The 122,227-nt window shown below is 41.5% G+C and overlaps 1 protein-coding gene across 1 annotated transcript; it reads left to right on the forward strand.

Moving 5' to 3' along the window:
- Window positions 1–9,033: 9,033 nt before the first annotated feature.
- timp2a (TIMP metallopeptidase inhibitor 2a) lies at window positions 9,034–97,810 on the forward strand. Its single transcript, XM_043714916.2, has 5 exons — window positions 9,034–9,329; window positions 67,768–67,868; window positions 81,446–81,554; window positions 87,169–87,293; window positions 92,298–97,810. The coding sequence occupies exons 1-5, from the start codon at window positions 9,200–9,202 to the stop codon at window positions 92,493–92,495; spliced, it is 663 nt and encodes a 220-aa protein (XP_043570851.1). The 5' UTR covers window positions 9,034–9,199; the 3' UTR covers window positions 92,496–97,810.
- The last annotated feature ends 24,417 nt before the right edge of the window (window positions 97,811–122,227 follow it).

Consider the following 122,227-nt stretch of genomic DNA (forward strand, 5'->3'; position numbering starts at 1 on the left):
TCAGTAGTATTTTGCTTTTGTTTGAATTGTGTTCTCCTGTTGCATTTCATTTTTTTGCCCATCACCTTAAATCTGTGCACTCTGCTAACTGACCCCTTTACTGCTGGATGTTTCCTTAATTATTTCCTTAATCCAAAAAAGCTCATAACATTAAACACTTCTGTCAAATCTCCACTTAATCTTCTCTGTTCTGAGGAGATTAATCCCCACAAGCTTTCCACATCGTTGAAATCTCTTATCACTGGTACTTTTTTGAGAAGATGCAAGTGCAGTGTCTCTTCCAAACCAAGGTTCTCAGAATGAAGAAGGTACCACTTTCTCACGGGCAACTAGGATTTCCTTTCTTGCCAAAAATTGGGATCTGACTGTACAAACATCACAATTTATATGTGAATCTGGTCCTGAATTATGACAGGAAAACAGGAGCAATGTGGTGGCTCATGGTGAGCACTGTTACCTCACAGTGCCAGGCTCGTGGGTTCAGTTCCAGCCTCAGGTGACTCTGTGTGGAGTTTGCACATTCATCCTGTGTCTGTGTGGGCTCCCTCCAGGTGCTCCAGTTTCCTCCCACAGTCCAAAGATGTGCAGGTTATTTGGATTAGTCATGCTAAATTGACCATAGTATCTAAGGATGTGCAGGCTGGGTGGGTTAGCCATGGGAAATGCAGGGTTACACGGATAGGGTGTAACCTGGGTGGGATGCTATTCATAAAGTCCATGTGGACTTGATGGGCCAAATGGCCTGCTTGTAGGGATTCCACAAACGGTGGGATATTGCTCCATGAAGTTCAGGAAAAAAATTAGTTTTGACCATTTTATTGCATAAAGAAGTTTGATTAAAATTGGCAAATCAAAAGCAAAAAGTGATCAAAACCTACTTTATTGATTTCCCCGGATAGAATAGTAGAGAATTACAGTATTGCCAAGATACAGACAAGTGAGTTTGAGTGGATAGTCAGGGGAGGGCTGTTGGCATGTACTGAACAATAACTCCTCTTATATCTGGAGAATCCAACTAGAATTGATTTTATTTCTGCCTTATGTATTTTCACTAGATAATTCTTCCTTTGAACTTTCAACATTGCCTTGTTTTCATTGAGGGTGGCCTCCAGTCATTCACTCTGGTACCAATTAGTGACTCACTTGAAAGATATTTTTAAACTTAAGAACCAGTCTCAACTATGGTGCAAACGGCAATTCTCTCTTTCCTCTCCTGATGGACACGTAGATAAAATGGCTGGCATAAAATCAAAGTATGATTGGACTAACATTTCAGTGTTAATATTGTAATAGGTATCAGTACTTGAAAAACAGCTCCAGTGGGTAGAATATCATATCAACCAGCCCACAGAAACCTGTAGCTGAATGTTAAAAGAAAATTCCGGGCACTGAGATCAAAGATGGAGCTCAGAATTTACCATAAAGCAAAATGTTAAGATGGACTGGGGAAGTTAAGCCACAGCTGTTAATGCCATCACCTACATCATTAGCCAAGCAACAGCAACTCCTGACTTGTGGGGACCAGTGCCAAGTTGCACACACATTTGTTATAAGAATGTGGTTTATGAAGCCAATATGTCTGCAGCTGAACCTTGAGAGACTCACTTTCCTGGCTCTTGACAGTAAAAGGAATAAAACCGAAATGACAAGCAATTGCCATAAGGTCTGGACAACACAAACAGATTTGTTAAGTTTGATATGAAAGTTTAAGAAACTTTGAGAAAGATTTCACCCTTTTGAACAATATTGATGGATTTCCACAAGTGCCTGTAGTTTTGGGCAAGTCTGAGCACTCATAGCAGTTGCTTTGCCAACAAGATGAAAGGAGAGAAAATAGTTTTCAATTTTCAAATATTTTAAGAAAGACGTAGGACAAAATAAAAACAAAATACTTATGGAATTATTTCGGTTTGTTACCTTGTGCCTCTCTTTTATTTTGAGTGGAAAATGGAGCTTCAGGACTAATGGAAGAAGACTCCCTCTGAATATAGAATCCCTACAGTGTAGAAAGAGGCCACTTGGCCCATCAAATCTGACTGTCCAAAGAGCATCCCACCCAGACCCACCCTCTCACCCTAACCATGACTAATTCACCTACCCAGCATACTATGGGCAATCTAGCATAGTCAATTCACCAAAACAGAACATCTTTGGACTGTGGGAGGAAACCAGAGCACCCAGAGGAAACACACGCAGATACAAGGAGAATGTGCAAACACCACACAGACAGTCACCCAATGCTGGAATCGGACTCCGGTCTCCGATGCTGTGAAGCAGCAGTTCTAGCCATTCAGCCACAATGCCCTGGTAGGGTTTACTGAGGTACTCAGGTTTTAGAAAGGAGCAGAGGAGATTAATTGTTAATTAAAGCATTTTATTTATAATGTATGAGGCTAAATGAATTAGAACACTACACTTCAGTAAAGTTTAGATTGTGGGGTGACCTGATTGAGGTTTGGAAGGTGATAATGGGAATGGATTATGGTCAGTTGACAAGGGGGACACGGTTCACAATTTTCACGTGGAGAATAATGGATCAAGCAGCCATCTCCTGAAATGAACATTGACTGACTGAACTGCTTCAGTGGAGCAAGAGTTGATTCCACTGCTAGCTGGGAGTTATATCACCTCATGCAGTGTAGAATTCAAACCACAAGGACATTGTGGACTAGTTTTGATTATATATATCAGCAACTCATTTTGCAGAATTTTTAAAAATGAAAACTGCCCTGCATTTTTGTCAGATTACCCACCACTGTCAGGATTTCCAAAATTTTGGATCATTGAGAAGGGGCTTTAGTAGCGGTGGGAGAGAATGTGCATAATATGTTACATAAAATATTCCAATACTATGGCACTGTCTGGATGGATCAGAGGATCTTTCTTTATTTCTTCTTAACTCCCATTCTCGAGCTTTGAGGGAAGTCATTGCGGACTCCCGGCCTCTAGGTGAATCCAGAACAGATTCCTGGCCTGAGAGCCTCAGCATAGAGTGTGAGGAAAAGGTGTGTGCGGACTGGAGGCAGGGTCTGGTGCGGACTGGAGGCAGGGTCTGGTGCGGACTGGAGGCAGGGACTGGTGTGGACTGATTTGGAAGGACAGTTATTCTGAACTTTTTATTGCTTGATTTTTCTGATTTTTTTCCTGTGATTTTGTATTTTTCTACCTACGATGACAAGAACGTCTGTAATGCTGGACTTTTTAAATCTTCATTTTCCGAAGAATTTTTCTTCAGAATCCGTGCCTCGGTACATTTGTTCCTAAGATGGCGCTGTTAAGTGGTGACTTGTAACCTTTTCACTGCACTCATGTGAGTACATGTGACAATAAAGCTAATTCTAATTCTAGTTCTCATACTAATTCATAATTTGTTTGATTAGTAATCACAGTAATTCTGCCTTGCCTTTGAGCAGAGGCAGAAATCCTGGCAGCTTTTTATGCTTACTAACAATGAACAGTCAAGGGGGTGGGCATGTTGGCACACGACACTGTACTGTGCCAATCTCACACCGACAGCATGTAGCAGCAGTTTACCCAGCAAGTACACTGCATGTGCTTCAACCAAATGGCCACGTCTGAAAGTCAAAGGGGAGCTGAGTTTAGACAAGAGGACTGTGGTCAATCACAGGATAGGTCTATTGGTCTGGCAGGAAGGGTGTTGAATGAGTGAATAGGAAGTGCGGAGAGCACAAAGGATTTGTAGCTTGGTGGGATGGGTAGGTGAAAGCAATTGAGGCAAGAAGCCACACACAAATAGTACACCGTGAGTCTTGGTGATATGTTGTTGCACCATCAGAGTTAGCATGAGTGTGAGGTTGCAGTGAGAAGATGGTGGCACTCACTTTTGATAATTGCAGAATGGCATTAATGTTCTTGCGACACTGATGTGTGTTCCTCTGCACCATGGACACCACACTGAGCCTGTTGGTTACTTCAGACCAGGTTCGCAGCATTTGTAGTGGTGTACGGCTGGGTTCTAAATGTGGCACCTGTGGCAAGTGTGTCATAAGGTCCTGGCACTGGGAGCATATACGCTGCTGCTAATTATACTCAGTAAAAAATTGTCTGAGCAAAGTCATTAAGGCTCACAGATGAAAAACTCCATGAAACTCTTTGATATTGTCACTCAGCCAAATTTTGGGAAAGTTAAGCTCAGTATTTTTAAGGGGCCTGTGTATTCTTCAGACATGACTATGAGGCTGGTATTCTTGCAGTTAACATCAGTTTTCATTGCTGATTGGTAATGAAGCAATGATACCAGTGAGTTGACAGTTTTGCTCTCTTTAAACAGTAAATTGTCAACTCCAGATTGTTTTGAGTGATATAATCAGGCATTATGTATCAGCAGTACTGTTACAATTATGAAGTCTAGGACACTGTTATCCTTTAGGATTCTGTCTTAAATTCAAGGTGAGTTCAAATTCAAGTGGGAGTTGAGGCAGTTGTCATGTTCTGGAACCTTCTGGTAGCAAACCTGGAGATCTGATTGTCAAAGAATAAATATGCCCCAGATTATTTTACTGGAAAAAGATGTAAGGTTGGAAGACAATTGCAGAAGGCCTTGTGTTGATGGTACCTCTACTGTGAATCACTAAATTACCAGAAAAGTTTTTGAGAATGTTGAGCTGGAAACAGTTGTGCTTTAAGCTGTCTATTTAGTTTGAAGATGAAAGAGCTACACTCTCAAGGATAACTAAGCAGCACCTCTGCCTGGATACAAAACCCTTTTATTCAGGTTTCTATGGAAATGAACTTTGAGAAACGATGAATTTATAAGAAATTCTGGAAACTCCGTTTGTTTGCCAGTGTCCAGAAAAGAGGCAGCTTGATCCCAAAATTCTCTGTGGTTCACCATGTTAGAAAGCATGTGGAAGCTTACCTTTGGATTAAAACTCATAGAAACACAGAAAGATGGAAAGTAGGAGCAGGAGCAGGCCTTTCGGCCCTTCAAGCCTGCTCCACCATCAATGTGATCATGGCTAATCAACCAATTCAGTACACAGTTCCCACTTTGTACCCATACCTCTTAATACCTTCAGCCTTAAGAACCATTTGCACCTCCTTGTTGAATGCATTCAAAGATTTGGCCTCAGCTGCTTTCTCTGGTTTGGAATTCCACAGGCTCATCACTCTCCGCTCAGCTCTGTCCTGAAAGGTTTTCTCCCATGTCCTTAGACTGTGACCTCATGAGATGAAAAAGCAAAACTGGAAGATTTGTCCAGCTGTGTGACAGGGAGGATCTCTGGCGATACTTCCACTCATAAAGGACAGCTTGGAGTTTGGAAGTTACCAGGTTGTGAAAGGATAGGAAGAAAACTAACCTTTTAATTTTGCACTGATTCTGGAAGAATTGAATGGCTACATACTGGGATGGTGTAACAAATAGCTGGCAGAATCCTGTCATGTCATCTGTTTTGCTATTAACTGGAAGCTTGAATTCTTTTTAACAGCTATTATTACCAACAGTGATCATGTTACTATCTACTCACTATCCTGATGGCCAATATCATGAAGCAAATGCAGCATTGCTCCAGTAGCTGAGATCCCTGGTCTCAATCTCCTATGAAGACAGTAGACAATGTTGGACTGAGTCCATGCTTGACATGGATGATTGCTCCATAATTAAAGAATGAAGTATGGCCCCAAAGTCTGATGGTGACCATAAGCCTCATACAATAGAACACATGATACCAACCTTCTCACTAAGATCTGCACTGGGAGTCAGGTCATTTTTTTCAACTGACATCAAGGGAGAGTTGAATTCAACATTCCACAGCAAGCTTTCCTCATCATTTGCAGTGGTATAATCATAATATCTCATATACCCTTCACTATGTAATTTTATCATAACAGTCAAAAGTAAACAGCTGAAGCCACCAGTAATCCTGAGGTTTACTCCAAACAAAAAAAAAGTCTGACAGCATTTTATAGTCTCTGGGCATCTCGAAGCACTTGACATCCAATCTACTTCCAAAGATACTTTTCAAAGTTTAGTCACTGTCCTAGTGGAGCAAAGATGGCAAGCAACTGGCTGACAGCAAGTTCTCTCAAACTGCAATGTGACAATGACCAGAGAATTTGATGAGTGATTAACATTTAGCCAATCCATTAATAATTCAAATAACTAATAGGATAATACTGTGCATGCTGGAAATCTGGAATAAAAACAAAAGATTAGAAATGTTCAGCAGACTGCTGAGAAAGAAACCTAATGAATATTTTCAGTTATTTTCAACTCCAAGTACTATTGCTGTTTTTCTCTCTACATTTGACTGAATATGGCATCAATGAGCCCTAACAAAACTGGAATGAATAGGTATTGGGGGCAAACTCTCCACTGGTTGGACTCAAATCCGGCATGTAGGAAGATGGTTGTGATTTTTGAAGGTCCAGGAGATCCTCAGGATAATATCCTTGGCCCAACCATCTTCAGCTGCTTCATCAATGATCTTCCTTTCATCAAATGGTCAGAAGTGGGAATGTTCACCAATGATTGCACAATGTTCAGCACCATTCAGATACTGAAGCAGTCCATTTTGAAATGCAACAAGATCTGGACAATATCCAGGCTTGGGCAGACAAGTAATGTTTGCTTCACACAGAAGCCAGGCAATGACTATCTGTAATAAAAAGCAATCTAACTATGGCCCCTTGACATTCAGTGGTCTTACCATCACTAAATCCACCATTATCAACATCCTAAGTTCACCATTGTTCAAAAACTCAACTGGACTTGTCACATAAACACATTGGCTGTAAGAGCAAGCCAGAGGCTATAAATGCTGTCGTGAGCAACTCACCTCCTGCCTCTTCAAAGACTGTCCACCTTGTGCAAGGCACAATTACAACCCCTACAGTGTGGAAACAGGTCATTCGGCCCAACAAGTCCACACTGATCCTCTGAAGAGCATTCCACCCACCACAAGTCAGGAGTGTGATGAAATACTTCCCACTTGTCTGGATGAGTGCAGCTCCAATAGCACCCAAGATGCTTGACACCATCCAAGACAAAGCAGCCCACTTAACAGGCACCACCTCCACAAGCATTCACTCCCTCCACCAGCGATGCTCAGTAGCAGCAGTGGGTACCATCAACGAGATACACTGCAAAAAATTCACCAAAGATCCTCAGACAGCAAGGCAAACGCAAGACAATTTCCATTTTGGGCAGCAGGTACATGGAAACACTGCCATCTGTGAATTCCCCTCCGAACCATTCACCATCCAGACTTGGAAGTATGTCACCATTCCTTCAGTGTATCTGGGTCAAAATCCTGAAGTTTCCTCCTTAAGGGTATTGTGGGTCAACCTACAGCAGCTAGACTGCCATGGTCAACAAGGCAACTCACTACCATTTTCTCAAAGGTGTCTAGGGACAGGAAATAAATCGCTGGCCAACCAGCGATGCTCATGTCCCAAGAATGAATTCAAAAAATGTCATTCCCAGGATGTTGGGAAGGACAGTCTGACCATTCCAGGCCAAAAGGGAATCTTCCATGCATGCTCTTCTGTTTCTGGCACCTCTTGCCACCAGGCCTTTGCCATTCCATCTATCCTCTCAGATGAATGCCTCAATTGAACCTGCCTCCACTGCACCCTCAGGCAACACATTCCAGACTCACTGCATGATAACATTTTTCCTCAAGTCTAACTGATTCTTTTGCCAACGCAAATCTGTGTCCTCTGGTTATCAACCCCTTCCAGCAATGGGAATGGTTTCTTCCCCTATCTACCCTGTCCAGGGTCCTCATGATTTTGAATCTCAAATCAATTCTCCTCTCAACCTTTCTCTTTCAAGGCCAGACCATCTCTATCCATGTAGCCTCTTCCCTGAAACCATTCTCGTGAATATTTTTTGCGCCCTCTCTAATGGCTTGACATCCTCACTGAAGCCTGCTGCCCAGAACTGGGCAATTCTACTGTTGAGACTAAACCAGTGTTTTACACAAGTTTAATATTAACTTCCTTGCTTTTGTACTTGATACCCCTATTTATAAAGTTCAGGATTCAATATCTATATACCCAGGTCCTTCTGCTCCTACCCGTTGGATAAGAAATCTTATTCTGGTTGTTGCTAACAGAGAATTCCAGATTCTGTTTTGTCCAGGATTATTTCTTACGAGCATTTTTGGCACTGGGAGTTCTTTTGTCATTTCCAACCATGGGGATTATTTTTTTTCTCCCCAGTGTGTTCGTGTGGGAAGTTACTATTATGCCAATATGTCCATATAATTTGTAAATGCGCGTTTCCCTTTCCCCACTTCATTCTAAAGGTAAAACAAGGATGCTGTTTTTTTCACACGGATCACCCTAGACATCTCAATATTGTCAGTCAGTGTATCTCCAGGAAACAGCATCACATGGTGCTTTTTAATCAACTGAGCACTTGAAGTGAATCACTGCACTGCACACAGACAGTGAAAATCGTTAATGTATTTGTCTGGTCAATTGTGAAAGCGGGCGGCTTTGTTTGTGTATTTTCACATGTGCAAATGATTTGATCGCCAAACAGTCCCTACTCCCACAAACAATAACCCATTAGGAAGCAAGTGTAAAACGATTTGATGCACAATTGGAAACTTCAAAATAAAAGCTCGTATTTTCACAGATTAAAGAAAAAGTGGCTAAATCAATTTCGTAAAAGGAAGCTTCTAGAAGCCACTGTTTACAGGATTCCTTTCAGCTAAAATGTGTGTCTGATTAATAGCAGTTTACACTGAGGATTGGCGATGTCGAATCAGGTCAGATCGCTTGCATTTTACTGCTGTTTATTACCACTCGGCGAAATACTTTCTTTGCTCGCTCTCTCTAATGAACTGAGCCACAACAGCGCACTCCAGAGAGATTCGTAGCTCATTAAACTGGCGGAAAAAAAATATGTAGCATTGCCCAAAGCAATAATAAAAAAAACAACAGGCGTTTCTGAGATTGGGCCATCGACACTGGCTGTCACTGTGAGTGGCCCGCTGCTTTAGAGAGGCGGGGTTAAATGGGGTTCAGCTCCGAGAGGACAGAATAAAACACACCCAACAGAGGCAACACTTCACTAGATGTCATTTTGCGAATTTATTTTCCTCTTCCAAGATCACGCTCAACTAAACTTGCCGCGTGTTTGCCCGAGCCAGGACTAGCTTCTGTAAGACCCTGATAGCCGGCGATCCTTTGCTGGAAGCGGAGCTTTATTTCGGTGAGGTTTAAAATGAGTGCTACATTCAGCAGTCTGCTGGCAACATTGTTTCTACTCCTGGTTCTGAGGGTGGAACAGATCGCTGAGGCGTGTAGTTGTGCCCCGAACCATCCCCAGCAAGCTTTCTGTAATGCAGATGTAGGTAAGTAAAGACATCTTTTTGCAGTCGGGAGTGTTTCAAAACCAAAAGCAGTTTAAAAATGCGAGTGCGTTGAGCACACTCTCTACGGCATGATGACTTCCTATTTAAAGCTACCCGAAGTAAATGCGGCCAATAGTCAGAAAGGAAACTTTAAGGTACAGTGTTACCGAAATCGGCCTCTCCTGTCATGTTACACATTCGAAATCAGCCCAGTCCTGATCTCTTCAGATGTTATTTGATTTCCTTTTGAAGCAGCTTAGGACATTGCTGGTTCATTTCGAAATGTGACTTCGAAACTGACAGGCTTGTTTAAAAAGAATTGGAATCGCATGGCTTTAACCTTCTCAGTATTTGTTGTCTATTACGTTGCTGACCGGTCAGTCTCAACTTCCAAGTGAAGCACGAATGTGTGATTAAATCCTCAAGACATATCTGACCTTCCTGTCCAACTACCTTGTTTATTGGGCGGAAGACTGATAATAATAATTGCCTCATGATTTAACTGTTGTTACAGGACTAAGTACTATGTCATGTTAGAACTACGTTGTGATCAGAACTTTGCATATTTGTGTTTTATTTATTTGAGTCTATACTTTTTTTTCATTAATCAGGCCATTTTTGTTGATTTAAGAATCCTTCAAATATTTTATAGCGAACACATTATTAAATAATTAGATACAGTCCCTGAGCTATTCATCAGAATGACTGAGTTCATGCTCCACATCTTAGATAAACCACATCCCAGCAAACTATTCTAAACTCAAGGAACATCTTTCCCTTTGCTAATATTTAGGGCATAACTTTTTTAAAAAAACTACTTGGTGATACTTAAAATATTAAATCACACCAATTAGCCTTGTAGTAATTTTCGCAGGATCTCAAATACTGCGATTGTGCAGATTTTACTGTTGTCTGTAAGTATGCTTGAGCTTATTCAGCACATATGCTTTAGAGTCTGTTTGTTTCTGAATGAGTTTTTAAATATTACTTGGCTGTATTAATAGCTTTCAATTAAAACCGGGTTTGCCTATTTGTGTGTGTGACTGTATATCCATTGTTGAAACTCCTTGCTGTTGGCTTATTGCATGATACCCAGGGCATATTTGAACAATTAGTAGGACATATCATTGCGGGACTAATTGCATGCATATTTTTCATGCTCACATGTGTCCATTGCCTATTTGGGAAGAGACGTTTTGTGGTATTGTGCAACATATAGGGACAACTATGAAAATTACACGACCACATACTTTTCAAAGTCAAATCTCTATTCATGCAGTCTGTTGGCACTTACAATTTTCAGATACATTCATAAAAGGTGTTAATTCTTTAATGGGACTTAAAATCAATAACTTCTCTTGGTTCAGTAAGGGATGTGCTTGTCTAAGAAACAGAAGCATTCATAGTGGAAAGGCTCAAGTGGGAAAGTGGCCATTATATACAGCTTCATATCGAACTGTGTATTATTGAGTTTTCAAACTTTTTATGTTTGGAGACTGGGAAATGACACCTTGCAAGTATTGGTACATTGCAAGGTTCTTGCATCCTACCTGCTGATAAACACTATCTACTGCTGAATGCAAAATTGCTATCATCATTGGAAATTAGTGTCGTACAGTCATACAAATGTTTATTGGCATGCAACAACACAAGCACTGTGCTATTAAATCAACAAGTACAGCAATCTAGTAACAGGCAAAGTCCTTGAAGACTTGCTCAGGTCTGGCACCCAAATATATTATTTTTCTCTCCTAGACATTCCTCTTAATGCATACATTATCCCAGAGCCAAGCATTCGGGCAGAAATGCTGCCCTCAAGCCTCTGCCAATGCTGTGATTCTGTCCGATCACTTCCAGGTTCACCGCAGCAGCCTTGGTTGTTTTTCACTGTGTGGAAAATCACCTGGCCTGCATTCCATTTAATGCCTTCACCTGGTAGGAGACTTCAAGATTGGGAACACATTGTGTGACGATTGCAATTCCATCACTGTTGTTCCAGGGCATGCCTTTCTAAGACAGTTGATTGCCAGGAAGCTGAGTTTTTAATATATCAGCAGCTCACTAACCGAACAAGATCGAAGTTGCTGTTTTCTCCCCATTTTCTTTATCAATGTCAGCTGCAGAGAATTTAGTCTCAATACCATAAGCATTTGATGAACTGTACAGTCAGTTTTGGGTCCAATGATGACCAGAAGCTGATCCTTTAGTCCTTTAGACAATTATAATCTAAAGCTTGCTAACTTTGGCTGAACTGCAATTGGTGGTTGAAAACAGATCATTAAGAAATTCATTTGAGAGTACAGACTAAGTTAAATGTTTTATGACTGGAGGCAGCAGTATCTATGGTGGATGCTTTCCAGTGCAGCTTGTGCATTACATAGCACAAAATCAGCCTCCAGATTTCCTCCATAAATGGACAGCAATTTCATAACAGAGCTGTTATTTTGGATTAACTTGTAAAAGGATTGGGTGTACTGGAAGGTTTCAACAGTAAAGTGTAGTTATGAGTTTCACTGCATAACCAAATAGCTCCCAAATGCCAGACTGCTTATGGTTTTAATTAGTGTCTGTATGGGCATTACTGTAATGTGCATGTCTGATTACAAGCAACTTTGTTCATTCCTGAACTATTGCATGTAAATCTACAGTATCTTTGAAGCAAGAGGCACTAATGCTTTCCCTAAGATTTGTGTATACAAGAATTTGCAATTGTGTAACTGAATTTATTATCAACCTGGCAGTAACCCCTGCATGCGCAGGTTGCTTTGTAAATCTAATTTTCTCACGCCTTCTTTTTCATTTCCAAGAGACATGCATTCAATATTTGAGCAGACAAAAGGGGACAGCTTAATGTTTTTTAAAAAAAAATAATGCACTGGAGACTGCCAGTTGAATATCAAATAATATTTTCCTCATACTGAACAAGCTCCATCAATAAATGTTAATCACACTATCAAAGCTTATGTCAAATAAAATACAACAAAATCCCATTGATAATTTCTGCATTTACTGATGGGTATAGACGAATCAACCAACATCCTGTTTATCTAACTGAAAATCTGAATAGAGGTAGTTTTAAGGAAATTTAAAATGACGTCGGTTTAACATATGAGTTGGGCAGTATTACATGTTTGTTTTTTGTGGTGGACTATGTGATCACATTTTTATATATAACTTACTGCAAGTCGGTCCAGTGTATGCCAAATAATGACTACAAATAATGCATTGTCAGCTGATAATTTCAAATCCCTTATGCAAGCCTCTTATATCAAATGATTTTTTTTCAGTGATTTTTCTCCCAGGGAGGAAGTCTCATTCTGGTATGCTTTCGGTGCAGAGTAACAGGACCTTTATGACCAGGTTTATAGAAACTGGATAAATGATATGTAGTGTTGATAAATTTCTAATAAATGACAGAAAACAAACTATAAGGCTGTTTCACCATAACATGATTGTATTCTGAGACTGGAATTAAACATATCTCTATCCTAGGGCATTTCATGTACTGAAATCCAAAAAAGTTAAAACTTATTTTTCTTTTTAGTGAGGAAAGTGGTTACCAAATATAAAGTGAAGCAATAAAATCATGTATTCTTATTGTAATAGCACTTGTAAATTTTATATTGGGAATTTAGGAATGGGACTGACTTTGAGTAACTCAATGTTCAGTTTTCTTAAAGTGGTTTGTGTATGACATTGAACTTTTGTTGAAAGTATGAGAACTGTAATTTGGAATTCAGCGCCTTTTGCATCCTGTGCGATATTGGAATGACTTTGATGATCCTTTTCATCAATTTATCATATTAACTCCAGTGCAAACAATCAGGCCAGCCTTATGGCCTTTTGATGTAGACATTGATGTTTGTTTTGAATTAAGGACCTTTTTTTTTTGTATTTTGGGTTAAAACCACTCGAATAGCCTTCACTTTCGATCTATGCCTTTCCTTTTTAGTAGAAATGAATAAATAGTTGGATCCCACTAATTGGAGCTGGAATTATTCCAGACCCATGAGGTCAAATCACAATATTTTAATCCTTGTGGTTGTCCAGTGTCTCCATGTTAATAATAACCCACACTCCCTCAAATATTGCAGCATTTGTACTAAAGGTGGGAGTGCATTGTACATCTGGTTTGTCAAAATGATATTTAGCTATTGTATTTGGTTATCAAGCCACCAACTATTTCAACGGAATTTAGTTTGGCTTTTCATTTTAATTGTTTAATAAATAATTCTAGTATTTCCTCTGTAGGAACAGATACATGACCACAGCTGTAAGGAGCAGGAATAGGCCATTCAGCCCCTTGAGACTGCTTCACCATTCAGTATGACTGATTTTATTATAACCTCAAATCTGTATTTCTGACTGCCTTAATAATCTTTCACATCCTTGCTTAAAAAGAACCAATCTACCTCTGCCTTTAAAAATATTCAAAAATTCACTTGCTGGAAAAAGATAGAAGCAGAGTCTCAAGACTCAAACCTCCTGAGAGAAAGATTTCCAGTCCATCCCAGTTTTATGGGTGACCCTGATTTTTAAACAGTGACCATGACTTTTCGATTCCCTCATAAGTGGAAATGTCCTCTCCACATCTACCCTGTCAAGACCCCTCAGGATCTTGGATGTTTCAATCAAGTTGTCTCTAACTGTTTTTAAATTCCAGCAGATACAAGCCTAGCCTTACCAATACTTCCTCATAAAACAAGCCTCTCATTCTCGACATTAATCTGATAAATCTCCTATGAACTGCCTCCACTGCATTTAGATCTTTCATTAAACAAGGTGACCAATGTGGTACTTTAGATACATTCTCACCGGTAACCTCTAACTGAGGCATAATCTCTCTGCATTCGTGTTCCCTCCCCCTTGTGATTATTGATAACAATCTATTATCTTCCTGAATTACTTGTTGTACCTGCATAATAACCTTTTATGATTCAGGAGTAAGAACACCCAGATCCTTTTGTATCTCAATAGTTCTGCAACCCCTCATTATTTAGTTAATAGGCTATTTTATTCTTGCCGACATGGATATTTTCACATTTTCTGACACTATATTATTTTGCCACGTCTTCGACAACTCACTGAACTTATCTGTATCTCTCTGTAGTCTCTTTATGTTCTATTTATCTTTTTGAGTCATCAGCAAATTTTTGCAACTTTCAATCAAATGGGATTGTTGCTGAATAAGGGGAGCTTTGGAAAATTAAAACCTATACATTTTTGGAACTCCTTGTTGAGGATGCATTTGCTGCATCTGTTTTTTTTTGTCAGTCAATATGTAAATTAAAATCATCTATGATTATTGCTTTGCCTTTTTGACAAGGGCACATTATTTCTTCCTTTATATTCCACGCTATCATGTGATTCCTGTTAGCAGGCCTGTACACTACTTCCACAAATAACCTTTTGCCCTTTTATTATCTCTACTGTCTACCCAAACTATTTTGACATCTTGCTTGCTTGAAATGGTGTGCTTACCCCTTCGTTGTGCTCATACCATTAACTCTCAGAGCCTCCCTCCCCATCTTTTTTTTCCCTATTTCTGTAATTCCATTTAATTTAATTATACATTTAGTTCTCTAGGTAGGCCATAAATGCAGAGACCCCAGTAAAGATCTCATGACTTCGGTTCAAATCCTGCCATGGCAGATAGTGGAATTTGGGTTCAGTTTAAAAATCTGGAATTAAAAGTCTAACGATAACCATGGAACCAGTCACGAAAAACCATCTGATTCACAAGTCCTTCAGAGAAGGGAATCTGCCATCCTTACCTGGTCTGGCCTCCAAGTGATTGCAGATTCACAATAATGTGGTTCACTCTGACTCTGAACTACCTTTCTGGGCAATTAGGGATGGCAATAAATTCGGGGCTGGTCAGCGGTACCTTACATCTTGTGACTGAATTTTTAAAAAGTCCTTACCTTAAGTTGATCTGCTGTGTTGAATTTTAGGAAAAGCTATAAACCTTATTCAGTTGCTAGTGTTATGGACTAGGCCAGACCACTACAGCCAAAACATTCTTCAGCAGGCAGCCCAGTTCATAACTTTGCAGTTTGCTTTGGTAAGTGTACAGTGAAAGTTACCTTGTGAAAGTAAGATAGCTAGGAAAATACAGTGAAAGTAAGATAGCTAGGTTGACTACTAAATTTTAAAACAGACAAAAATTTATTCACAAAATTACACAATGGAACACCAAGAACAGAAGAAAGAACCCCTACAGAACTCAGTCTATCCAACTAGACTTAATTATGCTGTTCCAAATACACACAGTAGTCCCAACAAGCAAACTCCCTTTAAAACCCAGTCTAAATGGAACACATGCTTACAGGTTGAGGTTGAAGAGCAGAAGGAGTTTCTACACAGCTCCCTGTTGAACTCCTCACCAGTTCAAGACTGAACTAAACTCAGCTAGGGAGCTGACCACTCCCCTTTCATTAGACAGGTCACTTCTACATTCTGGATTAGTGGTGCTGGAAGAGCACAGCAGTTCAGACAACATCCAAGGAGCAGCGAAATCAACGTTTTGGGCAAAAGCCCTTCATCAGGAATAAAGCAGAGAGCCTGAAGCGTGGAGAGAGAAACTAGAGGAGGGTGGGGGTGGGGAGAAGGTAGCATAGAGTACAATAGGTGAGTGGGGGAGGGGATGAAGGTGATGGGTCAGGGAGGAAGCAAATGTGGCTGCGGTAGCGAGTTTGTTTCACAACATGGTTGAAGAGCTTCAGGGCAGAGGAAATGACCTGGGAGTTGCAGTGGGAGAGGGACTCCCTGAGATTCTTGTAGAGAGAGGAGGAAAACTTCTTCAAGGCAGGCATCCTTGCATAATCCTGAATCTGGTTTCCAGCATCTGCAGTCATTGTTTTTACCTAGGTCACTTCTACAACATGACCTGACGTCTTGTCTGTCTACGTGTAAACAGAAGGCCTCTCCAAATCCTTTCCATCACTGTACCGAACCAGACTGATCAGAGCCCAGCCCGGTTCATTGTCTCTCTGAAAAAAGTCAAGGACAGAGTATCTTTGAGCCAAGAAATAGCTTTTAGAAAAAAAAGGGTCTAGCTTTGTGGCATTTGTTACTCTTCAAATAGCTACCTTCTTTTCCTGTAGCCAATAATCTATTCATGAGGCAGAACATCTCTTTCTCTTCCTCTCCTTTACTTCCTTAACCACCTTTGTGGGCGGCACGGTGGCACAGTGGTTAGCACTGCTGCCTCACAGCGCCAGAGACCCGGGTTCAATTCCCACCTCAGGCCACTGACTGCGTGGAGTTTGCACGTTCTCCCCGTGTCTGCGTGGGTTTCCTCCGGGTGCCCCGGTTTCCTCCCACAGTCCAAAGATGTGCAGGGTCAGGTGAATTGGCCATACTAAATTGCCCGTAGTGTTAGGTAAGGGGTAAATGTAGGGGTATGGGTGGGTTTCGCTTCGGCGGGTCGGTGTGGACTTGTTGGGACGAAGGGCCTGTTTCCACACTGTAAGTAATCTAATCTAACTCAAGTACTGTATCATAAGTCACATTCAAGTGCTAAGTCACCCTCAGTTGTCTAATTTGATTTGCTCTGAAAACGAGGACAAGCTGATCCATTTAGTAAAGATTCAGTGTTAGCTGCTTGTTTTTTAAGCCTTTACTGGAGATCTTGTTCAAATTAAGACTGGGAACTACAGGATTTGGTTAAGCGTGAACTACAAGTAAAAATCAGATTTGCAGAAAATGAAATGTAGACTTTATTACCCAAAAACTACAAGTGCTCATTTCCAGCCAATTAGGTCAAAAGGAAACACACAATATAGATGTTCCCCTTTTGATAACATGAATGAATTTACAAGGAAAATTGAATGTAACAAATCACAAAATTATCAAAGCTGGGAGCCAGCGCGTTACAATGGCAAAACAGAGGGGTATCCCCATCCAAAGAAATTTCCACACACATCTTGTTCTGTCAGTAACTGCTAAAGAGGTATTTGGAAGATTAAATCAAAGATTCTGTGCAAGTGTGTGCCAAACGTGGGGGTGGGGCTGTGCTGAAGAAAATCAAAATCTTTAGCCTTGCACTTTTTGTGTTTGCACTGATTTGTGCTAATCCTGCATTTTCTGATGTTGTTACACTTGAGAAAGCAGGAGGTTCCTCCTGGTATATGCCCTGGCCTCAAATGGTCTGGATATTCTAATGGCCAGATAGTACTTACTGCAGAAAAGACAGGAGTTGTGCATCAGGACCATACAAAGTCTCAGATGTCCCAGACACTGTGGGAATTAGCAAGAAAACCAAAGGTAATTGAAGCTTCAAAAATCTTCTGAACTTTCGAAGGTTCCACTTCCATTAAGTTCAATAGTTCCCAGGAGGAAAAAACAAAAAATCTAGCTTCTGGGTAAATGTTAAGCTGACTGCCCAGTCACCTCTACTCCATTGTATCCAACATACCCCAACTACACCTCTCCTTCTTGCAGCCTTGTACCCCTAACTATCAGGTCCCACCACCTGGACCAGAAACCAGCACCCCCACCCCCCCCACCCAAAATCCAACATGATTCCATCTCACCCTCTATCCTAGGACCCAACTACTTGTTTACTCTCCTGACCCCTGACTCAATGGCCCCAATAACCTAGACTTTCCATTGGCTGGATATCCTCCCACCCCATCCACCAGCTCCGAAACACCTACAATCACCACCCCCTCCATTTTCAACTTGCTCGAAGCAATCCATCACTTTCCTGCCACCCTACCTATCTGGTGCAATACTTAACTGGCACTTTGGCATACTACCCTTTAGGGTCGATAGTGTGGTGCTGGAAATGCACAGCAGGTCAGGCAGCATCCAACGAGCAGAATTCTCCTGCTCCTTGAAAGCTGCCTGGCCTGCTGTGCTTTTCAGCACCACACTCTCGACTTTAATCTGCAGCCCTCACCTTCTCCATACCACCCGTCTGGCATTTGTCTTAATCAATTACGACCTTAACCCTCCGTTTACCTTACAGCTGCTTGAAAGATTGTCTGGATATTTCAATCTCAGTCAGCCACACTGCTGCAGAATGACATGTGGTTTGTCTTCCCTTAACAGTCCTGCACTGTGTGGAGACTATGTTAATTTCATCAATTTATTCCTATTTCTGAGGGACCTGAATTAGAATTCTCAGCTAGAAATGTGTAGCTCAGTACGAATGTAAAACAAAAATTAGCTGAGTGGCAAGCTGATTAGCAATTGCTCTTCCTCTGAATATCAGGGCCATAATTTCAGAGCATGTTGGAGGCATAAAGGTGGTTGGTGGTCGTGAGTGCTGCAGAGTCAGTGGAGCTGGAAAAAACACAGCAGGTCAGGCAACATCCGAGGAGAGAAAGAATTGATGTTTCAGGTCAGATCTTTCATCAGGACTCTGACATAATTCTGCTGTCAACATTTGTTACCTCGTGCAGAACTAAACAGAATTCCACATATTAGTGCACTGCAATTTCAGTCTCTTCACACAACAAAGAGAAGTTGTAGTTCATGGAATTCAAGGGTCAGTCGCAATGTGAATACAGACTTGGCTGAAGGATAGGAAACCGTAATGGTTAATGGGCATTTTTCAGGCTGGAGAAAGGTTTGTGGTGGGATTTCCCAGGGGTCAGCATTGGGACCCTTGCATTTCCTCATTTTATATAAATGCTGTCGATCTTGCTGTGCAGGGGGAGAATGTCAAAGTTATCAGGAGACCCAAAACTTGGGAGCATTTACGTTGAGAAGGATAATGTGGAGCTCCAAAAGAACTTTGATAAGTTGGAGTGGGCAGACAGATGGCCAGAGAACAGTGAGGTAAAACACTTTGGGACAAGTAAAAGGTAAATTATTCTACTATAAAGGGTGTGCATGAGTAGAAAGATCGAGGTGCATTCGTCATTGAAAGATAGAGACAGCTGTACTTTGGGCTTCATTAATTGGATCATAGATTACAAGACCAATCTGATTTTGCTTAACCTTGATAAAACATTAATTAGACTTCAGCTAGAGTATTGTGGACAGTTCTGGGCATCACACTTTTGGAAATATGTGGATGCATTGAAGAGAGACTAGAAGAAGTTTACAAGAATGGTTCCAAGGATGAGGAACTTATGAGGATAGTCTAGAGAAGGAGGAACTTTTACTTTTTGGAGAGAAGGCTAAGAGCAGAACCAGGGCTCACAAATTGAGAATATTTTGCAGAAGAAGCAAGTGTGAGATGGTGGAATGCAGTACCTGGAAGTATGGTGGAGGCAGGTTCAAGTGAGGTATTCAAAAGAGCAGTAGGTGTTTGTTTGTGTTTAAGTAATATGTATAGGGAAAAGGCTGGATGTTGGCAGAAGTCAAAATGCTCAGATCTGCTGCAGACTCCATGGTATTATGATCAATTAAAATAATTAAAACCGCCACTGATTTGATAAAAGAAAACTACATTCCAATGCTGACTCTTCACCATCTCTCCGTGGCAAACCAAGCCACCTCATGCGCCCACATGCTAACCGTGAGCTGTCCATGCCAACTTCTTATCTGTCCTGTGGCCTCTTGTATCTTCCATGCCAAGCTGTGTCCCTACATTTGCCCTTATGCTTTTTTCAATACTACTGTTTGTTTTTTTTCCCTCTGGCAACCTCCCATTGTCCTTTTTGTAGCACCTGTGCCAATCAGTCAACCCACAACCCCTTTTCTTCAGACTCTGCATTCCAACGTGCTCAATATCCACCATGATCAGACCTCCGCACTAATGCTGAGATTAAATAATGTTCTTAAGTATCTAATGATGCATTCTCTGTGGTTTTCATTGATAAAAGTACATTTAACTCTTTACAATCTCCTTGCACGCAAAAGAACAAGTATTGGAATCCACAGCTCCACTGTAGTGTTTATAACTTAAGCTTCGAGCTGTTAATAGATTGTGAACCTAGAGGCACCCGACCGTGATAATGGAAGATTGTAAAATTAGTCATGGAGCTCTAATTGTGTAATGATTACCCTCAGACTTATGTCATGGATAAATAGTCTGGAGTCTTAAAAAGAAGTGCTTGCTATGTTCTTTTTTTCCCAAATACTTAAATGGCAGGAATAGTTTAAAATGCTTTGGTTCCCTTTTGTCAGCTAGCTCGACAATTCCAATGAACTTATGCAATTTTTAGATGCATTCATGTTTACATTAAACAATCCTAAAGGGCACCTGGCTTCCCCAAAGGTGTGCTCCGTCCATGTTCAAAAGTGTATCTTACCTCTAAAGGTTCCCACCTTCTCAAGTATTCCAGTAGCTTCAGACCTCCTCCTACCAAATCTAAAGTGTACACCATGTTTTGGACAACCCACAAATGAAATGTAGATTGGCCTGAGGCAGCTTCACTTTAAAATGTATGGTTGTATCTTCAAATTAGCTTCTGTTTTCATTTCTCCTGTCAACCTGTGTAAAAATAGTGCTGTATCTGGAGGTGAAAGTTATGGATTTGGGCCTCTAATATTTTTCTCTAATGGAGACATCCTTTATCGATTTTGAAAGGCCTGACTTTTCCAATGTGAAACATACTCGTCAAAGAAAGTATCTTATTCATGCCTCTTGTTTTCGTCTGTCCTTTAATTTTTGGAACAGATAGTGCCCAACAATGGATTAACAATACCTTTTCATCTGTAGTCTCATGGTGAGTATAGCAGAATGAACTCCATGTAAAATTTATTGCAGGATGGGCTTCCATTCTGAAGTAAATGCGCAGAGGCTGGTATCTTGTCATCAAGTCACCCTTTGATTATATGTGCATTGTACAGGGGCTGTGACCTGCCAGCTCAAAGGCAGTCCCTAAACTGAGGAGACCTTTTGAATTTCCTGCTTGTCAGCCAGGGCCCTCTGGATCTTGTAAACAATCCCAATCAATGATTGCATAGTCAGAGATCCAAATCGAAAAAGTATGGTGTCAGAAAAGCACAGCCGGTAAGGCAGCATCTGAGGAGCAGGAGAATCGACATTTTGGACATAAGCCCTTCATCAGGAATGTGAGGGACTGAAGGATAAATGTGGGGCTGGGGGGAGGATAGCTGGGAAGGTGCTGGGTAGATGCAGGTGGGGGTGATGGTAATAGGTTTGAGGGGGTGGGGAAGGGAGGTGGACAGGTAGGACAGTTTGAGAGGACCGTGCCAAGTTGGAGGGTTGGATCTGGGATGAGGTGGGGGAGGGGAGATGAGGAAACTGGTGAAATCAACGTTGATGCCGTGTGGTTGGAAGATGAGATGTTCTTCCTCCAGATGTCGGGTGGCTTGGATTTGGAGGTCCAGGACTTTGCATGTCCTTGGCGGTAGGGAGGGGGAGATGATGTGGTCAGCCGCAGGGCGGTTGGGTTGTCCTCAGTCCTCACTTTCTCCAAGTCATTGAGATCCACCTGGTCCTCATTTTAATCACTATGTCCCTTCCCTGCTAATTCTGGGGATGTAGGCCTAGTCTTTCTCTTTGTAGCTTCTCCTGGGACCTTTCCACCTCTGACATCGTACTGGACCGTAGTCTGTCTCTTACGCCTAGAGCATCTCGGGAGAGTTTCTTCCTCTTCTAGTGGTAGTGATATTGAGCCTGCATCCATCTTGGACTGAGGTTTCCTCGATGCTAGATCCATGGTGTCTAACAGGCCGTTCTGAGGGGCCAGGTATATTTTGTTCCTGCTCCGTTTGTGAGGTAATTGCTTTTAGGTGATCCACGTTTGTTGGGGACCACCTCACCTCTCTGAACGTTTATATGTCACAAGGACTGACCTTTCATTGACCTCACCTCGTACCCACACAGGGCCATTTCCACGGTTCTGGCACCTAACCTCATCCCTAGAAGTAAACTGTGTCTCTCGCTTAGAGGGAACATTTGGCCAGCATTGGCGTTCCTGCTGCTATTTTACCACCACACCACCCTTCCCCTCACCAAGATAAGAAAATAACAGATTTAATATGGTGCGAAGTCTTCTACCCATCAGCAGTTCTGCTGGAGTTATCTCTGTAGTTGCATGGCTGGTGGTCCTATAGTTGAACAGGAACCTGGACAGGTTGGTATCCAGTGAAGCTGAGGCTGTTTCTTTAAGCCTGCCTGCAACGTTTGGACTGCTCTTTCTGCCAGACAGTGGAAGATGGATGGTATGAAGCTGTCCAAACATGCCACATGCTATTTGGTTTTAGGAAATAAAGTCCCTGCCGGTAAATGATATCCCACTATTTGTGACCAATATCTCTGGGAGTCGATGGGTCACAAACACAGAACTTGCAGCATACCTCAGTTTGCTGTAAGAACTTTATGCACTTCCAACCACTTTGAATGGGCATTCACAATGACCAGGAAAGTACCAGGATAGTTGACATGCAATCGAATCCAGGGTTCACTTGGCCATTCCCAGAAATGTGGGGGTGTTGCTGGCAGTAACATTTGTTCCAATGGTCTCTTGGCCTCTTGGATGGTGTTACAACATAAATCAAGGATCTCATAGTCAATTAACCTGGTTCCATTCACTTGTTCTTTGAGTTTAATTCATCACCTTGCCCAGACAAATCCCTGAAGTAAACATGAAATAGATTTGGTGTTAATGAATATCCTGAGTCAAGATTGCAAAATATTGATAGGGAAATGCGTACAAGATAGTATTGGGCACAGTTAATCGTGTAAAATATCTCTCCGAGCATGACTTGAGACTAGATGACAACACAAATATCCCCCAGTATAGAAGTTAATACTGGAATGTCTGATATAAATTACCATCTTCCCAAATGGTAATTCTGAATTACTATGATTTAGAATAAAAAAAATGGTGAGATTTTACCTGACATAGATGGTCTTGGGGGAAGGATATGCCTCAGAACTGGTATTGTTGTAATGTTTCGAACAGTTGTAGTCGAGTGTTAACTTGTAATACCTCCCTTTTTTTTTTGAAAGGTGAGTTTTGAACATAATTTTAACAGAATTTTAATTTTGTTGGTACAGCCAACTTCTGATGGCACAGAAGCTTGTCAGAGGGAAATGGTTTGGGAATTTTGCAAAGAGTTGGCATAAGGTTCATTGTGTAATAGCAGTAAAGGTGAGACCACCTCATAGGTGTCTGTTATCAAATTAATGGAAGATTTTATTGTGTGTTTTTCTTGTAGAATGAAGCAGAGGACTCATGCATTATGTATCTTTTATGCCAGTTATACTTTGGATGTTAATCTTTACAGCTATCTTGTTGTTGTTCCAAGAATTGGAATTATTCACTTTATTCAAACAGCAAGACATCTTGGTTTAGACATCTAAACTAGAACAACTTGATAATGTTCACCCTGCAAAAAACATTAGACCCTAACTTTCTGTGGCAGAACATCTAATGCTATTTGCTGTTAGGTAGGCTGGCCTTCGCACCTTTTGGTTTGTATATTCTGTGTGATAAGTTGAGAACGCAAGCTGATAATGTTACTGAGGAAATCAGGCAACTGGGTGAGAATGAACTGGAGCTGTGCATCATCTTAACCCACCAGACTGAAATTAAGGATACAAAGACTGAGAAGCTTGGATTAGAGTTGGTAAATTCAGTGTCAAATCAGGTATAGAATAAATCAAATAGGGCAAGAAAACTGGATTAAAAGAGAATGAAAAAAGACAAGTGAAAAGGTTTTGTAAATTTTGGATAACAAATAAAATTGAAGAAATGAGGTTCCACGTTTTGTATAAGCAATTATTTTCAGTAACAAGATTGGCACAAATTACACTTCTTTTTTTACGTTCCATTAATGTACTTAAGACCAGGTTTCAATTTCAGCTTATGGCCTTCGCTCTGGGCCAGTCAGTTTCACACCAGGACTTATTAGCCATGGGAGGTGCATTTGTGACATGAGTTGACTATTGATCCATGAATCATTCCAATACAATTGATAGCTGGAAAACACGAGGGGTTACTGGTCAGGTATTCTGCAAGTAGTGATGGCAAACCTCTACAGTACTTTGCCCATAAGTGTAGACTAATAGAAGTCTATAGCCTCAACCCATCGAAACAAGGAGAGCAGGAAAGAAAAACTGAAATGGACAAAACTTGACATTCTGTGGTGATTCATGCCATTCAATGTGTTTGATTAGTGTGGTGGGCAGTGAAATAGCATGTTTAGCACAAATGGTGCTTGAACAGCAGAACTGCGTAGCAACGTTTGAATTTTTGCAGTTGGCCATACATTTAGCCATTATGAAATTGCAGTTATAATTGCACTTAATAGATGCATAGAATCAAAAGGTTCCAGCACAGAACGAGATTATTCAGCTTATCTCCATGCCAATAAAAGTTCAGACTAGACTAATCAAATTTTCCAACTGTTGATGTTGTAGCTGTGGAGGCTATGGCAGTGCAAGTGAATATCTAAATCCTGCTTAAATATTGAATTGAAAGATCAGTAGCATTAACAGCAATATTTTCTGCAAATTATCACTAATATATTATTTTTGCAAAAAATGATTGCCATATTCTGTGTTTTTTCTAAGTAAAAAATTGTCTTCCCTGACCTCAAGATATCTGAAAGTGTTCCAGAACTAATGAATTTTAGGAATTCTAGAATTTTAGAAATATAGAGGATAATCTATGCACAGCAAAATCTCACGTAGCAGTGGGAAGTTTTTTTTGTTGGAGGTTGCTGGTGAGATATATATTGAGCTGGATATCAAGAGACGTCCATTAGTTCCTCAAATAATGCTGTAGACTCTTTTGAATTATCTCTGAGGAAATACATGGGTGTGACCTAGATTTAACATCTTGTCTTTAAAAATGGTACTTTCACATGTGCTATACATTCTCACATGATACTGAAGTGCTAACTGAGTTTAATGGGTTGGGTTTTCATGAAGTTGGGATGACACTGCAGATCTTTTTAAAAAAGGCAGGAAGAACTCACATAAAAATCATCTGGTCCTCTTTGATGGCAGGGAGAAGGGAACTGGGCATAATTTTCACAGGAGGGAAACTTAAATTCAACAAGAAGTCATTTTGAATTTGTTGCAAGTTCAACATATTCCACTTTGGCTGTTGCAAGAGCTCAAGAGTGGCTTGGGAGTTGTGATTGATGGAATAGTTATTAGTGCTTTTGAAAGGTCTTTATTTGAAGGTTGTTTCAGTGTTTCTTTTTTAAAATCCCCACCTCCTTTCAACATGACTAAAACAGACTTAAGCTATCTGAAAGTTTGTAAAAGAATATATTTTTAGGCTGTTTGTGACATGTCAGTTGGTGTAAGTTTTGGGGGGAACAAACCCTATCTCACCATGTAGTTTCAATATTAGGTCTTTTTGTTCATGTAATGACACTCCACTGTCGTTATCACATACTGATGTGTGACTTGAATCCAGATTTTCTGATTTAGAGACAGGCACATTATGACTCTGGCACAATATCTTCTCGCTAGGGTCTTGTTGGCATTTCCCTCCAGGCTTTTTACTGTTGTCATTATGAATCCATGGCTGAGTTTCAGAAGCTCACGAAGCCAGCTCAGCACTTATCCTACCCCCATGACCACCACCCAGGGTTAGTCAACTCAACTTAGTCCCTCCTTCCCCTCCAAGACAAACACTGGGTTTAACAGGACCTCATCGGAATGTGGGCCTGGAGAGTTGGACACTTCGGTGTAAGTTCAGTTTGCTTCTGGAGTGGGGCTTCAACCCACCGTTAGCTAATTCAGTGCAATATTTGATTTAAGTTTTCTGACCTTACAAATTATTGGCAACTGTTCTTTTCCGAGAAACATGAAAACATGCTACTTAACCCAATTAATGTTTTCAACTGAGTCATCTCCTTGTCCACTTTGCCTTCTCATAAGCATACCATTTTCAGTTTCAATTTTCTCTCATACTCATTTAGCTTCCAGTGAAAATATCAAAGTTATTTAGCTCAGCTACTTTCCTGTGATAGGAAGTTCTATCAATTCTATGTATCCCTATTGGATTTAGCAATGCATTATAACTCTTCTGCCTTTTAAATTATTGACTGGCTACAATGCTGTAAACATTCAAAAAAATGTATTATTTAGCTATTGTTAACAGGACACACCCATTCAAGGCTAGAATCAATATGGCTGCCTTGCACTGTGTGGTGAAACGTTCTGATTTCTGTTTAAACTTATCGTAATATTGGGCTGACTCTTGCCTTGTGTTAGCTCAGTCAGAATTGTGCTGAGATCTTTTTATGGAGAGATTTCCAGCACAAGCCTGAGTGAGGTTTCTTGCTTATCTTCGTCAACTCTCCTCATTAACGACCCATTCGGACCCCATCTCACCACACACTGGCCCCATTCAGTCGATATCCTGGAATTCTCTGACACACCTTGAGACTATGCCATCTTTCAAAGTTTGTGCACCCTGACAAGCAGTCAGCCTGGAACTTCCCCACATGGTTCCTAACATTTATCCTGGATATGATTGGGGTGAAATTTTCACAGGCAGGGACGTGGACTTTGTGCTGAAAGTGGAGTCCATTACACCAGACCATTTTCAGACTGCTTCAAGATGGCTAACATAAGAGGAAGGTGAACAACCTTCTCCACTGCATTAGCTTAAGATTCCCCATCTTCTCATGATAGCGTGCACACACACTCTGCTACTATATCCACCTCCTACTGAGGCTCACTGTCCCTCTCTCACTATTACTTGCAATATCTTTCCTTGCTCTCACCCATTTCAACCACTGAGACCACTAACCCTGTGTGCCTGTCTGACTCACTCATACTCGGGGCACCTTCCTGCCTGCACCAAAAGTAATAACTGTGCCACACACAATTTCCATAATATCTGCATCTCTCTCATTGAAGGAGCATAAATAGGCCACAACAGGGCAAAAAGACTGAAGACAAATAGTGGGCTGCCTAACATTTGGTTCCTCATCCTTTTTGTTTTGAGGAGAAAATCCTGACTCTCTCTCCACCCAAAGTGGCTGGCTGACTGTGTCCAAGCCTTTTACTGGTGCTGACAGCTGATTTTTGACTTACTGTGCAGGGGTCCTGAAGTAAAGCCTATTCGTCTTTGGCTGAGGACTGCTGACAGCTAGGACCAGCTTTCTGTCTGTTAATTGGCAAGGCTGAAGTCTGAGCCTGATAGCTTTGGCTGAGGGAGCACAGTGCAAAAAGTCAGTGCGAAGCAAGGCAGACTTAGTGAAAGTATCCAGGTAGGCTGAGTGAATTACACTAAAACAAGTGAAACACCCAGACATGCAGTCTCGCCCAGCCCATGACCAGTGTACAGCTCTGAATGCATCATGTCCTGCCTGCAGCAATGCAGTGACAGTTGTCAGTGCAGCTTAAGGCACAGCAGTGAAGGGCAGAGTTATCCTGGGGTCAGTGATAGTAATCGAAGGCTGGCACACATTGGGTGGCAATGTTCAGGAACGTGAGGTTCACGTGGCAAGTGCCCATGAGAGTACCCTGAGATGTCAATGCCCACTGTCCAACACAGAGCTTCTTGGAAGCAAGCAACAAGCTGAATTCAGCATGTTCCCACTCCAGTTTCAATGCGGGGTTTTTGCAATGTCGACCTTGTTTTGCACATTTGTTAAGATCACTGAATATTAATGAATCACAGTTCCCCTTAATTAGCAACTTGCTGCTGCCTAGCTAGAAATACTCCTCGCCCACTTAAGCAAAACCTAAAAGATGGAGCGAGATGCTCCAAATGTTGAGATCCGCCTTGCTGGATAGCCTATTCAATTCTTTTGTAAATCTAGTCATCATCCATGTTGCTCAGGCCCCTGTATGATTCCATCCATTGTTTTTATCAAACATGATGTGTCACACTCGGACCTCTTCTTCCTTTGTATTTGACTGTAATCTTATTCCAAGTTGATGGAAATATCATTTTGTAATGGGCAACCATTTTAGCTTTGGGTTTTTTTCCATGCTAACCCACCTTTTTCAATTCTAGCTTCACACCCTTTAAATTTATCTGGTTGGATTTCACTGATGTGTTTAGCCTCTCGAACAATTGGGAGAAAGACTGTGTATTGGATCATTGATGCTTTTACAGTATGAATGCTTTTGAGAATTTTAATTTTTATTGGCATGAGTGTTCTAGTCCTGAAAGTAGAAATAAACCATTACCCTTTATTACAAATCTTATCTTTCTATCTGGATATTGGAATGGAGTTAGAATTTAAAATCATAAAACAAATCCAGTTGATTTTCTTCCTATGGTAATATCATAACTTTGAAATATGGTGATTTTTTTTGTTTTTGTTTGATGGAAGCAAATTTTCAAAAATGATTGAATTATACTGTAGTTTACCAACCCAATATCTGTTTTGATTGCTGCATTGAATAAAATCAGCATTAGAAAGAATGGTCTAGGGATGTAAACCATGCTTTTGACAATGATGTTTGAGAAAATCTTTTCTACAGAGTCTTTATTATGTTTGAAATAAACAACAACTATCCATGGTTGTTGTCTCTACCATACTGAGTGTTTTACATTGGAAATCTTGGCAGCATCTTCCAGTGAATGTGTTAACAAAATAAAACTGAAGTCATACATGTTTAGTATAATATTAACTAAATTTATTTAATCACAGAAGGCGTCTGTGGCAAAGCTTTAAATTATATGCAATCTTGTGTTATGTCACATCAGGATGGTATTCAAAGCTAAATGTATTAATTAAGATGCTTAACTGTGGATGAATACGTAGCAATTCAATTAAATTACATAAATTTTAGGTCACTTTATTTAGGCCTCATAATTGCCTTAATCATGTTACCACTCTCCTATCTGTAATTCCTTGATTTTTATACACCATCCATTTGTTGAGGTACATCTTATAAAGCAAGTTTACTCTCCCTTATCATGTGCAGCACAACCAGTAAATATTCTATCACTAGTTATACATTTCATAGCCAATCTGCATACTATCCCCCCCCCCCCCCCACCCCACACCTACTGATGATGGAAGCTTTGAGCCCACTGGGGGAGCCGGAGCAAACGCTATCCTGAGTAGTGTTAAGCTTCTTGGTTATTGTAATATAATGGAAAACAAATATAATATAAATGATTTTTTTAAAACATAAAATCAGAACAGAGAAAAAAATCTTCAAGATTGCAAGAGGAGCAGAAGACATGCAGTGTACCAGAGAGCTGCAATCAGTATCAAGAGTTTTGCACTATTACTGCCCAAGTGAAAGCCTTATCCTTGGTTAAGGATGAAATGGAGGTGCAAGGCACTCTGAGCAGTGGCCTAGTGAGACCAGGCATCCTGAGTATGTATACTCAAATGTCCTTGGAGAACCAAGAGAATATAAATCCTTAAAGGGACAACTGCACAGGCAAAAGTCTGTGGGAGAAACATAATCCCTAGACTTGGCTTCAGCAGTCCATAGTATGGTTATCTCGATCTTCAAATAATTGTGATTCTTTTTGTCATTTATCCATGTGAGTGGGAGTACTCCCTTTTTTTTTTTTTAATGTTCCTAACTAACCCTTGGACAAATTTTTTAAGAGGCATTGAAGTTTTGGTCACCCCTCCCCCATCACCAGAAGCCTTTGCTGCTGAAGAATATGAAATCAAGCACATGTATTTCCTGAAGCAGGAACCGGAGTTATTAGGCATGGCCAATTTGGAGGAATGGGTTATGAACGTACAAATAAGAGCACACCCTGCTGCTCAATAGGATTGTGGCTGATCTGATTTTAACCTCCACTCTAAATTCCTGCCTGTCCCTGATAAATTCTGCATTAACAAAAAGAATGAAAGATTATCATCTTTTACCACGAGCATATTCAACGTTTCTGCATCCACTGCCTTTTGAAGGGAATTCCAAAGACACTCAATCCCAGAGGAAAATGTGTCTTCTCTTAAATGGGCACACACTTGTTTTTAAAATATGACCCCTAGTTCTAGATTCTCTCTCAAAAGGAAGCATCCTTTACCTGGTCAAGTTCCTTCAGGATCTGATTCTTAACTCCAGAGAATACAGGTCAGGGCTGTACAGAACTTCCTCAGAAGGCAATCTGATAATTCCAAGGATTTGTCTAATAAATGTTCTCAACTGCTTCCAATGAATTAACATCCTTGTCCAAGTATAGTCACCAGCAGTATACACGTACTCACTCCAGATGCAGTCTTGCCAATACTCTTTATAACTGAAGTGTATTCCTACTCTTGCATTCAAGTCCCCTTGCAATAAACCATTCCATTAGTTTTCCTGATTTACTTGTTGTGCCTGCATACTAACCTTCTGTGATTCATGCACTAGGATACCCAGATCTCTCTGCACTTCAGAGCCTCTCATTATTTAGATACTTTTTTTTAGTCTTCTCTGCCAGAGGGTAGTGAGTGTATGGAACGAGCTGCCAGAGGAAGTGATGGAGGCTGGCACAATGACAACAAAAAAAGGCATTTGGATGGGTACATGAATAGGAAGGGTTTAGAGGGAATATGAGACCAGAGGATCACCACATTGACAGCTGTACCAATGTTGGCATCAGCTCCCAGATGTTGATCAGGAGTTTGGAGAGTTAGGTTTGCCCTTGCTGTTTCCATTGCCTAGGTTGACGTGGTGGTCCCTCTGGTTCCAGTCTTTATTTAGGCCCTTTTTATTACAAATGAATGGCTTGCTTGTGCCATTTCAGAGGTAAGCTCATTGCTATGTCAGATGTCAGCCACACCAGGTGAAGCCTGCTGATGTCCTGCCATAAAGTAAAGTCCAGCTGAGAGGACTTGCTTCAACCAGACGGATTTTGCTTTTTGTTTTTGAGTATCGACACTGGTTACATAGTCGTCATTTGACCTTTTTAAAGCAGAAAATCCATATTTTTAATTATACTGTCACCATCTGCCATGTGCAAATCAAACCAAAACAACCAGGGTGAGCTCACGGCTTAGAATTACTCTGATATTACCATGAGGCCATTGTCTTTCCCTTTCCGGTGATAGTGGGAGGTGAACCTGTAATTAGCTGGCAATAATAATAACAAGGACCATATGCACAATGAAGACTTCAGATAAGTTGAGAAAATACAAAGATCAAGGTGACTTTTTTACAGGCTGAGAATAGAGCCCTGCCCTGAGACTGCAATGAAAACATGCTGAGATTACTCTCGGTAGAAATAACTGAGATTATAACATGAAGGTAAATAGTTGGATCGTGAATAGATATGACTAATTAACTGCTTGTTTAAATGATCCATTAATATCATACATGTAAACTGCAATCGCTAAAAATAATGTATAATTTGTTGTGAATAATTCTGTTATCCTCTTGGTCTCACACATCAGAAAGGCCCTGTTGATTTTACAGAGCTTCTCTGTAGCCTCTCTCAGATTCTGCTCATTGCACATAATGTTAGGTCAGAGTTTAAAATACCAGGTACACCAGCTTCCAAAACCATAAAGATTAGAAGCACCTGCCAAAGAAATTAAACCTAGATTGCACTCATTGATCTCTTTTTAAGAATATCACCATAGTAAACTTTTCATTGTTTACTTTCAAAGCTAATGATTTACATTGATTAGCATGACTGAAGAATGACTATTTATGAAGGAAAATCCAATGGAACATGGATGGAAGAACATTTATCAGTCATTGCAATAGCTTCTGATTCTGGCATCTCTATCAGTCATTTTGTTTCCTCTTTCATCATTTTGTTGGTATACTAATGGGGACTGATACATTTATGAAAAGAAATTCAAACTTCCGGTGGACCGAAGTATCCCACACCAAGACTTCAGATTTTGGGAATTCTTTTTACTGTAACTAATAAACAAAGGTCAACATTGACTGATGAAACTCTGTATTTGAGTGGGTCACTTGGACCATAACTAGCAGGAAAGATGCTCATTTTTAGTTTGTCCAACCACCAAAAATCCACTTGTGTCATTCTACTTTACTCTGACCCTTTGTGTGGAAACTTTTTTCTCTAGCAGCCAGTCTGTAGCTATTCTCAGCTTTTTAACTTTTCAACCAGTTAGTCTGGGAAGAAGAGGCTAACTTTCCCAACAAGGAAAGAGTTGGACATTTGGTCAAAACTAGGTAGATCTTCTGTTATGCCTTCTCTGATCTTTTTGTCTCTTTTTTCATTTTCTCACGTTTGCTCTGACTCACTCATTATTTTTTTTTCTTCTTGTTCACCCAGATTTTTGTAAACTGGCTCTATGTACAATAGCTTTCTCTGCACTCTTCCAATAAACACAATATCAAGTATGTCACAGATGGTGTTTCTGCCTCAAATCTGCATGGCTCTACTCTTGTCCTGCAGAGTTGTGTGGTAGCATTTCCATATCAAGAGATTAATTGTGTAATGTAGGTTTTCAATTGGCTTTCAAGTAAATGGTGAACCACTGATAGCAGCATCATTGTTAGTCACTGAAAATCATGCATTCAAGTTTAGAACAATTTGTAATGTATACTTCCTTTGAATTGCAACTTCTTCTATTAGGTAAAAACAATGACTGCAGATGCTGGAAACCAGATTCTGGATCAGTGGTGCTGGAAAAGCACAGCAATTCAGGCAGCATCGCCTAGTGTTATTGGGTTGGGGGGATATTAAACAGTGATTTATTTGCCAACGTGGAGAAATTTGATGCATTGTGACTTGAAATAATGCATATTTTGGAATGCATTGTTCCTGCTACCTGACATTGATCTGCGCAGTTCGAAATAAATGAGAAACTATGGTTTCTTTGAGGTATAGGCTTCTCTGTGCCATCATCACCTCACTAAAAAACACATTGTTGCTTTGGTTCATAGTGGACTATGGTTGCCTTCTGGTACTGCTCATTCTTAATACATTTTATCAAAATAAGTCTTGTTGCATGCATGCTCAACTCAGTTCCTCTTTAGAACCATTTCTTTCTATTTGGTTTTGAGGTCTGCTTCTGATATTATGGAATGATTTACAGAAAATATTGAGTACAAAGTATGAACGATTTTTATTTTTAATTTGTTCATGCATCAGAAAACTAATAAGCCAGTTTATCTGTTATCACTTCTGGAATGACTGTTTAACCTTTATGCAGAATAGGAAGACAAGAATTAAAACATTGCAGAAATTGGCTGTCCTTTTAACTTCACTTGCCAAATTTCCACTTCTGATTTTTAGTCCTTTTGTGAAATGTAGATCGTAGTGCTAACTCCTGGCATCCCACAGAGTGGCTATGCCTCTGGAGGAAAAGAATTTGACAGATGAAATTAGCACCCAGAGAGAAGGCAGCAAGTTTAACAAGAACGCAGGGTGTGACTTTAATCTGGGCACAGCACTGAGAGCAGAGTGTGGGGAAAAAAGAGTGAGTCAAACTAGCTTAAAACTGAAGAATCTAAAATCCTGTCATACCAGATGGTGGAATTGGAATTCAATAAAAATCTGGAGTTAGAGTCTAATGATGACCATGAAGTCATTGTCGATTGTCAGAAAAAAAAACCCATCTGGTTCACCAATGCCCCTTTTAGGGAATGAAACTGCATTCCTTACCCAGTCTGACCTACATGTGACTCCAGTCCCACAGCAATGTGGTTGACTCTTAACTGCCCTCTGCCCATCCTTAATTATCCAATGTCCAGTGATGTTCTCATCTCCTGTTTGAATAATAAAAAAGAACATATAAACAAGAGCATCTACTTGTTTTTTCAGGAAGAAACATTTGGAAAAGGGATCTAAAATTAAACCAAGTTAGAATAAAGTAAAATAATTAAATCTTCCTTTGTTTCATTTTCAGTTACTAGTAAACTTTTACAGTAAGATTTTTAAAATATTTATTCTAAGGGTAACATAGAGTCACAAGATGGCAAGTCAGTGGGGACAAATGAAGTGTACATCCTGCAGCACGTGTGAAGTCATGGACCTCCCATGTGTCCCAGACATTGTCTGTAGATGTCAGGCTTGACTTCTGGGGTTTTGAAGCTTGAACAATGGCTGGAGTTTCTGCTGGACATCAATGAGGTAGAGGACTATGTGGATAGTACATTTGGGAGGTGGTGACACTGCAGAATAAAAGTATACAGGTGGCCAGGGCAAAGGTGATATCGTCCAGTGTAAGAAAGTCAGGCAGGTAGTGCAGGGATCCTTTTGAGTCTATTTCACTTGCCAAAATGGCAGTCCATTTGCAGTACAGTTAGAGCCAAGCACCACTGGCATCTTAAGTGTATAAGGGATGGAGAAAGAAGAAAGGAAAGGCACTAGTGCTAGGATATTATACAGTCAGGAGATCAGACAGGCATTTCAATGGCAACACATGTGACCCCAGGATGGGGTGTTGCCTCCCTGGTGCCAGGGTCAAGGATGTCATGCAGGATGTCCTTCTGGTCAATAGGTTGTGGTCCACATTGGTACCAATGACATAATAGGAAGAGCAATGAGGTCCTGACAACAGCTCTGGTTTCCTCCCACAGTCCAAAAATGTGCAGGTTAGGTGGATTGGCCATGCTAAATTGCCCATAGTGTTCGGTGAAGGGGTAAATGTAGGGGAATGGGTCTGGGTGGGTTGCTCTTCAGAGGGTTGGTGTAGACTTGTTGGGCTGAAAGGCCTGTTTCCACACTGTAAGGAATCTAATCTAAAAATTCTGGGAGCTAGGAAAGAAATTACTTCTGGTGCCACAAGCTAGCGATCACCAGAAGAGGATAGAATGATTTGAACATGTGGATGGAGAGCTGATGAAGGAGGGAGACATCAGATTTGAGGTATTGGGACCAGCTCTGGGACAGCTGGAAACTCGACAAGCTGGACACGTTACATCCTCACCGAACTGGGATAGATAACCTTGCAACGTGTTTTAGGACTGCAGTTGGGGTTCATTTAAACCAGCAGGATGGGAACCTGTAAGCTAATCCAACTTGGAAAGGAGTTAAGGTGGGAACACGAAGGAGCAAGCCTGGGAGAGACTGGAAGACAGGACAAACAAAGCTGAGCATCGAGTGTGCCTCTAATGCAGAACGCTGTCAAAAAGACTAAGCTAAGGGGACTGTGCCTGAATGCATGCAGCATTTGCAACAAGATAGATAATCTAAAGGCAACAATAGTCATAAATGGTTGAGATGATTGCCATTGCAGATCATGGCTGCATGGTGACTAGGGCTGGGAACTGAACATTCAAGACTAGTCAGTTTTAAGAAGGAAGAGTAGGTCGATTTGTGCTGATAATGATGTGATCTGTCCATTAGTGAGAAAAGATTTCCGATTGGAAAAGCAGTGTGGAATCAATTTTAATGGAACTCAAACCTGAAGCGATAGCAAATATTGGTTGGAGTCATTCATAGGCCACCGAATACTGGCAGTAGTATGTGGCATGATATAAATCAGGATGATAAAAACTAGAAGCATGTGCAACACAGTCCTCATTGGAGACTTTGATCTGCATACAGACTCAGCAAACCGATTGAGCACTAAAGCTGTGGAAGACAAGTTTCTGGAGTGTCTTAGTGTTAGTTTTCTAGAGCAGCATATTGAAGAGCTGGCTAAAGGACAAGCTACTTTGAATCGAGTACTTGTAGTGAGAAAGGGCTAATTAGTAATCTTTGTCAAGGTCTTTTGTGATGAATGATCACAATCTGATAGAATATTACATTTATGATTGAAAGAGAGGTAGTTCCCCCTGAAGCAATGCTGGCAAATGGGACTAGGACCAATTGGAATGTCTGGTCAGTGTGAACAAGTTGGACTGAAGAATTTGTTTCTGTGCTGTATGACTCTATGAATAAGGCAAATTATAAAGGCAGGATGTACAAGTTGACTGAAGTGCATTGGGAAAATATTTTTAAAACGCTTGACTGTACATAGGAAGTGTCAAGATTAGAATGGTGCTGGAAAAGCACAGCAGGTCAGGCAGCATCTGAAGAGCAGGAAAAGCCTTTTTTCAGGCAAAAGCCCTTCATCACACGTTGATTTTCTTGCTCCCCGAATGCTGCCTGACCTGCTGTGCTTTTCCAGCACCACTCTAATCTTGACTCTAATCTCCAGCATCTGCAGTACTCACCTCTGCCCTGTACATAGGAAGTGAACTATCTATATGACTTTGTGATCCTCCAAGTTGCAAAAAACAATTCCATCAACTGTGGATGAATAGGTTGTTAAGGATTGTATTAGCTTTCAAAAGACAGGGATTTATAGTGGCAAGAAATAGTAATCAATCTGAATGCTAGGTAATTTTGAGGACCAAGAAATTGTTGTGGAAAAAGAATACAATGCAAATTAGCAAAAACATTAAAATCGACTGTAAAAGCTTCTACATGTACAGAAAAATACAAAGTATTTGGCTGAAATGAATGTGGGCCCACTGGAAAATGTATTATGGGGTTTACAGAGATAGAGAAGAAAATTATTATTATTTATTTTTCACTGGGGAAGATGCAGGAAATCTCCCAGAATTAGAGATCTGAATGACCTAAGGAGAATGAAAGAGTTAAGGAACTTTATGATATTAGTTATGGAGGTTATACTGGGCCTGAAAGCTGAGTCTTCTAGGAGAAAGTGAGGACTGCAGATGCTGGAGATCAGAGCTGAAAATGTGTTGCTGGAAAAGCGTAGCAGGTCAGGCAACATCCAAGGAGCAGGAGAATCGACATTTTGGGCATGAAGAAGGGCTCATGCCCGAAACGTCGATTCTCCTGCTCCTTGGATGCTGCCTGACACACTTTTTCAGCTCTGAAAGTCATGATGGCCTAGATCTGAGAGGTTTTGAAGGAGGTGACAACAAAGATAGTCAATGCATAAGTAAATGTCTTCCAAAATTCCGCAGATTCTGGAATGATTTCTGCAGATTGGAAGCTTGCATACGTCACTCTACTGTTTTTAAAAAAGGATTAAGGAAACAGAATTACAAATCTGCCAGCCTTAAATCAGTAGTATGGAAATTGCTGGAATCTATTGTAAACTATGTGTTAAATGGACACGTGGATAAAAACAGTCAACATGATTTGTGAACAGAAGATAATATTGTTTTGAGAATGTTATTAACAAAATTGATCAAGCGGAGTTGATGGATGCCTGGTATTTGGATTTTCAAGGTTTTTGATAACATTCTCAGGTTAGTCAGCAATTTTTTTAAAGGAGTTGGTATAGGAGGTGAAGTACTGGCATTGAGTGGCAAATGGACAGAATATCAAGAGTTTGAATAAATGGGTTATTCTTGTATTGGCAGATTGTGCCTAGTGGGGTAGCTTAAGGATCAGTATTTGGGCTCTTGCAGTTGACAATATATTTCAGTGTTGCTGGAAAAGCGCAGCAGGTCAGGCAGCATCTAGGGAACAGGAGAATCGACGTTTCGGGCATTAGCCCTTCTTCAGGCCTGAAGAAGGGCTAATGCCCGAAACGTCGATTCTCCTGTTCCCTAGATGCTGCCTGACCTGCTGCGCTTTTCCAGCAACACATTTCCATCTCTGATCTCCAGCATCTGCAGACCTCACTTTCTCCCCAATATATTTCAATGATTTAGACACAGGGACCAAATGCAATATTTACAAGCTTGCAGATTTAAAGCCAAGCAATAATGTGTGTTGTGAAGATGAAGTAACACACTTTCAGGATGATTTGGATAGTATTGGTGATTGGACAAGAACATGACATGTAAAGTATAATGTGGAAAAATATGTAAGGTTATGTATTTTGGTGGGAAGAACAAATGAGCAGCGTATTTCCTATGTGGAGAGAAGTTGGAAAGTGAAGATGTGCAAAAGGACTTGGGTGACCTTGTCAATAGGTCACTGAAGGCTAACATCAAGGTACAGCAAGCTATTAAGAAGGCTAATGGAATGTTAGTCTTTACCACAAGTGGATTTGAGTACAGGAGTAGTGAGGGCTTGCTTCAGCTGTAGAGGAGCTTGGTTACTCCGTGCATGTACTTTGTGTAATTTTCATCTCCTTTTGGGAAAGATTGTTATCTCAATAGAGGGAGTACGATAACAGTCTATCAGACTTGTTCCTGGGACGGTGGGACTGAATTTGGAGAGACATTGGGAAAACTGGGCCAGTAGTCTCTCGAGTTTCAAAGAATGAGAGGTGATCGCATTGAAACCTACAAGATGCTGAAAGGAATAGGCTGGGTCGATGCAGGTGAGATGTTCCCTCTGGTTGGTGAGGCAACAGTCTGGGAGTACAATTTAAAAATCAAGGGAGGTGCCATTTCAAGCTAAAACTAGGAGTTTTCATTTTACGCAGGGGAGTGAATCTTTAAAATTCTCTATCCCAGATGGCTGTGGAAACTCTCTTTGAGTATATTTGTATTGGATTTTCAATGTGTACACAGTTATGGAGATAATGAGTAAAAGGCGTTGAGGTATCAATTCTCCATTAATAAATTAAATGAAGAGCAGTCTCGATGAACTGAATAACCAACTCCTGTTCCTATATTCCGATGAGTTGCAATCACTTTCCTCCTCATTTCTATGTGGACCCTGAGTCCTGGTCCCCACCCTGCTCTGCCTTCTTTTTTATGCTGGAAAAACTGAATCTTTCTTTTAGGTACTTTGGATGAGAAACCCAGCTGTGATAACTTATGTGCACTTCTAACATAGATTTCAGGTCCATCACTGCAGTCGAGAGTGAAACTTTTGAATTAAACAAAATAAAGTAATCACAGGAAGTGTTATTCATGGGTTCATGCAACTTTTCAGGTGACAGGACTCAATCCAAATCTATGAAAAGGCACCTCAACCAACATTAGCCCTGGTGGGACCTGTTCATGTGTCTAATTTAATCATTTAGATAACTCCCTTTCTTTTCGACTCGTTGACTGACTAGTTTGTCTGTTGGTAAACATCCAAGCTTTATTTTCACCTGAGGGAATCAAGACTTCCATTTCACTAAGTTAGTTGAGGAAAATAATTCACTTGAGTCTTTTAGGTGCCCTGCCTTTCTCCTGATACTGCAGCCAGAGTGGATTTTGCTTGTCACGGTATCCTAACCATAATGTAGTTGAAAGATGAAACAATGGAAATATTCCCCTTTTTGCCTTCAGCGATTTTTGAATATTAACATGTGTTAAACCACTTCAAGCTTGAAGAATTTTGGGACTCCAGACAAAAATGAATTCATGATCTGTGGAATGTAAATGCCAAAAACATTGCACATTGATATTTGCTTAATGTGTGTTTGCTCTGGCCCTCATAAGAACTGGTGAGGTTAAACTGTGTTGGATCCTAAATCCACTTAAAGCAGTTAGCAGATCTAATTAGTGCTATTATGCCACCTAATTAGTCATTTAGGAACAGGCTGAAGAAATTCAGGTAGCAGACCAGTTACCAGAGAACTAAAAGTATTCTCATGTCTTTGATGCAATTAGTTTTATTAATGCACCACATGGTATTGTGTGTAGCAAGATGCTGTGTGGAGATGAATAAACTCTGAAATGCTTGCAAGAGAGGAAAATGAGGGAATAACTTTCCTTGGAAAAGTTTATCTTTTTAAACCTGCGCCCTGAATATTCATCACTAGTACAGACTGGGAACACCAATTGCTAATTGAAAATTGGCATGTGCCCCGTTACTCAGTTTACTTTTCTTCCATTCCTGTGTCAGGAAACTAAAACACTGCCAGGGTGAGATGGCAGAATTTTAAATGAATAAGTACGATCGGGTCAGGGTATGACATTCTCTTGATATCCACTTTTCACCTGGTCAATGCACACAACCTTGTGAATGGTTCATGGATTCCCTAAAAATGCTTTTTGTTTTGACAGAATGCAGGGCTTTGCTGGCTGTTCCTAATTGACCTTCCACAGGGTATAATCATTTTCAAGCAAGAGTCAGGAGTTAAAGTATAAATACCATTATTCCTATTTCCTGTGGACAGTGTTGACCATCTTGATCTGATTTTTTTAATGTTTAGTTGGATTGTCTAGTATGAAACAATTTAGTGAAGTTTCTTGTGCTCATACAGATTTGGGGCCTCTGGACTAGATGTGGTTGAGTTAATTCATAGCACATAATATTTCTCATTTTGTGCAAAGCGCACTTTATCACAGCATGAAAGCATCCAGTCTCAGCAGGGCTCCCAGTAGCAGCTGAACTGCTGCAGGTTTTTACCTGTGGTTTTCAGAAGGTTTCTGATTGCTTTTGTAGCTTTCAGTCTATTCAGTGCTTTTATCACACCCACGTTGCAGAAGGAATATCAGCAGGTTTAAAGGCTTTAGGTCAAATAGTTCATTAAATATGAAGCAGAAAGTGCCAATTTTTTTGTTTGTTTTGTACCAGCTTAGAATCTTTCAGAATATCAATATGTAGACAAATATGTCTACTTTTGAAAAAAAAAATTGAATTTTTGCCTACACATAATTTTCCACATTAATTGTTGTTGCTGTTCCAACACTAACACAACCACCCTGAGGCATACGGCTTCTTGAAGTATGTGCTCAGCCAGTAATTTTGATCTTTTTGAAACATAGTGTTTGGATATGTTCAGTTATGAGTGCCTCCAAATAAAACGTGTTGCTATGGGTACCCACACAGTTTCTATTTATGCCAACCTTCTTGTTGGATACATTGAACATTCCTTGTTCCAACCCTACTCTGGGCCCTGACATTCACCACGGTTGTTTTACCTGATACATTAACAGTGTATCCGGCACATTGCATCTGTGCCACTTCCTGCTCTCATCCTGAACTGGAAATTTTCATTTGACTTTGCTTCCAAATATCATCCTTCTTTTAATTCACGTAGTTCATCTCTAACTCTTTCTATCCCTTATTTGACATATTTTGCCAAAAGGTTAACAGGTATTTTCTTAACCTAAGGACACCACAGCGATCTTGACTGCACTTCCTCACACCATTTTCTGGAAGGACAATACTGCGTTTATCATACCTCTGCTTCAACTTGTTTTTTCTCCAAGTTTATTTCTGTTGTGGCTTTTATCTTCATCCTTTGTATTCAGAGGGTTGCCATTCACACCTCTCTAGACTCATCGCTTATTTTCTTGTCCTATTTCAGTTTCCTACCACTGTTTTTAATCATATCACGTCTGTTGCCCTTCTCCCCATCAGAGATTTTCCTTTTTGTTCTTACCAGCTTGCACTTTCTTTCTTGTTTAGAAACCCATTATATTTTAACTTGCATCAATTCTGATGGAAGGACCCAGATCTGTAATGTTAACTGTTTCTTCAATTTAATTTAATTTAATTTATTGTCACATGTACCTATGTACAGTGAAAAATTGTGTTTTGCTTGCAATGCAGGCAGGTCACACCATACAAAGTGCATTAAGGGGATAGAACAGAGCAAGAATACGATGTTATGGCTACAAAGAAGGTGCACAGAGAGCGAGAGAGATCAGCATTAAACTTATTTCAAGAGGTCCATTCAGCAGTCTAATGACCGTGGGGAAGAAGCTGTTCTTGAATCCATTCATTCGTTAGATCTTCTGCCTGACCGAAGAGGGTGGAAGTGAGTATAACCAGTTTGGAAGGGGTCTTTGATTATTTTAGTTGCTTTCATGAGACAGAGGGAAGTATAGATGGAGTCAATGGAGGGAAGGCTGGACTGGGCTGTGTTCACAACTCTCTGCAGTTTCTTGCTGTCTGAGAAAGAGCAATTGCTGAACCACGCTGTGATATGTCCAGATAGAATGCATCCAGTGGTGCATCTCTCCTCAGATGCTCCCAGACCTGATGAATCACTTTCCATCACTTTCTGTGATAACTTTATTTTTAATTCTGTTTATTCAGTGATCTGAGTTTTGTAGGTGGTGGATGTTTGCTGAATCTTAATGTCTAATCCACAAAATAACAAAATATTTCACAGGCATCTGTATGACAACAGAACTGAGCGCCTATTTAATGGGTGGTATTTCATGTCATTTCTTCATGAGCCCCAATTTTATTTTTCTTTTGGTTTTTATTGAAAGATTAGCGAACTGTGCTGTTGCTGTTCCAGCTTCAAAGAAAATTGATTTGATTGAAAACAAAATAGTTGCAAGATTTCAGTTTTCAGCAGGGCTGTCAGACTAATACTGCTATGGAGCACATCTTGAAGTTTGGAAAGACTGACATAATTTGGCTGATGTTATTTTAAATTGTACCTCTTGTAGTATGGTGATGGATTAGCAGTGACCATGCAATGAAGAAACCTGCGGTGTGATCTGTTTTGCTGTCTCAGCTGTGGGAGGGAGTAGCTGGGAGACAGGCTGATTGAAAAGGGATACCAATTCTATTGTCGGTTCACGCACTTACCCATGTTTGCATTTTGGAAGGGACAGAATTGGAACATTTCAGGGAACTAGGATTTGAGTGTGTCCAATATACTCCAAACTAGAGGAAGCTGAACCGACATAATCACTTTTTTGAAAAAAAACGTCTCCACTATGGGTGTAGTGCAGATGTATTTTATGAAAAGTGTTTTCGGACTACTGTACTGCCAATTCTGCATTCCTCCTCCAAGGTCTAAACATTTGTTAATTTACACAAGAATGCTTTCCAATCTAGTCAACCGGGAACATCATTAGCTTTACTCTGGCATGATTTAGCAAATGATTTCATAGGATTGTTTTAACTTACATTTTTGTGGTAGTACTTGGATATAAGCCTAAAGGCTAAGCATTCTGTGTGACTGATCAGCAACCAGATGGCAATTGCCAAAAAATACATTCTTCACTCTGATATATCAGAATCTTATTCATTCAAAGCTCTGTTTCTTAGAGGTTCAGAAGGAGTAATTTAATCATGCTGCACATTGCTCAGCTTTCTAAAGAGAGTTAAAGAAACAATCAATCAGAAGTGTATAAATGCCCAGCTATCAATTGAAATTAAAATGTTAATTATCATAAAATTCCAAACATCTGATGTCAGCTTTAGGGTGGAAGGAAAAAGAATATTTTCATGCATAGGTGTACCTAAAGTGACATAGTAACATATGTTATTTGTTATGACTTCATTCTTGGAAAGTTATTGCCAAAGGAAGTAGTAAAGAATGGATTATAACTTGGACTCTGACTCCAGGGGGTGTAACATTCAAATTGATCCCTGGGTAATTAAACCTTAGCTTGGCACTATAATTTTTACATTTTTCTTACTAAAGGCTAAATAAGAAACCACAGCGATAAGCAAAATAAACCCGTAACACTTGGTTCTTGACAAACTTCAATGCACTATAAATGACTTTTTTTCTGCCATAAATGCCATATTGTGTAAAGTTGGTTCTCAAATTTTTAGTTGATGTTAATTTGTAAACTTGATAGCTATTACAAGAATGTTAGTTGCTTTGCAAAAAAAATTAATTTTTGGCTTGTGTTTAACATAATTTGCAATTACAGTACAGTCATCCTTGATCCTGAGGGACAGCTCAAGGAGAAGATATACAATTTGTCCACATCTCTTCCCAAAAAACAATGATTCTTTGTTCATTGTTTTGGAAATTGCTGAAAGCCTTTTATGGTTCCAGTCCTGAATTTTTTAACCAAGACAAACTATTAGTTTCTTTTACTGCCTATTGGGTACTCTATGTACTTTACTTCAATTAAGTTGTTTTTCAGATTCCAGAACTAGATATTAAAAATTTGAACATATATTACTTTCGGCCATTTTACTTCATAAATATCATGGAACAAGCATAGTTCTTTCCATGTAATTCTGATATTTTTGAAGTGAAACTTCAAAGTGTTACTCAACACAGGTATAGCATGTTAGTTAAATACTCAGCTTGTTGTGCTAAACCTTCTCATTTAAGAGTAATGAGGTTCTTTTGTAAATATCTACAATTTGACCTTGAATACCACTGAACAAGCATAAATTGAAATATGTGGCTAATAGTGTTACTGCCTAATAAGGCAAAGGGCCACCTCCAAAGAGTTTGATTAAGAAATCGAAGGCAGAATGGTATTTGTGGAGGTGAGAACCTGGGACTTAGAAAGGCCAGGCTAATCTGCACTTTAGCCCATGATTATTATTCTTTAGTGCAGTGAACTGGAGAGTTGATCCACTGAAGAATTGTCCCTACATAGAAAACCCTTTATTGTAATAAATAAACACTGCTCTCTAAAATTTATAAATTTGAGATTAGATTAGATTACTTAGTGTGGAAACCGGCCCTTCGGCCCAACAAGTCCACACCGACCCGCTGAAGCGCACCCCACCCATACCCCTACATTTACCCCTTACCTAACTCTACGGGCAATTTAGCATGGCCAATTCACCTGACCTGCACATCTTTGGACTGTGGGAGGAAACCGGAGCACCCGGAGGAAATCCACACACACTGGGAGAACGTGCAAACTCCACACAGTCAATCGCCTGAGGCGGGAATTGAACCCGGGTCTCAGGCGCTGTGAGGCAGCAGTGCTAACTGCTGTGCCACCGTGCCGCCCATACCTTTATATCTTTATCAGTGTGTTTGGTTAGTCTGTGGTTATCAAGAAGAATGGTTTTGATAGAGAGCAAAAGAGAATGGAAAAACTGGTGAAAATTGATATACTGTACATCAGCTGCAATGATTCAACTGGTGTTTGCTGCCTGGACAATTTATTGGCAAATCCAGCGTAATCCTGCAAGACAGCCATGACAATCCTGTGCCCATAAATATAGCTAATAATTTGTTTCTACAGGCTCTTTAATCATCTTTAAATAAAGGTAGATGATAGCAGAACACATGTCACAGATATGCGTGCACAAATTATAGTCAGTGCATAAACCTTTTTTCTACAGGCTGCAGACTCAAACTCACATTATAGATTTTGACTGGATTTTACCAATTTTATACCATTTTAGGATTTTCAAACTGGCATAGAATGAGATTAATTTGTAAAATTATTTCATCAGATGGAACATTTTGCTTTTTCTAGACACATTCCTGTGGTGATGATTTGTTATATTAGCTGTAAACATGGAATTAATTTGGGAAAGGGGCCACAGGAGGAAGGAGTCAGCGATGGAAATAAACATGTCAATAAATAATGTTAAATGTCAGCTTAGTCTCTGGGTGGCAAGGTGATACTAGATGCGAATCACAAACTGTTGCATCACAGTGAATGTCGTTAAATTGTTGCTCACCAATCATATATATTCAGCTCAACTTAAAGTCAATCTCTCGGATATACTGAGTGGAGACATTGTCTATCTCCATGGAGAATCACAGAATCCCTACAGTGTGGAAAGAGGCCATTTTGGCCCATCAAATCTGCACCAATCCTCCAAAGAGCAACCCACCCAAACCTAGTCCCTTGCACTACTCCTGAACTTTGCATTTATCATGGCTACTCCAACCTGGATACAATCGGCCAATTTTAGCATGGCAAATCCACCTAACCCGCACATCTTTGGACTGCGGAAGGAAACCAGAGCACTCCAGAGGAAACCCATGCAGACACCAGAACGTGCAAACTCCACACCGACATCCAAGGCTGGGATCAAATTCAGATCCCTAGCGCTGTGAGGTAGCAGTGCTAACCACTGAGCCTTCCTAATAGAGGGTCACAAGTCCCAGTGCATGATAGTTCTGCTTTCTCATTTTAGGGTGGAGTGTTGGTGAATCTGAGTATTACCAAGCCTCTGAAGAGCAAGGATGAGAAGACCGGACCTTCATGGATGTCCGCCAGTGCGGAAACTGAACCCAAACTGTTGGCATCACTCTGCATCATAAACCACTCATCCAGCCAACTGAGCTAACCAACCCCCTCCAAAGAAATCAGATTACAGCCATCAGCTGTACTTGGGCTCTTTCTAGATTAGGTTCAAAACCCTGTTAGTGAAAGGACTATCTCAGCTTATCCCTTCCTTCTTGGAGTTGTTTCCAATTAGTTAAAAATCACTTGTGTTTTAAAAAAAAATTGGTTCAAATTACATTTTAACCCTGGCATTGAACAACTTAAGATCACATTAGATATGCAACATGTTGAGCAATTCAGTCAGTCATTCACAAAGTAGAGTCATAGATGTGCAGCATGGAAACAGACCCTTCGGTCCAACTTATCCATGCTGACCAGATATCCTAAATTAATCTAGTCCCATTTTCCAGCACCTGGCCCATATCCCTTCAAACCTTCCAATTCAAAAACCCATCCAGAAGTTTTTTAAATGTTGCAATTGTACCAACCTTCACCACTTCCTCTGGCAGCTCATTCCATACACCATCCACTGTGAAAAAGTTTCCGCTCAGGTCTCTTTTCTATCTTTCCCCTCTCACCCTAAACCTATGCCCTCTCATTTTGGACTCTCCCACCCTTGGAAAAGATCTTGTCTATTCACTCTATCCATGTCCCATGTGATTTTTATAAACCTCTATAAGGTTACCTCTCAACCTCTGACCCTCCACGGAAAAGAGCACCAGCCTATTCAGCCTCTGTTGAAAGATTTTAAGATATTTATTCTTAAATTTTCAGCTATTTCTGGCATTCATCTTTTCCACTGGAGGCTTGGGAACTGTTAAAAATGCTTGGATTTTTGACTTTTAATGTACGATTCGTTTGCATCTGTTTCTCTGATCTAAAAATAAAAGACAATGTTGCCATGATCCTACCAAATCTCAGGGCTGCTCTCTCAGAGACAATGGTAGTGGTTTAACCTGAGGGTCACCATCAAATGAGGGGAGTGGTTGAGGGGAAAGGGCACCTCCTCGTCACCTCCGCCTGCATGGGAATTGAACCCAATTGGATCCTTGAAATGGCTGATTATCCTAAACAATCTAATTAAAATGCATATAAATGACTGTATGTTTGTTGATCAGCAGGCTTGATCGTTTTTGTTTGTAAAAGATCTGGTTGTGCTGCTTGTGTGGTCACAGTTGGAAACCAATTTTTGCATGTATCCCTATTTGCAAATGCCAGTTAAGAAAGCACTCCGCACTGAGCTGCTATATTGCAATCTGAACTGAATCTGCTGTGTTCTATCTTTTTAGGATTTATGGTCAAGAGAGTGACTACTTTGAATTATTTAAATGGTTTTCGAGCAAAAATAATTGCACACAATTGCAAAATTAATGTAGTTGTCTTTATATGGATTTCAGCTGAGCAAGGAACCCTAAGGCTAATGAAGGACAAAACTACTGAAATTGTAATCTGAATGGAATTGTAGTCATTCGGTATATATGTGCGACAAATTTTAACCACCAGATGGATATAATTAATTATCTTGACTTGAAAGTTTGTCTGATGTAGGCTCATTAAAAGTGTGAAATACTTATCAGGGATTCTGGATGCACATTTACTTTAGATATGTTAGCAATAAAAGTTTTTTTTATTCATCTACAGGGTAAAAAGATACTCACTCACCAACAAATTATCTGGAACCTCAAATATTCACTTTCTCTATACTGAAAAAATTGTATATCTAATTGCCTCTACATTATCAGTGCTTCAAATGCTAATTCATCAGTAGGGATTTGGATCATACCTCCAGAGCACGATGATAGAGGCATATTTATAGTAAACCTACAGGAACTCTGATAACTAATTACCACAAGGCTTCTTGTGACTAAGACACTTAATCAGCATGATATCAGCAGGGATTCAGAGATCTCATTATCCAGACATGAAATGGTGACCAATTAGCATGGTTGAGACTTTGTTACATGCTCATTAATGGTCCAACAGGAATTGGGAGTACACTCATCCACCCTTTTCAGTTAGTCCATAAGGGAAAGAACTGAAACATGCTTCAGAAAAGAATTTGCAGTGAATTAGAATTATTGTTCCATCCATACCACTGCCTTGTAAGATACAGATTATCGAGCTCATGCCAAAACTGGAAAAGTTATACCAAGGTAGAATTTCTGTAAAATAAATCCAACTATTTTAATTTAGATTGGCACTATCTTTGAAATGACCCTCAATGAAAATTCCAGACGCCAGCATCCCATTACCAAGTCGGCTTTAGTTACCCAAGCTTATTACTTGGGCTGGCTTCCTCTGAGAGAAAGTGAGGACTGCAGATGCTGGAGATCAGAGCTGAAAATGTGTTGCTGGAAAAATGCAGCAGGTCAGGCAGCATCCAAGGAGCAGGAGAATTGACGTTTCGGGCATGAGCCCTTCCTGAAGAAGGGCTCATGCCCGAAACGTCGATTCTCCTGCTCCTTGGATGCTGCCTGACCTGCTGCATTTTTCCAGCAACACATTTTCAGCTCTGGCTTCCTCTGAGCCAGCTTTCTAATGAACAGGACTCTGTCACTCCTGTTTATATCTGTCAGCCAGGGCTCCCAGATTAACAGCCCCAATCGGGTAACTCCTATTCTATGAAGTCCACCTAGTTGACATCATTAAAATCATGACAAAGCAGCTGCCTTCTGGAAACCGAAGTGCATTACAGCCATCCATTTTCCCTTTATCCACAACGTGTTACTTCCTCAAGTTCTTTGAATAGGTTAGTCAAACATGATTTCCTTTTCTCAAGACATTGATAATACCTTGAAATTTTCAAAGTGCTCTGCCACAACATCTTTTCTAAAAGCTTCTAACATGTCTCCAACTGAGAGCTGTTAATGTAACTGAGCAGGTTTCTGCTTTCTGTCTCCCCACCTTTTTTGAATCGAGGAGTTAGATTTGCAATCTTCCAATCTAATGGGAATTTCCCATAATCTCATAGGAGACTGGAACTAAAATTGTACCCTTAATCTGTAAATGTTCCCCAGTATAGGTTTTTAGTTTAGTAGCGGCCTTACACAAACGTAAGGGTTGGATATCAGGGTAAATTTTGTGAAAGACTCGTTTTGCAATCCCTGACACAGCTGCACAGGTATCAGCCTCCATTAGAACTGAGTGACCATTTAACCATGTTTATTTTGATTTGGTTCTGATTTGGATTTTGCTAAACAATTTAACTGTGCCAAACCAGATGTAGGTGGACCTTTTTTTTTTCAGGGTGTGCTCTCTCCTGATACCATCCTGGAAGTTCTCTTACTCAATTTAAGTCTAGTGGGACTGTCTCCTTTTATGTTTGGGTGTCTCAAGTGCACAGCAACTATAATGGCTTGCCAGCCCGGATTCTGAAGGCACTGTTAACCATTTGACCAAGGCTTGGCTTTGTTTTGGGGTTTTTGCTGTGGGCTGACGTAGATATGTCCTGAGCCTATGTAATTGCCTGCACTCAAGTGATATTCCCCAAGCTTAGTCAGCACACCCTGTAACCCATGGTTTAAAGCCAGTTGTTGTGCTTGTTTTGAAGTCCCGTTGGACTTCAACAGGTATGCCCTTTCAAATTTTGTGAGAAGATTTGTAGCTCGGGTGCTTGTTGTTGTGGTTCTGTTTGCCGAGCTGGGAATTTGTGTTGCACGTTTCGTCCCCTGTCTAGGTGACATCCTCAGTGCTTGGGAGCCTCCTGTGAAGCACTTCTGTGATCTTTCCTCCGGCATTTGTAGTGGTTTTGAATCTGCCGCTTCCGGTTGTCAGTTCCAGCTGTCCGTTGCAGTGGTCGGAACATTGGGTCCAGATTGATGTGCTTATTGATTGAATCTGTGGATGAGTGCCATGCCTCTCAGAATTCCCTGGCTGTTCTGTTTGGCTTGTCCTATAAATAGTAGTGTTGTCCCAGTCAAATTCATGTTGCTTGTCATCTGCGTGTGTGGCTACGAAGGATAGCTGGTCGTGTCGTTTTGTGGCTAGTTGGTGTTCATGGATGCGGATCATTAGCTGTCTTCCTGTTTGTCCTATGTAGTATTTTGTGCAGTCCTTGCATGGGATTTTGTACACTACGTTGGTTTTGCTCATGCTGGGTATCAGGTCCTTTGTCCTGGTGAGTTGTTGTCTGAGAGTGGCTGTTGGTTTGTGTGCTGTTATGATTCCTAGTGGTCGCAGTAGTCTGGCTGTCAGTTTGGAAATGCTCTTGATGTATGGTAGTGTGGCTAGTCCTTTGGGTTGCGGCACGTCCTCGTTCCGTTGACTTTCCCTTAGGCATCTGTTGATGAAATTGCGCGGGTATCCGTTTTTGGCAAATACATTGTATAGGTGGTGTTCTTCCTCTTTTTTTTTTGCAGTTCTGGTGTGCTGCAGTGTGTTGTGGCCCTTTTGAATAGTGTCTTGATGCAACTTCTTTTGTGTGTGTTGGGGTGGTTGCTTTCGTAGTTCAGGACTTGGTCTGTGTGTGTGGCTTTCCTGTATACCTTTGTGGTGAATTCTCCGTTAGGTGTTCTCTGTACCATCACATCTCTGAATGGGAGTTGGTTGTCCTTTTCTTCCTCTCTAGTGAACCGGATTCCTGTGAGTGTGGGGTTGATGATCCGGTGTGTGTTCTCTATTTCTGTGTTTTTAATGATTACAAAAGGTGTCATCCACATATCTGACCCAGAGTTTGGGTTGAATTTGCGGTCAGACTGTTTGTTCTAATCTTTGCATTATCGCTTCTGCTATGAGTCCAGAGATGGGTGAGCCCATGGGTGTGCCGTTGATTTGTTCATATATTTGTTGAATGTGAAGTCTGTTGTGAGGCACAGGTCCAGTAGTTTGAGTATGCCATCTTTGTTGATAGGTTCAACGTCCCGTTGTCTGTTCTGTATGTCCAGCAGGTTAGCTATTGTTTCTCTGGCTCGGGTTTTGTCGATAGAGGTGAACAGTGCCGTTACATCGAATGAGACCATGGTTTCTTCCTTGTCTAAGTGTATATTTCTGATGATGTACAAGAATTCCTGTGTTGATTGTATAGAGTATCTGGATCCGCTGATCAGGTGTTTCAGTTTCTGCTGTAGTACTTTAGCCAGTTTGTGTGATGGTGTCCCTGGTAGTGATACTATGGGTCTGAGTGGGATGTCTGGCTTGTGCACTTTAGGTAGTCCATAGAACCTGGGGATGTTGTTGCTTTCAGGTTTAATTCTTTGTACCAACGCCTACCAAAAGAGGGAGTTTGACCCCACAGCTCACCAATAGGATAAACAACACATGAGGAACTTACAACAAAAAAAATGGACAGATAACCAGGTTTGACCTACAAAGAATAAAACCTTTGTAGACAACCAACTCCCATTCCTAGATGTGATGGTACAGAGAACACCTAATGGAGAATTCACCACAAAGGTATACAGGAAAGCCACACACAGACCAAGTCCTGAACTACGAAAGCAACCACCCCAACACACACAAAAGAAGTTGCATCAAGACACTATTCAAAAGGGCCACAACACGCTGCGGTACACCAGAACTGCAAAAAGAGGAAGAGGAACACCTATACAAGGTATTCGCCAAAAACGGATATCCTCGCAATTTCATCAACAGATGCCTAAGGGAAAGACAATGGAACAAGGACATGCCGCAACCCAAAGGACTAGCCACACTACCATACATCAAGAGCATTTCTAAACTGACAGCCAGACTACTGCGACCACTAGGAATCATAACAGCACACAAACCAACAGCCACTCTCAGACAGCAACTCACCAGGACAAAGGACCTGATACCCAGCATGAGCAAAACCAACGTAGTGTACAAAATCCCATGCAAGGACTGCACAAAATACTACATAGGACAAACAGGAAGACAGCTAATGATCCGCATACATGAACACTAACTAGCCACAAAACGACATGACCAGCTATCCTTCGTAGCCACACACGCAGATGACAAGCAACATGAATTTGACTGGGACAACACTACTATTTATAGGACAAGCCAAACAGCCAGGGAATTCCGAGAGGCATGGCACTCATCCACAGATTCAATCAATAAGCACATCAATCTGGACCCAATATACCGACCACTGCAACGGACAGCTGGAACTGACAACCGGAAGCAGCAGGGACAGGCCACTATAAACGCCGGAGGAAACACCGCAGAAGCGCTTCACAGGAGGCTCCCAAGCACTGAGGATGTCACCTAGACAGGGGACGAAACGTCTGCAACTCAAATTCCCAGCTTGGCGAACTGAACCACAACAGGTATGCCCTTTTGCATGCTTACAACACTAATCTCCCATATCAAACAGTCTCACAGCATCTTGGCAAGGGTTAAACTAAAGTCATATGCCTCTACCAGTCGTAGCCTAGTCAAAATTCCATGGTTCTCGAATTGCTGAGTAAAACCAACAGCTCCTCAGAATTAAAGGAGGCTTGAGGTTGTAATATTCCTTGACTAAATCCGTCAACTCTTGAAAGGGGTTTAGTATGTGGTAGCTCAGAAAACGCTAGGCTCCTAATAACTGAAAAAGCTGTGGGTCTGCATTCTGTCTGGAGAATTCCTCGTTGCTTGTCATCTGCCCTAATGTCATTTGCCCAGAAAAAATAATGCATTTTTTCCACTGAGCCCTGTCTTCAATAGTGGGATCGAACGAGTCCAGCTTCCCAAATAAGAGCATGATGCCCGTAATGCTTACCCCAACTCTAAGATTACTGTTGAAAGCAAATTTCTTCAACTTTTTTTTTTCTCTCCTGAGCACTGAACTAACTAGGGGCTGGTATCCTGTCAGCAAGTTACTCTTTATTTACATGTGCATAGTACTTGGCACTGGTTCAGCTTCCTCAGAGTCAGTTCTCAGAATGAGCAGAACCTTTCTTTCCTGTTTATATTTGTCAGCCAGGGCTCCCTAATTGGGGGCTGTTAATCTGGTTCAGAAAGGAAATTCATTTGAGGTCCACCTGACTGACCTTACAATAACTGCACAAGGTAATATTTGAATAGGTGTTTTGCTGCTTCATCCTGTTTCATGAAGATAATAGTCAGGTCTGTTGCTGTTAGACATAATATTTGTCATTTATAATGCATCGTGAACTCTGATAATTCAATGAGCATCAGGTCTTGCTTTAGATTTTCCCCACGCATTTGATTTATTAATAGATTTATTTTACGTAGACAGGCTGTATGTTGAATTAAATTCAGGATAAACATAAAATTGAAATACTTTTAAAACCTTTTGACAGAATTGAAACTTAAAGCCTTCAAGAGGAGTATTAACTTAAAGGGCTGCTATTTAATTTTCTCATGTGATACAACATATCCTAAGCTTAGGCTGTCAGCAGTTAATTGGATTTTCTTCTGTAGCATAGTATATATTAAAGTGCGATTTACTTCTAATATCTTAATATGTTTTATAGACTTTATGTTGATTTTTAATAATTAAAAAAAATTCAAATGTGTATTTAGGTACTCATTAAGGAAAAGAATAACATTAACCCTAGGTTTCATCTCAATCAGAATCTTGCTGTTAAATTACTCTTCATTTGGTGAACAGGGATAGATTCTATTTGTGTTCACTGCAACAACACTAAGATCAGACCACACAAATGCTGGGACTATGTCTGAGCATTGTACACCGTGACAGGCTGTCTCTCCATGGCAACTTTATCCAGTAACAACTTCTGTAAATAAGATTTCTGTCACACAAACTGAGTTGTTTCTGTTGCTTTGTGTGACAGAAATCTTATTTACAGAAGTTGTTACTGGATAAAGTTGCCATGGAGAGACAGCTGAGTTGTTTCTGTTTTATCTGAAGTAAATTTATGCAGTGATTTGAAAAGCGTTTTTACTTTTTTTCCTTTTTATAAATCTCTTAGATGCACTATATGAAGATTTAAATTGTCACGTATTAATAAATCCTGTAAATGGAAATGGGCTCATTAGCAACTCTGACACATGGGACAATCAGTGGAGTGATCTGTTGGGCATCAGTAATCTGCTACATCATGGTCAGAGGAATGAATAATTGAAGCCAGGCTTAGGACAGGGGAAATATACATAAAAAGAAAAACCCAAGATAGGAATAAATATCACTTTCAAAACTGGAGGAGGGAGGGGGGGGAAGTTTACTTATCGTCATGTCACATCTCTGATAATCAGAATTTATCAGCCATTCCCTTTTTTTAAATATAGGATTCCTTCAAAAAAGAAATGATGTTATTTTGATACCTCAATCTTACATTTGGATGCTTAAACTGACTTCCATTCAAGGCATCCCGGAAGTTCTTTTGAACTGTGGGGCTCTTGTTGTAAATAATAGAAGTTGAAAGATCCAAAAATTCCCTGTCTTTCAAATTTTACATTGCCACGCCAGTAATTAACACAATTCCATTTTCGTTAAACCGGATTGCTTCAAAGAATTAGTCGTGGGACCATTTGCAGGACCATTAGAACCCCGATGGTGACTAGAGCCCACCAACCTGGAGGTGGCTGATTTTAACAGAGGACCTCTAGGAACCTTTTCCAACTGGGGGCGGTGGGCAAGCTCCACCGAGAGGAAGGCATTTGGAGTTCCTGAGGCTGTGGCTGGCCAGCAGCCCACCAGGAGAGGTGAGAACTGCTGATGTTTGAGTCAAGGCATTGGTGGCCTCTGTAGACTTGGAAAATATGTGACAAAGCTATAGCTTGAAGGTCATGATTGTGGAGGGGTGTTTGGGCCATTCCATGAGATGGTCTGTGACCTCTTGCCACCAATAGTTCCAGTACTGAGAGGCTGGCAAGAGGTCCATTAACTCCTATTTGGTTGGACAGAATAATGTCAATAGTGTGGGTTCAATTCCTGCACTGACTGAGGTTACCGTGACGGACTCTCCTTCTCAACCTCTCTCCGCAACTGAGGTTTGGTGATCCTCAGGTTAAACCACCACCAGTCATTTCTCTCCAATGAGAAAACAACCCTATGGTCCTTTAGGACTACAACAACTTTACCTTAACTCTTGCTGACGGGCTATTACCGGAAAGCTTGCCTTTGCTCGGTTTGCAATTGAGAGGTAGTCACCAGAAACCTGCCAGGATTTGGCAATACATGTGGACACTGGTAATTATTGTGCAGTCCAGAGGAGCACACTCAATCTTTTTGGCAATTTTGCCGCTAAGCATGGCATTTTAGGAACCAGACCAGACACAACCTGAATATTAGGAAAGCCCTGATTTCCGAATGCCTAAAGAACCTACTGTTTGGATCAGGCAGCTCTTAGTCACTCGACATGAATGTCTTTTCAAGCTAGCAGCAACAGAAGATGTTGGCCTACAGAATATACTTGGTGTCTTTTAGGCTGCAACTGTACTCATTACTTCAGATGTTTTAAGTTAAAATCCAACCCATTGTTTAGAATGGCTTCCATTATTTTTACAGCATGTATAGGGTTTACTCTGTAACATGTCAACTCTATGCAGCAGACATTTAATGATTTATCTTGCATTGCTTTTTGAAAATGAAGAGTATCATTTTTAATTCAAATACACTTAAATATTGATGGGGATACCTTTTTCAAAGAGAAATCTCTGCAGTAGATCCACTCAGTCACTTCATGAGCTTACTGAATAATTTCTTCTGCAGTATGTACTGGATTCATTTGATGCATCGATGATCACAACCAGAATGTTAAAAATGTGTTCAGCCTTCAACCTCTAACCCATACAAGCTGTGATATCTTCACATTTTGCCTTATTGTGGACATTCAAACGAAGATAACATCGGTTGAGTAAAATAAATATTTGTGAAGAGGTATTGAAAATCAGGCTGACTTGCATTTAGCTCCTCATGTATTACAGGATATCATACAGGTTAACTTCATAATAGGCGGAATTTAAGAACTAAGTTTTTTTTTTTTCCCAGCTTTTCGATGTTTTGGACAAAATAAGCAGTTTCTGGATCTTGTCCAGAAGCTGTAATGGAAAATTCAGGTCCTGCCCAACAGCAAGGTTAAGGGAGACCCCATGGGTATGTGGACAGTATATCAGCAGCAAGATCTTGTCCCCTCCATCCTGCTACATGGAGTGCTGCCCAGAAACATGTAATTAACAAATCTGTTATTCTGGAAAAAAATGAATCCTAATGTTCGTTCCTTTTGGGAGTAGGGAAAGGAGGAATAGAGGGAGAAGAAAATGGAAAAAAAAAAGCCTTCTCAACTGTCACTTGCTGCCAAAATAGTATTGAAAAATGTACATTATATTCAATAAAAATGAATACACGTGTCATGCTGTTCATTTAATGTCCCAAAATGCAATACTTGATCAATGATGAATTCCAGACTGGAATAATAGGCAGCGACACTTAATGTCTGAAATACCTCAATCTGCTGATGGCAGAGTCCATTTGAAAGAAGTGGATTCTTGCTTTGTCTAAAGTAACAGACAAGAATTTCAGGCAAATACCTTCACTGCGCTTTCTATTTAATCCAATTGCTTAACTTCAAAGCTATTGTTACAATTGTGATCAATTTGTTTTTTTTCATTTCAAGCCTCCTCTGACCCTGCTTCATCGCCATCTTTAATTTTAAGTCATCTGTGAGGTATCAGGATAGAGTGCAAGTTCAAGAAATTAACAGTTCCACAGGCAATAGTTGGCATTCCGATTTATGACTTATTTTTCCTCTGGACAATGGCTGTATGGTTAACTTGTATAAGACATTCTTTATTGTTGAATAATGTTACTGTTGTAAAGACCCATATGCAAAGCTGAGCTTTAGAAAGGGCATCTATCATTAAGAAGGTTGCTAATTTCCCATTGAGATCAATGACACCTAACTGGAAATCAACTCCTTTCGACATATTGGTACATAATGTTTTCAGCAGGCCAGAGTTGAATTTCATTGTCACCACCTAGACTTGGTTAACCATTTCCTGAGCATTGTACAAAAGGAAAATCTGGAGTGGGATTTGCAGTGCAGTAACCCAATCCACTAAAGTGGCCCTTCATCTAAGTCTTTTATTTTTATTCACTCCTCATGGGACAGGGGTATCACCAGCTGGTCCAGTGTTTATTGCCTGTCCCTAGTTGCTCTCAAAGGTCTTGAATCACCGCAGTCCACTTATCGTAGGTAGATTCACAATTCCCTGGCCGGAGTGGAGTGCAGTTCCAATGACAACATTCTGACAGGGAACTGTGTGTCTTGGTGGTGGGGGGGAGGAGAGAGTCTTGCAGATGACATTTGCTGCCTTTGTCCTTTTACTTCTAAGTGGTCATATGCTTTGGAGGGTGCTGTCTAAGGAGCCTGAGCAAATTTTTACAAAAAGGTAAAGTTGACATTAGTCTTAGCAGACCTTTAGGGTTGTACATTCATTGGAGAGACACCATTAGGAAGGATCAATGTGTTTCAGGCGAGGAGTTGAAAAGGAGAATCCTTCATAACTTCAGCCACTACAGGAATTGAACCCATACTGTCAGCTCTGCCTAACTGACTCTCTCATTGCTATAGTACACCTTGCAGATGGTACACTGAGCATCTGTTAGAGGGAGAGTATGTTTGTCAATGTGGTGCCAGTCAAGTGGATTTCTTTATTCTGGGTGGTGTTATACTTCTTGAATGTTGTAAATGAAAGGAACCATAAGAGAACTATCCTTCTAGATTTTCCTGTGCGCACTAACCTATCCAGGTCCTTTGTTGCCAGGTTTGTCTCTCAAAATAGTGCAATGTATTATCGGGCAGGAAAAATGCTGTCAAAAAGTGCGGTGCTGGAAAAGCACAGCCGGTCAGGCAGCATCAGAGGAGCAGCAGAGTCAACATTTTGAGCATGAACTCCTCTAAGTCCCCTTGGCCCCACCCCCACCCCACATTCCTGATGAGAAATGAATGGGGCTGGGGGTAAAGTGCCGGGAATGTGATCGGTAGATGAAGGTGGGGGTGACAGTGATAGGTTAGAGAAGAGGATGGAGTGGATAGGTGGGAAGGAAGATGGATCGGTAGGACAGTTCAACAGGGCAATGCCGAGTTGGAGGGTTGGATCTAGGATAAGGTCAGTGGAGGGGAGGTGAGGAAACTGGTGAAATCGACATTGATCCTATATGGTTGGAGGGTCCCAAGGTGGAAGATGAGGCGTTCTTCCTCCAGGTGTCGTGTGGCTAGGGCTCTCAATTTGGTCTCCTGTACATTTTGGGGGGGAAGGATGCCAACTTGTGGAACGTTTCGGAGAACATCTCTGGGACACCAAAGCACTAAACAATTTCACCGCCCTGTACAGTCATAGCATCATAGAGATGTACAGCACAGAAACAGACCCTTCGGTCCAACTCATCAATGCCGAACAGATATCCCAACCCAATCCAGTCCCACCTGCCAGCACCAGACCCATATCCCTCCAAACCCTTCTTATTCATATACCCATCCAGATGCCTTTTTAAATGTTGCAATTGTACTAGCCTCCACCACATCCTCTGGCAGCTCATTCCATACATGTACCACCCTCTGTGTGAGAAAGTTGCCCCTTTGGTCCCTTTTTATACCTTTCCCCTCTCTCCCTCAACCTATGGTCCTCTAGTTCTGGACTCCCCCACCCCAGGGAAGAGACTTTGTCTATTTATCCTACCCATGCCCCTCCTATTTTATAAACCTCTACAAAGTCACCCCTCAGCCGATGCTCCAGGGAAAACAGCCCCAGCCTTTTCAACCTCTTCCTATAGCTCAAATCCTCCAACCTTGGCAACATCCTTAACTCTTTTCTGAACCCTTTCAAGTTTCACAACATCCTTCCAATAGGTAGCTGAACACTTCAACTCCGCCAAGGACATGCAAATCCTAGGCTGTCTCCTCCACCAAATCTAGCTACTTGGTGCCTGGAGGAAGAATGCCTCATTTTCTGCCTTGGGACCCCCCCAACTACACGGGATCAATGTCAATTTTCACCAGTTTCCTCATGTCCCCTCCTCCGACATTATCCCAGATCCAACCCTCCAACTCGGCACTGCCCTGTTGAACTGTCCTACTAGTCCATCTTCCTTTCTACCTCTCTCCCTCTCCCCCTCCCCCTCCCCATCACATCTCATTCCCAGCTACCTTCCCCAACCCACCCCCCCCCCCTCCAATTTCTCTCAGCACCCCCTCACCCCCATCATTCGTGATGAACAGCTTATGCTCAATGTCAATTCTCCTGCTCCTTGGATGCTTTCCCAGTGCCACACTTTTTGACTCTGATCTCCTAGGAAAAAATACTGGACTAACTCGACCTTTTCAGAAGGATATATCCAACACTCAATATTTAATTCACAGTATTGTTTTCTTTGAACTTTGAGTTTTCAAACAACACATTGACAAGGTTATTGAATACTATGTTATGGAACAAAACATGGATTCAAAATATTTTTGATATAAGATTATGTATTGTTGCAGAATTAAGCTGCAATCTAGTTGTGGAAAAAATCCTCTCGGAAGTTATAACAATTTTCTAATTCAGGCTGTTTCATTATTGCGAATTTACTATAACGTGATTGATGAATGAGAGTCGGTGTTTCTAAAGGGCAAACTTTTAAAACATGTATTGGTTATAACAGGATTCTGGTCCAGTTAGTTTAAATGGTGCGCTATTATGCAAAATTCTTAACACTGGATTTCATGAAAACAGAACTTCCGGGTTATAGCAGATTGTTTCATGTTTTTTGATAGCAACAGATTCCAGCTCAAGAATTTTGAACTTGTGCAAAGCCAGTTACATCAGCAAACCGGGGACTGGCTAAGTTTGGGGGTGGGGGGAGCAAAAGTACTAAAACATATGATTGGTTTATGAACAGTGGGAAACATTTTAGGAACTGATTGAAAATGTTCAACAAAAGTTCCATTAAAGTGAAAACTTAATGGCTTACGAGAGAAGATAAGGAAAGTATTAGTTTAAAAAAGAAATATTACCATGTTGGAAGAACAGTTTGTAAGCCTGAGGATTGGGAGAACTTTAGAAACTGGCAGGTGACCAAGCAGGTAATCCGAGGAAAAAATGAAATGAGCACAGTTCTAAGGGTTTCTACAGTACATTGAAAAAGTTAGAGTAGCTAAAATTAACATAGGTCTCTGAGAGACCAGGCAAATTATCATTGTAAATGGGGAAAAATGGCAATGGAGTTGAACAAATATATATATATATATATATGAGACAGTGGACCTAGTATCCGCTCGCTCATATCCTAGGGCTGTAAAAGAGGGAGCTGATCAAATAATTAATGAATGAAGTTATGAATTTCCAAAGTTTCCTTCATTGATTCAAGTGGATTGGAAGTTCACAAACAAAACACAACTGTTCAGCAAAGGAGAGAAAGAAAAAACTTGAATCTGATTGATGAATAGAAAGCTCACATCCAAGTTCAGCAAGAAGTTAGTAAGGCATATTATAAAGCTACTATAATGTAGCACAAGAACATGTGCTGGGAATAGGACTTTGCTGTGATCACACCAAGTACCGTGCTCCACTGTGCAATTCAGTGTTAAGAATTTCACATAATAGCAGCACCACTTAAACTAATGGGACCAGAATCATGTGATAACCAATACATGATTTGGTCTCTGGTGATCAAACAAGTATATCCTTTTTGAAATCCAAAGACGGGCAAAACCAAAAAGAGGAATTGGTGTATAACAACCAAGCGTGCAAAAGACAATATGTTGGTCACATCAGTAGAGCAAATGATAGAGACAGTTATTACAAGGAAGATCCATGATTAATACAAAAGGGAGCAAAGGAGAAAATGGATGGTAGCAATAATGAAATAGATCAAGTTATTCTAATTTGTTATGAATGTGGACGTCACTGCTGGCCAGCTTTATAATCAGTGAAGAAGTGTTCAGGCATGTCCTGAAGCTTCTCTACGACAGGCGGGAACTTGAATCCGGGACTTCTAGTCGAGATGTCCGGTCACTACCACTGCAACACTGGCCACCATTTATGGTGACATATATGGAATGTTTAAGGATAGTACAGAATAGAGAATTGAAGATGATGACACCGACAAATCTGATTGTGAGACTCTGAGGCAAAGAATCAAAGGTTTACTAAACAGGTTCCTAAGATATTCTGACAGGGTTGTACTCTGAGACTGAATAAATTGAATCTATACTCTCTGAAATTGGTAAAAATGAAAAGTAATCTCATTAAAACTTACAAATGTTGGTAGGGGCTTAAGGACAGACATGGAGACATGTCACTGGAGACACCATTTTAGGGTAAGAAACTGATTTGAGACTGAGACAGACAGAATACTTTGTATTTTGCTCAAATGGCTATGAATCTGTGGAATTATCCAATATCATGCATTGGATGCTTCATCATTCAGTACATTTTTGGACTGAGAGATTGGATCTGATAAAATCTGATGAGCAAAGTCTTAAGCAAAAGTTAAATGACTCATCTGGAGGGCATGAAGAAAGACTACATTTAACAAAATAATAAATCCGAAGCAATTAGAAACTGAAGTTAAATGGATTAATCTGTTTTGGGTGGGACTAGTTAGGAACACTTTTGAATTGTGATTATTTTATAAACTTTTATCGCTTATGTTTAATGGCAGGTGTACATAGAGTTAATGGTAGTTGTTTTTTCCCTAGTTGAAGGATTTCAAGACTAGGGGGCACATTTTTAAGGCGAGAGAGATGAGGCACTTTTTTCACAGGGTGGTTTGCATGTGGAATGAACTTCCTGAGGAAGTGGTGGATGTGGGTACAATCTCAACGTTTAAAAGACTTTTGGATAAGTATGTGAATAGCAAAGATTTGGAGGGATATGGGCCAGGAGCAGGGAGGTGGGACTAGTTTAGTTTGGGATTATGTTCGGCATGGACTGGTTGGAATGAAGGGTCTGTTTCTGTGTGGTGTGACTCTATGATGTATTGAAAACTGAAAATAAGCTCTTTGTTACTGTTAAGAATGTCAACAACTACAAACAGCTGGCCATGTTTCAGATTGCTTTAGCCGTTGATCAGTTAAGCATGTTCTAGTTAAAACCTAAGCTGTATTCAAGTAGATTTTATGACATCAAGATGTCAAGGTTCATCAGAACAGTGACCTGTGGAATAACTAAGCTAAATTGTGAAAATCCTTTTTGGGGTTATGTAAAACATTTCACAGATTAGAACTATATTTAAGTTCCCTATTTCAGGGTCCTTTTTGGCATGGGGGTAGTGTCCCTACCTCTGGGCCAGGAGACTGGGGTTCAAGTCCTACCTGCTCCAGACATGCATCATAAAACATTTGAGCAGGGTTGATGAGAAAAAGAAGGCTTTTGTGATGTAGTCCATGTATTGTGCACGTGTAAATAAAGGTTGACCTGGTGACAGGTTACTGATTTCCATGGAATTATCTCAATTTAATGGAGAAAAGAAGGCTCTAGTACTGTAGTGGTAGTGTCCCTACATCCTGTGGAAGAAGATAGGTTTGCATCCCACCTGCTCCAGACATAGATCTTTTTTTTAATCAACCTGTCAAGAGATATTATCTTCTTTCCTGTTTGCCTTTCAGCCTTGGTACTGTTGCTAGAAGTAAGTTCATAGATATTTCTACCTGCTCGTTTAGCCGCTTACAAAAGGACTTTCTAGCACCTTGGATCTGTATTGGACATTGGCTGCATAAATAAGAGTGGAACTCATTGAAAATAGATGAATAGTGAAGAACTACTTGCATTGCATTGTTGTTTCATGTTTTCAGGGCTGTATTGTGCCCATGCTCAAGACAGCATGGTTGCAGCATGACTGCAGCATATACTCCATTTTCAAAATCACACTAACTACACAATAAACTCTAAGCAGTAGGTCCACCTAAAGTGCCTGAACTCACCAGTGCCACAACACTCCGAATATGCACTACATACATGAATTCATAATGTTACATGTGTGGGTATGTCTCAAAATCCTGAAGGTCATTCCCAAGTAGGACCCTTCAAGTGGAATTTTCAGGCTGAGTAAAATTTGAACCTTTACTTTCTGTTTATCTTGGAAACAGTTTTCCTCTGCACAGGGATTTATTTTTAAAAACATTTTGAAAATCCTCAAACAGCATACTGGGAATGAGAAATTTACAAGAATAGCTCTCTCATAGTTCTTTGATTTTTGTTTCCTTGGTTTTTATTCTGCATTGAGCCAAAACATTTGCTGTTAAATAGTTCAAGGACATGTTTGCGTGTGGGCAGAAATCCTGCCTGTCGACTGATATTCATAACCAATCCAATTCGTGCATTTATTGAAAAAGAACATTTCACTTTTTTCCCGGGTAGTCTTGATTTTTAAAAATCAGCATTTTGTAAGTTTTGGAGGATTGTAAAATGTTATGGCGATTATATTGACTGTACCTGTACAAAATGCCAGTCAACAGTCTGGCTTCCAGTCTCCTTGCGGAAGTGCTCAAGTTCTTGAATCTAACAATACACAGGATGGCATTGAATCATGAGCAAGATTTTGTGGAACCCACTAAAGCAGGCATGGGAGTTATGCTGGTCACTCAGAATTGGGCAGGAGTATCGGCATCCGATTCCTGAAGTCAAGAAAACCCTACTCATTTAAATTACAGGTGGGAAGGGCCTGATGCAGGAAGATGTGACCTGTTATGATTGAAAGGGAATTAATATTAATTATCCACTTAAAGCAAATTATCCCTGAACTCACTGAACTTTACATGGTAGCTCTGGTATTCTCGTGAAAGTGTCCACCATTTTCATGCCTCCTGAAGAGTAATCTGTTTTTTTGGGGGCTGTTTGGTGGAAGGGTTTACCTTGTTTGCAGGCTCTTTGGATCACTGAATTGGGAAACAAAATTGGGAAGAGAGATCTCACTAATACTCATCCACTGACTCCACCCACCCTGTGACGCTGTCTGTGACCACCCATTCCATCCTTATTCATCTGTGGTCCAGCTTTGGTCCTGGGCTGGGCCTTCATGCATTACAGATTAGTGGTGCTACCTGCACCAGAGAGCTACTGGCATCTGATTTGGAGCTCTCTCAGGCAGTTTTGTCAATCAAGCTATGAAGTGACTGGCACCTCACTGTGACAATGCATGGGTATAATGTTGGTCATACAGCACAAATCCTATAATGGTAGCTCTCTGCTTATTCTGGATCAGTGGTGCTGGAAGAGCACAGCAATTCAGGCAGCATCCGAGGAGCTTCGAAATCGACGTTTCGGGCAAAAGCCCTTCATCAGGAATAAAGGCAGAGAGCCTGAAGCGTGGAGAGATAAGCTAGAGGAGGGTGGGGGTGGGGATAGAGTACAATAGGTCAGTGGGGGAGGAGATGAAGGTGATAGGTCAGGGAGGAGAGGGTGGAGTGGATAGGTGGAAAAGGAGCTGGGCAGGTCAGACAAGTCCGGACAAGTCAAGGGGACAGTTTTGCTGGAGGTTAGAAACTAGGATGAGGTGGGGGAAGGGGAAATGAGGAAGCTGTTGAAATCCACATTGATGCCCTGGGGTTGAAGTGTTCCGAGGCGGAAGATGAGGCGTTCTTCTTCCATGCGTCTGGTGGTGAGGGAGCGGCGGTGGAGGAGGCCCAGCACCTCCATATCCTCGGCAGAGTGGGAGAGGGAGTTGAAATGTTGAGCCACGGGGCGGTTTGGTTGATTGGTGCGGGTGTCTCGGAGATGTTCCCTAAAGCGCTCTGCTAGGAGGCGCCCAGTCTCCCCAATGTAGAGGAGACCGCGTCGAGAGCAACGGATACAATAAATGATATTAGTGGATGTGCAGGTAAAACTTTGGATGTGGAAGGCTCCTTTAGGGCCTTGGATGGAGGTGAGGGAGGAGGTGTGGGCACAGGTTTTACAGTTCCTGCAGTGGCAGGGGAAAGTGCCAGGATGGGAGGGTGGGTCGTAGGGGGGCGTGGACCTGACCAGGTAGTCACGGAGGGAATGGTCTTTGCGGAAGGCGGAGAGGGGTGGGGAGGGAAATATATCCCTGGTGGTGGGGTCTGTTTGGAGGTGGCGGAAATGTCGGCGGATGATTTGGTTTATGCGAAGGTTGGTAGGGTGGAAGGTGAGCACCAGGGGCGTTCTGTCCTTGTTACGGTTGGAGGGGTTGGGTCTGAGGGCGGAGGTGCGGGATGTGGACGAGATGCGTTGGAGGGCATCTTTAACCACGTGGGAAGGGAAATTGCGATCTCTAAAGAAGGAGGCCAGCTGGTGTGTTCTATGGTGGAACCTCATCACCTCAGGAGATCTCCCACCCACAGCTTCCAACCTCATAGTCCGGGAACCCCGCACTGCCCGGTTCTACCTCCCTCCTTCCCAAGATCCACAAGCCTGACCACCCTGGCCGACCCATTGTCTCAGCATGCTCCTGCCCCACTGAACTCATCTCTACCTACCTCGACACTGTCCTATCCCCCCTAGTCCAGGAACTCCCCACATACATTCGAGACACCACTCACACCCTCCATCTCCTCCAAGACTTCCGTTTCCCCGGCCTCCAACGCCTCATCTTCACCATGGATATCCAATCCCTCTACACCTCCATCCGCCATGACCAGGGCCTCCAAGCCCTCCGTTTTTTTCCTCTCCAGACGTTCCCAACAGTACCCCTCCACCGACACTCTCATTCGTTTGGCCGAACTGGTCCTCACCCTTAACAATTTCTCCTTTGAATCCTCCCACTTCCTCCAGACCAAACGGGTAGCCATGGGCACACGTATGGGCCCCAGCTATGCCTGTCTCTTTGTTGGCTACGTAGAGCAGTTGATCTTCCGTAATTACACCGGCACCACTCCCCACCTCTTCCTCCGCTACATTGATGACTGCATTGGCGCCACCTCGTGCTCCCGCGAGGAGATTGAGCAATTCATCAACTTCACCAACACATTCCACCCTGACCTTAAATTTACCTGGACCATCTCTGACACCTCCCTCCCCTTCCTGGACCTCTCCATCTCCATCAGTGACGACCGACGTGACACTGATATTTTTTACAAACCCACCGACTCCCACAGCTACCTGGATTACACCTCTTCCCACCCTACCTCTTGCAAAAATGCCATCCCGTATTCCCAATTCCTCCGCCTCCACCGTATCTGCTCCCAGGAGGAGCAGTTCCACCATAGAACACACCAGATGGCCTCCTTCTTTAGAGATCGCAATTTCCCTTCCCACGTGGTTAAAGATGCCCTCCAATGCATCTCGTCCACATCCTGCATCTCCGCCCTCAGACCCAACCCCTCCAACCGTAACAAGGACAGAACGCCCCTGGTGCTCACCTTCCACCCTACCAACCTTCGCATAAACCAAATCATCCGCCGACATTTCCGCCACCTCCAAACAGACTCCACCACTAGGGATATATTTCCCTCCCCACCCCTCTCCGCCTTCCGCAAAGACCGTTCCCTCCGTGACTACCTGGTCAGGTCCACGCCCCCCCCCCAACGACCCACCCTCCCATCCTGGCACTTTCCCCTGCCACCGCAGGAACTGTAAAACCTGTGCCCACACCTCCTCCCTCACCTCCATCCAAGGCCCGAAAGGAACCTTCCACATCCATCAAAGTTTTACCTGCACATCCACTAATATCATTTATTGTATCCGTTGCTCCCGACGCGGTCTCCTCTACATTGGGGAGACTGGGCGCCTCCTAGCAGAGCGCTTTAGGGAACATCTCCGAGACACCCGCACCAATCAACCAAACCGCCCCGTGGCTCAACATTTCAACTCCCCCTCCCACTCTGCCGAGGACATTGAGGTCCTGGGCCTCCTTCACCGCCGGTCCCTCACCACCAGACGCCTGGAGGAAGAACGCCTCATCTTCCGCCTCGGAACACTTCAACCCCAGGGCATCAATGTGGATTTCAACAGCTTCCTCATTTCCCCTTCCCCCACCTCATCCTAGTTTCTAACCTCCAGCAAAACTGTCCCCTTGACTTGTCCGGACTTGTCTGACCTGCCCAGCTCCTTTTCCACCTATCCACTCCATCCTCTCCTCCCTGACCTATCGCCTTCATCTCCTCCCCCACTCACCTATTGTACTCTATGCTACTCTATCCCCACCCCCACCCTCCTCTAGCTTATCTCTCCATGCTTCAGGCTCTCTGCCTTTATTCCTGATGAAGGGCTTTTGCCCGAAACGTCGATTTCGAAGCTCCTCGGATGCTGCCTGAATTGCTGTGCTCTTCCCGCACCACTGATCCAGAATCTGGTTTCCAGCATCTGCAGTCATTGTTTTTACCCCTTTTAGCTCTCTGCTTATGTCAACAGACAAAAATAGAAAATACTGTTTTTTTTTAATATTGCAGGCCTTTTTTCTTAAATTTAAAAAAAAAAGGAGATCAACTTGCCTTTAAAGCTGACTTGAGAGATCTCTTGACAGTACCAATTAGCTTATGGATTTTGAATGCGTGTGTGCATCTACGTTTAACAGTCCCTAAGTGTATTTGATCTCTCTGAGAACATCTTACCTCTCAAAATGTGCCAGGCCCTATCCCAAAATGGGCGCTTTCCCTCTCTGAAAGGGGGCCAGATAACTCTGGAGACTTTACAGCATCTACCACTTGGTCTAAAAATGCACAAATTGTATTCTCCAAAATTCCCAAGTGAGAAACTAGATCAGCAGCAGCATTTTAACATGTGCACATTTCTCTGAATAAGAGGTGTTTGATATGAGAACCCATCCTTGACTCCCCACCACTTTGTGACTAAGGTGGATGCCATGTCCAAAGGCAGGACATCTGCATTCTGGTCTCTGTTGCCATTTTCATATCAGTAGAGCATTGGCCACATGATGATTCAGGGCCAGTTTTTTTTTAAATGTTGTAGATCACTGGTATAATTCTTCTGTCCTGAACAGATCTCTGCTGAGCATTGCTACAGGAGATCTATTTATATTTTATAAAGCTGCTGTTCCTTAGTTTGGAGGGAAGTTTATTTTTTTTAAGCCTTTTCAAGAATTCTGTTTGATTATCTGAAATGGAAAACTACTCCTTCTGACACCATGGTTGTTGAATTATATTTCTACTTTTTGTTTTACTGGAAATTGATTGATTCACTTCATTTTTCTCTCCTTTTTCCTGTCAGTGATAAGGGCGAAAGTGGTTGCAAGTAAAGCAGTGATTTCTGGGAATGACATCTATGGAAATCCCATCCAGAAACTCCAGTATGAGGTCAAACAGATAAAGGTACAGTTGCAACAAACACCCAGCAATTAACTAAAAGAACTACGCGTGTGTGTGTGTGTAAGTAAAAACTACATTAGCTTAGAGCAATACAGGGCAGAACGGGCCCTTCGGCCCTCGATGTTGCGCCGACCTGTGAACTACTCTCAGTTTGTCCCCCTACACTATCCCATCATTATCCATGTGCTTATCCAAGGATTGTTTAAATCTCCCTAATGTGGCTGAGTTGACTACATTGGCAGGTAGTGCATTCCATGCCCTTACCTCTCTCTGCGTAAAGAACCTGCCTCTTTCTTAACTACAAATTGAAGAGTGATACATTTATGTGCCCTCGTACAAGCTGACATCATCATCATCCTAGGAAAAAGACTCACTGTCTACCCTATCTAATCCTCTGATCATCTTGTGTGTCTCTATCAAATCCCCTCTTTCCAATGAGAACAGACCCAAGTCTCTCAGCCTTTCCCCATAAGACCTTGCCTCCAGACCAGGCAACATCCTGGTAAATCTCCTCTGCACCTTTTCCAATGCTTCCACATCCTTCCTGAAATATGGCGACCAGAACTGTACACTGTTGTGGAAATTAAATTGACTCAACTCATCTATTAGCAAGAGCAACCAAAAAGAACTTTATTAATTTTAACCTCTGCATTGCAGAGGGGCAACCTGCACTTGACAGCATTGCCTTGTGCAAGGGCCCTGAGCATAATTCATATATTTGTTTTATACTGTTTCTTATCACACTCAAGGATAAAGCTTTGAGTTGTTATTCTTTTCAATCTCTTGTTGTGGACATACTGTTCTTATATTTTTATCTTTTTGAATGTTTACAAAGTTCCGCAGAGCCAAACTGTCCCTCGACTGGAGACTTCAGCAAAGTGTCAAAGTTTAGTAAAGCATTGTCTTTCAGATTTCAGAGTAAATGGATTTCAGAGTAAATGTTAATTTTCCATTACAATTTCCCTCTTTTTTGTCATTTTATGACAACCAGGACAACAAAAAATAGAGCTGAAAATGTGTTGCTGGAAAAGCGCAGCAGGTCAGGCAGCATCCAAGGAACAGGAGAATCGACGTTTCGGGCATAAGCCCTTCTTGAGGAAAATAAACAAAAAATAGAGCCAGATTTTAAAAAAAATCTATAGAGCCAGATAGCTTAAAAAACAGCGATCTTAACAGCTGTCTGTGTTGTAAGGAGCATCTTAAATGGTCGCAGCCAACTCTTCGCTTTCCAGTTTTTCCTTCTGAAGTCTTTCACCACTATACAGTCTCCAGGTTTTAGATCATGCAGCTTCCCCTCTGCTGGTTGGGGTAGTGCTGCTTTCACTTGATTCTATATTTCAGACAAAAGTGTAGAGAGTTTCATACAGTAACACAACATCTCATCCTCACAGTGGCCTGTTATCTGTCTTACCTTAGTCTTGGGCCAATTCCTGTGTTGGGTGGTCTACCAAACAAAATCTCGAACGGGCTAAGACTAGGTCTTCTCCTCCTCATCCTCATCCTAGATCTCATATACATCAACACAATTGGCAGTGCCTTTGTCCATGTCACCCCTAGTTCCTCAACATTTTGTCAATTTAAAATTTTTTTTAGGGTAGCAATTTTCTCTTTCCACTGCCCCACTGCTCGCTGGGTTGTCTCGTGTTTATTCCCAAATGATCACTGATCTTGCTGTAAGGCATTATTGACAAATGGTGTCCCATTGTCACTACTAAGCCTTTCAGGGATGCCCCTGTATCTACCCAAAAAAGGTAACTGGGGTACCTTCCACATATAACATAGAGGTAGGCATTGACTTATATGCATCATCATTGTACTGAACATATGGTTCACCCTCTGTAATCTCTGTGCTCAATATGGGGGTAGGACTTGGTTCAGTGCCCGTAAGGTTAGTAGAAGAGATTAGCATAAGCGAGTTTTCATTGCCAAGCATAAAGGAAAGAGGCTTACCTGTACCTTGTGGGTTGCCCACCTCCACCCCAGCCTTCCCCTGTCAGACACCCTGCTGTCCAGCCTCCAGGGCTGATTGAGGCTGTCCGTGTGGGCACTGTCTCGCCCAATGGTCCATTGCTCTGCAAACAAAGCACCCGCCAGATCTACCTCTGCCAGCGCCCCTTCTGCTCTCTTTTTTTCTGCAGCACCTTCCTCCAACGGCTGGGGCGACCATCTGAATCATAGTAAGCTGAGCTTTATGTGCTTGCCGTTCCATCTTTAGTTTCTGCTTATCCTTCTCTTGGGTAAGCAGTCTTTCAACATGTATCGCATGTTCTATCAAATTCAGCTTTCCCATGTCCCAGGTAATACATGTGTCCTTTACCTTCTTCGCTATTTCATCTTTCATTCCATTGATGAAGCTGTTCCTCAGGTGTCCTTCACACGCCGTGATCTCTGTTGCAGTTATGTCGTCGGGTGGTCTCAGTCCACTATGGGCATTATGGACTTCAGTGAGGCATGTAAGGTACTGGGACACTCTCACTTTCTCGTTGTTTACACATTGCAATTTTGGTCATGTCCATTCGCACTGGGAATGCCTCCCAGGCGGTCGACAGCGCTGCAACAAAAGCATTAAAGTCTCTGTTCTGCTCCGCATGCGGGTGGCTGCTCTGACATGGACGTTTGCGGCTGGCCAGTTATACTTCTTTTGGGCTTCTTGCTTCAATCTGTTGCCGGTACAAGATGGTACCGGTGATTCAGCAGACCCTGAGGTGGCGGCTGCTGACTTGCAACCTTCGCCAGGCGGATCTCGTAGGGGGGCTGTAGGTCTCAGAGGGCAGTCAAAGGTCAGGATCTGAAACAGACGTAAGGCACTGTACAGCTTCGTTAGGTTGTTTTTTGCACACATCTGTATGTGCGCTGGTGTTTGTACATGTATTTGATCTATCCTTTACTTGAGGTTTCCTTTCCCTGCTATCAGCTTCAGCCTTCCACATGTTCTAAGCACTCCAATTCACATGTTCTATTTTTCCCTTCCCTTCCTTTTCTTCTCTCTCTCTCTCTCTCTCTCTCTCTCTCTCTCTCTCTCTCTCTCTCTCTCTCTCTCTCTCTCTCTCTCTCTCTCTCTCTCTCTCTCCTCCAACCGTGACCTCAACTTCCAACTACCTTTTACTAAAACTTCCAAGTGTGGCCGCGCTAGCGTTTTGTATAGTTACAGCATGATATTGCAGCTGTGGAACTCCTTTCCTTTCAAATGAAACCTAACATACCGTATGCCTTCTTAACAGCGCTATCAACCTGAGTGGCAACTTTCAGGGATCTATGTACATGGACTCCAAGATCCCTCTGCACATCCACACTGCCAAGAATCTTTCTGTTGACTTAGTACTCTGCCTTCCTGTTATTCTTCGCAAAGTGCATCACCTTACATTTAGCTGCATTGAACTCCATTTGCCACCTCTCAGCCCAATTTTGCAGTTTATCCAAGTCCCCCGCAACCTGTAACATTCTTCCAAATTGTCCACTACTCCATCGACTTTAGTCTCGTCTGCAAATTTATTAATCCTTCCATCTCTGCCTGCGTCTAAGTCATTTATAAAAATGACAAACCGCAGTGGTACCAAAACAGATCCTTTTGGCACACCACTAGTAATCAGACTCGAGGCTGAATATTTTCCATCCAACCACCACTTGCTGCCTTCTTTCAGTGAGCCAGTTTCTAATCCAAACTGCTAAATCGCCCTCAATTCCTTGCCTCTGCATTTTCTCCAACAGCCTACCATATGGAACCTTATCAAAGGCTTTACTGAAGTCCATGAATACTACGTCAACTGCCCTACCCTCTTCTACATGCTTGGTCACCTTCTCAAAAAACTCAATGAGGTTTGTAAGACACGACCTGCCCTTTATGAAACCATGTTGACTATCTGAAATCAAATTGTTGCTTGCGAGATGATTATAAATCTTATCTCTTATAATCCTTTCCAAAACCTTTCCTACAACAGAAGTAAGGCTCACTGGTCTATAATTACCTGGGTGACCTCTACTGCCCTCCTTGAACAAGGGCACAATATTTGCAATCCTTCAGTTCTCTGGTATTAAACCTGTAGACAATGATGACTCAAATATCAAAGCCAAAGGCTCTGCTATCTCTTCCCTCGCTTCCCAGAGAATCCTCTGATAAATCCTATCCGGGCAAGGGGACTTGTCTACTTTCACTCCTTATAGCATTGATAACACCTCTTTGTAACTAACCTTGATCCTTTCTAGTCTAATATCTCGTACCTCATTCTTCTCCTCTACAATATTCTTCTCCTTTTTCTGAGTAAAAACTGATGAGAAATGTTCATTTAGCACCTCTCTGATCTCCACAGGGTCCGCACACGACTTCCCACTACTGTCTTTGACTGGCCCTATTCCTACCCTAATCATCCTTTTATTCCTCTCATACCTGATAGAAAGCTTTAGGGTTCTCCTTTATTCTATTTGCTAAAGACTGTTCGTGTCCTCTCGTTTCTCTCTCTCTCTCTCTCTCTCTCTCTCTCTCTCTCTCTCTCTCTCTCTCTCTCTCTCTCTCTCCTCCCTCCCTCTCTCTCTCTCTCTCTCTCTCTCTCTCTCTCTCTCTCTCTCTCTCTCTCTCATCCTTCGTAGCTGATCTGTAACTCTCCATTGCCTCATCAAGACATAAGCCTTCTTCTTCAGTTTAACAAGAGATGCAATTTCTGAAGTAAACCACGGTTTCCTTACCTTATCACTTCCTCCCTGCATGACAGGGACATACATATCAAGGACACGCAATATCTGTTCCTTAAACCAGCTCCACATTTTGATTGTCTGCATCCCCTGCATTTTGCTATCCCATTCTATGCATCTTAATTCTTGCCTAATCGCATTGTAATTGCCCTTGCCCCATCGATAACTCTTGACCTGTGGCATGTACCTATCCCTTTCCATTGCTGAACTAAATGTAACTGAATTATGGTCACTCTCTCCAAAGTGCTCACCAACAACTAAATCAAACACCTGGCCTGGTTCATTACCAAGCACCAGATCCGGTGTGGCCTCCTCTTGTCGGCCCTTCGACATTCTGTGTCAGAAAACCCTCCTGTACACATTGGACATAAACTGATCCATCCAGCGTACTAGAGTAATAGCATTTCCAGTCAATGTTGGGGAAGTTAACGTTCCCCCATAATGACCACCCTGTTCCTTTCACTCCTACCCAGAATAATTTTGCCAATCCTCTCTTCCACCTCCCCTGGGCCTCTGCGGAAGCCTATAAAAAAACTCCAATGCAGTGTGACCTCTCCTCTCCTGTTTCTAACCTCAGCCCACACTACCTCAGTAGATGAGTCCTCGTCAAATGTTCTTTCAGCCACTGTTATACTATCCTTGACTCTTTTTACCGCCTTGCCTGTTCTTAGTGAAAGATCTAAACCCTGGAACCTGCAACATCCATTCCTCACCCTGCACTATCCATGTCTCCGAAATGGCCACAACATCGAAGTCCCAGGTACCTATCCATGCTGCAAGCTCACCTACCTTATTTCGGATACCTCTGGCATTGAACTAGACACATTTCAAACCTGTTTGCTGTCTGCCAGCACACTCCTGTGACCCTGAAATCCTGTCCCTGTCCACCTTACTCTTATCCTCCTGTGCACTGCAACTACACCTCAGGTTCCCATCCCCCTGCTGAGCTAGTTTAAACCCACCTGAATAGCACCAGCAAATTTCCCACCCACCCTCTGGTTCAAGTAAAGACCGAGGTAAAAACAATGACTGCAGATGCTGGAAACCAGATTCTGGATCAGTGGTGCTGGAAGAGCACAGCAATTCAGGCAGCATCCGAAGACCGGCAAAATCGACGTTTCGGGCAAAAGCCCTTCATCAGGAATAAAGGCAGAGAGCCTGAAGCGTGGAGAGATAAGCTGGTGGGGGTGGGGAGAGAGTGGCATAGAGTACAATAGGTCAGTGGGGAAGGAGATGAAGGTGATAGATCAGGGAGGAGAGGGTGGAGTGGATAGGTGGAAAAGGAGCTGGGCAGGTCGGACAAGCCCGGACAGGTCAGGGGATCGAGCTGCTGGAGGTTAGAAACTAGGTTGAGGTGGGGGTAGGGGAAATGAGGAAACTGTTGAAATCCACATTGATGCCCTGGGGTTGAAGTGTTCCGAGGCGGAAGATGAGGCGTTCTTCCTCCAGGCGTCTGGTGGTGAGGGAGCGGCGGTGGAGGAGGCCCAGCACCTCCATATCCTCGGCAGAGTGGGAGGGGGAGTTGAAATGTTGAGCCACTGGGCGATTTGGTTGATTGGTGCGGGTGTCTGAGATGTTCCCTAAAGCGCTCTGCTAGGAGGCGCCCAGTCTCCCCAATGTAGAGGAGACCGCATCGGGAGCAACGGATACAATAGATGATATTAGTGGATGTGCAGGTAAAACTTTGGATGTGGAAAGCTCCTTTGGGGCCTTGGATAGAGGTGAGGGAGGAGGTGTGGGCGCAGGTTTTAGAGTTCCTGCGGTGGCAGGGGAAAGTGCCAGGATGGGAGAGTGGGTCGTAGTAAAGACCGTCCTGTTTGTACAGGTCCCACCTTCCCCAGCTTATGGTAAATATCGCCCATCATTCTGTTTCCCCTGGAAGTTTTGAAGGCGCAATTACTTTTCCTGCGACCAACCTAGAAGGTCTTTAAGAGTTCATTTTAATTCTCATTTTGTATTTCACTTGCTCCTTGGTAAGGTTCTAAAGGGGTCCTTGCTTTATTTTTTCTTTGCATGGCGGTGTAATTTTCCCTGTCAATTTTCTTAGACTTGGATACTATGGATGCCTGATCTTCTTGCTCAGGTTGCTGGCAAGTATCGAATTGGCCTTCCTACAGCCTCCTGAGCTACCCCCTGCCAACGGTTTTCTGCCACAAGGCTCTGAGGGCCATTTCAGATTTTTCCCACTAATTGCAAGCTCAAGCTGATTTTCCCTTGCAAAACCAAACTAAGATAATACCCTGCTTGGTGTTCCACGTGTTGCTTGATGAAACCAGTGTTTGTGATGCTGAAATGCAGGCCTAACAAAACTAACATCTCCTGTTGCTTCTTTCGATCTGATCTTTGTGTGTTCCCAAACAGAACAACCTGCTTTTATCAGCAAATAGAGATACATTAAAAAAAAACAACCTTTTTAATGAAGGCTGCATCCTTTGTGACTATCTCTATCACCTTGTGCCATGCTTTGCGATGACTACGATGGAAATGCAAACAAATTATTTCACCTTGAACCTTTACTGTTTGATTCTGCAACTTGTATGACTAATTTCCACTTCTGATTAGATTTTATGACCTTCATTCCCAGAATTACCAGTTATTTTTAAGCTTAGTTGAAGATAATAGGTTCTGGTTCTGCCAATACTTTCAATAAATGGCTTTAAAATTAATTTCCTGCTTGTTTGTGCAACATTCACATCAGGATTATTAGCAGTTTCTCAGTCAGGATTTTCCATTTATTTTGCATTTAATACTTCAATCTTCAACTCTCTAGAAGTTAAATTCTTTTAGGGTAAGAATTGTGAACTAGAATTATGAACAACGGTACTTGTATCAAATGATAAACAATCTGATTATAATTGGAATTGAAACAATACTTCTGAATAGAATTTAGATTTGCACATTTCTTTGAAAACTAGTTGTTGGTGAGTGATAGTACACATCTGGCAGCCCAACAACAATCATTACAGCTATTGTCAATCCAAATGAGTCAAAAAGTTCTTCCAGCTAAACAAACCGGAAGGGCATAGGATGAGTCATACAGCTGTGCTAAAGGTTCCACTGAGAGCCCACGCAAAGGATGCATACAATCAGGCTCACACAAGAACTTGACATGGAGAGGATAACCTACTGTCCAAGAGTGTGTTTTGGCACCTGAGATATCAATGGAGAGTTGCAATACACACACGGGGATCATCATTCTGTCCTGTGTTCTGCACCATTTCATATTGGATGAAGACCATCTGCTTGGATAATAAGGAGCTAGTGCTACTTGAGAAGAGGAGGAATGGACTCTGAAAATCCACAATGGTGAACAATGGGGGAAGTTGTTCCTGACCAAGTTTTTGATTCAGATTGTACAGCACATGTACAATGACGTGTATCCCCATTGTTGAAACTTGTTGAGCTGGTAGATGGGGAATAAGAAAGTGACTTCCAAGAGTAAATATGATTTAGATTAGATGTCATACAGTGTGGAAACAGGCCCTTTGGCCCAACCAGTCCACACCGACGCTCCAAAGAGTAACCCACCCAGACCCATTGCCCCTCTGACTAATGCACCGAACACTATGGGCAATTTAGCATGGCCAGTTCACCTGACATGCACACCTTTGGACTGTGGGAGGAAACCGGAGCAAACCCACGCGGTCACTGGGAGAATGTGCAAACTCCACACAGACAGTCACCGAGGCTGGAATTGAACCTGGAACCCTGGTGCTGTGAGGCTGCAGTGGTAACTGCTGAGCCACCATGCCGCCCAAATATATTTGACAGGTTTGGGAGACGAGATGTAAGAATACACAAAATAGGAGCTCAGGTCAGCCAGCTGACCCCTCAAACCCCCTTCCACCATTCAGCAAGATCTTGGCAGATATGATTATAGCCTTAACTCCACAGCCTACTATTTATTTGCTTTCTTCTAGACTAATACCTCCGGCTATATTACTGAGGAAGAACAGTGGTACAACTCTGCTGTGGCATCCTCTGTCACTGAAGGTCCCTGCTGGCTGCTGAAAATTGATAGGTGAACCGGACTGAGGTTGTTCTCTCTCCTGGAAGGTGGAAATGGATGTGTAGATACAAGGGGACTGAAGGTTGTATAATGTTGCTCTGTTTCGAGGACACACTATGTCTGGAGGCAAGTGATTACATATGGGCAATCAGTATCCCCTGCAGCAATCATGTTGAGTCCAAGGCCTTCTGTTGTGGGGAGGTCAGGACACTTAAATTGGGGATACCTCCACTGGTGCTGAAGCTTTTTCTGGGGATTAGATGCAACCAGATCAGGAAGTGAGGTTTCCGTTGGTGAGTGTCTGGCAAGAATATTGTGGGAGGTGAGAACACAGGAGAGTGGTTGTGAGAGTTTGGCAATCAACTACCTTGTTATTATCCTTTTTTTTTATTATGTACATATGTGACTTGTAACTGGTCACGGTTCTCCCCAGAAGTCATTTCTAGTGAAAATGAGAGACTCTCAGGATCAAGTGCAAATCATTCCAGAAAAGAATCTCTCCGGCCTGTTCTGTTGTCTTAAAATGCTTGAACTGTGCTGAAATCTCCCTAGGCCAGCATTGCTTACAGCACTCTGTTTATCTAAAGAATGCGACTCTCGTTTAACTAATACAACCTGCCCAGGAAATGAGGCCATGGACTATGAGGGAAGAGTGGAGAGTGGCTGGAGAGTGGCAATGCGGCAGGCTAGCGCAGAGGGTCAGCCAGCAGCTTATCTGGGGGGATGGTGGCCAACCTGCCTCTTCACCATGCCCCACAACCACAAACTGCTATCTTATCTTTTTTTTTGTGCCAATGTGAAACAGTGGTTAGATATGAATGAAGGGAACAATGCATCATCAGATCTAGTGCCCATGCCTGCATGAAGAGCATGGTGATGTGTGAAAGAGGAGGTATGGTCATCTGGGTGATGGTGGATTCCTCCAAATTGTGACTTAGACTCCTCAGTCAGGCCAGAGGCTGCAATTATTCTCCTGTGACAGTTTGGCCATGATCATCAAGTGGTCATTCCTGATGAAGGGCTTTTGCCCGAACGTCAATTTTCCTGCTCCTCTGATGCTGCCTGGACCTGCTGCGCTATTCCAGCACAATACTCTTGACTCTAATCTCCAGCATCTGCAGTACTCACTTTCGTCTCAGTGGTCACTCAGTCAGGGATGGGTTCTGTCTTTCAGTCCACTGGATCGGGCCTCTAGCAGTCCTGGAATTTGAGTAAACATACTGTGGAGAATCTAATCTAATCTAATCTAAAACCATGTCTGGGCCTTTCTTATTGGCCACTGGGGGAGATTTTTTAATAATTTAGGAAATGGGCTATGGTCTACTGGGGATACACTTAATAGAAACTGGGGAGGTTTATAGTGTCTGTCCATGATGTAAACAAGGCAGAGGTCAGCATAACTTAGAGTATATTGGATGGGGTATTGTCAAACTAGAAGACAATCCAGCAATAACCGACTTCAAGCACTGGGGTGATGTTGTGGCAAGCCAAAGAGCATTTCAGACTCCCCTGGTTTATAGGGTGGTATGGACCTGGATAGCTATGAGGTGATGCCAGACTTGGAGCAGACATGGGGAAAGGATATCAGGGTAAAATGTTCCGTTCAAAGGACTGTGCGCTTATGGTTCTCAAATCTCCTGAAAGTCAAGGCTAATGGTGTCGATCAACCCTGCCACCTTTGTGCTCATATGGCTCGAAGGACCACCATCTCAGTCTCCTTATACAACAGCTGCCAGCAATTGCCCCACACTCTGCAGAGAAAGGAACAGGGCAAGTGTCACCACATTGAAGAAGAGCTCGCACATGAAACTGGATCTTTAGGTTTGATGCAACTATGTGCGGCTGACAGATAGCAAGTGTTAAAGCTGCCTCAGGATGTCCCAAGTCATTGTCTCATGCCTCTGCCAGTTGTTGAACAAAGAACTGCAGCCATATGTACTGTGGTAATCACATCCAGGGACCACAAAATGTAACCGTCTCACTTGATATGTATACTGCCCAATAGTCTTGGGGAGCTATTGGAAACCTTTTTTTTGTTATGGCTTTCACAGGCAGCAATCATAACTGCATCTATGATAGAAATGATGTTTTCGGGGAATGGATGGCTCACATGGCTGAACGGCTAGTTTGCAATACAGTGTGATCCAATTACATGGGTTCAATTCCCACATCAGCTGAGGTCACCATGAAAGACTTTATTTTTTCCTCAACCTCTCCCATCCAACCTGAGTGGTGGTGACCCTCGAGTTAAACCATCTTCCCACTCCCCATGTCTGCTCCACCCCTCTCACTAACCAATCAGAGTAACCCACTACCTGCATCCACCTACAACCATTCCATCCCCCTCCCTCCCCCTCCCCAGACTCTATGAAAAGTTTTGGCCTGAAACATTGACTTTTCTGCTCCTCGGCTGCTATCTGACCCACTTTGTTTTTCCAGCTTCACACCCTTTGACTCTGACTTCCAACATCTGCAGTCCTTACTGTCTGCCCAGAGTCATGTCTGTGTGTTCTATGCTTTCACTTACTGAGTTCTCTGTCAGCTTTCTGCTTACTGGATATAAAACTCCTACAATTGTTCGCTGTTACTTGCTTTACTTGTGTAATAAAATGGTGCCTTTTTTCTACTGATTCTGATCTCCTTGCTTCTGTCAAAACTAAAGTACATGCAATAACCTTGCTCTGGATGGTGGTTTAGCACTAAAACACAGCACACAAGAAGATAAATGTTTTTGAACAGAGTCCAAGTCCAGACTTTGAGTGAAGACTTCACTTTAGTTAACTACACTCCATAAAACTGATACCCCTGGACCATGACTGGGGTTGATTACTTGCTCCCCACATTTATACAATTCATTCACACCTTTTTTATGTATATATTTAATTGAAGAAAAGTTTCCCTTTTTACAAAAACACAAACCATAAAAAAACAAAATTATAAAAGTACAGAAAAGTAGAAATGATATTGTACTATTGTTATTATAGTAACGTTAACAATAAACTGCCTATTCTCCAAGATATATTTACTTAACTCATATTTACTTAACTTAAACCAAATTAGCACAGACTGAAATTAAATGCGATAACCCTAAGTTAAATTACAATCCACAAAAATTAAATGACACTACGTTGTACTTTATTTATATTACATTGCTCCACTCGTCACACCTCAAAGGCTCCTGTCCACAGGAGCAATAGTAATTCTACCCTTATTTACTAAGCACCTTCTCTTTTCCCCCCCCCCCGGCCCGGTCCCCGGACCACCATATACAGCCCTTGAGGCTATATAAAGGCCCTAATCAATACCGCTGACAGATCCATGTCTGTATAATTTAGAAATGGCCACCATGTCTTATGGAATTGCTCCATTCAGTGGTGCACTGTACTTGTCAGGTAATCCTGAGGGACGTGCTCCATCACAAGTGTATGCCACCCTGCAAGGCCTGGAGGCTTTTCTGATTTCCAGTTGATTAGGATGTTCTTCCTCGCACATTCACACCTCATTAATATATCCATCATTTTTTGCCTCATTGCGTTAGGTCTCCAGCATCTCTTTTGACCCATAGCAGACAATAACTGATTCCCTTTTTTCTTTTTAAATAAATCAGATACAATATAAAATAATATAAATAAATCACACAAACTGACAACATCCTATAGTCGTTTTAACGTGCAATAAGGTTCCAAGTGTCCTTATTTTAATATGCCCGGTGGTTTCTTAGAACCTGCTCCTTTGTACTTCTGATTTGTGTTTTATAAGAAAGAAGTAAGTTTTCAGTCAGATAGCTGACTGCTGATATTATCCACCCATGTCAATTTCAATTATGTACCATTTCTCCATTCTCCATGATCTGGTTTAAAATGACAACATCGATCCTCTGGCCTTTCTCATTCACAAATTCTGTTGCGTGCACATTATCAGTGATATTTTAGCAACACCCATCAAATGCTACCTTGATATCGAATCCCTGGGAAAACGCTCAAAAAAAACTGATCATTCACAAATGGCAGATTCTAGAATATTTTGGTTCTGCTGAGAAAGGCATTTCATCTGTTAGCTGTTAATCTTTTTAATGCCAGATATCCAGATCTAGAACAGAAATATCAAGATAGACAAAATAAATTAAGGTGCTACATTAAAATTAATTTTCTAATTTTAGTGAGTATGAAGGAAATTGCATTTTGAAACCCCAATTGCAAGTAATATTATCAATTAAACTGGATAATTATGCTAGTTAGCTACAACAGCAGCTTTAGTGGTTAGGTATATAATTTTTGCTAATTTTCTAAATTGTCATACATGTCTTGATACACACAAGCTTAGCTGATGATTCCACAAATTCTTAATGTTTTTGAGTTGATTGCATTTCATTAGTGATTCATCCATCAATCATGAAAATCACGTACAACCATTCATTGAAATAGGACGACTGTTACTCTCTCTGGAATTTTAAGTAAACTTTTTGAAGTGTACAAAAGACTAGAAGTACCACAAGCAAAGATTTTGTATATTTTACAGAGAAAATAATAAATCTTGAACTAAAAATAGTGTATTCTGGAAATACTTAACAGGTCAGTCAACATTTGAGGACGAAAGCAGAGTTAATGTTTTAAGACAATAAACCTTAACGATTTCTCTCGCCACAAGGCTGCCTGACCTCCTAGGCTTTTGCAACATATTCTGTTTTTATTTCAGCTTCCCAGCATTTGTAATATTCTACTTTTACTTTATTGCCTCTGGTTTCTAATGCATCAAAATTGATAACTTTTTAATGGAAAACAGCTGATCACTATATCCAAGTAATGATCTACATTCTAACAATTTTTAAACCTCTTTAATATTTTGAGCTACGTTAATTTTAACAGGCAACTTCCATTGTTTCCAGATGTTCAAAGGACCAGAGCACAACATTGAATATATTTTCACTGCCACTTCTTCAGCGGTGTGTGGAGTCACGCTTGAAACAAATGGGAAAAAAGAATACTTAATTACAGGTAGCGTACATCTATTCATTTTGAAAATTCTGCAAGAATACTTGAGTTTAAAGCCTGTTGGAAAGCCAGTTGAGTTGAACTTTTCAGTTTGCCCAATTGTCATCCTTGAAAGTAAAATCGCAAGTAGATAGGATAGTGAAGAAGGCATTTGGTATGCTTTCCTTTATTGGTCAGAGTATTGAGTACAGGAGTTGGGAGGTCATGTTGCAGCTGTATAGGACATTGGTTAGGCCACTTTTGGAATATTGTGTGCAATTCTGTTCTCCTTCCTATCGGAGCGATGTTGTGAAACTTGAAAGGGTTCAGAAAATATATAGATTAGATTACTTTGGCCCAACAAGTCCACACCAACCCTCCAAAGAGCAACCCACCCAGACCCATTCCCCTCTTCACCTAACACTACTGGCAATTTAGCATGGCCAATTCACCTAACCTGCACATTTTTGGACTGTGGGAGGAAACCAATGCAGACACTGGGAGAATGTGCAAACTCCACACCGACAGTTGCCTGAGGCGGGAATTGAACCCAGGTCTCTGGCGTTGACGCAGCATGCTAACCACTGTGCTACCGTGCTGCCCCAATTTTTACAGTAAAAGCATGGATGGTGCCAGGGTTGGAGGATTTGAGCTATAGGGAGAGGTTGAAGAGACTGGGGCTGTTTTTCCTTTGAGCATTGGAGGCTGAGGGGTGACCTTATAGAAGTTTACAAAATCATGAGGGACATGGATAGAATAAATAGTTAAAGCTTTTTCCCTGGGGTGGGGCAATCCAGAACTAGAGGGCATAGATTTAGGGTGAAAGGGGAAAGATATAAAAGGGACTTAAGGGATAACTTTCTCATACAGAGGGTAGTGCGTGTATGGAATGAGCTGCCAGAGGAAGTAGTGGAGGTGAGTATAATTGTAACATTTACAAGGCATCTTGATGGGTACATGAATAGGAATGGTTTGGAGGGATATAGGCCAGGTGGGACTAGATGTGCTGTATATCTCTAATACGATAAGTTTGGGAAAGTGGAATACAGATGTTATGAGCTTCTTATAAACTAGTACGAATAGCTTTTAAGGTTGAATTCCTAGTAATCAACTTAAAGGATCACATAAGATTTCAAGTTTTAAGAACCTCACTGTACAAACTAAAAGCATCAAGGACTAAATACTATTTCAGAAGGCAATTTATGCTTTAAACGACAGAAAAGTTCCTCCATTTAACCCTTCAAAATAGCCAAAAATCACCGGCCACAATTATATTTTACTCTTGTTCTTCAAATAGCTATTAAAACCTCCCAGAATCAGTCCAAAGTTGTCCTTAGCTCCTGAATTGGATACTTCCATTATTTTCCTTTCCCTGTCTGGTAATATTTAATCGTAGAAATATCTTTCATAGTGAGGGTTTTTCTGGAGTTTATCCCTTTAGCTCAAGCTGGATGAATCTTCAAGCCCTGTTTGAAACCTTGAATTTTATTATTTTCAATTTGAGTGCAAACTCTTGCACTGTGAACCACGTGGACCTGCTGTGTCGATTTGCAGTCTAACTCATGCTGTTTTGAGACCTACTAGATTCCCAGGCCTGACTTATCGATAGCTTCCGATGCAATGACTTCTTTCAAATGCTAATTCCACAGGAATATGAATCACGTGTGCGAGTACGGTCAGCCAACCTTTCTACTGTGAACCTAATTCTTCTTGAAATTAAATGAACAGTTAAAGAATAATCATTTACAGAACCTAATATTCTTAAACCTTCCTGGGACTTTGGAGACTAAGTATCTATCCCTTGCCATTTTTACAATGTGAGCACCTTGCACCACCTCCCCAGTAAAACAGCTTGGTCCCCATATCATCTTCGATGTAAAGGCCAGACCGTTTGCTCTTAACATTTGGAACAGATTACATGACCCTCTTCTTCTTTCCTACATTTTACCCTAAATTTACAGACAGTCCCAAAGCATAATCATTCAAAACCTCATTTATAAAACAGACACTAAGTAAGGAGAGAGAGAGAGAGAAAATAGATTGACTAATTGTCCAGTTCTACTCCAGCTCTTGCTAATAAGCAGAGGATCACTTCAACAGGAACTTAGTGAGCTGTTGCCTACTTACACATTCAGTGGAGTAAAGTTGGGAATTGACATTGCGTTACCACTTTAAGACATTCTCAGTCTTAAAAGATAGTATGATCATGTTGCTTTTTAAAAACACATTACACTACATTGTTTTGGAATACAATATTAGATTGCACATGTTCGAATCACTAGTTAGATGATCTAACTATGTATATATTCTGTAAAACTATTTTTGGAGCAGACAACAAAATAGAGAAACAAAAATCTCTGGAGAGAGACATTTTTATACAGCGCATCATACTTCCAATGAAACGAACAAGTCAGATATGTGATCTTTCACAAATGTGGGATGTAGACAAAGTCAAAGAGAAACAACAATTATAGAGTGGCTAATTTGTTCCAGAAAAATGAATCTACTACTACTTTTAACAGAGTAACAAATGTAAGTTTTACTCAGTCAAATTAAAGCAATGTGAAAGACTCTGTATTTTTGTAATTACAAAGTAATTAGCCTGGAAGTAAGTTCTATTCTGGGTGGGCTGTAGGGCGTTGTGATGAGATTAGAGGCCTGGAAAAATGGATTTCCCAAATGTCCTGCAGAACTTAACTGAGAGAATTCCTTTTTAAGAATTATTTTCGGCCACAGGTAGCTTAGCTGACAGAGGCCTTCTGGACAAGGTGCCTGCGTCATGGGTCAAAGCCTCCTCAAGCTGAGAGGCATGCTGGCATAATGAAGGAAATTAGGTAGACATCCAAATCACAAGAGAATGGGAGGTCTAATGGTTCCATTTTAAAAAACACGGGCAAATCACTGAGGAGAGGGATTATGTTGAGCCTGAGGAAAACATTACTGCTGTTCCTGGCCCACAAACAGCGATGTCAGGTACTTCACAGAATCACAGCATAATACCATTTTGCTTCATTAAAGAGACAATTTGGCCCGTCTTGTCTGTAGCAGCTCTCTGAATGAGGAAATCCATTAGTCCCATTGTCTCACCTTCTCCACCATATTCAAGAGCATTCCTCCTTTTCAGAAAATAATCCAATTCCCTTTTTGAATCCTTCAATTGCTCCTGATTCTAACACAGTCTAGTAGGTTGAGGGAGAAGAGTTGAAATAGTTTAACTAAGTTAGTACATTCTGGAAATTCCTCAGGGCACTGTCATGGGGCTGAGATGTTTGATCTCCAGGAACTACCATCCTCTGTTCCATGTTTTTCCCATATCCCTGTATATTTCAGTGGAGGGGTGTTGGGGTGGGAGGATTTTGCATTCCTTGGTGCCAAACTCAATGAAAAGCTTTTGTCAATGTTTTCTCCTTGCAGTCACACACTCCTTGCCCCTGGAATCCAGTTGTTGTGACTGTGTGTCTGAACATGGGCTGTAAGTAAGGTCCTGTAAGTAAGGCTGTAAGTAAAGATGCTTCTGGCATCTTTATGACCAAATAAGGGGCCCATCAGCTTCCCTCGTTTCAACCTGCAAGGCCAGTCACAACTAAGATTTGAATTTCCTTTTTAACATTTGAAATAACACAGAACTAATTAAGTGCAATTGCAAGACTTCCTTGTGTGAAAGAGGAATTTTATTACTTATTAACCCCAAGGTACTGCTCATGTTGGATATCAGTCGAGTTTGAAAGAAGTGGGATGGACCAGTACAATAAGAAAATAAAGAATATGTAGTTTAAAATGTTGCTTAGAGTGTTGGAGTTCTTCTAATTGAGCCTGAGCCCACTGCTGTTTGTTGATGTCTTATATCATCAAAGTAGCAAAGTTTGTAGAATTCTTAGTTCTCGCTGAATGGATGTTTCTCTGATTTTTGTTTTATCACCTCTCCAGAGATTCCCTTAACAAAAGAAAAATTGATTTTGGTCAATAAATTTTTGTTTTGAATGCCAGTATGATAGGGGTTCCCAGAAGTATAAAAACAGAATTAGAGTTTTCCTAAATATTTTAAAAATAAACGATTTTGCATCAGTCTTCACTGCAGAGGTTCAAAGCAACATTCCACAAGAAGCTACAAATGAGGAAATGAAAGGGAGGGAGGAACTGAGGAAAATTACACTCATCAGGGAAGTGGCAGTGAGTAAATTGTTGGCAACATGTGTTGACAAGTGCCTGGGACCTGGTGGTTTTCATCCTCGGATCTTAACAGAAGTGTCAAGTGAGAAAATTGCTGCATAGGTTTTAATTTTCCAAAACGTCCCCCTGCTCTGGAAACATCCCATTAGATTGGAAGACAGCAAACATAATTCCTTGATTCAAAAATGTAGGGAGTCAGAACACAAAACTCCTCACGTACCTTGATAGCTGTCAGTTGAAAAAATGTTCGAAAATAAGAGTAAAGACGTTACAGCAGGTCACTTTGAAGTGTTCAAGGTATTCACTCCTTTTTGAGAAAAGGAAATCATATTTGACCAATTTATCCAATGAGCTTATGGAAGTAACACGTGGATAAAGGGAAATGGATGACTGAACTGCACTTAAGTTTCCAGAGCACATTTGATAAAGTACGTTTTCAAAGATTGTGGGAAAACAAAGCACATATTGGAGTAGCATGTTGACGTAGATAGAAGGTTGACCAGAAAGCAAAGAGTAGGCATATATGGGTCTTTTTTAAGGTTGAAAAGATTAAGTCATGGTATCCAACAGTTTTTAAGTCCGTAAGTGACTTGGATGGTTTCCAAATTTGTTGACACAAAGAAAAGTAAAGAAAGTAAGTTATGAAGAACGCATATGCAGAGTACAAAAGAGATTGAGTGGGCAAAGATCTGGCAAATATAGTATAATATGGAAAATGTGAAATTATTCATTTTGACTAGAATAATAAAATATAAGTACATTGTATAAATAGGAAGAGATTGCAAAGAGAGATCATGGTATCCTACAATGTTCTATGTAAGCTTCACAAATATATGACTATGCAACAACTTTTTTTTTTAAAAAAAGCCCTGCTCACTCTCTATCACCCTATGAACTCTGACTAAATGGCCTACTCCAATCCTTGTTCCTCCGTTTGGAATATTGGGATGGCTGATATGGTGATGCACAAAGACAAATGTTGCTGAACACAGACAGTTGCCAAAGATGCAGTCTTTCAGGAAATGTTGTCAAGTTTTTTTTTTCAGTCTTCTTTTCGAGAAACAACTGGCTAGGGTCCCGTCACAATAAGGCCCGTTTTCCAGGAACAGGAAAGCTGAGCTGCGAATTTGTTTTTTTAATAGCAGTTTTCTTATCAACTATTTCAAAACAATATCTGAAACTGAAGCCTGATGGTTATAAATCCAGACAGATGAGTTCCAAAAATATGCAGTTATCACAAGACATTTTGACTGCTCTAAAGAAATTCCTTGTTTAAGATAACTATCCTCATGTCCTTTCATTATCTTTTTGAGAAAATCCAATTCAGGTATCCAAAATCGTTCAAATTCAAATTCCCAGATTAGTAACTGCAAATCATTCGCGACTTGGCTTAAAGTGTTTTCTTTTGCAATTTGTACAAATCATAAAACAATAAAAGACAATGGCTTTTATTTTTATATGTCCATAGGTAAACTGGGTGAAGATGGAAAGATGTTAATCACACTCTGTGATTTTATTAAGCAATGGGACATGTTAACTCCCACACAGAAGAAAAGCCTGAACCAGAGATACCAAATGGGATGTGATTGTAAGGTAAGAGAATACAAATGATACAATAATCAAGAAAGTGATCTGTAATGAAAATATTATTTGGATCATGATTTCCTCATGAGCTTTAAAGGTTGGTGCATCTTGAGTTAGATTGGTTTCTCAATTTATCTTTCTGTAAATTGGAGGATATGCAAATGGCTGTAATTATTTTATACATTCAGATAGTCAGTCAGAATATTACATTTGGGACAGTGAGTTCTCCATGTGGAGGTTTCATCAAAACCTAAAATCGAAATTATTGTAAAATGCAAGATGCTATGTTTACAAGTGGAATTAGAATCCCTATGTGTAGAAACAGGCCCTTCGGCCCAATAAGTCAACACCGACCCTCCGAGTATCCCACCCAGACCTATTCTACATTTACCCCTGACTCATGCACCTAACCTTTCCATAACTGAACACAATGGGCAATTTAGCATGGCCAATTCACCTAACCTGCACATCTTTGGATTGTGGGAGGAAACCAGAGCTCCTGGAGGAAACCCACACAGACACAGCAAGAAAGTATCCCAAGGCTGGAAATGAACCTGGGTCCCTGGTGCTGTGAGAAGGAAATTGTGAGCAGACTTCTATGGCTACTTGGTTACCCCATTGGATAACCTAAACGTTGTGCTGTGGATGGCAATCTTGTCATTAGCTTCAGTGCTGACATCAGCTCATTGAACATAGACTTGAGTGAAAGGTAAGATCTTTCTGATCTAAATGGTTCTGTTGAAATTAAGGTTGGCAACCACAAAATTCATTTTTATCTTAACTGTGTTTTTTCCTTTTTTGGGTTAGTGAAGCTTTTTTCTTTCAAAACAGTTAAGAAATGCAGGTGGTCAAATATTGGCTGCAGTTTCTACATGTCCTCTTGACTTGTCCATCTTCCTTCCCATCTATCTGCTCCACATTCCTCTCTGACCTATCATTTTTCCCTCCCACCTTCATCTACCTATCACTTTCTCAGCTAACCCCCTCCTGCCCCCAGCCCCCGCCAAGCCCCACTCCCTTCCCATTTATCTCTCATCCTCCCTGGCCCACAAGCCTCATCCTTGAAAGGCTTTTGCCTGAAACGCTGCATTTTTTTGCCCCTGCTCTTTGGATGCTTCCTGACCTGCTGTGCTGTGCTTTGCTAACATCACATTCTCTTGACTCTGATCTCCAGCATCTGTAGTCCTCACTTTTTTCCAAGGTGTCTGAGGGAGTGGGTGTGCATGCAGTGACCATATCAGGGAAGGTTGTGGGAGATATGAAAGCGAATAAAGGAAGATGTTGTAGGCAATAGTGAGACTGGTACATCACGAGTCTTAGACTGAGGTGAGTGCAGCAGCAGAGATAGAGTGTGTGTGCACAGAGAAAGTTGTGGCACTTACCCTGCAGGGTCAGAGAGTTTCATTGACTTACTGATGGCACTGCTGACTCTTCCTCTGAACAGTGAACACTGCTTTAATGTCGAGCCAGGTGATAGGGTCTGGTGTCACAGCCTGAACTACTGGTCCCCGGGAAGAGGACCCTCTCTCCTTTGCACCAGCCCTGTTGATCAAAACCTCCAGCTCTGTTGAGGGAATTGTGATGCCATTATCCCCATCTCCGACATCTTCCAACTCTGTCCTTGAGCAAGAGGAGCAGTTTCAGAATTCCAGATTATACATCATCCTTTTAAGTGTGGTGCGAGTGCAGGGTTTGCTGGTCTTTTCGACAGATATTTGGTGAGTGGTGGGTTTCCCTGGGAGTACCATGTGGAATTACGATAGGGCTAGAATCAGACAGGAGTGCTGGATAGGTAGTTAATGAAGTGTTTGGTGAATACGACTAGAAATCTTGTTTGGCCTTATGGGTGAGAATCCCTCCAAAAAACTTGACGCAACTGAGTCAAAAAAGTAATCTTCAGGCCCAAGATTTTGTATGCGTGTACATCTAGAACAGACTCCATTTCTGTCACACCTGGCAATATGGACCAACTTGTCATATAATTTGAAACATCCAGGCTAAGAGACATGAGCTCAACATGTAACGTCCTTTCTATCAGGAATGGACCATGCATTCTACAGCTCAGTTGTAGCAAAATAATTTATTGTTAGACCCAGATGAACATGGCTTGCACACCATTTCCCGTGGCCACTAAACTGACATGTGGCCCACATTTGAATGGGTCCTTGAGACACCGAGTCCGCAGGCCCATGGATTAAGCCCAATGTTAAAATGTTATGATTTGTTATACTGTATGATACTCTTTAAGATGTTGAGATTGCCAATGGTTTCAACTGGAAACTTTCCCATAGATTGAATTTCTTCCTCATTTATTTTGTTTTCAGTTTTTTTTGCCAGCTGCTTTTACATTTGCTCCACAGTCAGTGGGAACGCTGACAAACAATTTTCCATGCCCATTAATCCTCAATATAATCTTTTGGAAATGCTCTTAACATTTTTGTTCACCATCTGCAGTTAGTGTCCACACCTTTCTAAATTGGCCTTGTAAAGGCTCTTAGCATTCTAATTGATTCAATGGTAACACCCTCACCAGAGTCGAGATATAGTCTAGGCTCGTTCTTGTGCACAGTGCTGAGGGTAGTGTTATAGTGTCGGATGAGGTGTTAAACAGAGGCCCTCGTCATGCAAAGATGAGGGCATTATGTGAGTTTGTTTCCAGTTGGGTGTTTTACCTATTGCAACTGATTTAGTCATCCCGTAAAAATGAGGAAACTGGACAGGGATGTCATGAAACTGAAGTATCCAATAGACATTTTCAAATCTAGCTGTTACGTACAAACAATTCTGCAGGCACAAGTGGCTGAGCTAATGCTAAGCTATAGTGTTACAACATAGGCACCTGCTTCCAGTAGCATGTCATGCTTCAGTTGATCCAGGGGAAGAGAATATAAGGTCACATGCTATGATGCAGTGATGATATCATGACCATGTCTCTTTAAAGCTCTACTTTCGTACTGACCAGGAGACATAAATGGTGGCTCAGTGGTTAGCACTGCCACCTTACAGTGACAGGGACCCAGGTTTGTTTCCACCCTCAGAAGACCATCTGTGTGGAGTTTGCACATTCTCCCCGTTTCTGCATTGGTTTCCTCTGGCTGCTCTGGTGTCCTCCCACAGTCCAAAGATGTGCAAGTTAGGTGAATTGACCATGCTAAGTTGCCCATAGTGTTTAGGGATGTGTAGGTTAAGTGCATTAATCATGGGGAATGTAGAGTAATAGAGTAGGGGAATGGGTCTGAATGGGATACTCTTCAGAGGGTTGGTGTGGACTTGTTCAGCTAAATGGCCTGTTTCCACACTGTAGGGATTCTTTGAAACAAATACAATGTGGTATTTTCTATGTTTGAATCAGCATCCAGCTCCAGCCATCAAAAACCGATTGTGACCATTTATCTCATTACTGTGCTGTGTTTGTCCTGATAATAAGTTACTGACTTAGAACATAGAACATAGAAGAATACAGCGCAGTACAGGCCCTTCGGCACTCGCTGTTGCGCCGATCCAAGCCCACCTAACCTACACTAGCCCACTATCCTCCATATGCCTATCCAATGCCCGCTTAAATGCCCATAATGAGGGAGGGTCCACCACTGCTACTGGCAGGGCATTCCATGAACTCACGACTCGCTGAGTAAAGAACCTACCCCTAACATCTGTCCTATACCTACCCCCCCTTAATTTAAAGCTATGCCCCCTTGTAATAGCTGACTCCATACGAGGAAAAAGATTCTCACTGTCGACCCTATCTAAACCCCTAATCATCTTATACACCTCTATCAAGTCACCCCTAAACCTTCTTTTCTCCAATGAAAACAACCCCAAGTGCCTCAGCCTTTCCTCATACGATCTTTCTACCATACCAGGCAACATCCTGGTAAACCTCCTCTGCACCTGTTCCTTCACTAAATTTAAATTTACAATGAAGTATTTCAGAACATTGAGTAGATAAAAGATTATAGATAAATGCCAGTTTCTTGTTTTGTTCATGGGATGGGGGTGTTTCTCGCTAGACCAGCATTTGTTGTCCATCCCTAATTGCTCAGAGTGCAGTTGAGAGTCAACCACATTACTATGGGTCTGGAGTCACATGTAGGCCAGGCCAGACCAGGTCAGGATGGCAGTTTCCTTCCCTGAAGGACATTACTGAACCAAATGGGTTTCCCTAACAATCAGCAAATTGATTCATGGTCATTATTAGACTCTTAATTTCAGAGTTTTTGTTATTGAATTCAAATGCTGCTGTTTGTCATGGCTGAATGCAAACCCCTGGTCATCACCTGGCTTTCTGGATTAATGGTCCACCAATGATACCACTAGGCCGCCTGAATATTTATCCAGAACTTCTTGTTGGATTTGCTGTTTATGACTTGTGCAAGCATGTAAGGCTTTGAAGATCTCTAATCCTCACCACCAGCACCAAAATGGAGTTATTTGTGAACACAGTCAAATGGCCATAATCTTAACATGCATGCAACCAAGAGCCTAACAGTCCCTGCTGAATGTGGGACTCCTGCTGGGGCAGCTGGTGGTTGTGTAGTGGTGGGGAAGAAAGCCTATCCAATAGGCTACCAGTCTATCATAAACCAAGGAGCCCAGCGTTCTCACCACTTCTGCCATAATTGATGTCAAGATACCAGTGACAAGAACATTTTAAAATCAGAAGATGTTGTAAATCCTCAGCAAGGCCGAGCAACTGCGGAGAGAGGAACTGAGTTGGCATTTCAGATCAATGACTTTTTCATCAGAACGGATAAGAATGCTGTGAATAACCACTGCAGAATGAAGTTTAATGACTGAGCTCAGCTGGTGGGGAAGTGGAATTGAGATAGACGATCAACTATGATTTTAGCAAACAGCAGAGTAGGCTGAGTCATATGACCTATACCAATTTCTTAAATGCAGTACTGCTCCTGGTTAGCTATGTTAACAAACTATATGCATAGCAATCAAATAAATGCTATCATTGCGAATTTACTAATTTCACACAATTCTGTTTGCTCTTTTCCTCATTAGATTATCAGATGTCCATCCATTCCTTGCTACATTACCTCTCGAAGTGAGTGCCTGTGGACAGACTGGGTGACCGGGAAAAGCATTAATGGACGTCAGTCCAAGCACTATTCTTGCGTTAAGAGGAGCGATGACTCCTGTGCATGGTACCGAGGTGTAAATCAACCCAAGAAAGAGTTTCTGGATGTAGAGGATCCATAATTTTATTCCATCAAACTCACTATTCATCTGAAAATTCACATATAAGTGTTGTCTATAATATGAAAAATATAACCCAAATTTCTTCTGTCCAATATCGCAGGTCTGTTTGCTTACTGTGTGGTGTTACCTGTATGTAACATGGCATATACTTTTCTTGCATTTTGGCACCAGCTGTACAGTGTGCATTTCTCTGACTAGAATTTGAAATGCACTTTGGTTTGTTTTAGAAAGCTGCAGCATTGAAAGTATTTGGTATAGTCTGTGTTAAATGTGAGGATTGACTCCTCCACTTATTTGTAAGTATTTTTCACCCTTGAAGGCCTAGAGTAGTGCATTTGCATTCGTGTCCAGAAATAACACACCTCCCAATTTTATTCGGAAGTGCTGTTGTTTTTAAGAATTGCAGACTCTATTCTTGATCTAATTTAATAAGTCTGCCATGATAACTTAATATTGCAATTTTAGACTTTGCATGATAGAAATATGTCGTAAGCTGAAAGGTAATCAATGCTGAAAGAGTTTGAATATTTATTCCTTTTGCAAGTTATATTTCTTCTTTCTTCCATAATGGTTGTCATCATAACATACAACAGTAAAATATTAACCAACTATGAGCCATGATATTGATTATCATTAAGGCCTTAATTATAATGGGTATTGTGATCATCTAAACTTCTTTTTTCTTTAAACTTTTTTTGTGTTCAGCAAGAGATGTTTATATTGGGAATGGAACTCTTGTCATTGCTAGGTACCCAGCATTTGCTTCCAGCACATTGTGCAGATAATGCTGCCAGATACAGATTAAACCTTTCTTTTCCTTTTCCCAGCATCATTCCCCATCCCACCACAACAATTAGCATTTACATTTTTCATGTAACATATAAAACAGTCCCGGGCACTTGTGTGGAATGTTGTTAGACAATTTAATGAGCCCTCAGGAGAAAGGTGACCAAAACTTGATTCTAAGAAGTGTTGTAAAGATTTAAGATGGAGAATCAAAAAGGTTTAGGGAGGTCCTCCCAGAGCCATGTTTGTTACACCAGTGTGATGTCTTTTTTTAAATGTTTCTCTCCAAGCAAGATTTCCAATTAGCAGATATCAAAACAGCTTTATTATTTAAATCTATGACAGTTGAGAACAGCATTATAACTGCACAACTGTAACATCATAACTAGAATCCTTAGCCTCAATAGAGAAAGAAGATATTCATCCCATCAATCCAGTTGTCCTCCATTATAAGGTCAGAAGTAGGGATAGTTGCTGATGACTGTACAATGTTTAGCACCATTTATTACTCCTCAAATACTGAAGCCATATGTAGCAAGACTTTGACAACATTCCAACTTGGGCAGTTAAGTGACAAGTAACATTAGCGCCATACAAGTGCCAAGCAATAACTGTCTCCAGAAAGACAGAGTTTAATCATCTCCCCTTGACAGTCAATGACACCGATTGAATTTCCTACCATAATTGAATTTCATTACTATCAACATCTTGGAAGTTACCGTTGACCAGAAACTGAACTGGTCCAGCTACATAAATACTGTGCCAATAAAAGCAACTTCAAAACTTGGATTCTGAGTAACTCCCTTCCTGACTTGCCAAATTCTGTTCACTACAACAGGGCAAAAATCAGGAGTGTGATGGAATACTGTGTGATGGAGTACTCTCAACTTAACTGGATGAGTGCAGCTCTAACAGCACTGGGAAGCTTGACACCATCAGCCAAAACAGACCACTGGATCAGCACCACATCCGTCACCTTTAACATTTACTCCCTTCACCACCATTATGGAGTGGTAGCTGTGTGTACAATCTACAAAATGCACTGCAGCAATGCAACAAGATTCCTTCCACACCACACTTCTTTTTTTTTTTATCCCACTATTGCTCAGTGAATATCCTGGAGCTCCCTTCCTGACAGCACTGAGTGTGTGTGCACCACGAAAGGAATGCAGCAGTTCACAAAGGCAGCTCAATAGACCTTCTCCAGGGCAATTAATGCTGGCCTAACCAGTGACACCTATATATCATGAGAACATAAATTTTAATAAAACATTTGAATCTGCAGTCTCAAAAACAAAAGCAATGGTTAATTCACGATAGGGACCATTTGTTTTCTTCTTTCTAATTATTACATAAATATAATGTTTCCTAATCAAACTTTAGTTAAACATTGCATCCTGCAAAGATGCTTTGTCTGGTATGTATAATTGATAAATAGTTAAAATATATTTTGCCCATGGAATTGCTAAGATGGGCAGTTTACAATTTGTTAATATTTTACTTTTTGCGTATTGAAATTCAGCTAAAATCAAGTCTATAAAATTCAGAAATTACTCAACCACTTATTTTAAATGATATTTGGATTGAAAAGATTAGATGAAATGAACTCTTTCTTGTAGTCTTTAAAATATTGGGCCAGATCTTTTGACACCAGCATCATGAACATTGAGATACTCGCCGCTGTTGCATATCAGGATCTTTTGGGAGTCCTGATCCACACGCACATTGCACTGCCTCTTGTGTGATGCTTACCCAGATACAAACAGTAATGTTGTCCTGTTGTTGAATTCTGGCATAAGTTAGTAAAGGCAGAGTCTACCTTACCATGAGACATCCTATCCCACCCGATTTAACCAAACACCCATTCAGTCACTCACTGATCTCACTATTAAAAGCCTTGAGTCCTTAAAATTTACCTGATCGCAATGGTTGGTGTGCGGAAAAATGGAGTGTTCCTCATCATCTTGTTCTTTGCGGATGGCTGTGGTGAGAGATCGCTACTGGACAAAAAAGCACAGATGCAAAGATCCAAAAGGTAGGGATTTAATGACGCTTGCAGTCAGCAACAATTGCTGACTGGAAGACCTGACCCTTTATTACCGTGTTATTCGAGAGTGTGGTAGAAATTGGAAACTCTTGACCTTGGGGTCAATTGAAGGTTTTAAGATGGAGGTTTTTTTAGCTATGGTAATGGAGGATGGAGGACATGGGGAAATTGTGGATGAATAGTTTTAAGGGACAGGTTATCCATTTTACTGAATGCCAGAAGATGTTCAAGAATCTATATCTTTGTTTTTATTTGTAGTCCTCTGATTTCTTTCCATGATCCATCATAATGCAATAAATTGCTTGATGCACTAGGTTAGTTTTTGAATAATCTTTTTTTAAAATAGTTATCTCAATGTATTCTTTCATTTTATCGACAAAATCCAACTTATTTTTTGCTTAGCCCAATGTTCTATAAAAACAATTGCAGTGTTAATGGCATTTTGGTAAATGCTGGTGATAAACCATTAATGTATTTTGGTGGAGTTGCCAATATTATATCAAAATAGATTTTTATTAGTGTGATTAGAGTTAGTTATTGAACCTTCTTTATGTAATTTTGAAATCTCCAAGACAAGGTAGCATCAAGATTATGCAGAGTTTTAGGCTTTTACTATATAGCTTTTTAAAATTGGATCGCAAGGAGCAATATTGCAGATGCTGGAAATCTGAAATGAAAATACAAAATGTTAGAAACACTCAACAAACATGACAGTGGCATCTCTGAAGAGAAGGAGGAAGGTACCAGTCTCATAACCTTTCATTACATATGCAGACCTGAAAGATGAAGCCTATTTTCCTTGATTCACAGATGTTGCTGGCCTGTTGCGTTTCCAGAATTTTTGGCTTCCACAAAAAAATAGCATTTTTAAAAAGATTGGAAACTGGAAAAATACTCAGTTGCAAAACAAAAAAGGTATTTCCTTTTGAACTGTAGAATGTTGTCAGTCCTCAGAATTATTGATATTTTTAAATCAACCTGTTATGACACGTGTGAAACAGGTGGTACTTGAAGCTAAGCCCTCTGGCTCAGAGGTAGGGGTACTACCACTGCAGCACAATAACCATCATCAGGGTGATATGGTTAATCTCTTTTACTGGGTTGGATTAAATACTATTGATGTGGTCCAGCCCATCAGTTGGAGAACAAGTGGGAAACCCACGTTGCCACAAGAGGGAGCTGCACCTGATGAAGGGATTGGTGACAGGCCCTCACTGAGGTTCAACACACCAGTGTGGAAACCCCACCTTGCCAAGAGCTCAAAGGCCAGTAGCGCTCCTTCAAAAGTGGTGCAAGACTGGAAGGAGACTGCTGCTAGTAATGTATCTAAAGCGAGGCAGAGGATCACTGATCACAGGCCACGGATAAGTGAAGGGTGGGGTGGGAATCATAAGGTGGATGGTGCAGGGTGTTTCGAGCCCACTTTCTGTGACTGACCCCTGCCCAGTAGTGGTTCATTTGATAAGGAACCAAGTACTCTTTTAAAAAAGGGCGGAGCCACCCTGCAGCTCCCAGAAGACCAGGTTTGCCTGCTGACCTTCTGCATATAGGGGAAAGCCATGAAACCTGCATGTCATCCCTGAGCCGTCATTAAATTCCAGTAAGTTCAGGGATAATTAGTGTAAATTGGTTCAAATTTAGTGAGCCTAATTGGCAACTGGCTCACAAGTAAGTCCCCTCACACCACCCACCTACCATGGCCCATTCCTGCCTCCAACATATTCATAGATTTTCACTACAGCCAGACTTTAGGCCTCTCCAGTGATTAAGTGGGCCCAGTCACTGTGCTCCTCCCGTGGTGATCTCCATAAAATCCAGCCCAGTTTGTATGTTAACATGAGATGTGGAAATTCAGCAGAGAGGACTATCAATCACATTTGATTTATTGCCATGTTCTTTTGAGATATTATTTGCAGGCAGATAGTTCAGAGCTTTCAAAAAAAAACATTGGATCCAATTTTAAAAGCATTGAAATATTCGTAGTTCACCTGTAGTACAGCTGCCTTGTAAATACTTCGTGAATATTTCTTTCACAATTAACATTCTTTTACGATTACCAGTACAAAAAAAATGAGTTTTAATAACACTCTGGATAGAATGTCGCATACCAAAAGTTATTTTTCTACATTCTTGAAGTATCTTTGTACTTATTGCCCAGATGATAAGATTTGATCTATTTCTTCTGTAATTCTTTTTTAAAGGTTTTATTAATAGAATGTTTAACTTATAATTCCTTTAAAGCTATGCTTTTTAAGTAATAAGTGTTCAGAATGGACTTACATAATTTAAGGCTTTGATGTTTTGCAAAGATTGTTCGAAAAAAGTCAGAGACTTGCAATTTGTTTGATCTGTACACATAAAAACGATGATGAGAAACATTTGCTGCATGTGTTTGTTATTCTGTATAATTCATGTAGTAAGTTCCATGTGGATTGGATTCATGGAAAAGTATGGTATTATCAAATAAAGATTTATTACTATATGTTGCTAAAATATTTTCCTTCTTGTAAGTACATGCTTCCTTTCCTGTAAATTACTAGAACTTGTGTGCAGGTTTTGTAAATTTTAATGATGGAATTAATCTTAGTTGCACATCTACAGGATTCTTACATGACATTCTCAGAACATATTTCTGCTTTGATTCTTTGTTTACATTCTGAAGTGTTGCTGACAAAGGAACGTTTTTTCCCCCTCTAATTCTAAAATGGGAGTTTACTGTTTGGACAGAGGGTTATGGTGTCTCTTCTGTTTATGGTAAGGAGGAAACTGGTTTTGTCTTTTAACTGGAAGAATAGATAATTTGAGTGTTACAGATCTCCACAATATCAAATTTGCTGGAATACTGCCAACAGCAGGGGCATCCCTGCAGTTACACTTTTCTAACACCAGAAACTTAGAGAAGTTGAGGTACTATTGGGGTTTTGGTTAATTCCAACAAGTGGACTGAAAATTGTGCCCATTACTTCCTCCTGGCATTATAGTCTAATGTGGACCTTTGGAAGAAAGTCCCAAAAGTGATGCAGAGTCAGTCATGAAATGAACAATACAGACCAAACCACTTGGATGAAATCAAGAGGAATCCATGTGCTAAGTGTATATAAATCAATTAGTAAATGTCTTTGAGTGAAGGGAGAGCTACGAAAAGACAGGAGGTGAACCAGAATGCAAAAGCTAACAAAGCCACAGATATAAGTGGCCCAAGGCAGATGGTCATTGTAGCAGTGCAGACTGGAATTGGGCATCAGGATCTATAAAGAAGTCCTGACGTGGCTGGCTCTGCACGATTGGCCAAGGATCCCTCCCAAAGGAAGTCTGCAATTCTGAGCTAGAGTCAGAGAGGTTCCAACTCACTTACCTGAATAGTCAGCCAGGACAGTTATACGAATTAAAACCTTCTGTAATTCTTGGCTAATGATGAAAACAGACCTGTGCCCAGCTGAACAATTGCTCCAAAAGAAAGTGGGAAGGTTGCAATGATCTGGGTTTCTGAGTCAGCTCTAGTTTGAATCATAGCATTTACCTCAGTTGGACCTCAATTTCTTTTGGGCATGGACTCTAGAAAAAGTGCAAGTTAGCTGACTTGCCTGCCTCTGTAATACCAATGAACCTATCCCCAAGGTCTTGAACCGATTCTCCAGTCTCAAACTAGTGTTTCTTTCACAGCTCCACTGATGGTCGCTCTGAAATTCTGAGACTGTGACATTTCTTTGTGTCTGTTTATCAAAGGCCCAGTCTGGAACTGAATTCCTGATCTGATGCTGGAATGATGTTATTTACACTGTTGGTAACAAATAAAAAATGGAGTAGAATTTGTTAGACAATGTATACTTTTCATAATTCATTTGGTTAATTAGATGATCTAAGAAATATCCATTTACAATGACATTCCAAAGGCAAAACCATGTGAACAGGATTCTGCACAAGTATGAAAGTACAATCTCACTCCAAGTGAAATCACTTTAAGACAAGTCAAAACATGAATCTGTTGTTGAGTCAAAAATATTAATAATCTGTCTTTATAAATATTAAACATTAGCCTTTCTAATTATGCAATGTCTGACAGCAGTTGCTTGTTTCCATGCAAGTCGGAAAATTTAGAATATTTTCTTCTGTCACTGAACAGCTTTTAAGTATCTATTGACATTTTGCTCTCACCCTTTGTTTGAAATGTCAAGTGGCATTTTAACAATCTTTAAAGCAGTTCTTTGTTTCTCTGAAATCAAATGCCAACTTTCTGAAAGAAGCATACTATGTTATGGCATTACATATATGTTAGAATATTGTGGAACTGGGGAAAATCTATGAAGACATGTGGTGGTACCTACACTCTCAATTCCTTGAATTTCGTATTACTGCCACATTGGTCAGTGGAATTAAATTTAGCTTCAACATTCTTGAATTGATGAAGATGTTGTGAAATGCTTTTGCCTTATGTGGATTTAACTTGGTCATATTGGTGGGATTTACTGCCACAGTTGCCATTATCTAGAATTATCAGATTTAAGGAGATTATGTTCATTGCTTAATAATTCAGCCTCTCATGGTTTGTTTAAAACAACCATTCAGTTTGCACCTCAGTATAACTTGTAAGGAACTTTTTCCAAAAAACAAATTCTGATTAATCTTACAGGTCGCAGTGATTTTATCATCCATCTTAATGAGCTCACTTAACACGTGACCACAGCACTTTTTTACTTATTGAGCAGTAAGCTTATTGGGCTTCCTAGTTCTTTTGTTACCTTTAATCCTCTGAAATAAGTTTTATTTAACTATTCTACATGGGAAATATTCATCCCTGAAGAGGAATGTTTCAAGTTTAGTGCAAAATTTTTTGGGGAAAGAAACTTACCCTGAAATAGAATCAGCTAAGACTGCTAGTTTGTGACTCTTGAAATACAGTTTTTTTAAAAAATCCCAAGTTAAAAATCACACAACACCAGGTTATAGTCCAACAGGTTTATTTGGAAGCACTAGCTTTTGGAGCGCTGCTCCTTCATCAGGTGGTTGTGGAGGACACAATTGTAAGACACAGAATTTATAGCAAAAGTTTACAGTGTGATGTAACTGAAATTGTACATCGAAAAATACCTTGATTGTCTGTTGAGTCTTTCATCTGTTCGAATACCATGAGAGTTTCACTTCTTTCATGTGTAAATCACAAAACTTTTTTTTTAAAAAAGGTTACATTCTCAGGATAACTAACTTTTTTAAAAAAAAGGTTTTGTGATTTACACATGAAAGAAGTGAAACTCTCATGGTATTCGAACAGATGAAAGACTCAACAGACAATCAAGGTATTTTTTGATGTACAATTTCAGTTACATCACACTGTAAACTTTTGCTATAAATTCTGTGTCTTACAATTGTGTCCTCCACAACCACCTGATGAAGGAGCAGCGCTCAGAAAGCTAGTGCTTCCAAATAAACTTGTTGGACTATAACCTGGTGTTGTGATTTTTTAACTTTGTACACCCCAGTCCAACACCGGCATCTCCAAATCTTAAAAAAATCCTATTTGTGATTCAGGTTTACATGGAATAGCTCAACAGTGCCACCAGCAGAAAATGAATTGCCCTGCATCTACTTATATAGGATATGTTGAATTGAACGTTTCAAATTATTGCAATCATTTCTCCATTTTTGCAGTGTATTTTCCAGTTTCTTCATTGGCCTGTCCATTTGTGATCATGTGACAGGAGCATTTTAAAGCCTCGGCTGGGATTTTCACTATTTATAAAACTAAGTGTGATGGGTGGGGTGGAGCACCATAATATGTGGGATACCCCTAACCTTCACAAATGAGGAAGTAATTTGGGCTATAAAATGCTGCCACTGTTCTCCTCCTGTTTGTGAAATGGAGTTAATCATGGCACAGGAATGAAGAGGCCTGGTCACTTAAGGCCGCTGGTACAAGACATTGGTTAGGCCACTTTTGGAAATATTGTGTCCAATTCTGGTTTCCTTCCTTTCAGAAAGATGTTGTGAAACTTGAAAGGGAAAATTCAACCCAGTTTGTGTAATGTTGGGCAGTGCGTTTTAGGAAGGATGTGAGCGAGTGCCAAATATTTTCACAAGGGTTGCTTCCAGTAACAGGTACATGTAAGTGGATAGATTGTTGAAGCCAATGTTGTTCTCAGCTTTCGAATAACAAGGACCAATGTTGACATCAGGAAATGCTTTGTTTACAGTAATGAGGAGGTGCCGGTGTTGGACTGGGTGGACAAAGTTAAAAATGACACAACACCAGGTTATAGTCTAACAGGTTTATTTGGAAGTCCTAGCTTTTGGAGTACTGCTCCTTCATCAGGTAGCTACTGAGACAGGATCATAAGACACAGAATTTATAGCACAAGATCATAGTGTCATGCAACTGATATGATTTACTGTGGAAAAGGATATGGAAGATATAGACTGTAGGGAAATAGATGGTGACATCTTGCAAAATGTCCAGATTACAGAGGAGGAAGTGCTGGATGTCTTGAAATGGTTAAAAGTGGATAAATCCCCAGGATCTGATCAGGTGTATCTGAGAACTCTGTGGGAAGTTCGAAGTGATTGCTGGACCTCTTGCTGAGATATTTGTATCATCTGTAGTCACAGGTGATGTGCTGGAAGACTGGAGGTTGGCTAACGTGCTGCCACTATTTAAGGAGGTGGTAAGAACAAGCCAGGGAACTATAGACCGGTGAGCCTGACCTCAGTGGTGGATAAGTTGTTGGAGGGAATCCTGAGGGACAGGATGTACATGTATTTGGAAAGGCAAGGACTGATTTGGGATAGTCAACATGGCTTTGTGCGTGGGAAATCATGTCTCACAAACCTGATTAGTTTTTTGAGGAAGTAACAAAGAAGATTGAGGGCAGACCAGTAGATGTGATCGATATGGACTTCAGTAAGGCGTTCAACAAGGTTCACCATGGGAGACTGATTAGCAAGGTTAGATCTCATGGAATACAGGGAGAACCAGCCATTTGGATACAGAACTGGCTCAAAGGTAGAAGACAGAGGGTGATGTTGGAGGGTTGTTTTTCAGACTAGAGGCCTGTGACCAGTGGAGTGCCACAAGGTTCGGTGCTGGGTCCTCTACTTTTTGTCATTTACATAAATGATTTGGATGTGAGCATAAGAGGTACAGTTAGTAAGTTTGCAGATGACACCAAAATTTGAGGTGTAGTGGACAGCAAAGAGGGTTACCTCGGATTACAACAGGATCTGGACCAGATGGACCAATGGGCTGAGAAGTGGCAGATGGAGTTTAATTCCGATAAATGCGAGGTGCTGCATTTTGGGAAAGCAAATCTTAGCAGGACTTATACCCTTAATGGTAAGGTCCTGGGGAGTGTTGCTGAACAAAGAGACCTTGGACTGCAGGTTCATAACTCCTTGAAAGTGGAGTCGCAGGTAGATAGGATAGTGAAGCCGGCATTTGGTATGCTTTCCTTTATTGGTCAGAGTATTGAGTACAGGAGGTGGGAGGCCATGTTGCGGCTGTACAGGATATTGGTTAGGCCACTGTTGGAATATTGTGTGCAATTCTGGTCTCCTTCTTATCGGAAAGATGTTGTGAAACTTGAAAGCGTTCAGGAAAGATTTACAAGGATGTTGCCAGGGTTGGAGGATCTGAGCTACAGGGAGAGGCTGAACAGGCTGGGCCTGTTTTCCTGGAGCGTCAGAGGCTGAGGGGTAACCTTCTAGAGGTTTACAAAATTTGAGGGGTATGGATAGGTTAAATAGACAGTCTTTTCCCTGGGGTCGGGGAGTCCAGAACTAGAGGGTGTAGGTTTAGGGTGAGAGGGGAAAGATATAAAAGAGACCGACTGGGCAACCTTTTCACGCAGAGGGTGGTACGTGTATGGAATGAGCTGCCAGAGGATGTGGTGGAGGCTGGTACAATTGCAACATTTAAGGGGCATTTGGATGGGTATATGAATAGGAAGGGTTTGGAGGGATATGAGCCGGGTGCTGGCAGGTGGGACGAGATTGGGTTGGGATATCTGGTCGGCATGGACGGGTTGGACCGAAGGGTCTGTTTCCATGCTGTACATCTCTATGACTCTATATATTGAACAAACCTAGATTGTTGTTAAGTCTTTCATCTTTTAGAATGGGTTGCAGGTTTCGGTTCATTAATATGTAAATCCCAGAACTTCTTTCAAGTCACATTCCCTAGATAACTTAAGGTGACATCTCAGCTCGTAAAATGCATCAAAAGTGTGAGGTTAGTGTCTGCATGTAATCCAACCTTGAGTCAGACTGGTTCTATTTCCAAAGTAGAAATGCATAAAATGTCATATATGCATTGACTGTGTGCAGATTGTGTGCTTTTTGAGCAAAATAGAATGTTTCTGCAAACACAATTCCATAAATGCAAATTCATCCCATAGACTTGCATGTGTGTGTGTATGCATGTAAGAGAGAGAGAGTGAGTGTGTGTGTGTGTGTGTGTGTGCGTGCAGGTGCATGTGTGCGTGCAGGTGCATGTGTGCATGCTAGGTAGTGTGTGTGTACATGAATGTGATGGAGTATAAACCTGTGAGAGGGTGAGTGTGGGGTGTACGTGTGTGTCTGAGTGAGAGTCTACATGACTGTGTGAGTATGTAAGGTTGTGTGGATGTGTATATGTGTGTGTGTGTGTGTGTGTGTGTGTGTGTGTGAGAGAGAGAGGGTATTGTGTAGTGGGGTCACCTGTAGTGTGACATGAGCTCCCAGGTCCCAGTTGAGGCCATCATCATGGTTATCGGACTTGGCTATCAGCCTCTGTTCGGCCGCTCTGCATTGTTGCGTATCCCATTGTCTGCCTTGGAGGATGGTCACCTGAAGATCCAAGGCCAAATATTCCTGACTGCTGAAGTAGGACTTCAGGATACACAGCAATGCAGAGTGGCTGAGCAGAGGCTGATAGCCAAGTTCGATATCCATGAGGATGGCCTCAACCAGGAGCTGGGGCTCATGTTACACTACAGGTGACCCCACTACACTATACTCTCACACTCACTCACTCACATACACACGCTTACATACTCGCACAGTTACACAGACCTCTCTAATACACATACACTCTCTCTCAGACACACACATACACCCCTCACATTCACACCCAAGTGCACACCCTCTCTCAATTTTATACTCCATCACACGTGCACACTACCAAGCATGCACCTGCACACACACAAACACATGCACACACTCTCTCTCTCTCCCTAACATGCATGCACATGCACATAGAAGTCTATAGGATGAATTTGCATTGGCAGAATTTTGTTTGCATTGACAGAATTGTGTTTGCAGATACATTCTATTTTGCTCAAAAAACACACAATCTGCAGGCAGTCAATCCATGTGACATTTTATAAATTCCTAATTTGGAAATAGAACCTGTCTGACTCAAGGTTGCAATACATATAGACTCTAACCTCACACCTTTAATGCATTGTCTGAGCTGAGATGTCACGTTTTAAAAATTAAAACCTTAAGTTATCTCAAGAATGTGACTTAAAAGAAGTTCTGGGATTTACGTATTAATGAATTGAAAACTGCAACCCATTCTAAAAGAGGAAAGACTTAACAGCAATCTAGGTTTATTCATTATATCGTATCAACTGCATGACACTATGATCTTGTTCTATAAATTCTGTGTCTTATGATCCTGTCCCACTAGCTACCTGATGAAGGAGCAGCACTCAGAAAGCTTGTACTTCCAAATAAACCTGTTAGACTATAACCTGGTGTTGTGTGACTTCTAACTTTGTGTACAGTGTTTTTAATATTTTATTTCAGCACATGTGAATACACTACACTCTGTCCCTCTCTTCTGAATCACTAATATAGATCGTAAGTAATTGAGGCGAGGGCAGTTCCTTTTGCATTCCACTAGTTACATCTTTCCCATCTAAAAGTGACCTATTAATCCTGATAGTTTGCACACAGGAGACAGACAAACTCTCAATCCATAGATGAGCACCTGAAGAGAAAAAAAAGTTACTAACTATGGGGAAGGGTTTGTGAAGTGGGCTAGCTGTGTTGCAGGTGTAGAGCACTGGAATGAATGTAATGGGCTGAAAGGCCTCTTTCAGGGCAATAATAATCATTCGATGATGGTTTTAATCCTCCCATCATAGCTAACACAAAGCAATTGGGGAATGGGTAATGTTTTTGAAGGTGATTTGACGGTAGAGCATTCTAGGTTTTCTCTAATTCCTTCTAATTTTTGTGCTGCACCCATAGACTCCAAAAACTATTCCAACTTCCTCTGAAAATTAAACACAGAATTACAGTTTGCAGTATTTCACTATTCACATATCTATAATATAATTAAAAATGCATTTGCGAGCAGTTCCTGCTCATTTAATGATTATTTGCTGAACTCCAGCATCTGTCATTCGTGAATTTTCCTCCTGGGTTTGCATTTTGCTCAGAGATACATTGAGTTCTCCCTCCTGCATCTCCAAGGAAGGTGGCGATGTAACTCTTTGCTTCTCTTAATATTTAGTTCAGATTGGTTGATTCCTCCCATGTGACAGCCTGAATCATCTGGTTTGTTTTGAATGGTGTAAATAGTTTTTTCACTGATCACAATTCTTCCCTCCGCTGCTGGTGTCAAGAATTGAAAAGTATCAGGTATTTTTTTTTTAATTGTAATTCCTAACAAACGTTGTACTGCTTTTTTTCAGAAACAGTGGCTGAAAGTTGTGGGAACAAGTTTGTCTGACTTGTTGACCGGAGATTAAATGAATGGTTATGCTTCAAATTTTCCGTTCTCTTCCAGCTGTTTGGTCCTCTGCTAATTTTTAAACCTGTGAATATTAAATTCAATTCGATCCCGAAAGACCTGACCACATGATAGAAATAAATAAATAACTCGCTGCAAAATACTGCAAAGTTTGAAATCAGTGAACAGAAACAAGGGAGGATGGAAACGCATTTCTGAGTGAACAAGAGATCATTCGTCAGTCATTACGAACCTTCCTGAGGTCTTGAATATTGATTATAGAGTCATAGAGATGTACAGCATGGAAACAGATCCTTCGGTCCAAACCGTCCATGCCGACCAGATATCCCAACCCAATCTAGTCCCACCTGCCAGCACCTGGCCCATATCCCTCCAAACCATTCATATTCATATACCCATCCAAATGCCTCTTAAATGTTGCAATTGTACCAGCCTCCACCACATCCTCTGGCAGCTCATTCCATACACTTATTGAACTTTTGGAATATGCTGGGTATTTCTTTTACTAACACATTCAACATATCTGTTTGAAAATGAGTACGGTGTTGATCTGCTATCAGTACTATTTCTAGCTGCCTGTTGTATAAACATTAACTGTTTGGAAATCATGAGGATAGCTGGAAATATTTTTATTTGATTTTGACTAAAATTTGAATAAATTCACTCCATCTGCTAAATTGCTCCCAGAAAGCCATAGTTAATAAATTGCAGATGACACCAAAATTATTGGTAGAGTGGGTAGTGAAGAGTATCTAAGATTACAAAGGGATCTTGATCAATTGGGTCAATGGGCTGAGGAGTGGTAGATGAAGTTTAATTTAGATAAATGTGAGGTATTGCACTTTGGTAAAACAAACAGATGGGACTTAGACAATTAATGGTAGGAGCTTAAAAATGTGTCTCAGGTAAAACCTTATAGTCAGGGAATCCGAAGGGACTCTATGACTCTAAACTATTTATTTTTAATTTTCCTTTGAATTGAACACCATTTCTTTTTAACTTGTACGTATGTGTGCAAGGGCCCAAGTAACTTTGTGTGAAGGCTATACATTATTGAAATGTACAAGATTTTTAGGGGACATCCCAGGGTCTATTCCAAAAGGTTGTTTCCCCTTATGGGAGCATCTGGGACCAGAACGCACAACCTCAGAATAAGGGAGAGATGAGGAAGAATTTCTTCTCTCAGATTGCAGTGAATCTGTGGAATTCTTCACCACACAGGGCTTTCAAGGTTGTGAGAGACATATTTTTAATCAAGAAGGAACTCAAGGATTATGGGGCAAAAGCAAGAAAACAGAGTTGAGGATTATCAGATCAGTCATGATCTGGTTGAACAGCAGAGTAGACTCTATGGGCTGAATAGCCTACATCTGCTGTGACATATAGAGTCAGACAGCATGGAAACAAACCTATCGTTCCAGCTAGTCCATGCGACCATGTTCTCAAACTCAATTCATCCCACTTTCCTGCATTTGGCCCGTATTCCTCTAAACTTTTCCTATTCATGTACTTAGCTAAATGGTTTTTTTAAGTGTTGTAACTGTATCTTCATCCCCCACTTCCACTGGCAATTCATTCCACACACGAACCACTCTTGGTGTAAAAACATTGCCTCTCAGTTTTAAAACTTTCTCTTCTCACCTTAAAAATATGCCCCCTAGTGTTGAACTCCCTCACCTGAGGAAAAGATCCACACCTTATCTGTGTCCCTCATGATTTTATCCGCATCTATAAAAGTCATCCTTCAATCTCCTATGCTCCAATGAAAAGGTCCCAGCCAATCCACCCTATTTTTATAACTCAAACCCTCTATTCCCAGCAACATCCTGGTAAATCTCTTCTGAACCCTCTTTAATTTAATATTATCCTTACTATAGCAGGGCAACCAGAACTGCACACAGGACTCCAGAAAAGGCCTCACTAACTTCCTGTACAATATCGACATGACATCCTAACTCCTATACTCAAAGGTCTGAGCAATGAAGGCAAGCGTGCCAAACACCTTCTTAACAACACTGTCTACCTGTAATGCAAATTTCATAGAATTATGTACCTGAACCCCAGGTCTTTGTTGTACAACACTACCAGGATCCTCCCATTAATTAGGAGAAAGTGAGGACTTCAGGAATCCTGAAGAAGGGCTTATGCCCGAAATGTCGATTCTCCTGTTCCTTTAATGCTGCCTGACCTGCTGCGCTTTTCCAGCAACACATTTTTAAGCTCTGATCTCCAGCATCTGCAGTCCTCACTTTCTCCTAATTAATGGTAGGATCCTGGTAGTGTTGTACAACAAAGACCTGGGGTTCAGGTACATAATTCTATGAAATTTGCATTACAGGTAGACAGTGTTGTTAAGAAGGTGTTTGGCACGCTTGCCTTCATTGCTCAGACCTTTGAGTATAGGAGTTAGGATGTCATGTCGATATTGTACAGGAAGTTAGTGAGGCCTTTTCTGGAGTCCTGTGTGCAGTTCTGGTTGCCCTGCTATAGTAAGGATAATAAATTAAAGAGGGTTCAGAAGAGATTTACCAGGATGTTGCTGGGAATAGAGGGTTTGAGTTATAAAAATAGGGTGGATTGGCTGGGACCTTTTCATTGGAGCATAGGAGATTGAAGGATGACCTTTATAGATGCGGTTAAAATCATGAGGGACACAGATAAGGTGAATAGCAAGGATCTTTTCCTCAGGTGAGGGAGTTCAACACTAGGGGGCATATTTTTAAGGTGAGAAGAGAAAGTTTTAAAACTGAGAGGCAATGATTTTACACAGAGAGTGGTTCGTGTGTGGAACGAACTGCCAGTGGAAGTGGGGGATGAAGATACAGTTACAGCACGTTTTTAAAAAAAACCATTTAGGTAAGTACATGAATAGGAAAAGTTTAGAGGAATACGGGCCAAATGCAGGAAAGTGGGATGAATTGAGTTTGAGAACATGGTCACATGGACTAGCTGGAACGATAGGTTTGTTTCCATGCTGTCTGACTCTATATGTCAAAGCAGATGTAGGCTATTCAGCCCATAGAGTCTACTCTGCTGTTCAACCAGATCATGACTGATCTGATAATGCTCAACTCTGTTTTCTTGCTTTTGCCCCATAATCCTTGAGTTCCTTCTTGATTAAAAATATGTCTCTCCCAACCTTGAAAGCCCTGTGTGGTGAAGAATTCCACAGATTCACTGCAATCTGAGAAGAAATTCTTCCTCATCTCTCCCTTATTCTGAGGTTGTGCGTTCTGGTCCCAGATGCTCCCATAAGGGGAAACAACCTTTTGGAATAGACCCTGGGATGTCCTCTAAAAATCTTGTACATTTCAATAACGTATAGCCTTCACACAAAGTTACTTGGGCCCTTGCACACATACGTACAAGTTAAAAAGAAATGGTGTTCAATTCAAAGGAAAATTAAAAATAAATAGTCTAGAGTCATAGAGTCCTTTCGGAGTCCCTGACTATAAGGTTTTACCTGAGACCACAGTCAGTTATATAAACCAAAAAATTGCGGATGCGTTCTCCCAGTTTCTCAATCTCCAGCACGTCTTTTCTGACGATGCCACTGTCCGAAGGGAACCTTAGAAATGCCCACCTTTTTCCTCAACCGAGGAGTCCATGGTCAACAGACGTTCAACCCACCTCCTGCTTTCTGCCCTCACCCCTTTCTTTCTCTCCACAGCAATGATACGGTCCCCCTATCCCTTACTGACCAGTCCATCAGCCTCTACATCCAAAAGATTGTGAGCTGCCATTTCTGTTACCTCCAACACAGTACCCACAACCAAACACAAATTCATCATCTCTCTTCTGTCAGCCGTCTGCAGGGACCATTCTCTCCAGGGACACCTTGGTTCACTCCTCCGCCATTCCAAATACCTCGACATACCCCCACAGCACCTTCCCATGCAGTTGCAAAAGGTGTAACGCTTAGCTGTTTACTTCCTTACGATCCAAGGCTCTAGACACATCGTCCAGGTGAAACAGTGTACTTCACTCAAGTTACTCTGTTTTTGCTGCTCATAATATAATCTCTTCTACATTTGGGAGATGAAATGCAGACTGGGTGACTGCTTTGAGGAACACCTACCTTCTGTCCACAAAAAGATGACAGTTGCCTGTTACTTCAACACACCATCCTGTTCCCTGGCCAACATCTCTCTCTCAGGCTTGCTGCAGTTCTCCAGCGAAGCACAGTGCAAGCTGGAAGAGCAGCACCTCATGTTCCGCTTTGGGACCCAGCAGCCTTCAGGGCTCAGTGTCGAGTTCAATAACTTTACAGCCTGATTCCATTCTTCCATGTTCTTTACCCACCACACACATAGTCCTTTTATGACGTGGTGCTTTTAGTGTCAAGTGTGTGGTGCTAGAAAAGCACAGAAGGTTAGGCAGCATTCGAAGAGCAGGAAAATCGACGTTTCGGGTAAAAGCCCTTCATCAGGAAATAGCACACTCACCTATTCTCACCTACTCCCTGGCCTATTTGTACATTATATGGGTTGCTTTCCGTACAGCTCACCCATTCTCTCTCCTGCTTAGCTCTTATTACTGATGTAGCTTTTCTTCTGTCCTGGCTCGCTATCCATAATCATCTTGTTTATTTACCCTTTTCATGTCTTTCTGTGTTTGGGCTGCACGCCACCTATCTGGTCATTTCCCCCCCCCACCCCTAACCTACCTCAACACTAGTTCCCAATTGCTAACAGTTCTGATGAAGAATCACCAGACTTGAACTTAACTGTCATTTCTTACCCCAGATGCTGCTAGACCTGAGATGAGTTTCACCAGCAATTTCCATAGTTATAACTATTGGTTAGCTGATTTATTGGACTGTCAGGAGTAATAAATGTAGCAGTTTTATGCACTTTCAAGTTCTAGGTTCTCTGTTTCTTTCCAATCAGTGCTGCCACGGGGCACTTTTCTTGTTGAGAGAGAGCTTTCTCTGCCTATGTTTAGTGATGCATATTAATTCTGTCCTCTGGCCCCTCATAAAAGAGCTCCTTGAAATAGCAGTGTATTTGTAGGTTTCATGGCCACTGAAGTTGTATTTTTCATTCTTGATAATTGTAGGCTTCATCTCCAACGTGTGAAGATTCTCATAATGGTATAAATTAAAGTCACACCTACTGTGCGATGGCCAGACTGACTGGTTCCACAACACCTGGTGGGAATGCTAATTTCAGCTCAGAACGCTTTTGATCTAATTGCTATCATTTTATTAAATTTGGGCAAATTGCATGGGTCAGGCAATCTTTGTGGTCAGTTTACATTAGTGTTTTGGCCTTTTTAAAATCATTTTAGTCCATTAAGTTCCCGGGTATTAAGTTGGCCAATGTAGCAGTCCTGGTATCTTATATCATGTTGATATTTCGTTGTGAATCAAGAATCCGAGGAGCAGGAATATTGACATTTTGGGCAAAAGCCCTTCATCAGGAATGATAATTCGATTCTCATTCCTGATGAAGGGCTTTTGCCCAAAACATCGATTTTCCTGCTCCTCGGATGCTGCCTGACCAGCTGTGCTTTTCCAGCACCGCACTCTTGGCTCTAATCTCCAGCATCTGCAGTCCTCACTTTCGCCTATTTTCTTGTGAATGCCTTGGGATATTTTATTACTCTGATGGTGCTAAATGAATAAAACATTGATTTTGTTGAGACAATACAGTTCATTAAGCTGGTGTTTTGACTAAGCCACTTATTTTCACCAGAACCCTGCACATCTTTTCTTTTCAAGTATATGCCCAATTAAAAGCATTGTCAGTGGCACTTTGCACAAACTCTCCTTTATCACTGACTACATTGTCTTGTTTATCCACTCTCCCAGGAAGAATCAGACTTGTCAATTTTGGCATTGCTTAAAGCCAGAGCAAGCATTAAGCTTCATCTCTCACCAGTCACTGCTTATAACTCAGAAGGAAGCCATATGGCTGTCATGCCTGTGCTAGCTCTCCGAAGGAGCCGACTGCCACTCCCAGGACATTTTCCCATTGCTGTTCACATTCTTGTTTTATGGGTAGTCAAATTCTCTTGAATGTTCCCACTGAACCCCCCTAAAACACCCACAAGGCAGAGCATTCCAGACTACAGTGTGTGGAAAAGTTTTCCCTTATGTTCCCATTGCTGCTTCTGTCAATTATTTTAAATCTCTGCCGCCTTGTTCCTGCTCCTTCCACTAGTCATGACGATCACTTATTTTCACTTTGGCAATATAACCCACTTCAATTGGTACATCAACACCTCTGCTGTTGGGTCCATCATGCATTTCTCTCTATCAAGCACCTTGAATTTTATCACTGTGTTTAAAGACATTTTAAAAGTGCAGCTGGTGTTTGACCTGTTTTAATTTGACTATGACAACTAACTTCACTAATTTCCCATTCCACACTCCATAAACTTCAACTTACCCAAAATTGTGCTACTTAAATGCTGTCCTATATAAATGTGTTTTCACCCATTAACCATGCTTTCTTCAGTTCATACTGTTTTCTCACAGTTCAATAGAAGCTAAAGTTGTGCCCTGGTCTATATATGCCTGTGACATTACTCCACCTTATTTTCACAATCTCCTCAAAACTTTTATCCTTTCTGAGTCTCTGCCTCTTTTTTATACCCTCTAACTTTGGCCTCTAATACATTGATAATAGACTATTCAGATACCTTTTGGTACCTTTCTAAACTTCCATTGTAAAATTCATCATTCTTTCCAGCTACATGATATTTGTCTGTTTTACCAGACTTTGTCACCCATTCTAATATCTTTCTTCTACTGTTTGTGTTAATTCCTTTTATTTGTTTTTGTGAAGCATCCTGATATTGTACCAGATGTTAAAGGCTCTGTACAAATATAGTGTGAGGTGATGTGAGGCAGACCGATTACTGGTGTTTAACAGTATGGAAATACTTTGCACAACTTTTTGTCTCTAATCACAGTTGAGTTGGATGTATTGTTTGGGTGGTGTTTTTAATTTAATAATATGAATCAAAAACACATTCTTACAGTAATAAAATGCAACAATCTGTTTTGTATACTTTATTATTCCATATTGGTTTCAGGTATATTGACTACTTGATCTCTTCACATTGTTAAAAGTGGTTTAGAGATAATATATTAAATAAGTGCAGATATGTTTTTCTCTTTGTGGGATATGTGAGTCACTGGCTTGGCCAATGCTTCTTTACCATCACTAATTGCCCTAGAGAAGGTGGTAGCAAACTGCAGTCAATGGCGATGTATGTGCTCCCACAGTGCTGTGAGGAAGGGAGCTCCAGGATTTTGACACAGTGTTAGTAAAAGAGCAGTAATAATTGCCATGTGAGGATGGTTTGTGACTTGGAGAACTTGTAGATGATGTTCCCATATATCTACTGCCCTAGTCCTTCAAGGTGTTAAGAGATCCCAGGTTTTAAGATGCTGTCCAAGCAGATTAAGTGAGATACTGTAGTCCATCTTGCAGGTGCATATTGCTACCACTGTGTGTTGAGCAAAGGAATTGAAAATGGCAAATGTGATGCCAGTCAAGAGGGCTACTTTGCCTGGATGGTGTCGAGCCTCTTGAATATTGTTGGAACTACGCTGATCCAGCCAACTGGAGAGGGTTCCACCACACTCCTGACTTATGCCTTGTTGATGGGTTTGGGAGTCAGGAAGTGAGTTGCTCGCTACAGGATTCCCAGTCACTGTTTTGGCACAGCTGTTCAGTTTCTGGCCATTAGTAAACTCCAGGATGTTGATTGTGGAAGACCCAGAGATGGTAATACTTGTTTTTATTTCAAAAATATACTTTATTCATGCATGTATATGCATTGGGGCGCGGAGGCCACCAGTTCCACCGGAGAACATCCCAGATGGTCTCTTTCTTCAAAGACCACAATTTCCCCACCCACATGGCGATGATGCCCTTCAGCGCATCGCCTCCACTTCCTGCACCTCTGCCCTTGAACCCCACCCCTCCAATCGCAACAAGACCGAACCCCCACCCCCGGTCCTCCCTGTAACCCTTGGTTCCCTTATTAATCAACTAATCAACTTATTGTATCAGTGTCTTAAATACGTTTAAATGACTCGGCCTTCATAGCTTTCTGCAGCAGTGAGTTCTACAGATTAATGATGTCTGACTGAAGAAATTCCCCCTCATATCAATTCTAAAAGCTTCAGCCTTCACTCTGAGACTGTGCCTTCAGTCCCTAGTCTCTTCTACAAGTGAAAACATCTTCTCCATGTACAATCAGAGCAACCCCCATCCTTTGAAACCCCATTGGGTACAGATCCAGAGTCCTCATTTGACAAGCCATTCCCAAGATCAATTTTGTAAACTTCTTCTGGACACCCTCCAAGGTCAGCACATTATTCCTTAAGTTGCGGAGCCGCAACCTGCTCACAATATTTGAAAAGCAGTCTGGCCAGGATGTTATACAGCCTGAGCAGTACATACCTTCTCTTGTATTATAGCTATCTTGAAATGAATGCTAGCACCAGGCATTGGTGCTGCCAGTGGGAAACAGCCCTGGTGATGGCACTCTATTTCTCTCTCATTCACTGCACCTGCTGTCTCCCCGATCTATCAACGTGGGGCCGGGAAAATCCTGCAAATTGGACCCCTTTGTGTCAAACTGTTTATAGAACAGTATAGCACAGGAACAGGCCCTTCAGCCCACAATGTCTGTGGCGACCTTGATGCTGTTCTAAATGAATCCATCTGCCTGCACTTCTCCCTATGCCCCTATTCCCTGACTGTTCGTGTGTCTGTCTACATGCCTCTTTAATTTTGCTATTGTATCTGCTTCCACTGACAGTGGGTTCCAGGCACCTCAATCGCTGTGTAAAAAATAATTTGCTCACACATCCCCTTTAAACCTTACCAGCTTACCTTAAGCTTCCGCAATTTCCCCTTCCACATGGTGAACAATGCCCTCCAGCACATCTCCTCCATTTGCCGCACCTCTGCCCTTGAATCCCACCCCTCCAATCGCAACAAGGATAGAACCCTCCCAGTCCTCACCTTCCACCCCACCAACATTTGGATACTTTGCATCATCCTCTGTTATTTCCGCCACTTACAAACAAACCCAACTAGGAGGGATATATTTCCCTCCCCACCCCTATCTGTGTTCCGGAGAGATCATTCCTTCCGTGACTCCCTTGTTAGGTACACGCCCCCACCCCCTACCCTCCACTCTCGGCATCTTCCCCTGCCACCGGAAGAAATGCAAAACCTATGCCCACACTTGGTCCAAAGCCCCAAAGGATCGTTCCACATCCAATAGATTTACCTGTACATCCGCACTCATTATCTACTGTGTCCGTTGGTCTCAATGTGGTCTCCTGTACATCGGTGTGGGGGGGAGGGGGGGTGGAATAGGACACCAAATTGCTTAACGTTTCAGAGAACATCTCTGGGACACATGCACTAAACAACCCCACCGCCCTGTGGTCAAACACTTTAACTCCCCCTCCCATTCCACTAAGGACATGCAAGTATTGGGTCACCTCTATCGCCAAACTCGAACAAGCCAACGCCCGTAGGAAAAATACCTCATCTTCCGCCTTGGGACCCTCCAACCACACGGGATTAAAGTGGATTTCACCAGTTTCCCAATTTTGTCTCCCCCCACCTTATCTCAGATCCAACCTTCCAACTCGGCACCGCCGTCTTGAACTGTCCTACCTGTCCATCTTCCTTCCCACCTATCTAATCCACCCTCCTCTCTGACCTATCACCTTCACCCCCACATTCATTTACCTATCGCATTCCCAACTGCCTCCTCCCAGCCCCATCCCTCCCATTTATCTCTCACCCCCCTTGGGCCATCCCCTCATTCCTGATTAAGAGCTTATGCTCGAAACATCTATTCTCCTGCTCCTCAGATGCTGCCTGACCGGCTGTGCTTTTCCAGCACCACACTCTTCGACTCTTCAGCCTAAGCCCCCTAGTATTTGATGTTTTAACCTTGAGAAAGAAACCCCAACTATCCATCCAATCTGCGCCCCTCAGTTTTATATACTTCCATCAGGTCACCCCGCAGCCTCTCATGCTTTGGTGAAAACAGTCCGAGTTTGTCAACCTCTCCTTTTCGCTAATACACTCCAGTCAAGGCAACATCTTGGTAAACCTCTTGTGTACCCTCTCCAAAACCTCTACATCCTGTTGTGTAGCCTAACCAAAGCCGAGTTGGAAGGTTGGATCTGAGATAAGGTGGGGGGAGACAAAATTGGGAAACTGGTGAAATCCACTTTAATCCCGTGTGGTTGGAGGGTCCCAAGGCGGAAGATGAGGTATTTTTCCTACGGGCGTTGGCTTGTTCGAGTTTGCAACATGACTTGCCAACATTTTTACTCAATGCCCGATTGATGAAAGCAAGCATGGCATATGCCTTCTTAAGCATCTTATCCACTATTTAGGGTGTTATGGACTTGCACCTCAAGATCCCTCTGTATAACAATGCTCCTAAGGGTCCTGCTATTTACTGTATACTTATCTTTTGGATTTGAGCTCCCAAAATGCATCACCTCCCACTTGTCCGGATTGAACTTCATCTGCCATTTCTCTGCCCAATTCTCCAGATGATCTATATCTGCGACATCAGTTGATATCCTTCCTCGTTATTCACAACTTAATTCTCATGTAATTTGTAAACTTATTAATCAGATAACTGATATTTTCATCCAAACCATTTTTATTTATATATATATATTACAAACAACAGTTGCCTCGGCACTGATCCTTTCACAACAACACTGGTCACAGACCTCCAGTCTGTAAAACACCTTAGGTCTATGAATGTTTTCAATATCACCTCCTCCTTAATATCGTCATAAGTTAGAGTATCAACAAACCCTTCTCTGAACTTCCCTTCAGCCATGTCTTTCCCCTTACTGAATGCAAAGTCTTCATGAAGGGCCTCACCCACCTCCTCTGGCTCCACCCATAAATTCTCTCCTTTGTCATTGAGTGGACCTACCCTTTCCCTAATTATCCCTTCTCCTTATAAAATATTTTGGGATTCTCCTTAATTCTTGTGAAGAACATTTCATGACCCTTCTAGTCCTCCTAATTTATTTTTTAGGTTCTTTTCTCCTTCTAAATACTCAAGGGCTTTGTTTTATTTCTGTTTCTTCAATGTTACACCTGCTTCCTTTTAAACTTACAACATCTCTTGTCATCCAAGTTTCCTGAAACTTGCTATCCTTATCTTTCATCCTCACAGGAACAGGCTGGCCCTGAATTCTGGTCAACTGGCTTTTGAAAGGCTCCCACGCATTATATGTGGATTAACTTTCAAACAGCTGCCCCTCAATCTACTTTTCCTTTCCTGCCTAATACTGTTGTAATTGGCCTTCCCCCAATTTCCAGACTGGTCTTTTCCTTATTCATAACTGTCTTAAAAATTACGGAATTATGATCATTGTTCCCAAAATGCTCCCTCACTGAAACTTAGATCACCAAGCTAGAATCCTTCCACAATATAAGGTTCCTTCCCTCGTTGGATATCTATGTACACATTGTTCAAGAATTTCTTCTGGATGCACCAAACTAATTATGCCCTAAGGGTGTCCCAGTGAGTACTGGGGAAATTAAAACCATCCAGTACAGTAACTCTGTTGTTTTAATGTTTTTTCATGATCTGCTTCCATACTTGTTCCTCTAATTCCTGCAGGCTATTGGAAGTCCTTTGTAGAATCCTATTACAGGGATTGCACCTTTCATATTCCTAAATTCAACCCATATTGCCTCAGTGGATGAGCCTCCAAGATATTTTCTCTTAATACAGCTGTGACATTCTCCTTAATCATTGATGTAACTTCTTCACCCTTTTTCCCTCCCTCTCTAGTTCATGGAATTCCCTTTAGTTCATGGAATGCCCTGCCAGTAGCAGTGGTGGACTCTCCCTCTTTATGGGCATTTAAGCGGGCATTGGATAGGTATATGGAGGATAGTGGGTTAGTATAGGTTAGGTGGGCTTGGATCGGCGCAACATCGAGGGCCAAAGGGCCTGTACTGCGCTGTATTCTTCTATGTTCTATGTTCTATCACTCCTGAAACATCAAAACTCTGGGGTGTTGAGCTACCAGTCCTGACGTTTTTTTAATCAAGTTTTTGTCATGGCTACCATGTCATTGTCCTATGTACTAATCTTGTCTCTAAGCTTATCTGCTTTATCTGTTACACTCTTGCATTAAAACAACAACACTGCAGACTGCCAATCCCACCATGTTCATTAATCTGGACCTGCCTGTTTTTCCTAATACATTTGATTCAGCCCCTCTCTTCAAATATGCCACATGCTACCTAGTGCTGTGGTTCCCACCTGTCTGCCACACTGTCTTAAACCCTCTGGTGTAGCACTAACAAACCTTCTTGCAAGGATATTGGTGCCCCTCCAGTTTAGGTGCAGCTGTGTTAGTCAATAGCTGTTGTTTACAAAGCTGTGACTTTGTGACATCCAACCCACCACTTATCCTAACGAATTTTGTGTGCACAGCTTCAAATAGAGTCATAGAGATGTACAGCACGGAAACAGACCCTTTGATCAAACTCGTCCAGGCCGACCAGATATCCTAACCTAATCTAGTCCCATTTGTCAGCATTTGGCCCATATCCCTCTAAACATTTCCTATTCGTATACCCATCCAGGTGCCTTTCAAATGCTGTAATGTACCAACTTCCACAATTTCCTCTGGCAGCTCATTTCATACATGTACCACCCTCTGCGTGAAAAGGTTGCCCCTTCGGTCTCTTGCCCCTCTCACTCTAAACTTATGCTGTCTAATTCTGGACTCTCCCATCCCAGGCAAACAACCTTGTCTATTTATCCTATTCATGTCCCTCATGATTTTATAAACCTCTGTAAGGTCACCCCTCAGCCTCCGATGCTCTAGGGAAAACAGCCCCAGCCTATTCAGTCCATTCAAATGTGAGATGTTGCACTGTTTAGAATTAAGGGAAGAAACAAAACCCCAAACATGGCACCCACCATTGTCACCAGGTAGGGAGTAGTGGATGAATTTTGTCTTTTGGATGTCCATGCGGTAGTTTACATTGCAAAGACCTTCAGTTGGACAGTTTTCATCAGCAAGAAGTTTGGCTTTTACACTTTTCAGGAGAATGTCTGTTTGAATTTACACAAGTTCTTTGGAAAAGCCAACTATTCTGTTGATGAGCTGCAGTGCCCTTTTGGATAGTTTTAAATCATTTCACCAAGTGTCACACAGCTTCAATAAATTGAATGAAAGGTGTGTGGCTGACATCCAAGGAGTTGGAAGGTAAGGCCTGTGGCCTCAAAGGGGAAGTTACTCTTGCCTCTTATGAGACCCAGGTGGCAGGATGGAATCAAGGAACCAGTAGCCTCATGCCAGTGAATGGGGATGGCATCTTTATAGATTCATGCCAGAGAGACAGATGGGTCTGACTAACATGAGGCCTGAGGGTTGGCTCCTGATCAGGTGTTACCAGTGAAGAAGAGAATGACAACTAGGTTCTACTCTGAGGCACTGGTCTATTGACTGCAGAGATTATAACCCTTTGCAACTGAAAACCAATGGAAAAGGAGCCTCGGGTTGAAAAGGGAAGGGGTCACCAACATGTGTGTCAAGCTGTAACAGAATTTCCAAATACTATCAGTCAACTCTCATGACCTGCCACTGGCTGTCAAGGACACCATGTCCCTGAATGTGTTTTTGTAACCATCTTTTTCCAAAACGCAGCAGAAGATTCTTCAGAATCTCAGCTACAGCTAGCTGCAGCAAGACAGTGACCAGTGCGCTCTTTACTTGCTGTGAACTTCATTGTGGATTTGTGATCTTGACTGCAATGGGTGACCGGTATTGCTGCATAACAGAACTCCTACAGGTGCTGGGTGCAATGGACTACACCCAAATCACCATAAAGGCATCAGTTCTTCAATCTCATACCTTTGTGGATCGGAACCTAGGGAATTGGAGCAAGAGTAGGCAAAAACATGTACCACCATTTAACTAAATCATTGCTAAATAGGAAATCTTTCCACACAGTGAATGGCAGGTGGTGTGTGATACATTAAAGTCTCCAGCAAGTACAGACGTATGAACACACAAAATAGAAGCAGAATTAAACCATTCGTTTCCTCAAGCATGCTTCACCATTCAGTAAGATCTAGCTAATCTGTTTGTGTTTTAAATTTCATATTCTCAACTATTGATGATTTTTTTTGATTTCCTTGCCTAAGACAAATCTCTGTATTGAAAATGTTCAGTGATCCCACCTCTGATATCTTCTGAGGCAGAGCCATCCAAAGTCATTCAACACTCTGAGAGAAAAAAGTTATACTCATCTTACTTAGAGTCATAGAGTCATAAAGATGTACAGCATGGAAACAGACCCTTTGGTCCAACTCATCTGTGCTGACCTGATATCCCAATCCAATCTAGTACCACCTGCCAGCACCCGGCCCATATCCCTCCAAACCCTTCCTATTTATATACCCATCCAAATGCCTCTTAAATGTTGCAATTGTACTAGCCTCCACCACATCCTCTGGCAGCTCATTCCATACACGTACCACCCTCTGCGTGAAAAGGTTGCACCTTAGGACTCTTTTATATCTTTCCCCTCTCACCCTAAACCTATGCCCTCTAGTTCTGGACTCCCCGACCCCAGGGAAAAGACTTTGTCTATTGATCCTATCCATGCCCCTCATAATTTTGTAAACCTCTATAAGGTCACCCCTCAGCCTCTGACGCTCCAGGAAAACAGGCCCAGCCTGTTCAGCCTCTCCCTTAGCTCAGATCCTCCAACCCTGGCAACATCCTTGTAAATCTTTTCTGAACCCTTTCAAGTTTCACAACATCTTTCCTATAGGAAGGAGACCAGAATTGCACACAATATTCCAACAGTGGCCTAACCAATGTCCTGTACAGCTGCAACATGACCTCCCAACTCCTGTACTCAATACTCTGACAATAAAGGAAAGCATACCAAACGCCTTCTTCACTATCCTATCTACCTGCGACTCCACTTTCAAGGCGCTATGAACCTGCACTCCAAGATCTCTTTGTTCAGTAACACTCCCTAGGGCCTTACCATTAAGTGTATAAGTCCTGCTAAGATTTGCTTTCAAAAAATGCAGCACCTCGCATTTATCTGAATTAAACTCCATCTGCCACTTCTCAGCCCATTGGCCCATCTGGTCCAGATCCTGTTGTAATCTGAGGTAACCCTCTTCACTGTCCACTACGCCTCCAATTTTGGTGTCATCTGCAAACTTATTAACTGTACCTCTTATACTCGCATCCAAATCATTTATGTAAATGACAAAAGGTAGAGGGCCCAGCACCGATCCTTGTGGCACTCCACTGGTCACAGGCCTCCAGTCTGAAAAACAACCCTCCACCACCACCCTCTGTCTTCTACCTTTGAGCCAGTTCTGTATCCAAATGGCTAGTTCTCCCTGTATTCCATGAGATCTAATCTTGCTAATCAGTCTCCCATGGGGAACCTTGTCGAACGCCTTACTAAAGTCCATATAGATCACATCTACTGCTCTGCCCTCATCAATCTTCTTTGTTACTTCTTCAAAAAACTCAATCAAGTTTGTGAGACATGATTTCCCATGCATAAAGCCATGTTGATTAGCCCAAATCAGTCCTTGCCTCTCCAAATACATGTACATCCTGTCCCTCACGATTCCCTCCAACAACTTGCCCACCACCGAGGTCAGGCTCACCGGTCTATAGTTCCCTGGTTTGTCTCTACCGCCCTTCTTAAACAGTGGCACCACGTTTGCCAACCTCCAGTCTTCCGGCACCTCACCTGTGACTATCGATGATACAAATATCTCAGCAAGAGACCCAGCAATCACCTTTCTAGCTTCCCACAGAGTTCTCGGGTACACATGATCAGGTCCTTCTGGAAGATCAGATCCTCATTTTAAAAGTAGACTCATTTTTGAATCAACTGTGAGGAAATGTTTTCAATTTTTCCAATCATCCCTTTCAGTGATGCTATTACATACTTGTGGAGTAGGTGGGCCTTGAATCGGGGCCTTCCAATCCAGGTGTGAGGCTCTACCACCGCACTACAAGAGACCCCAATATATATTTTCCATGTCTCCCTTGTCAAGACCATTCATGATCTTGCAGACATCAAACAAGTCACCTCACCCTCTTCAAAGCTGCACTGAAAACCAGCCCAGCCTGCTCAATTTATT

The sequence above is a fragment of the Chiloscyllium plagiosum genome, unplaced genomic scaffold, assembly GCF_037043375.1.
Source record: "Chiloscyllium plagiosum isolate Xiang-an unplaced genomic scaffold, Cpla_swu_hap1 HiC_scaffold_25, whole genome shotgun sequence".
Classification (NCBI taxonomy): domain Eukaryota; kingdom Metazoa; phylum Chordata; class Chondrichthyes; order Orectolobiformes; family Hemiscylliidae; genus Chiloscyllium; species Chiloscyllium plagiosum.

Coding starts and splice junctions, on each gene's coding strand:
- timp2a (XM_043714916.2), top strand. CDS start 9,200: ATGAGTGCTACATTCAGCAGTCTGCTGGCAACATTGTTTCTACTCCTG. Junction 9,330..67,767: donor TTTCTGTAATGCAGATGTAG/GTAAGTAAAGAC, acceptor TTTTCCTGTCAG/TGATAAGGGCGAAAGTGGTT. Junction 67,869..81,445: donor ATGAGGTCAAACAGATAAAG/GTACAGTTGCAA, acceptor CATTGTTTCCAG/ATGTTCAAAGGACCAGAGCA.